At 44.6% G+C, this 118,432-nt stretch overlaps 2 protein-coding genes across 2 annotated transcripts; one reads left to right on the top strand and one right to left on the bottom strand.

Moving 5' to 3' along the window:
• Positions 1-2,101: 2,101 nt before the first annotated feature.
• Positions 2,102-13,181, top strand: prpf4bb (pre-mRNA processing factor 4Bb). Its single transcript, XM_073488460.1, has 16 exons — positions 2,102-2,184; positions 3,868-3,955; positions 4,478-5,628; positions 7,129-7,296; positions 7,479-7,637; positions 8,102-8,183; positions 8,373-8,574; positions 9,523-9,596; positions 9,767-9,857; positions 10,014-10,161; positions 10,302-10,439; positions 10,927-11,080; positions 11,187-11,301; positions 11,393-11,544; positions 11,678-11,764; positions 11,918-13,181. The coding sequence occupies exons 1-16, from the start codon at positions 2,126-2,128 to the stop codon at positions 12,119-12,121; spliced, it is 3,072 nt and encodes a 1,023-aa protein (XP_073344561.1). The 5' UTR covers positions 2,102-2,125; the 3' UTR covers positions 12,122-13,181.
• Positions 13,182-15,944: 2,763 nt separating this feature from the next.
• Positions 15,945-117,659, bottom strand: gli3 (GLI family zinc finger 3). Its single transcript, XM_073488370.1, has 15 exons — positions 117,494-117,659; positions 99,916-100,089; positions 78,745-78,990; positions 61,283-61,388; positions 42,472-42,677; positions 38,325-38,486; positions 33,290-33,491; positions 30,797-31,016; positions 29,668-29,781; positions 28,170-28,310; positions 21,049-21,198; positions 20,766-20,930; positions 20,386-20,676; positions 18,929-19,322; positions 15,945-18,460 (listed from the first exon to the last, which is right to left on the bottom strand). The coding sequence occupies exons 2-15, from the start codon at positions 100,046-100,048 to the stop codon at positions 16,071-16,073; spliced, it is 4,920 nt and encodes a 1,639-aa protein (XP_073344471.1). The 5' UTR covers positions 100,049-100,089; positions 117,494-117,659; the 3' UTR covers positions 15,945-16,070.
• Between the last annotated feature and the right edge of the window lie 773 nt (positions 117,660-118,432).

Here is a 118,432-nt window from a genome sequence, read left to right as displayed (position 1 = left end):
CCATGAGCGACACTTTAATCTGAGGTGAGACCTCCAGCTCGCAACTTCACCTCATAAATCTTACATACACTGTACAGCAGAAGACACAGACAGTGAAGTACGGCCTGCTGTGTTTACTGTACACACATATATTTACGTCAAACAGGCTCAAGCAGAAACCAGAGTCCCCTTGGATTTTTATAGATATATATTTTATTTTAATGCTTTCTGATATTAAAGACAATTAAAGGAAACATTTGACACTTCTGCAATATGTGATTAAAACACATGTCGATACCGACGACACCTGCAGGACTGTCATCCGCCAGAAGCACCTGTCCCATCTGCCAGGACGTCGACATTAATGCCGTTACATCTCCACGCTTCCATTACTCTCACACTGCTGTGAATGAGCGACCACAGGTGCCTCACAATAACACGATCTACTGCCGCATATGAAACTGTCAAGCGCGGATAAGAGCCATCCCTCGAACGCTCTTACATCCCTGCGTGTCATGTGAGCTGCATTAGAGGCATCTGCTCACTTCAGACATTTTAATTTCTCTGCGATCTGTCTGATTATGTTTGAAATTCTGTACGAGGCATGACACTCAATCAGATGTGGTGTTTGGTATTTTTACCCTTTTCAAGTCGACTATCTCATTTTGTGGCTTTAATTCTGAGAAGGATTAACATCTCTGGTATTGCATGCGTGCGCCTTCGCAGCTCTGATGAGTATCGTGAGGGCTGCAATCACATGCACACGCCAGAAATGTAACTTGCATATCTCATTAGATGTGCAGTACAAATTAAACTTTATCTTGCTTTATACTTCCGTGGCAAATTATTAGGTTTCTTCTCTTAAACATCTTTAAAATATGATATTACATGACACTGTTTGCCTCATGCACAACATTATCCGTTACAATACTTACAAAATATATATGCATATGTAAATGTGAAAGAGAGAATGATTTATTGCAGCCAAAAAAACTGTTATGCAACTAAATATTTGGAAAGGATTTCTTTTTTAGACAGTGCTGATTAATTAATCATGGAGGATAAAGGAGGTGCAGTACTGCAGGATCAACAAGTACTTTTTTGCTGACTCCATCAGACAACCCAAGTTACAGTTAAGTGACCTACAGTCAAAGCAAAGTTCAGGAAAGTTTAACGTAGAAGCAATTAAATACACATACTGTATATGAAAATTAATAATAATATGATTGATAAATGTCAGTCTACATAATTTCTCGTGTATAACTTCATGAGTTTGTATCTTGAAAAAAGCAAATGAGCACAGTCGCAACTAAATCTGCAAAAGTAAATGATAAACACTGAGGTAGCCACACTTCTACTGTAATTCAGTATGAGCGAGCACTCGTCCCACTAAACTTCATCATCATCATCAGGCATTATGTGTAAAAAATATACATATCGCCTAAAAGATGCAGGATAACTTCCTTCAGCTAATAAAGTGTATATAATCGCAGTAAAATATCTGCTTTCTGTGCTTCTACACAGTAAACTTTTTGCTGTGCAGGGGGAGAGAGATGTTAAATCTGTACCAATGGGGCGCAGTGAGGAGCACAACTCACACGTGCACCCCATTGTGCATGAGGGGCCCTGCAAACCACATGATCCACTAATTGACTTCCAGTGGTGCAAACAAGCCGGGCAACCTCCTCCAACCTGACCTTTTCCTGTTTTTCTCTCTTTATTGAAGCCTATTTGATTATCTCTCAAAGGCTGCACACATCCTAGTGTGGTAGTACAGTGTCGCTTATTTACTAGAGGACAAAATATTGGAATCAAGTGGAAAAGCAGCCAGGAACAGTCTTTTTCCTTATTTTGGCTGCGGTCAGCAATGTTGGTCGGCTTTTACTGTCAAGTCAGGTCAGCTAAATTACTTAAATCTAATATATATGAATGATATACTGTATGTGATGTGGTAAACACAGGCCAGACACACTTTAAGTGACACAATCACACACCCTGGTGGACAAAAGACACATTTCAGTGCACAAGTCTTCCCTGCAGTGCGCCGCCGGTCCACCAGGGGGCTTATCTGTGTTTTGGGTATTGTTGTACTTCTGTGGCAAAAAAAAAAACAAGCGAAGAAGAAAAGTCCCCTCAGCTGAGGAAAATGGCCGACGTTGAGATGGACATCGCGTCCACAAGAATGAATAATGGCAACGAACACGTGTAAGTCATTTAACTTAACGTGAGATGTTTGTTTTAACGAGGTGCGAGTGGCTTCTTCGTCCCGAATGAGCTGGAAGTCAGATCTGCGGAGCTTAGCGGTGTAGCAGGCTGTTGCAGGAGCTAGCTAAATTACTTGTCAACGACTGGCTAACCTTCTTAGCCGACTAGCTAATGTTCTTTAGCTCACCTAGCATTAAGTTTCGCCAAACGCGTACCGCACAGAAGTGTAGCTCGACTGCGGTGTTGTGTATTTTCTTCCGTAAAATCCAGCTATACCGGTCAGGCCAGCCAGGACATTGGTTTTAAGTTGCGTGCGGCGATCATTGTAACGTAAGTTAGCACGGCTAGGAGCTACCTGAGGATGGAGTTAGCTTGCTAGCTCTTAAGTTTGCTCAGCACGGTTAGCGTGCCCGAGCTAGCGTTAATGATTGAAAATCATATTGGCGGTCGCGCTCAGGGGGAAGAGCGAAGAAGGCAAATGAGCGTCGTTGCCACCCCAGTAAACAAAATATCCATCGCTGAAAGTTGCAGCCCGTATACTTACTGTTGCTGCATGTGTTTCTAGCTAAATTCAGCACATTACGTAACCACCGTTTACCCAACGTTATCCTCTGAGATAACTTGTGCTTGTTGTGATCCGGATAAAATGCTGCTTTCCGGGTGATGGCATCAGCTTTATTCTGAGCGTGCATACACGAGGATAGTTCAAGCAGGGGGGGTTTATTCACGACGTATTTGCATACTGCTAATTAATGCTGAAAGTGGACAGCTTTTATATGGTGTCTTCATTAATAAAAATCAACTTAAAAAACCCTATACTAATGTGTTGTTATTGCATCTAAAGTGGTCTTATTACTGAGCACAGTGAGGAACAATGTGTATTTCACCAGAGCATTAATAGCTGTGATATCTAAAGTCTCTGGGGAGGGTAGCACCAACTGGTACCCTGGTTGCTACTGGTTACCAGTGTCGGGGCAGAGACAACAATGGAAAGCTTCAGCAGAGGCTCAGTGCCCTCTGTGTTTATTAAGGCTATAATTAAGACAGCCTTGACATCATTAGTTAAAGCATTGATTACTGTTTAAGTAAATCGGCCCTTCATTTGGTATAACAACTATAATTTTGGTAAAGTAAGCGTGTTTAGGATAGGATCGCACCGATGTGTCCTACAAAATAATTGTGTTAATCAAACAAGTGGACATATTGCGATAACTCACCCGGTCATTTTAAATAGGGTCAGCAATCCAATATTATCGATGCAAAGTGAAGACATCGATCCATATTATTGTATTTAGGATGCGCCTTTATTTTGAAATTTGTTTTGTTCATTATTCAGTCACATTTTATACTTTTGTCGTCAAAAGTTCTTGTTGCTAAGTCGTGATTTATGTGTGTCAGTGGAGTCAATTTCAAGTAAACTTTCCTGCTTTTAACTGTTGACGTATATTTACTCTTTTTTTGCCTCTTAAGGCCAAAAGCAGAAAAGAAAGAGGCGGCAGCTTCTTCTGTAACTTACCGTGTTAAATGGGCGTATGATATTGTCCCTGAATTGAATCAATTGTATTGTTGTCCAAATAATCAATATTATTATATCAAGATCAACCTGCTGATAATACCCCTTATTTTAGATCCAATGTGTAGTATTGTGTGCTCGATGTTTAAGATGTTTCCTTTTGTAAACAGGAAGCAGGATCTGGAAAGCCATGAAAGAAGTGGAAATGAGGACAGCGGAGACGTGTCTGAGGAGGAGGAAGAAGAAGAGGAAGAAGAGGTAGGGGTGGACAGCAACGAGACCTAAATGTCTTCAGTGGTATGATGCCATGATTCTGATCTAAACTTGCTACCTTAAAGTTATTTTAGAGAAACTTGAACATCTTTATTTTGTCAGGTAAACTGTAGTGGCAGTGGTGCTCCATGTCTGCACCTCAATCTGGACATATTGAACAACAACATAGAGTATGAAGATGGATTTTGTGTCTGTGTTTTGTGTTCTCTAAATGACTGGCGTAACATCTCAAACACATCATGGCAGACCTATATTAAAAACCAGCACACAATTAGAGACACTATAACTGGAGTAATACCCATTTTCATGCTGTTATGGTACAATGAACCCTAATCAAAACTTAATAACACTGAAGTCCTCATCTGTAACTCCAACATTTCATCTGGTTGAGTGTATGCATATACAACTGAAGAAAAAATATGTTGTCTATATTCACAACATATTGAAAAATGTGAATATTGAGATGATCTTACACCTTATTGAAGCTGATGTTTTATCTCATCCTAGGAGGAGGCAGTGACTAATGGCGAGAAGACAGAAGAGGGGTCCAAACATCACAGCAGCAGCAGCGGTAAACACAAGAGGAAAAAACACAAGCACCGCAGTAAGCACAAAAAACACAAGCATGCCTCTGATGAGGACAAGGACCGCAAACGCAAGCACCGTCACAAACACAGGAAACACAAACGCAAAGAGGGCTCCTCTCCCTCTGGTGCTGTCCCCTTCGGCTCCTCCAGCCACAGAAAAGTTGAATCCTCTCCCTCCTCTGGAAATCCAAGTCTGGATGACCGGGCCCTGCTGGAGGATTTGGAGAAGCAGAGGGCCATGATCAAAGCTGAGCTGGACAGCCAGTTGATGGAGGGCAAGGTTCAGTCAGGCATGGGCTTGATCCTTCAGGGTTACAACTCTGGATCTGAGGAGGACGGAGAAGCTAGGATCAGAAATGGAGAACAGCGTCAAAGGGGCAGCTCAGGTAAACCCATTTCCCCCAGAGGGGGAAAGAGTGGGAAATCTAGAAGGGACTCAACAGAGGGCAGTAAGTCCAGCGCTAAGCGTCGTAGTCGGAGTAAATCTGCGGACAGGCTAGGACAGGCCAAGGAGTCTAAGCAGGACAAGGTGACCAAAACCACCAAGGATGCTGGTGTTAAAGACAGAAGCCGTGGCCGGAGCAGGTCAAAAGACAGAAAGCGTTCGGACAGTGCTGACAGGTCCAAAGAAAGAACCCGGAAGTCCAACTCTCCCTCCAGCTGGAGAGGAGAGCAGAAAGGCAGTCGCCCTGATAAACGTCCCTCTCCACAGCGTGACAACGACAGACCAAACCCAGAGAGAGCGAGCCGACGGTCCAGATCACCCGGACGAGAACGACCAGGTCGCTCGGATGCTGACCGGGACAAACGGCCGGCCAAATCTCCGTCCAAGGACGCTTCATCGGGGAAAGAGAACCGCTCCCCTCACAGACGAGGGCCTCACAGCCCCATGAGGAAACGCAGTGCTTCCCCGCGCCACAGAGATGCCCACCATCCCTCGACTAGTGCCTCAGACAGGACATCCAAACAGAGCCACTCTCCATCCAGAACAAGGTCCCCACCCAGGAGAGGCCGCAGCCGCTCACCTGACGTCAGGAGGAGGGATGCTGACAGGCAGGACTCGCCACTGAGGTTGGTGTACAGAGTTGTTATGACTTTTAGACCTTATATTCGACTGAAATGTCACAAAAATAGATTTTTCTGACTAAAAGATGTGGGGAGAACATTTGGCAGTTCATCATTCGCGTACAAAACAAAGTAAGTAGTGAAACGATCGTCAGCTTGAATGACATCAAAAGCATTAAATACAAATTGAGAGAAAAGAAGAAAAGTGTAGTCTTGAAAGCTTTCACTGACAGTCGTTCACGCTTGTTTAAATAACTTGTGTGTAGGCCTGTCACGATAATCAATAAATCAATTAATCATACGATAAATTAAAATGAGCTCAATAATTTTGCCGACCTCGATAATTTCCATTTGCATGCTTGTTTGTTTTCCTCGTGTCTCTCACTAGAACCCTCTTGTCAGTCACTAGCCCCATTCACACTGCCGTTTGCATGCGGGGATACTGCGCCAATTCTCCGCAACCGCCTTTGTGTGAAAGTTTCAGATGCGGTGAGGGGTGAAATTTCGCTGCGCCTCCGGAGGTAGTATCAGAGGCGAACCGAGCCGGCGGCGCGGAGCGAGGGCGTGTCGATCTGATGGTGTTGGTGTCTGATAACTCTACAGATGCTTCACTCAACAAAATAAAAATAAATGTCCCACAAAGCAACGTTACAGGACCAAACAACAGTAACGTAGTAACTGGTCGTGTCTTTGGCAACTTATGTGAGGAAAAAAATACCGCAGTTATTCGTGGAGAAGCGTCTGTCAGCCTGTCGGTCCGACCGACTCTTCGTCACATTTCTGCCCGAAAAACAGCGTCTGTCCCCGGCAAAAAACTTTAACTCACCATGTGATTGTCGCGCGACGGTCAGTTACTGTTGTCATGGTGACGGTCCGCACTCCCGACAAGACTCAGTGAACTTAGTGAACCCCGAGAGTGAAATAGTCAGACAGCGTCCAGTTTACTGATGGCGATTATGTAATTATGTAAATTATAGAAAAACGTAACTTTGTCACTTTCCAGGATGTTTGGTGGGTCAGGATCTCAATCACAACACATTATAACAGCATCCATATGATTATAAACAGTCAGCGGGTACATGTTTAGATTAACAGGGGGACACCGGGGAAACACCTTGAAAAAAACACATACGTCATCATCATGACGTGTACCATCACGCCTCCGCATCGCTACAGACAATGGTGCTAACATTGTTGCTGCAATAAGGAACAGTAGCTGGCCATGGCTCAATTGCTTTGGCCACAGCCTCCATCTTTATTTATTTTGGATATTTAAAATGTCTTCTTCACATTCCAATGTTAAATATTCTTTAGAAATAAAGGTTTATTGATCTTTGAAAGGGTGTGCTTGCATTATTATGCCATTATCATTATATTAGTTGAAAAATGGTCTCAAAGCGACAATATTATCGTTTATCGCAATAATTTCTAGGACAATTTATCGTCCAGCAAAATTTGTTATCGTGACAGGCCTACTTGTGTGTCCACTTCCTGATGTTTCTACAGGAAGCGCCCTCGACCAGATCTGGGGCCAGGCAGGGATAGATCACGAGAGAACAGTCCCAGATTAGCCCCTCGCCGCAGGATGAGTCGCTCACCTCTGAGACGGAGGTCCCCATCACTGCGACGTCGCTCCCGTTCCTCACCTCGCAGACGGTCTCCCCTGGGACACAGGTGATGACACATTTTAACTCAACTTTCATTCGTCTGTGCTCACAGCAGAGGATATTGATACTGTCACACTGATGTCTTATTTAGTTGGCCATTTGTCAGGTTTCCATGTAAGCGTTTGTCTCTTTATGTTCCAACTTTTATGAGGTAATAAGCTATTCGTCCTTGACATCTGTGTCCTGCAGGTCTGGAGAAAGAGACAGGTATGGCAGGCTCAGACAGTACCGGCGCTCAATGTCCCGCGATCGAGACAGGAGAAGAAGACCAGGTAGAGACGAGGACAAGTTCAAGGGCAGCCTTTCAGAGGGCATGAAGGTCGACCAGGAGTCCTCGGAGGAAGAAGTGTGAGTAAAATAAGATGTTATCTGTTTTGACATCTACTATACATACAGAGGCGGTTGTTTCATTTCTGAACACTATGAACTTTTTTTAGTTCAAAGACGATGCAACATTTTTAGAAACAAGCTGTTTGAATTTAAAGTGCAGAAACTGGACCACAGAGTATATGCCATGCTGATCTGATCATTTGCTATCAGCAGAAAGTTTATTTAAAAAGCGTGCACCATGAATGCAACCATGACTGCTACCAGCTGACTTACATTGGACTAAGCGTGTAATGTGAAAGTGTATTAAAGGCATGAAAGAATTCTTAGATTCTTAGATTTCTTAAACGTTTTAGAAACGGACAGTAATTGGAATTTGTGGCCGGAGTTGATATGCTGCCTCAGAATTCACTCACATTGGTCCTAATAATAATAACAACAGGAAATTGTTATTGTTAATTGTTGTTTCTTATTGTTTTTTGCAGGTTGGAGGATTTTGATGGAGAGGAGGTGGATGAAGAGGCTCTCATTGAACAGCGCCGCCAGCAGCGCTTGGCCATTGTCCAGGTCTGTAAACACTGCAGATCCAAATCTTTTGTTTTATTAGTCACCATATCAGTCTAATATTAGTCAAGAGGCTATATTTATGCACTTTACACAGTGGGCTGTCTACATGGAACTAAATAACACAATGAATGTCTGTGACTTGGTATGTGTATGTGTTCTTATGGTCACACAACTTCTGCCATTGTACAGAAATACAAGGTCTCAAATGAGGACAGCAACATGGTGTCAGAGCCCAGCAGCCCTCAGAGCAGCACACGCAGCCGTTCCCCCTCGCCTGACGACATTTTGGAGCGAGTAGCCGCAGACGTCAAGGAGTACGAGCGCGAGAACCTCAACACCTTTGAGGCCAGCATCAAAGCCAAGCACAACCTCATCGCCCAGGAGAAAGACGGTAATGTCCTGGTCACAATGATCCTATCTGTTGGCATACAAGGCCAACTGAATGAACCACACCGTCAGGTGTGTGCGCCATAGTTAACTGCGACATGCAAATTCTCAAAAAGTATTTGTGGAGGCTTGTGACAGGATGCAAAAATTAAATCTGCCACCCAATATATGCTAAATTGTTCTGATTTATGTTTAAGTTGGCACACACACAGGTCAGTCGTTAACCTAAACACTTCTCAGAAACGGTGCCTCCTCACGGGGGCAAAAAAATATTTTTCCTCCGTATCTGCAGGCCAGAAGTGAGAACAAACTAGTTGCCAAGAAAATATCAGTCATGTATGGCCTGAAATCTTAGTTAAAAATGGGATGAGTAATAGGTCAAGCACCAAAGTAGCTCCTTATATGTGTTATCTTTGGCAGAATGGAGTTAGCTTGAATCAGGTAACTACAGAAAATAGTGGTTTGTCCTCTCTCCTGCCTCACCCATCACTTCAGCCTCAGGGATTTAACTGTAGCGAAGATTCTTCTTCTCCTCTTCATCTCTGAAGGGCAAAGTCTGTGAAAATGGAGGCGATCAGAACTCGGAACAGCTAAAAACTCCATGTGCAGTAATATTTGCACTTCCCTGCTATTTGACATATTCGTGGCCTGTTTCACACTCTTCAGTCACAGACTGGCCAAAGAATACGGTCTGTACAAAACTGAAATGGCTTCATTTGTGTGAGAAATGCAGAGTTGTGTGATGCAGGGAATTTAATTTTGTTTCTTTCTGTCATGTGTTCATTCAGTTGCTGGCTTGTAATCCAAAGCCTGGCTGTCTGTGCCACCTGCAGCATATTTTGAGCTCTGCAGAGTATGTGAATCAAACACAAGTTCCAGATATTCTGTTTTACAACATGGTGGATAACTGGAAACTCATCCTGTGTTGGTTGATTGTTTTTGTTCGTTGCAGGCGCCAACCCAAAGAAGCCCTCAGCCCCCGACATGTTTACAGAGTCTGATGATATGTTTGCTGCTGACTTTGATGTAAGTGTTTTCAGTTCAGAGTAAAAAACAATACTGTCTCTTACGATTTTCCTCACAATTCATGTATTTCGCTGGCTTTTTCTGAAGAACAAAATGATAATAGGAAACACTTGAAGCCTCTCAGCAGCTGTTATCAAGTCACTGACCTCATTTTTGTGTTGTTTCTGCAGAGTGCCAGGATGAGAGCAGCAGGTGTAGGAAAGGACTTCAAGGAGAACCCCAACCTCAGGGACAACTGGACTGATGCTGAGGGTTACTACCGTAAGTGCTGCTTTCCTGAGCCTCAACTTTTCTTATACTGGTCTTCTCTGGAGGCAAATGTGTGTCAGTATCAGTGGAAACACTCATCAATGCTTGCCTAATGTCATGGCAATATCTCCTTATTAAGTGAAATTTACAAGTGTTTGGATGTTTTAGGTGTGAACATCGGGGAGACACTGGACAAGCGTTACGATGTGTACGGCTACACTGGCCAGGGTGTCTTCAGCAACGTGATCAGAGCCAGGGACACTGCCAGGGCAGGCCAGGAGGTGGCAGTCAAGATCATCAGAAACAATGAGCTCATGTGAGTCATACCTTTTTACAGGAACTGAACACATTTCTCCATGCATCTCAAAGTGTTGTACCCAAATAAGTATAAATACTTAGATCACATGGATGTTTGATTGAATTAGCATTGATGAACGTGTGATTTTTCATCAACAGGCAGAAGACCGGGTTGAAAGAGTTGGAGTTCCTCAAGAAGCTGAATGACGCAGATCCTGATGACAAGTTCCACTGCCTTCGCCTCTTCAGGCACTTCTACCACAAGCAGCATCTTTGTCTGGTGTTTGAGCCTCTCAGGTAATAAAAAGGAAACGGTACTTCTCTTTCTCTTTATTTGAGACTTACATTTTTCAGGGTTCGTACAGGTGCTGGAAATCCTTGAAAACTTTGGTTTTAATGTGGCGTCGAATTTTAGAAAATGCGCGAAACTAACTACTTTCATAGTAAGCTGTTTTTTATTGGCTCAGGCAGATTATAAAAGATGCCAGGTCTACTCACAGACAGGACACATTTTTGTATATTTTATTTTTATTTGTCAACCCCCGAATTTTGGTTATTTATAGCAACAAATTCTGATTTAATGTGACGAAGCAACATATCATTTTGAGTATATCTTTGTATAATCATATTTAATTTACCGCGGGTGTAAGGTGCTGAAAATGCTTGAAAATGCATCTTGAAAATGCCTGAAAAGTGCTTGAATCTGGAATATTGAAAAGGTGTAAGAACCTTGATTTATCGGATGGTCTCACTTTCATATAACCTGTTTTGTTGTCATCCGTAGTATGAATTTGCGAGAGGTGTTGAAGAAATATGGCAAAGACGTTGGGCTCCACATCAAGGCTGTGCGCTCCTACAGTCAGCAGCTCTTCTTGGCCCTCAAGCTGCTCAAACGATGCAACATCCTCCACGCTGACATCAAGCCAGACAATATCCTGGTACAGTGTAAACCTTACATCTTAAAATCAAGTTAATTCAGGTTATAGAATGATGAAACTGGCACGGGTTTCATGTGCATTCATTTATTTTTTTCTCCTTTAAAAGGTGAATGAGTCAAAGACCATCTTGAAGCTGTGTGACTTTGGTTCTGCGTCTCATGTTGCTGACAACGACATCACACCGTACCTGGTCAGCAGATTCTACAGAGCTCCAGAAATCAGTAAGCTGCATTTTTTGTGTGAATCACTAATCTCACTGTTAGTTATTTGTATTTAATACAAGACCTTGCTCACATTTTCTTTCTGTACCAGTCATAGGAAAACCGTACGACTATGGGATTGACATGTGGTCCGTTGGCTGCACTTTATACGAGCTTTACACTGGCAAAATCCTGTTTCCCGGATCGTCTAACAATCACATGATCAAACTAGCTATGGACCTCAAGGGCAAGATGCCCAACAAGGTAAAATTGCATCATGCGATTTCATTTCCTTCAGTTATTGTTTCCCCTTCCTAGATGAAGAGAGACGTGTTGCTTTTGCGTGCTGTGTTCAAGAAGTCATGGCTGATGCAATGCCGTGGTTTTCTGTCCTCAGATGATCCGTAAAGGCTTGTTCAAAGACCAGCACTTCGATCAGAATTTGAACTTCCTGTACATTGAAGTAGACAAAGTGACAGAAAGGGTAAGATGTTCCGTCAAACTTCTTTTCCTTCGTTTTCACCTGAATAAAATGAACATCCCACAGATTTCGATTGGCTGTTCAGATCTGACAATCAGAATATCATCATTAAATCTGCTAAACTTTGCATCTCCTGTCATTTCTCTGGCCCATCAGGAGAAGGTGACGGTGATGAGCACCATCAACCCCACCAAAGACCTGCTGGCAGACATGATAGGAGGCCAGCGACTGCCCGAGGACCAGAGGAAGAAGGTGATGCAGCTGAAGGACCTGCTGGATGGCACCCTGATGCTGGACCCAGCCAAACGCATCAGCATCAACCAGGCTCTGCAGCACCCCTTTATCCAGGAGAAGATCTGACACCCTGAACACCACACACTCCCAGAGCAGACATGGAACCAACCACTAAACCAGCTCTGACAGGAACTTTGCAGTGGAGCAGCCAACCCACAGACTTCGATTCAGAATGTCATGGATTTTTGTTCTTCCTCGACTTTATTTTTGTTTATGGATTCATAATTATGTTTTATTGTAAATAGTTCATTAAAATGGTAGCCATTCTTGAAGACAGTGATTTTTGCGATTTATCATTGTAAACTTCCCCTCATACCCAACAACAATGCAGTTATGGACATTTCTTTTTTTTTTTAATTTAACCGACATCGGAGTGACAGATGTTTAAAAGAAAAATATAATTCCTGTAAATACTGTATGTCTATTGCATTAACAATCTCAAGCAGCAGACAGTTGAGTTTTGTTGTAGTTGCAGATGTCTAAATACATCCTTTTTTTCCTTTTTTTTTTAAAAAACCACAATTGTCATTGTGGGGCGATGCATGCTATTGAATGTGCACCCTTTGTGCTCTAGATTTTTGTGGTGCAGGCCTGTGTAAATGCTCTGTATGTGCATCAGTGTCCCACAGTGTCCCCTCCCCCCCACTCCTAACAAAGTCTTCAGGCCTCGAGGTCTGAACAGAAGGAATATAGATGCATATGATGTACTCCTTGAACAAGATTTTTTTTGTTTTTCAAGCAGCGGGTAGTCATTGTTTTCTGTTGCTTGACATTTCCATGTTTTTCCTTTTTTCTTTTTTTTTTTTTACCTTCCTCCCCCTCCAGCACTCTGGCTCGGTCCTGGCTCTTAAGGCTCTCACATTCAAGTGCCTCCTGTATGAGCCTCGTGTGTTTAAACACCAAACAATGCTGGCCTGTTGAAGCCACACCTGTGACCCTCCTCTCCCATTGTTGTATATAGTCCACAGTTACTGTCATTTCATGCGTGATTATTATTTTTTTCCATTAAGTGGTAAAAAACAATCTTGTGATTTCAATAAAGAATAGTTGTGGAAACGCTGCTGAAAGAGCACCTTCAGTATAAGACAACTTTTTAGTAATAAAATGTTTCCTATTGTATACCAAACCCCCTTTCTTCATTGGCATGTTGTATGACATGATGTACATCCTCTTTATCAATAGCTCGATTCGTATAAAATTGTTAAGTGTTGGATAGGAAGCGAAAAGGTCCCGGAACGTGCACAGATTTCACAACTGGATGTTACCTGTCCTAAAAGGGCTTCTTTTGATCCTTGCACCCTTCTAAGTGCAGTCTGAAGATGGCAAGTGAGTGAAAGGGGGATATTGCTGCAGCCTCCTGAGCATCAAAAGTGAAAATGGTCTATCTGCCATCTAGTTGGAACAATTTACAGCTCGCATGCTCCCTCTCTGCGGTGGAAAAGTCTAACTGTGCCCTTCATTTCCGTCGCATGATTGCACTTGTGTTGAGCATCTAAAGAGCATAATGGGGGACTCGCTTAGAATAGGTGGACGTTTTTCTCCCGTCTGGAAAGTTAGGGAGTGCTGTGAAGGCTCTCTGTGCTTGCCTGTAGCGCACTAAAAGGGCTTCTGATATGAGCCGATGGGCCGTCAGCCTTAAAGGGTCTGTAAATACATGCAGGCTGTGGTGGAATGAGTGTGTGAATGAGCAGGGACACTAACACCTACTGGCTTTAATCTCAGCACAGAGAGACGAGGGCTTGACTGCTTTTAATGTGAATATGTAACCAAACAAGCAGTTTATAACCGTGCTATCAAATTCATGAGGATGGATTTCACACACTGTGTAGCTCACACCTTATAATGTAATTGTAATTCCTTGTTATGATCAGAAGAGGGCATCAGAAGCACTGGATATTCCCCATGAATGAAGTTACTGATGGTGACTGATCTTGGAACTTTATTTGGTTTTTAATGAGGAGCTTAATCCCAAACAAAAATCTTAAGCAACATCAGGCTATATATTAATTTACTGTCTTGTCACAGCTCATCACACGGTTTCTTTGGATGTGGTTTGGCAGCGTCTGTCCACACAGTACAGAAGTTCTATTTGTCTTCTGTCTGGTGGAAACAAACCATAATTCAAACCAGTATCTTTTATCTATTATCAGACTCAGGCAGCATATAAAGAAGAGAAGAGACTTAAAATATAATTTCCATTTTTATTAAAACCATACAAACATTTGTAGTCAGTTATAAAAGAGCAAAGTGGCTCTTCTGGCGGAGGGGCAGTGCGCAGGGCCCATGAAGCTCCGCTCCGAGCCAGATCTGTCTGGCCTCTACCCAGGGCCTGGGAATCCCTGCTCTCAAAGTCAATTCTCTATTGGCCCCAGGATACTCCCCATTTCCTCTGCTAAACCTACAGAAAGAGTATTGTATTTACACATTATATATAAAAGAGCACAATAAATGTGAAAACTTAAAAAAACAAAAAAAAAAACAAAGAAAAGTAGAATGCATTTCGCAAATCTTAACTTTTCTGATATTCAGACTTTTCTTATATAAATGTTCTGTCATTTTATCTTTTTTCAGGCCTCACGAGACACTTTAAATGTTTATCTTTAATTTTTTCATAATTCACAATGGAAGATTGGCAGTGATCTTTCTCTTTACCGACAGGCAGATACTTATAAGGCACATACCTCAATGTAATTTCCCTCCTTCAAAGGAAATGATTTCTACTTTTTTGACCAAAGAAAACAAAAAAACAAAAATAAAAACACCATCAATGCACAGCTACAAAAATGACAAAAGTACCAAAGAACAATAAAACAATTTGTACCTCATTGCTTTGACGCTGAATAAAAGGTAAACTACTCAATATTCTGTGTTCAGTCACATAAGACTGCAAGGCAATACTAACACTGTTGACAAAGTCACTGCAATACTTGATGGCAGTACACATTCTGAATTTAAGAGCTTTGGAGAAAAACAATACGGATGATTTTCCTACGAAACAAAACACATCACTTTACAGCATTTATCATCATGAGAGGGAAGTTCATGTGCTGTGGACCACCGTTGGTCATTAAGACAGATTCAAAACATGGAGTACTCATATCTATTTATGTAAGCATACGTAAAGCACCAAATGGGACCTTTGATCATCAAGGAGAAAATGTCCATGTTCATATCAGCTCCGAGCAACCGTGCAATCCAACGTCAATAATCAAGATTATCACAAACAGAATATAAAAACACTGTTATATACACTTGTGAGTACCTTAGCAGACTAACTATCAAGTAGACGACTATCTACGGTGCCTTGAAGACTTGGATGTGTCCATTTTTTTTTGGACTCGATACCATACCGCAGTTAATCTTGACAAAAACACCACTTGGTAAAACTTGGTAGAAGCACTGAAACATTTACAGATTCACAAAAGGAACATACAAACAAAATGACAACAAATGTAAATACACCACTTATTAAAACTTATTATATAAAGTTACCATCAGGGCCTGTTAAATTAACGACCCATGTCTGACCTGCTGTGATGAGAGTGGATTTAGCGACTTTGTACCTGTGCGATCAGAATGGTAGATACTTGGCACATGGGCTAGTCTATGTACTTATATAGACAGTGTTCATGTTTAACCTTGAATACATGCATTTTTACCATCAGTGTGTACAGCAAAACAGTGACAATACACAGAATACTGTTTTAAACAAGTGAGGTTCTGCTCACCATCACATAGTAATACAAAGAGAAGAGCTTCCAAAAATAGCCTACATTCCAGAAAAGGAATATAACTATTTATCTATACATAATTTTGACATATCCCATTTCTGTGTGGGATGACATTTTTACAAAATAAATGGGATTTGGCAACTGCCAGTTCCACAACACTTTTAAGTACATAATAAAGTTCTCATAATTGCCACTTTGGTCTTAATCTTCACATACACCAGAGTTTTTCTCTTCCTTTTTTCCATTTTTCCTAAGGGAGGAGAAAGCTGAGAGAGAGAGAGTAGCTACTGCATGATAGCCAGGAACTTGCTCTCCTCAGCAAGTGTGGTGAGGAGAGAGCTCATGTCTCCGATCGCCATGTTGTTCAGGCCAGGCGCCACACTGTGGAAGGCCGCGGATGCTCGAGGGGTGGTCAGGCGTGATGAGGTCCTGGACAGACCCTGGAAGATGGAGGGACTCAACACCCCTGAGACCAGGCTACCCTGGTCGAAGCCATCCTCCAGCATGACACCAAAGTCCAGACTTACGCCCTCATCTAATACAACAGGCACATTGCCGTCCACTGTGCTGGTCACCTGGTCTGCACCAGGGGAGAGAAGGGCAACCGAGTTCCCATTGCCACCGCCACCACCTTGTCCCACAGACTCAGCCATGGAGTCCAGTAAGCACTGGTCCTCCAGGACAGGAAACGCAGAGGCCTTGTGATCTGCTGGTTGATAAACGAGGCAGTCACTGAAGCCCTGCTCTAAGTATCCATGGTCTGGGGCCTCCAGTTTCAGCCCAGATACCTGATGCGCAAGGGAACATTGGTCCCCACTTCTCTGCAGTTGTTGCTGCTGGTTGAGACTAGCCTGGATTTCACCGGAGTTCTCGGGATTGAGGTACTGCTGGGTCCTGACTAAGTTCCTGTAACTGTTGATCGGTGGACGAGGGGCATGGACCTGCCGATTGTGATGAAGAGCAGTTCCCTGGGAGAGGCTGGGTAGGTTGTCCATAGAGACCCTGCTAAGAAGTAGGTTGTTCCCAACCTGGCAAGAGGTGCTACTGTTGTGGTTCTGCTGGAAGTGGCTCTGTTTTTGAGGTCCATTGGAGGCCATCTGTTTGAAGCCCTGCGGAAGAGGCCCATCGATGATCTGTGAGAGGTTCGGCCTTCCGAAAACGTTTGTAGAGTTGTGACCAGTACCTCTCATCTCCATGCAGGAGTTAGGCGATGTCTCTAGCTTCACCGCAGGGTTGACACAGCAAGCACTTTGAGACTGATTAGCCTGGGCACAACTGTTCTGGAAATCATGGGGCACTTGTTGCTGAACCACCATGTTTCCAAACCTGCCAAAAGGTGCAGATACAGGTCCATGTTCTGAGCCCGACCACCTTCCACACTGTGTCTGGTGGTTTAGTTCCCTCTGAGGAGACCTGTCAGCACTCCCCGAGCTCACTTCATTCCACTGGATGGGAAGCTTACTAGGGCTCTTCCGCTCTCCTATCGGATTGTTCTGGAGACTGTGGGACCCAGGGAAGGCCATATTCAACCCTGAAGTCTGGATCTGGTCTATTTCCTCCACTGATGGATTGGAGGTGTCCCTTTGGATAGATGCTATTTGGTCCTCAATGTGCATGTAGGAGCCACCATCCACCTGAACCTGGGAGTGGAGATACTGCACCAGGTCATCTGGTAGCATATCCTCATCCCCAAGCAACAGGCAAGCCTCCCCGTCATCCTCCATGGCCAGGGCTTCTAAGGCTGCGTGTTCTGCAATGCTAGGGGTGTACGGTGAGTGCTGCAAGCCTCTCTGCAGGTTGCCCTCTGAGCGCGTGTAGTTCTGTAAGCTAAAGTTGCGAGTTTCAGGCGTAGACTGATGAGACAGAGGTGGAAGAGGGTGGAGGTTGTTAAGGCTGTTGAAGCGTTGCACTGGAGGCAGACTGCACATATCAGGAGCCTGTGTCCGAATTGGATCACTGGCCCTCCGGTTGCCATTCAGTGGTCCCTCACCAGGATAGAGGACCCTCCTCCTGTAACCTGCATGCCCCGTATACCCATTGGTGTACCCGTTGGTGACATCACTGCATCGATGTGGCCTGACTAGAGGTGGCAAAGAGTGGTTGCTACCGCCCTCATCCATCATGGCCATGCGAGTCTTCAAGCTCATGCGCTCCATGTTGGGTAGAGGTGTGGGAGGTGGGCCGCCAGTTGCTGCTGCGTACTTGGCTTTCAGGTGGTAGTGTTGCGCTGGGGTTAAATTGAGCATCCCTCGTGACCCCCCTCCTCCTCCTATACCTACTCCCCCTACACCTCCACAGCCCCCACCTGAGAGTATCCCTCCACCCCCTCCTCCTGAGCCACTTCCATAGTGGCTTGCCTCGCTGGACCGGCGGGAGGCATCAGTAGAGATAGGGTCGTAAGAGTCGGTAGAGCTAAGGTTGTGGAGGCGGCGGTGGTGGGCGGCTGCCATTGTACCCTCACTCTGGGAAGCCTGGCTGGAGCGTCGACTGGAGAAGCAGGGGGAGATGCCTGAGGAGCGCCGACTGCTGCTCAGGTAGGCTGAACTGGTGGCGCTGCCACTGCTGTCACGCCGGTCTCGGAGCAGATTAAGCACTGTTAGCTCTGTGCTGCCCAGCTCAGCATGAACAGGTGGCTGAGGAGCAGACACCCCCCACTGCCTGCCCAGACAGGATCCTGGGGAGAACCAGACAGGGGAAAAAGAATGAGTAAAGTTTGGACACAGATAGCGAGAACAAGAAAATTGTGTCGTAAAAGGGAGGTTATAGAAAGATGAGAAACAGCCAAATAAGTTGAGGTTAAGTGTGGAGAGATCCCTCAAACAGATGTTTCCACAGACAACAAGCAGCACTCGGCCATGAAATGTTGTTACATGCTATTTTCTCTGATATGATATTCGGCTTGATATGGTTTTGATACCATTTTACAGCGGAACAGTAAATTTTAAGCATTTGTTTTGCCTGAATGCTTCAGCCAAAATGGGCAAGATGGAATCCAGGATAATCTATTTCTCAGTGTGTGTGATGTGTTAATTCGGTGCTTTTTCACTGTAAATTGCCCGCCTGAGCTCAACCACATGTCAAAATAAGGACACTACATACTACATAAAAACTTTAAAAAGCTAAAAAAAAAAGTTTTTCTTACCCTTCCCCAGGATGTTGGGTAGTGTGGAACCTTTTGGGGGCGGTGTAGGGGACAGGGGCCCCAGTCTGGGCAGCGCTCCATTCACCTGCTTCAACCTCTCCATCTTGATGTGCTCCATCCAGCGCACGGGGCGGCCAACACTTCGCCTCGCCTGCAGGGTCAGCATGGCCGTGGTTGCCGTGGAGACTGTGGAGTCCATGATGGGGGCTGGCTCACCCTCACACTCCTCGTCGGCCTCCTCTGCATTTTCCTCTTTCTCCTCGTTCTCCTCCAGCCCCTCCCCTGGCGAGCGTCCGGCGCTCACAGCAAGCTGGACTCCACTGCTGGGATAGGTGCTGATTGGGGACTGGTCACTGCTGCATGTAGACTGACCGCCAGGGCTTGGCTGAGACGTCTGATAGACACAGAACAGGGTAGAAGAAAAGATTGCGAGAAGGGAGGAGAGGAAGAAGGGCAGATGATTATCAAGTTTCTAACCCTAACCCTAATTCCAATGTCACAAGACAATGATAATTATTCATGAAAGTGTGTTCACAATAGCATCTCATTGCAGTTTGAGCTGGTTCTTCAACCAAGAGAACCAACCTCTGTATTTATTCTTGTAGAAAAAAGTTGTTTGGAAGAGAATGTTTTGTACATTATTGGGGCATGAGTAATGCCTTCCCCTGTGATCCAACACACACAAACAAAACACATTTTTAAAGAGAATCATTTTCGGGTTGTTTTCAGGGGATAGGCAAATAGGATAAAGGTCTCTTATGAGACAGGCCAGTGCATAATTAGGTTGTTTACTGAATTTTAGGGACTATGTTGCACTGAGGAATAATGGAATTACTTTTTTGGCATCAAGTGTCAGCAGAGTTTAGAGGGCATTCATCTTGTTTACTGTGTGAATGAATTTGGCTGCACAGTGAAGCTCTGGGCAGTATCAGACAAACTTTCAAATGCTCTCACAGTTCTGACCAAAAGCAAAAAAATCATTGCCACTCTTCAAAGTCTTGTACAATGAAATGGGAAGAATAAACTTTTTATGAATGTGAGGGGTGGGGGAAACCTACAATGAGAATCTGGCGTGTTTTGGGTGAAAGTCAAGTCAAACAGTTGTGATGGGATGAGAAAATGTCCACCAGACAATAAAACGATGAATAAGAAAAGTAAAAAGTTAGACTTGGAAAGGAATATTTCACAAATGCAACATGAAGGGATACCCATCTCACCTGATTACCCACTGTCCTTAGAAAGGGAAGGAGAGAAATGCCGAAGCATTGGATAGAAGAAAAGGTTTACTCGTTAGAAGACTTCAAGATTAAATGCGCATGCCCCCATTTCAATGTTAAATCACACAGAAGCCATAAAACTAGATGTTGAAGTTATGTAAAAGTAAAGGAATTAATAGTAAAAGTATTAGAAAAGAATCAGTGTTAAAGATGTGAGTGTCAGCAAAATCAGAGTCTCACCATGGGCTTCTCTGTCTTGATGGACTTGACCTGCAGACATTCGTCCTGTTTTGAGGTAGCATGGTTGTACTCCCTTTGGTCCGTGTACCCACCCAGGGGCAGTTGCCCTGGCGACCGGCCCTGACCATTGCTCCCAGGCTCCCGAGGTTGAGGCGGAGGGCGTGGGTAATCTCCACGCTGTTTCTTGGTGACGTGCGCCTCTGGCCCGTGCACCGTCTTCACGTGCTTGCGTAAGGAGCTTGGGTCCGTGTAGCGTTTCGTGCAGCCTGGGATTTTACACACATACGGTTTCTAGAAATGAAAAGAGAAGATAAGGTGTGAGAAACATCTTGTAAACATATTCAAACAACATAAGTGCCTGAAATTATATTTGTCCGTACCTCATTTGAGTGTGTTCGATTCTGATGTTTCGCCCGATCTGACGCATTGGAAAAGGCCTTGTTGCAGCCTTCATGTTCACACACGTAAGGTTTCTCTCCAGTGTGGGATCGTAAGTGAGTCTTAAGGTTTTCCAGACGAGAGTAGGCCTTGGCACAGCCCTCAAACTATGGGAAGACAAAGAAGAGGAAGAGGACATCACTCAAACAGCCTGATTCTTGCATGTAAAATAACATTTCATCTGCAAAGAAATGAAGTCAACTGAGCTAGTAGCTTTATCCTTACTGTGCACTTGTGGGGCTTTTCCCCGGTATGCCTGCGCATGTGGACCACCAGCATGTATTGCGCCTTGAAGGGCTTCTGCTCTCGAGAGCATTCCTCCCACCGACACACAAACTCCTTCTTCTCCCCGTGGATGTGGTCATTATTGATGTGCTAAGAAAGAAGACGACAGAACTTTAATCAAAGCCATCATAAGTGAAGAATTAAGGACTAAGTGCAGCGTTATTTTGCCTTGAATTTATTTGTTGTTCAGCTTGAGGAGGCAACATTAACATTAACATTCTCAATTCCTGTTTTCCATTTATTTTTATGCGGTACCTTCTCTGTTTAATTTCTTCCATCTCATTTTATTTAACTCTTCCTTTCCTTTCTTCCTTTCTCTTTCTCTGCACAAACACTGGGAAAAAAAGGCAGACTTGTGAGTCTCAGTGTCCGATCTGAACAGGATTTTCAAATAAAACCCTGTCACTTCACATCACACTGAGGCCCTCGCCCCTCCATGACAAGTGCTGACAGTTGTGCTGCCGTGGCAACTTCCAATCTGAGGCTTAGGAAGCAGGGGAGGTGGGAGGGTGGTGAGGAGAAATCAAAAGTTCAGTCGAGGCATCTGAAATGCGAGGGCTTTACAACTCCAGCCAAGCATTATATCTGTGTGTGCCACCTTTCTCTCGCTCAATCCCGCTCTCTCTTCCTATTTTCTTCCTCTTTTCTCACTAACTGTCTTGTAAAAAGGGGTAAATGGTGGATGTTACAGAGGAATGAAGGCGGCGAGGAGAGAAAAAGCCATGCAGACCCTCTGGGGACATAGTCAACATCTGGCTCTCTTTCAGAGACAACACTGTGGTGGCCTCTGAAGTGCCTTTCCGGGAGCAATTTAAATCCAGGGAGACAGACACAATATCCTGACCAAAAGAAACCAGTATTATTACATTCCTGAGCAGCGGAGAAGAGTCTTTTTACCTTGGGGCTGAATGAAGAGGGACGGATGGCAACAGAAGAGAAGGAAGGGACATAAATAGAGACTTGAATGCTCTTAATTGTCTGGGGAAAACATGCTTTCTTTGAGCATTTACGCGCAAGATTGTCGAGCAATAAAAATGCAGAACCAGAGCAAATAAAGCATCCAGGGTCAGTTCCCCTCCAGGCATGACACCGCTCTGACAATGGCATCTTTGTACCTTCAGAGTGCCCTGCCCACTGGCCAGATCATGAGCATGACATCCTGCATGAACCGCTATTTTCAATCTTTTGACCCCGAGTCTCTTCTAACTACATAACCACTGCACCAGTAACGGCTTACCAGTAAAGGAGGAGTATCGAAAAATGAGTCAGCGCAGTAACAGCAGGGTGCGACAGCGCAGGCAAAGAGTGAAATTGACACTAATATATCCGCAAAGGACCTCCATTATTCTCACTTGACATTTTTTAATTTCAAAGTGACAAAACAAGACTAATTCCACGGAAAATGATTGGGGACTGGATGACCACAGACGTTAGTGAAGTTTCCCCAAGATTGATCTCCTCCCCGTCTTGGTCAGAGCCTCGGAAAACCTGACTCGTCTTCTCTTTTTCTTTCTCTCTGTGAGGGAATCCCTGTGGCAAGCCATCGGTCTGTTGTGACCACCATTCAATATCCCCCGGCCGAGAGCGATGGGAGAGCGCCATGGTGTTGGATCACGCGGGTGGCTGGCACGACACGAGTAAATGCACACACAGACGGATACACACTCGCGGCCTGTTTGTACAAATGAAGGAGGTCGTTGACGGGTGTGATGCATGAGCCTCGGAGCTGACAGAGAGGGGGACAGACAGCACGGGGAGAGGGGGCCGCCGAGAAACCTAATGGCATGATCTAATGGCAATTCTTATTGAATCAATAATCTCCATGCTGAGCAGACAGGCCCCGTTGGCCGGCTAAATCGACAAACAGGTGCTGATAGCAGTGGCGCGGCAGGTTATTCATCTTCCCCCTGCCAGCTTATCGGCCAACAACTGTAAAAACGCCACCAAGATGGATTTAGGAGGGAGTCGCTCGACAGGGAGCGCCAGGGACACGGACACAGGGGACACTGAAGCCGTATGTGACGTATGAGAGGTGCACTCACACACACACACACACACACACATATATATGTATATATATATATATACATATATATATGTACAGGTGCCGACACTGTTTACCTGGTCCAGACCCCTGCTGCTTGGCTACATTGCAAGAACATCTATAAACAAAAATCAAGTTTTTTATGTTTTCTAAAAAAAATACAAAATAAAAGCCTCCGATTTAAAATGATTTTCCTTCCCTCAATGCAAACGCTCCGTCTCTACACACATTACTTTTGCTATTTATTTCCCAGCATTTTGCCCACTTCAGTATCCATCTCCATGTCTCCTTATCAAACTCTCTCTGGGACACAGGCCTCATGCATTAGAATGCAAGCGTGCATGAAAAGAGGGCCTGTTTACAAGGCAATTTCACTAAGCTGTGGGACCCGCAACACCGTTTAGCTTTATCAAACACCGCCTAATAAATCATATGCTCTTTTGTGATGTCAGTCGCTGAAGTGCTTTGTGTAAAGAGAGTGGGGAAAAAGGAGCATGAAAAAGGCAAAGAAGGGAGGGAAAAGGAGGAGGGAGGACGTAGAAAAGGGGGGAAAATTTAGCGAGTGAAGGAAGGCGGGAGGACGAGCGTTAAGTGAGTGAGCGAGCAGGGGGCAGGGAGCTAGAATTGGCATGTGTAATTCAGCACAGTCTTTTCATCTTAGAGTAAGATACTCTTGACAGATAAGGGGCCTAATCCTTCTCCTGATCAAAAAAAATCTGCATTTTACCAATTAAAAGCCTGCGCCAGCAGCCAGAGAGGGGGGCTGGCTTCAGACTGCGCCCGCGTTTATCTCCCTTTAACACCGGGGAGGAGCGCAGCAGCCGCCTCAACAAGGCTGCACACAGAGAGAGCCAGCTCCCCATCTAAGAACAAGGACATCACAGCGCCACCTATGTAGGTGACCTGGAACAGAGTGGTAGGCCCGATGAGCTGTGGGAACACACACATACAGACCACCAAACCATCAGACACCCCCCATATATCGTCTAAAACAACCTTGAAAATGAGTCTGTTTGTAGGCCCACAATAAAAGTACAGAACCTGAATTCTTAAAGATATAATATGTAACATTTCTGCATTCAAATGTCTAAAAACGACTAAAACTTATATATTGAGTTGTACACATTTTATTCAAGGAAACGGTGTCATGGTTTTCAGTTTAGATATTTCCTGTTTTATTTTGTAGTTATATCCTCACGGGTCTTTCCGCTTCCTGTCTTTGTCTCTTTCCCGCCCCTTTACTGTGTACACCTGTGTTTCATTTGTCAATCATTCCTTTGTATTTACGCCAGTGTTTTCCCTTCACTCTTTGTCATTTTGTCTGTTTCCCACGTCAGTCCTGCGTTCTCTGTTCTCCAGTCCTGTTTTGTTCCTCGTGTTCTGTGTTTGCTCCTCATGTTCTCTGCAGTCCTGTTTCATCCTGGTTTGTACTTAATTTAGTTTTGGTATTTCTCTTAGTCTTTTGGATTTTGTATTTTCCATTCGCCTGTTGCTATAACTTCCAGCAGAGAGTCAAAGAGTGAGGAAGGAAGTTGGCGAACGTGACTAAACGTGAAAAAAACTTTGAAACATTAACTTGTACATGGATATTTCTGCGTGAATGACGTTTTCATCAACAATGGTGGTTTGTAAACAATGAAGACAACAACTCCCATGATCCTACGCTACTTAGGTATTTTGTTTTGTTTTGATTGAGAGACCACTGGCAGCTACAACAGATTACCTCAAAAAAGTACATTTTTACAAAGAATGTGAAGAATAATAAATTACACAAAGTACTTTATCAAATCTGTGTGATGAGAAAACAGTCAACGATCACCTTTCACAACGCCACACTTGACTCTCTACTAAAAGACTGCTTTGCCACACAGAGGAAAGAAAATGCTTACATACATTTTTTCCTCATACAAGTGCGCTGAAAATAAATAGCTCCCTTGTAGATTTCTCTGCAGTGAAGTATCAGTAATAGATCCGTGAGAAAATAATAAAAGATTGTTGAGCAAGGCCATATTAGGGAATTATGGGAGTGTGGGGTTGGCATCTCCGGCGACAAAACGGAGTGAAAAAAGCCCACTTCAAGAGAGACATTAAAGAAGCCACCAGGCCTTATCTTTAAAAAGTACTCCCTCCGAGGGGAAAGAGGGGAGGGAGAGGGGAATGAAAGAGAAAACGAGTGAGGGAGAGGTTTGTGCCCAAAATAAAAAAAAACGAGGGAAGCGAAGAATAAGGAGCCGAGCCAGAGAGAGGGAGATGGAGAGGTATAGAGAGTCGAAATGTAATAAATGAAATAAATACGGCAAACTAAAATTGACACCCGCCTCGCTTTTGCTGACTGGGTAGGCCAGATAAGTGAGCTAAATTGCACAGATCTGATGTTTATCTTATCGGCTGCACCGAGAGCGCTTAAACGCGGATGATAAAGGAACGCCGTGGCTTGTCATGGTGAGAGCACGTTGGAGAGAGTAAAAATATGCATGAAGAGCGCGGCAGGAGTGCTTTTGAACAAGGTGGAAAGCGATGAGGGTGGTGCGGAGGCTTAATTCTAAAATTAGGCCAACAAAGGAAAATATTTGAATCGGTGCAGACTTTCAGCACTTCACAAAAACATTCATTTCGTGACGTAGACGTGTCATTTTTGAGCATGTTTTAAAAAGTGCCAGAATACGGATCCATGTGCAAACTCAACAGAGTAGTTAAATTGGTTCAATCCAAGGAGAAACTGCTAGTTTTTTTTTCTCATCATGTTTTTTCCCCTAAAGCCATTTCAGAAAACAAGTACAGGGGGAAGGGACGCTCCATTGTTTAGTTAGATGGAAATCCCCCCACCACCACCTCCCCGAACCCCTCCCAGTGTGCGAGGAGAGCCACTGTGGTCCAAATACTGTACTTATCCTATTACTGAGAGGGGGTGGGGGTGCGCTGAGATAAGAGCATTTTCTCGTCCGCTCTGCTGAATTAGAGGGCAGGGATTCTGTAGGCGAAGACTTTTATTGGCATCTCTCTGCATATCTGCGCGTGCATAGAAAATGAGAAATAAAATGCAATATCAGAAAAAGAAAAAAAAACAATTCCGAGATGGAAAAAAAATGGAAAACTAATAAGGATTTGCTGGGTGTCTGTCTACACGGCAATCTGATAATAAGTGCAGCTTGGCAAGGTTGCGGAGGAATGAGAGGACATTGTTTTGCTCGGATGGCCACCTGGTGTGACTACAGTAGGGGGAGGATGTGAGCGAGCTTTTCCTCCATTAAGAAAGCCATCCTCCCCCTTCTCCTCTCCAACCACCTTAACTCATCCCGCCCCCTGAAACAGGGGCAAGAAGTTGTCAAGATGCTCAACCTTTGAGCCGAGCCCTTCAAACACGGGAGGCAGCCCCATTCCGCGCTGAGGATATCAATTATAGATAGGGGTTACCACCGCGGCTGAGGATTGCAATGTCAAGACGGCAAATAGACAGCTGTGGAGAGCTGAGGATCTTTCTATCAGATGTGTGCTGATGTGTGTTTCATGTGTGTGTGCACTCCAGCGACCCTTCTTCATCATATTGGTGTATTTTCACCACTTCTCCAACTTTCTTTCAGCTGGATGACGGGTGAGAGGTTCACAGCAGCAGAGCTAATAGCGTCAGCGTGGGGCGACACAACCATAATGTCATTAATATTTAGCTTAACGGTGAACCCGCCGGCGCAATGCGATGAGAGCCATCCATCTCCCGGTGCTGTGTGAGAGTTCTGATAACAGGCGGGGAGGAGGAGGGCCGGTCCAGTGCTGTACACAAAGCTCACATCCTGACTCTGGGAAGGCTTAACCCGCCAAATCAGTTAGCCCCTGTTCAGCTGCGAGATGTGCTCTCCAGCTTTTTGAGCCCATTACCACCGTCCCTGGATCCAATCAGGAATCCAGCAGCAGTATCAGTCAATGCCTGCAGCTCTGACTCCAACTGTATGTTGCTGCTGCTGCTGCACAGGCTCGCAGGCGGGGGTTTGCGGCCTGATAGGAGGCGTTGTGCAGAACAGTACAGCTGCAGCTTGATGTTGCTGGGATCTACTAAGCTTGAGGAAAGAAACACTGGGAACTCTCACAGCATACAAAACCAGAAAGACAGTGTAGCTGCACGGGGAAAGGTTTTCACGTAAGTCTTCAGACATTTTACAGCTATATACACCCTGTTTCCCCGCTCTGGACCTGGAGAACAACTGGGGTCAGGTGAGAACACTGACATGCAAACTGTCCGCTTCAAAGCAACACTCGATTCAGAGATTTTTTGCCTTTCTTGCTCCTTTTTGTGCACAACTTACTGACATACCGTTACAGGATTTCTGGATTTAGATGGAAGAAGTTAACAGATCTTCTACTGAAGTAAAAGTACGAATACCACAGTGTAGAAGTACTCTGTTACAAGTCATACATTAAAATGTTTTACCTGTAGTACCAAAGTATGAGCATCAAAATATACTTAAAGGGTAACTCCACCAATGTTACACATTAAAGTGTGTTTACAGGAGTACTACTGCGTTTGTGAAGGAAGTTATAAAGCATAAAGCCTTTTGTGGCTCCAGAGGAGGTTGCATGTAATTAGATAAATTGCCTCCAGTGATGTCACTCAGTGGCTCCGCTGCATTGTGGGTAACGTAGGCACCAGGAAAAAGAATTCATGGAATAAAAAAGGTGATATGTCTGGTTCTGCTCATTTGTTTTCAAACTGTCCATAATGAGTCCAACAATGATATAGGAAAGCAATGCTAGACCAGTGGCGTCTTTTCACAACCTGGTGCCTACATTACCCAAAATGCAATGCAGAGCTACAGCGATTTGCAAAGTTACTACATTACTTAAGTTGTTCAATAAATGTAGTGGAGTAGAAGTATAAAGTAGCAGAAAATGAAAACACTCAAGTTCCTCAAAATTATACTTGAGTAAATGTACTTGGTTACTTTCCACCACTGGAAATGTGACTCTTTTTCTCTCTCTCTGTGTGTGTGTGTGTGTGTGTGTGTGTGTGTGTGTGAGTACTCACTTGTACGAGCTGCTCCTGTGTGTCAAACTCGCGGCAGCAGTTCTCCCAGTGGCAGTTTGTCTCGTAAACCACCTCCGGTTCCTGTTTGCTCTCATCTTTGTCTCCTTCCTCCTTCACCAGGGTCATCCCGTCAGGATGGTCCTGAGGAAACAAGAGAAAGGTCCAGTTCAAGACAAAACAATTTCATGGATAAAGTAAATAAATCGACTTAATTGGACAGCTCACCCCAAAATCTTACCTCTTACCTGTAGTACTTTTTATCCATCTAGATTGTTTTGGTGTGAGTTGCAGAGTTTGGGAGATTTTAGCCTCCCTCTTGAATACAATGGAACTAGATGGCACTCAATTTAAAAAAAAAAAAAAACTCAACAACAACATCTGTTTCCAGAAATCCTGACCCGGTTACTCAAGATTATCTATAGACCTTGCTGTGAGCAGTTTCATGTAGGAACTATTTTCTTTCCGTATCTACTCACAGACGAGAGGCTGGCGCTTGTGATAGCACAGGATGTAATCATTAACGGTGTCCTCTTTGGCTGAGCTGTAGCTCATCATCAACTCACACAAAAACATTCTAGATGGATAAACAGCACTGCAGGTAAGATTAAAAAATATATATATTTTTGTTTTTTGGGTAAACTGTCCCTTTAATACCAGCCAGGCGGGACTTAAAAGTAAAAAAGCTACAGGAACCGCCTTCCTCTCCCCAACATCAGTCCATCCAAATCTGTCTGAAAAGTCTTTTTTTTTACTGGTTCACATGAAAGGCGCAGCCAAAAAGGATTTGGTTACAGGTCTGAGCCACAGCGCCCCTGTGAATCTGGCCTTGTTTGTCCGCCTGGGAGAAAAGTGTGGAGAGCGGAAATGTAGCGCTGAAAGCCCCGCTCTGTGTTTGGGGGTTGTTATACGACAGGACCGGGGCGAGTATTTGAGGAATCTAACCCCCTTTTCCTGCTGTAGGTTGCTCTATTAGCCCAGACATATTTCACTGTCACAGTCGGAGAGTTGGTGTGGGCTAATTCAGGAGGAGCCTGTGCTCCCACCACCACCGCACACCTCAGGCTGAATATTGACTCTCACAAGTTTTTCCTGCAGATGCAAACGCTTGCTGTTATCACATTTCTCTTTTTATTTCTCCGGCCACTTAAAATTTTTGATTAAACAAAAGCAAAAACAATTTCCTTCTGGTCTCCCCAAAGATCGATGAATTGTTTAGCTTGGGAAACAGCGAGTGATAAGAGCAGGGTGGGAAACTAACACCGACAAACAGCCAAATGCAGGTGCATAAATACAAACAGTGGCTGGTAAGCTTGTCTATTGTTGCTGCCGCTTTGGCAGGTGACCAGCCATTATATGGGATTCCTATAAAAATCTAAAAATAGCTGGTGAATTCTGGGATTTACCGACCAGAATGTTGCCAGATAGCTAAAGAATATCCCCCGTAGCCTGTAACTGAATGTATATTTGAGCGTATCTGAAAAATGTAGACAATGCTCACCTGTACGCTCACTGCGCCTGGGCTCGGCAACTCTTCCTCTGGTTTCATTTTGGAGCGTTTGTGATGCATCGGGTCTCCTGTGCTGCTCACTGCAGATTCACTTGTTGGCTTGGTCTGCGGAAACAGAAAAATGATGATCATTTCCAGCCTCCCATTCGACTATATGGATGATTTAACTTTATATTTTACTTATATTTCTCATGTCATCATTAAAAATGCATGTGATGCTTATAAGTCAGTCAATCATTGACTTAATCAAGCAGAAAAAACAACAGCGGTTGCACCATAATGACTTCCGTGTCCTCGGCTCAAGGCGAGAGCTTTGACTGTACAAATGAAAAACCGTGCAATTCACCGAATCACATTAGCCGCTCTAATCACAGCAATTAAAACAAACTCATGAACCAATTCAATGAGCCATTCGCTGAGCCAATGGATGACCTGACTTTGGCCCGGGCTTAAATTCACCCTTGGGGGAGTTCTTGTTACAAACCAAGCTCACAAGAGCGAAAGAAGTTTCCTTGCTTTTCCCTGAAAACGCCCGTGATGTTGATATTTTTAGAAGAAGTAGTGACATCCACCCTACTATCTTCCATGATACATGTGAGATTCAGCTGTGGCCCCAAAGCAATATTCTGTTTATTCAGGAGAAGGAAAAGGCAATTTTGGTGTGCCCAATTTGAACGAGTCCTCATTGGCGATATCACAAAATTCAAGCGATGGGAAACAGCAGGGAGGGCGGGTAATAAACACTGAATATTTACTTCAAATGTGGGCCCGCACATACAGTAAGGGTTGAGGAAGGAGAGAAAAAGTCCCTTTGGATCCATCCATCCATGTCAATATTCCCTCTCTATATCCTTGTTCCCTCTCTAGTGATTAATGGAGTCAGCAGTGGGATTCTATGCTAACAAGCCCCCTCGTTGTTTGCTGCAGGCGCGTTACGGGCCGTGCTCGGCGCTCTGAAAACAAGAGACAACACAAGTAGGAGGAAACTCCCAGGAGATGAGCGCGCGGAGGGGGGGGTCCTGCCTGTACCATGTTAGCTCGCTGCATCTCACTGAGATGTGGCTGGCATGCGACGCCGCTATCTATTACCTGTGATGATGAATCGCACTGCCGCTCTCACCTGTGAGGAGTCGTTGGAGATGGCTGAGCGCTCGCTGGCGCTGAGCCCGGAGGGGGGGATGCCAGGTACGGGCCTCTGGGTGGCGAAGGCCGGCGATGGGTGGATGAGGGGCGGACTGTGGCCAAAGGCGGAGCCCACGATGCCCGGCTGGCGGCCGATCAGCTGCTGGTGCACGTGGAGAGCCACCGGGGTTGGAGGGTAGGCGAAGCTTAACGCTGGGCTGGAGGGGGGGAAGAAGGAAGACAGACAGTTATATATCAAATAAAAGTCACTTGAGGCATCAAGTTTGGCGTTACAGCCATTGCCGTCTTGGTTTTTTGGATCCAGAAGAGACCATTTGGATTAGAGGATGGAGGTCGGTACAATACTGATTGGATCTGGCAGAGAACCCGAGGACACGCATTGCTAAAGCCCTAAAGCATACCCAGCTTTATCGTCTATTTTAGTCTAAATGGGACCATAATTTACAAAATGAACATCATGCTGTGTTAAAGAAGGCTTGAAACTACAGATTGAGAGGTTAAAGTGTAACTCCTTAGTAAACTGTTTACTGATGTAGTAAATCAAGGGAGAAGTAGATTAGTAGATTGAACACCTTTTTGGAATCACTGGAAAACAATGCAGGTTTAATACACTTCTGTGTTAGCTTCACTTTACAGGCAGGAGAGCTGCGTCCATATTTCATCCCGTCAGTGGTAAAATAATCATAAAACTGAAATACAGCTTCACTAAAATGTCGGTTGCAAAGGCAACAAGGCAACAAAAAGGGGAAAGACAGTGAATAAATGGATTGTTCTGGATAGTTCCCCCTCCCTGAGGACAATCTAACAGGAGATGTTGTGGTAATGCTGGAACCGTGGGGCTGCCGGCAAATCCCTGCCAATGAATGTTCAGCTTGTTAACACACGGTGAATTATCATGTGGTCTGTGTAAGGCAGTATGTCATTCTTCCACTGGGCAAATGATACAGATGATAAACAATCTGGAGTGTGTCGTACCGCCATGTAAATAAAGCTAAATTAATTCCCGGTTCCTGCAGCACACTTGTTTCCTTCTGTTTATTTACCCTCAACCTGCGCCAACTTTGTTTATCCTAAAACATCCCAGGAGCCACTTGAACCCCCTCAGGGGTCCGTCTAACCGCAGGTGAACCAGCAGATAAACACAGATCTGTGTGGCTCGACAGCAGCGGCCTCCATTCATCCTGAGCCCTGACGCTTCGCTCTCGCTGCGACCCATATGTCTGCTGATTTTATTACGAGCCGAGTGGAAATCAATGGCCCGAGACACATTTGGGGGCCCATCCGCTTGTCATATCACTCATCAGTCTGTTGGCTCTGGCTATTTGGGTCCTGTCACCGGGACAGTGGCTGAGCGCGCGGTGTGATTGATCAGGCTCTTCTTACAGATCGCTGATCAATGGCTGTGGGTGGGGCGATGGATCTTTCCTTTTCCCCTCTCTCTTCTTCTCTTTTTCTCCCCTTCGCTCGCCTCTGGTACCGGGGCGTGATGTATGTGATGTTTCCATGAGGTGGACCGGATGACTGACACGAGCCGCCGGGGAGGCAGGCTGACTGGCTGGCTGGGAGATCGTCACCCACACGGGGGTTTGACATGGACGATACACAAACACACACACACGCGCGCGTATTCGCTCCACCACACACTTTCTTTCCACCTTTTCTCTGTGCAGAATGCATATCACGGTGCCATACTGATGGGCTCTGCACTACAAGTATGAAAACTCAACCAATCAATGATATTAGAAGATCATCTGCAACATCGTTCCCCCTGGGAGATCCTGTTGATCTGTTATTGGCACGTTAGTCTCTGAATAACCACCTTGAGAGAAACGATCAATCAAATCTCCTGAAAGATCCTGAGAGGATAGGATAAGTTCAGAGGGATTTTTTTATTCCACTTACAAAACATTTTGGGACTCACGATTGACAGAGTCTCAAATTCGAAGCAGCACTGTGAAATATCCTTATTTAAGTCCATATTAAGGGCCAAGTTCCAGAAAACACATAATCCTACATTTCCCATAATGCAACACGATAGTGTCTTTTAATACCCTGTGTTTATGTGCTGTCGAAGTTATCTGAAAAATGGGAAAATTCATGTGAATGCCCTCTCAAGAGTTGACGTTGTATGAAGCTGAAACATGGCGGACGGAAGTAAACATTGGGTTGACAACTTCTTTTTCTTTTTCTCCATGTTGCTGTCACATTCTGACATGACGCACATGAACACACCGGGCTTTTTTTGGTGTCTATCTTCCATTCACATTCTGAAGTCGGAAGAACGACTTCCCAACTAGGGAGATGGGACTGTGTGAATGTGAACGCAGCATCAGACCTCCTCAAATGACTTGAATGACTTTTTTCTTCTTACCATTGAAGATTAAAGTCTAAGTCCAATTTTAAAAAGCCCAAGAAAATAATGATAACAAATAATGTGAATAAAATAAAATAAAATAAAATAACATAATACCTGATGGCCCCAGCAGAGAGGTGACCGTAGGAGCCGCTGGTGGAGGAGCTGGAGCGGGAATTGTTGAGCATGGTGACGAGCGAGTTGGGCGAGTTGCGGATCATCGTCTGCAGGTCGAAGCTGTGCTCGGAGAGGGGCGAGATGGGCAGCGGGCGCTTCCTGCTGGGCCGCGATGGCAGCCTCGGGCTCGAGAAGCGAGAGTCTGCGAGACGAGGAGAGAGGAGGAGGAGATCAGAGTCAGAGGAGAAGCCAAGTGGCTCCTGTGAACGGGAAAGGTTAAAATGCCACATAGAAGTGTAACTGAATGCCTATCTGCTCCCTCGTTGCATGCTTTTGGAGACGAGCATCAGCCAAATTCCTACAAATTAGTTACAGATCGAAAGAGAGCGTTTGCCGGTTTCTACATGCTTTTCTGTTCGACTTCATCCAAACTCTAACCTAATCTAACCCCAGCAGATGACATTTTTGTCAATCATCAGACAAAAGGCTCATCTGAATGAGTGTTCAGCTGTCACTTGATGCACTGCTTGCATTTCATCCATGAGAAAACATGTCTTTTATGTTGGAGAAATGCTCTGACTGTGTATGGTAATATTTAATCAAGTCCAATTTGACTCGTTATTCAAATGCAATCAGTGTTGACTGGAAATACTAAAAAGGGGGTTTGAAAAGGTAAAAGGCGGAAACGGCACAACCATTCTCTCTGCACATACAATGAGCCATGGGTAGAGATTAAAACATGACTTTTGTTGTCTTTTCACATGGAGATGTCACAAACAAGACAGGGAAAAACAGAGGGAGACGGAAGGAGGGGGAAAAAAAAGCGCTGAGGGGATGTCGCGCTTTGTGCGTGAACTGACACAATGACTTTGTGACTCAAGACTTGGAAATAAAACATTTTGAGTTATTTTATAAAGGCAAACAAAACCGGCTTACGCAGCCCCGATAACCCCCCTCCATATTTACGTCCCCCACAATCCATCCATCTCCCAAACGTAAATGCTCCATCTCTCGTTTGACACATCCAAGGCTCCATTCACATGGTAATCAGAGTGTGTGGATGTGAATGTGTGTGTGTGGACGCCTCTGTGGTGTTCTGGCATACGTAGGCCTCGAGTTTCGACTACAGCGTGAAGCTGTATGGAGAGCAACACCCCCTTTACATTGTCACTGTATAGAAAATCTGTCCTTTTTATGCCTTAGTGTTCGAGAGAAGGGCATACATATATACATACAAATCCATGAGTGCACACAATTGCTTAATACAATGCGGTTTGTCATATAACGCTCCTCGACGCGTCTGATTTATCACTATTTCTTTAGAATCCTGAAAAAAACCCAACATTTTTATTCTCCTGGTTCGGACAAATTCCACCTTCTACATTCAGAAATTTGACACTTTTTAAACAAGAAGCGAATTAGGAGAATTCACTTGTGGCGAACTAGGAGAGAAGAGGGGGGGGCACAGCCGAGGAGCAGGGCCAGCGTCCCACCACTGCAAAGCCTCATGGGAGTGGTGTTTATTAATGCACAGCCCAAATGATAAATCGGCCAGCCGGGGAGACAGAGAGAGGAGCGTCCAGGCTCGTAGCAGGACTGTCCCTCTAATTTCCTCTTGATTTATGGACGGGATGGCTGGTTACGTGCCGCGTCATTAATTCTTCCGGCCAGGGAGGGTTTAGACAGGCCGGACTGACGGCGTTGGAAATAAAAGGCCGGCTCCAAAACTGGTGTTGAACCCTTGGCGACACGCCTCGGGGCCACCTGAGAGGGACGCTTTCGCAAGGGAGGGCTGGAGCGTGGATGTGACGCTGGCCGGAAAATCTTTTATGTAACAGAAAACTTATTTAAAATGACAGTGATCTGATTAATTCAGAGCTACTTATAATTAATTTTCAATTTTAAGATTAGGGCTGCAACTAATAATGAGGATTAATCGATTAAAGGGGCACTGTGTAGTAATATTTACAATATTATTGAGGCAATAATACAAACTCAGAAATGTTTATTTTTTCAATAACTGAGTAAACAAGCTGTTCTCAGAGGAAATTAAGGTCCCCAGAACACTGTTTGAAGCTAGAGAGGTGGCAGGGTCCGCCACATGTAAACAAAGTAAAACAGGATGAAATTGTGTTGTCCTTTGAGGTCAGTTTGTTTATTCAGTTTATTCAGTCATGAAAACAAAGAGAGTGTGTTTATCTAGTTTGTTTAGGCATAAAAAAAAATCAGTCAATGAAGATCTTTCTCTACTGATTAAAATTTCTTCCCCAGAACTACATAATGCACCTTTAATTATCTATAAAATGCAAAAAAAAATTGAAAAATGCTCATCACAATTTCCTCGAGCACAAAGTGACGTCTTCAAATTGCTTCTTTTGTCAAACAAACAGTCTAAAACGACCAAAAAACTTAATTTAACATCATAAATGACAAAGAAGCAGATCCTTATATTTAAGAAGACATTTTTGCTTTGAAAAAAGGCTAAAACCATTAATCAGTTATTAAAATGAATCGATTAATCAACATATCATTGTAGCCATTATAAAGAGTATGTGCAATTTAAAGGAAAGTACAATCAGTTGCTACAAGTGAGGGTTTGTTTGTATTAAACGTGAGTTTCAGTGTTAAAAACGTTGCCAAAAGTGAACCTACTAATGAGAAAAAAATGCCATTTAAATTGAAGGAATAGCAAGTAAATTAAAATGAACTAATAAAGACCACAAATACAGACTTTAGTATCGTGATCTATGAGAGCTGTGGCACTAATTAGGCAGTACGAAACACAGACAATAGCCCATTAAAGCACAAATAGGCAGGACAGGCCCATTGTTTCATTAGCACAAGTCTCACTGAAGGTAATTACACTGATGTGAAATAGACTAAAATAGCCGCAGTAACACGGTAGCCCAGATTATCAGCGAAAGCCTCTTGACAGACTCTGCTCTTTGTATGTTTTTTTCTTCTCCCTGAAATCCAACAAAGCTTTAAAGTGTTAATTTTTCAGGCGTTGGAACACACATTGTTGAAACATGATGAGTTATTACCAGCAATGATCACAGGCGTTTTTTAAAGTGAGGAGCATCGCATCTCCACTTAAATTTGGCCCTAATTGTTTTGTTTCAGTCTATTAATCTTAAAAAGTGACACAGAAGAAAGGATTTCTCCAGTGATGAATGGTGGGACATTCCAATTCCCACTTAATAGCAATTAATTTTCTGATACCCGCACAAGTTTGGCTAGTTTTAATTAGTTTGTTCAGAGGAATAGGGGGAACTTCACCCCGGATTTCCATGAAAGCGGCGTCTGCCTGACTAAATACATTCTCATCAAAGGGAGCGGGGTGAGGCTGTCCGACCTTTCTAAGATTCACTGTGCGTTTAATTTCCTATTTACACTTTAAAATAACTCATTAGCATAAGTCCTCTGCACACAGTCCTGAGCCCAACACATTAAGACAATAGCTCATTTAAATCGTGTCACAGTAAAGTTGCAGGTCCCCCCTCGCCGTGGTTGAGCTGCAGCTTCGTCTATATATAGTACACCAGATAGATGTATTGTAAAGGTGCGTTTTTAAAGGTTGAATTCCCTCTGGGGCCACCCATGCTATAATGTGCAGGGATGCAATAATGTGTTGGGTGCAATCCCAGCAGGCATAAGTGTAGTGGGTGTCTTTTCTCCAGCTGGGCTATACATGTGGCTGAAAAATCCTTTTTTTATTATTATTTTACCTTAAATTGCAATAACTATAATTTTAATGTACAGGTAGGATCTGTTACATATTGAAATGTAGTGTTTTTCAATAATATTTTACCCAGTTTTAAAGGATAAGTTCACCCAAAAGTGAAAATTCAGTCATTATCTTCATGCCGATGGAAAGTCAGGTGAAGTCCTGTAGTCCACAAAACATTTGTGGAGCTTCACAGCAAAACAACTGAAGTAGATAGGGACTTGTTTTAACCCAGCTCATTCCAAGTCTCTAGAAGCCCTGAGATCTAGAATTGATTTGAAAAGATGTTATTCGCACCCTCAATGCAAGGTCACTTTTAGCTTAGCGGCTACAGTGGAGATTTATTCTTAAAAAAGGGTGTAAATAACGTCTTTTCAAATCAATTCAGGATCTCAGGGCTTCTGGAGATTTGGATTACGCCTGACGAGTCTCCATCTACTTCAGTTCTTTAGGAGAGTGCTGCAACGCTGTTTTGCTGTGAAGCTTCAAAAAATGTTTTGTGGGCTACGAAACTCTCAAACTACCAGCATAAAGTGAGTAGATAGTGACTGAATTTTCATTATTGGGTGAACTTATCCTTTAACCAAGATGCATAGAAATTAATTGGCATATCAGTGCTGAATGGAAAGAAACAAGAATCCACTGACAACCATGAATCTCCAAACATCTGAAATATTTTAGAAAAAAATACATGTTCCTTTATTCCTTATGCTTAGAATTAACCATTGAAAAACACTCATTGGATTGTCTGAAAAACTTGTTTTTACAAAGCTAAAAACTGGACACTATTATTATTAGTAGTATTATTACTATTACTCGTAATAGTACTATTACTGGCCTCTAAAAACAATTAAAACAGAACAATATTATAATGTTATTATATATATTATATTTAAGCTTATTTTTCTATTTTTAACTTTTTTTAATGTTTTGTTTCTTGATGTCTTCCTACTTGTTTTGAATGTCTGTAAATGTAATTCTATGCTCCTGTAAAGCAATCTGAGTTGCCTTGTGTCTGAGTTGTGCAATACAAACGAACTTGCCAAACTTTCCAATGTTCATCCAACTTGGCGAGCGTTGTGGAGAACTGATTTGTAAACCTGAACTTGGCATCATCAAGTTGAGAAAACTCCCATTGTCTGTAAATCTGTCCCTCGATCAGTTTTGGACCTCAAGTATGTGGAATACTGAAAAAAACTAAGCGATCCTGGATCAGCACTCCGGAAACACTTTGAAACGGGCTTGTGTGTGTGTGTCATGAACTGTGCTCTCAGTCATGAGTCATGTGTGACATCAGTGCAGACTTACTCTCCATTGCCTGCAGGTACTCCATGTGCAGGGCGCTGGCGCTGCTGGCGCCGGCTGTAGCGGCCACAGAAGGGAGCAGGTCGGTCGCGTAGGGGCTACGGTGGCCCGCCAGCAGAGCCATCTGGTGGTAGTACTCGGCCGTGGTCAGACCTGTGTGAGGGGCTGGAGCAGGAGAACGATCGGGGTCAGCAAAGAGGAAACAAGGCAACCAGAAAGTGAAGGTGACAGATGAGGAAATGAAGGGAAGGAATTAGCTAGTGAGAAAAACACGACAGGGAGAGCACCTGCACGGTGCTACAAACCTGCGTTCATTTACATTAGATGATAATCAGCTCAGCAGAACAGTAATGAGCACATTAGCAACACCATCAAGTTAAGCAAAACAGCTGCACAGGGAGCGTCACCTGAAGTGGAGAGCCTCACTGGGAATTACCGGATGCTTGCTCAGAGATTACAGTTGAGCGTGCATTAGCGTTTGATTGATGCGCTCGCGCCGGGCACGGCAATAACCGATCACCTCACAATACAATTCTTCAACAGCCTTTTGCTCCTCTTCTCACTGTTCCTTGATCACTTTGAGAGAGAGAGAGTGCACGGGCGTAGATGTGTGTGTGGTAAAGAGCATGTGGGCCGACACATCTCCTGCCAGAGATGGTGCTTGTGCGTCGTACGCGTCGGGGCTGCAGTCTGCAGATATGCAACCTGCTCCTCGACTCTGCTCCTTTTAAACTGCGCGAGAAAAAACAAAAGGCCTAAATCTGCCCAGATATATCTGCATGCATAAAGATACAGCAAACGATTCTGCCTCCACTTCACTTTCTCCCCCTCTCGAAATCCCTCTCTTTTTCAAGTCATTCCCTTAGTTATAGTGTTGTAAGTCCTTGAACCGTAGCCTAAAAATAAACATCTGGTGGTGGGCTTCCTTATGCAAATACTCGAAGAAAGAGAGAAGGGAAAGACTAACACTGTGGTTTTGGATGCAAATATAGAATCGGTTCAGACCCACGGAGAGCCGCGGCTCGTTTCCCCCCCCCCCCCAATTGAGGAAATAAAGAGAAAATAAATAAAGAAACAGTGTATGAGGAGATTTCCTCTTAAGGCTGGCCTGTATGCCTGCAATATGCATCCATGATTGGTTGAATGAACGTAAGGAAAAATTCTAAATTAATTCGATGTGGGTATTATGTCTTCAGTGGAAGGAGGGGGGGGGGTTTCTTAATTGTCTCCACTGTTCCGCCTTAGCTTTGCTTTTGCATTCAACCATAATATGGCCCATTCAGGAGCCACGCACAGAAAAAGGGGCTTTGCGGAATTTTCTAAATCAGAAACGCTGGCATCCGAGCGCGATCCTGGGGGCAAAAAGCGGGAGCGGGGAGGGGGAGGCTCTCAGTGTGGCACCCAGAAACTTGCCTCGGGACTCTGTGAGCCACCGGGTGCTCCTTCAGCATTACAATAGGATCAGGGGCGAGCCTACCTCTGAACTCCCATCTCACATAGAAAAGAGAAGAAGTATTGTGAGGGAGGAGCAAGAAAAGATGTGAAAAGCAAATGTGTGGCAGCGAGAGGGTGGTACTAAATCCCACCCACTTTTAAATCTCCATTAGATTCTGTTAATTAATTCATCATTATTCAAATGCACTTTTTTGGGTAGGAAGAAAAAAAATGCATACTGAAGAAGGAGGCTCCCTGTAAGCGTGGTGATATACTAACAACACAAAAGCTGATGGGTTAATTAATCACCGGATTGATTAAAGGAGTAATTAGGTGCCTCATTCACAATTCACAGCATTATGAAGTGAAAGGGGATCATGTGGTAGGTTGGAGGAACTATTTTGATTCAGAGCGAGCTGGAGACTGCTGCACATTATGTTGCGGTAATGGAAAATTGGAGGGTAAAGAGTCGGATACTTCCTGTTCTCGAGAAAAGGAGTCGACAGAGTGCAGGAGAGCAGGAGAGGGGTTGAGTGAGGGTAAGAGCAGAGACTCTTGGTCTTCACTTAGACGCTGCTTTTAACAGACCGGGGTGAGATGAAGTCGAGTGTGCTGGTGGAGAGGAAATGCCCCTGCTATCTGCCACTTTCTGAAATACACTTCAACACGAGGTGGGGAGCTAAAGTGGGTCTCCGCTGCTGAAGTGCTGAAAGGCTGATGGCTGACGACATGAGGGCCGTAATAGGTCATCAGGCCCTTTCAGGGCCGTGAAGGTGACCGTAGATGTTTGGCAAAGAAGCTCTTTAATCAGCGTACTTCTCACGGCGAGGTCATTTTCAGCAGTTTGACTTTTTTTGCTGTTTTATTTGTTAACTTTTCTGTGCTGGATTTTACCTCGAGTGAAACTTTGCAAGTTATTGTCATTAGATTATTCAGCAATTCATTTTTGCAATCAAACACTTAAAGGTGCAGTATGTAGAGGACGGAGTTTTATGCCTGAACAAACTATATAAACAAACTCTCTTTGATTTCGTGACTAAAGGAGCTGAACAAACTGACCTTAAAGGACAACACAATTTCAGACTGTTTTACTTTGTTTATATGTGGTGGACCCTGCCACCTTTCTAGCTTCAAACAGTGTTCTGCTGACCTTATTTTCCTCTGAGAACAGCTTGTTTATTCAGTTATGGAAAAAATGAATATAACTGAGTTTGTATTATTACCTCATTAATATTGTAAATTGAATTTCTTCTCCAAAACTATATATTGTGTTAAGTATTCAATCTATAAAATGTTTAAAGAATAGCCAAAATGCTACATGCTAAATGATAATTTTCCAAAACGCAATTCTTGAAATTGCTTGTTTTGTCAGTCAGCAGTTCAAAACAAAAGGTATTCAATTTTAAATAATATAAAACTGAGAGAAATAAAAAATAAAAATGCTTTATTTCTGCTTAATATGCGACCTAATTAGTCATTGCTTTCTTCATTTCATTTTAGCATTTTTAACTAAAATCACATCATTAGTTGATCAAAAATGTGAATTATTTGCTTGTTCCAGTTTCTTAAAGGCACACTGTAGTTTTGGAGAAGAAATTTAAACTCTAAATTTAAAAAAAATTTAAATTAAAAAATCTTAATAAACAAGCTGTTCTCAGAGGAAAATAAGGTCCCCAAAACACTGTTTGAAACTAGAAATGTGGCGGGGTCCACCACATATAAACAAAGTTCACAAATTGTGTTGTCCTTTAAGGTCAGTGTGTGTATTCAGTTTATTCAGTCATGAAAACAAGGAGAGTTTTTTTTTATTTCAATGAAAATCTTTCTCTTCTGATTAAAATTTATTTCCCAAAACTACATAGTGCACCTTTAAATCTGAGGATTTTCTGCTTTTCTTTGTCATTTATGTTGGAGGATCAGGAGTCTGTGTCTGGGATGTTGTTTGGACAAAAGAAGCAATTTGAAGACACATTTTGTAGACTAAACAATTACTTATTAGATTGTAAAAAAATGTTAGTTGCAGCCCTACAACCAAACTTTTCACACTAACCTGTTAAGAAAAAAATGTATTATAAAGTGTGAGTTTATTATTTTGTATCCGTTTTTTTTCTTCTATCATTTTCCTGGTTCTGGTGTCCCCTTTAATTGATTTCCCAGTCCAAACCCATGATGAGATCTGAGGAAACAAATGCTCCCTGTAGGACACCATAACAACCGACCCCCCCCCCCGACCCTGAACTTGAATCCGACCCTCCCTCGGTGTGCGCGTTGTAACTGTACATGACCCTGCCTCTCACTGATTCATCCTCCAGAGGTCTCTGACATGACTCACAGATCAAAAGGATTAGCCTCCCTTCAACCTGCGCCCCCACCCACACAGATCGCGCCACACTCATAATACTCCCATCCACCCGCTCCCTCACTCAGATAACATCTCACCAACCCCTGGGTCTTAATAGAGATGGATCTAGTTGCCTCTCACCTGACCTCTTCTGATCTCAAACAGGAATTAAACTGATACAGAGAATCGAGATTCCTCCTAATAGCAATCGAACCTCGCTAATCAATTTCAAATATCATTTTTAAGGGTCTGCTGAGGTTTTTGTCGGCCATTTCTACTCCGCTGGGGTCGCGTGCAGATGTGCATGTGTGTGCTGAGTGTGTGTGTATATACGCATCATGCTTCGCGCGTCGGTGTGTGTTTCACTTTATTCACCATCTGCAGGGCTGAGGCCCCGGGTGGCTGACAGAACCGAGATGGAGGGGCTGCTGTGGAGCGAGCGGATGTAGTCCATGTATGGGTTGATGTAGGGGTGCGGAGGGTGAAAGGGCGACTCCGCCCCCACAGAGGGGTTCCGCTGGGGCGAGATCCGGATGAGGGAGATGTCGGAGAAAGCTGGACTGCCCGCTAGCCCAGGAGGCCTGCAGAGAAACACAAAGAAGGACATATAGGAAGAACATGAGTACATATTTCAAATGCGGATAAATAAAACACGTATTTTAGTTGGAAAGTGCGTGTGATTACTTTAAAACGCAGCAAATTTGTGATATGTGATATTGGAGGCAAACAGAGAAGAAAAAATAGGAAGAACATGAGTACATATTTTAAATGCGCCGCAAACTGAAATGAAAACTTTCTGCAATCACACGTATTTTCTTTGGAAAGTGCGTGTGATTTCTGTAAACACAGACACTCTCAGATAGATTTTTGGACCATAATCCCCTTTAGCAGGTCATTTTTTCCCAGTTGAAGGGGTTTTTGGAGAGGTTGAGGGTAATGGGGGTGTCGTATGCCGTGCAGATTGTAAAACCATTTAAGGAAAATTTGTGATAGGTGATATTGGAGCACATAGTACACGAACTGAAATTAAAACTGCAATCAGACGCATTTTCTTTGGAAAGTGTGTATGATTGCAGGAAACCCTGATACTCTGGGACACTTAAGGCATATTTGTGATATGTGATAGTTGAGACACAAAGAGAAGGAAGCACATGAAGAACATAGTTACACATTTTAGATGCGCTACATACTTAAATTAAAGTTACTGCAATCACACGCAGTTTGAAGTGGAAAGTGTGCATGTGATTGCTGACAATCCCCTTTAATGGGGCATTTTTTCCCCAACTAAAGGGGTTTTCAGTGAGTTTAAGTGTAATGTGGGTGTTGCACGATGTAAAGATGTAAGAGGAACTTCAGGTAAATCCTTCATATGTGATACTGAAGACCCACAGAGAAGAAAATAGAGGAAGAATGTGAATACATATTTTAAAAATGTCCTACGATCTCAAATGAAAACCTCACATGCATTTTCTTTGCTCCCTCGGACAGATTTGATTCAATTTTTGGGATAATGGGGAGAATAATAGGGACGTTGTATCCTGTATGAATTGTAAAGCCACTTAAGGCAAATTTGTGATATGTCATATTGGGCTGTTTAAATTAAATTGAGAACTCATCTGCAGTTTATGGGAAAGATTGACGCAAGTTGAACCTTGTGAACATTCCTACCATAAACAGGAATAGTAAACAATGCTTCAACAAGCAGAAATTCACCCTAACCCCAGCAAAAATTATAAAAGACATTGAAAAGTTAGATCTCCACATGAATCTCACGTCACTACGTGTGGACTCAAAACATCTTCTGATTTGCTCTTACGCCAAAACAACAATCCAGTTGACTCCAAACTTCAGCGGGGGCATCACGCTCAATTCATTAGGCCTGACAGGCTGTGACAATCCAGATTTAACAACTGTGGGTGGACTGGCAGTGGCGAGGCCAGACAAATGGACTGTGACACTATCTCTCTCTCTCCATCTGCAAGGCAGAGAGGAGAGCGCTGCATTCCAACTGCTCCCTACGCAGACATTTCCTCAGATCAAAGGCAGCTTTCACCACTGTGTCTTAATCAGAGGGAAACGTTAGACCGAGCTCACCGCTGGCCAGCGCCAGACAAGCAACGCTACACCACTTTACTCAGATGGCTTCAAACTTGGCTTTGAGCAGAAACCGTGTACGGAATCGCACATGACGGATACAATGTTGTACAAAATCCATCAGCGAGTCTCGCACAAGATGCACAATCTTCTTCTTTAAATAGAGCACTATCAGGCAATTCTTCTTTTTTTATCACAAACCTTTACAGTGAATCGCCTCTATGGCATGAGATGGGAAATAAAGTTGAGAACAATTGAGAAAACTTCTCGGGAGCTAAGTTTGAGATGAACTAATTTGTCTCCCTTCCTATAATTGGCTAGGAGGGCTCGGAAACTTCATAATGATGGCCTTCACCACAAAGGCCTTCCCCTGAGGATGTGGAGAAATCCACATATCAGCCAGACATTAACAGGCTAAGAGATTAGACTGAATTAGCCCCTCCACTTCTCTGTGGCTCCCCGGTGGACCAGTCTACTGTGACAAAAGACCCCAGGAGAAGGAGAGGATGAGCGAAGGAGGGAGGGAGGAGAAAAAAAAGCAGGGGGGTTTAAGAAGGGAGGTGAGGAGGGAGATATGGAAAAGGGTGGGAAAAGACGGAGGAAGAAATAGTGAGAGACCTGGCCCAGAGTTTGTCTCACAGTGACCTTGAGCAAGGCCAGGGGAGCGGAACAGCCCAATTACGACCTCCGCCCCATCCCCTGATCCCCTACCGGCCCCTCCGTCCCTCCACTTCACAGCCCCCCTAATGAAAGAGCTCAGGCCAGGGCAAATAATGAGCACTGAGGAGCGGAAAGACAGACACACAGACATATGTGTACACAGGCATTCACACATACAAACTTTGTCCTCAAGGAACCTTTCTGTAATTAGCCCAGAGGGGGCTACAGGAAGATTTTAAAGGCTTTCGCTTGTCTTCAAGTGTGTGACAACATGTCTCAGTGATGCTGAAGCAGGTGTATGTGAAAAAAGCACTCTAAGGAGAGGAAGTCCTGAGAGGAATCTCAGCAAAAGCCTCATTGTTAAATTGTGCAAAGGTGACAGATTTAAGGGATCTGACATCGCGACACAATAGTCCACCTCCATTTGATTGGTGTGTTTCTGCACGTCTCCCGTCAGAAGAGTCACAAGATGTTGTTTTACTTCCTTCACACACACACACACAGGCCACGCTGAGGGCACATCAGAACAGGTGTGTGAAGGAGTGTGTTTATGATAAGCAAGTCATGGGCCCACACGCCACCATTACATGCCTCATTTGCACAGATCACAACACAGCTGCCGAGTGACACCGGCTTTGATGTCACATGGCTGACCGTGCATATCACACTCACACGTAGGCGAAAGAGGATACGCAGCTGACGGGAAACACAAGAAACCTGCTTTGTCAGTGAAGACGGACGAAAAATTGAAACAAACATTTTTAGAAACAACAGTAACAGCGGAAAACCTTTAAAAATCGGATTGCATCATTGTTTTGAGTCAAGGATCGGACATTTTTTTAAACTACCTCTGCTCTCTGATCTAAACTCATTCAACATTCAATATTTAGCACCAGACAAGACTAAGTAAGGTGTATTTCATTCTGTCTGAAATGCTCTGTTTGCGCTCCTGTCTCTTTAAGGCCCTCCCCTCCTCCTCAATACCCAGTCTCCTCTGATTGGTCGGCTCACACACGACTGAGCCAGCACCGCTAGCAACAACAGAGCAGCTGTGCTAAATCGATTCTGTACGTGCCAAACTAGCCGAGCGGCATAAATGATGCAAATGCCTGACGTGATGACGTAGTGTGATGTCACGGAATCAAAGGCGGGACTAGTGACGAGGCGTTTCAGGAGCGGTGTTTTCTGTGGGAGAGAGGAGCTTCTGTTGGTGCAGACTTTGACCTTTTTGACTTTTAAGACCTTTTACATGCACAAAAACATATAAAACACTGAAGGATAGGGGAAAAAAAGAAGAGGCTGTGTCCCTGAAATGGCTGCGTATGACGTTTTACACATTTTCAATTTATGAATAAGACCCCTGAAGGAAAGGTTTGAAAAAACGTCATGACTTTATTTCCTCGTCTGGCCCTCCACATCCCTATTTGAGCAGAGCCAGACGCCCACTCCGGCTGCCATGACACTGATTAACCCTGTCATGTGTTGGCTGCATCTCCCTGCGCTGACCCTGGCAAAATGCCGCTGCTCGGCCTTGTTTTTCCAATTAACTTAGGGAATAAGAGCAGGGCCCTACTGGAAGGCTCGGGAGTACTGAAAAAGTGGCGATCAGACAACAAAAGAAAGGAGAGCACTCGTGTTGATTGGTGGAAAGATGGTTGGAATGGGCAGTTGTTATTCAGCATGTTGAGAGGTGAAAAGAAAAGTTTAAAGAAAGAGGTGTGAGGGAGGGCTGCAGAGAGGGAGGGACGACAGTTGGAGCATGAACAGTAGTCGGGAGGGAGGAGACGGAGGGAGCGTGTGAAGATATGGTGTATGAATCGAAAGGGTGGACAGAGAAGAGTTAGGAGAAATGGGGAGCTGGAGAGGAAAAGAGGTCTCAGGGGGGTGCGGAGTCCAGGTGTGAGGGGATTTGAGGAGGACAGGAGGGGAGACGGATGTTTCGGAGGAGTGCGATGCGCCTCCGTGCTTGCGAGAGAAAAAGCACGCGAGTGTCCGACGGTCCGCGTTCAGCTGCTCTCCGCAGGGTCGTGATCGTCTTAGCATCTGCCAGTGAGCATTAATCAACATGACGAAAGGAAGTAATCTGACAACGTGCAGCGTGTGTGCAGGAATGTTCACCCCGTGTGTGATGATGTGCGAGCCAGAGAAGTAGCGTCTTAGTTACACCTGATTTGAGATTTACATCAAAGCTGTACCGCAGGCTTCTCTGCATTACCAGAGTAAAAAAAAACTTCTCCTTCACTCCTCCGCTTTCCTTCGTGAGTTTATAATTCCTATTAACCCTCAAAGAAGACATCCTGCAAACAAGGCACAAGGCAGGACCGAGCTCCCGACATATGGAAGCCATTTCCCCTCACGTGGCCTCGCTTAAACCAGCCAGCGCCTCTTTAAGACATCGCATGTTTACACGGGGCGGTCTGTGGATTTTAAACTGTCGTCTTATTTCACCGGATGAATACACACTCGCCAAATGTAAATATGCCCCCAGATGATTTTAAGGTTTCATTCAGGGGTGTGTGTTCATGTAAACAGGCCTTGAGTCTTTGTTTGGAACAAGGTTATATCAACACTAATAATTTTTTTCTCGGTGAAGGCTGCAGTAGAAACACACAGTTTGCGGTAGAGGTTGATGACTTCACTTAGGACACAAGGTATCATTGTGGTGCGGCAGTTAAGACCCGGTGGTATTGACATAGCGGTCTGCTAAAACAGGAACCGTGCTTTGCAAAATACTTTTAGCTCAAGCATGAAATGGTCGCGCACCAAGTAAAATGAAAATTTCTTGATGTGTGCTCCGCCGACGGGTACAGGAAATTGCCGAGTCCAAATCCAATAATCCAGCAACTGTGCGTGTTCACAGACCATCGTGTTTTTTATCCAGAGCTGCTGATGTGGTCCAAGACTGAGATTTAAAAAAGGAAAAAAGTAAAAGACGAGAGTCACGATACCAATCAAGTCCAACTGAGGAAAGAATGAACACGATCCTTGGTGGCTTCACACACTCTGGGTTCATGACTTTCTCTCATGTGATCTCATGGGGAAGCAGACATAAACAAAGTGAAAAAACAAAACAAAAGCAGAAGGTTGATTGAGTCTGGATGATTGGGGAGATGCGGCCAACACTTTTTTTAAATTATTCGGTGAGAACTGGAGGTGAGATTTTAAGTTGCTGTCAACAGTAGTATGCTAGCTAACGTTAGCCTCAGGGGTTAGATGGCGGGACTTTTATCGTAGAAGGTTAATTAAAAGACAAGTGTGTAGGATTTAGTGGCATCTAGCAAAATGGTGGACTCCATGGAAGAAGACCCGTCCATAAAGGCTCATTCTAAGGCAATACAAACACAACGATCCTAAGTTTTAAATGACTATCCACTAATTAAAAGATAATTATGAATATTATATTATATTTCCACCAACAGATCCTACACAAGAAGAAGGAAGAAGAGGTAGTAGGGAAACAGAAGAGCTGCAGTTAAACCCATCTTTCATGACACGTTACACCTGTGGCCACAAGGGGCTGAGCGAGGTGGGAACTGAGGGTTTTGGAGGGAACTGGGATCAGTCACATCTTCTCCCGACCGAGGCTGACAGCATCACACACCGACTCCCCTTCCAACCTCACCTCACTCTCACCACCTCATAGAAACCTGGGGGCCCCCTCCACTCCCCACCTTCCCCTCAACCCCCTGACCCACCCAGCCACAGCACAGGGCTGCCACCGCTCTGAAAGCCTAAACCAGAGGGGAGGAAGAGAGGGGCTCCTGACAGCGGAAACAGAAGCACTTTAAAGCTCCAAACCCTTTCACTGAGATCAAAGGGCCACAGGAACAGAGCCAGCTGAGACCCAAGGAGAGAGGAAAGGGAGCTGAGACAAGAGAGAAGACAGACAGAGAGACTGAGAGACAGACACAAACAGAGGAAGGTAGGTGTGTTCTGAGTTCCTAATGATTCAATGGGAAAGTCTTCATTAGCTTCTGCCACCGACGCACATTCCAATGACTTCATTTTCCACATTAGTAATGACAATTACAGCAGCAGTTAAAACTGATTTCATATTCAGATCCAGCCGGCCTTCAGTCAAACCACCGGCCTCTGGGGGACGCCGCCACGCTAAAAGGTTAAAAATAAATTTGTTTTCCACCCAAAGCCAACAATTTCCTCCCCTGAATTGGAAATACTCCACAGCGGATCGTCATTTAATCACGTCTGCTTGTTAAGAAGCCAACTTTATCACCTACTCCTACTCTCTCAGCCGGCCAATCACAGTTCATGCGGTTCCCATGCGGTATCTCACATCGGCTAGGCTAATAACGTAGCTACAGCGGAAGTTACTGAAGATAGCATGCTAACCAGCTAGCCAGGGCGCGACCCAGTCCAAAGCTCCTGTGCTAGCGGTGTAAACGCTAACACATCCCTGGCGCCCTGAGCTCCCAGCTAGCTTGCATGGCTTACTAACCTAACTAGCTAAAGGCAGTTACAGATAGCAGTAGTTAGCAGTTACGCTAGCAATATTCGGCCCCCTTTTTGTTTTGAGTTTGAATTCCACAGGTGACGAACTCTTACATATTGCACCTTTAAAAGAGGCTTTTAGCTTTTTCGCTTTTCACTGTAGGCAGCAGACGTTTTAAAGAACCTTCTGTAAAACATGGTTGATGCAGTTGTTATATTTTAGGCTTTCACCCTCTTAGTACAAATCAAAATAAGTCAGCAGGGGTTGTAGTCTTGCTTAAGGTCACTCTAACAGATCAGATGTTGCAGAGATCTGAACCATGGCTGCAGCCTTCATATCTGAAATCAGCATTTTGCAATCTCTAAGAAATCACTTGGTAAATTTCAGTGATAAATGAAGGCCAGGACTGTTCCTCTAGCCTTTCCTACGAGCACTGACAGTCTGAATGTCCTCCTCTCTGCTTTTTTTTCTCCTTCTGGCTGGGCAGAGCAGACCGCGGGCCTGGCATGGCACGTTGAAGGTTGCCAGGCGTTCAGGGTAACTATGTCCCCCCCGGAGCTGCCAGGGCTCTGTGTGACCCCCTGACATCAAAGGCCTGGGTGGGTTCAGGGGGTGGGGATGGCTTTCTATTCATGGTCACATCAAGCAGGATTCCCTCTCTGTGGGACACCTCTGGAGGCGTGCCAGACATTCCCATACACTGCACCGTCAGTTCACACACACACACACACACACACACACTCTCTAGCTGTCCAGTTGAATACACAGCGCTCTCCCTCAGTTCCTCCGTCTCCTCCCCCTGTGTGTTTCAGTCGCACTCACATTGTCTACATATAAGCAGCCAGAAACGCACACTTGTCCTACCAGAATGATGTGCAGTACATCCCTGTCGGCACGTATCACTTCCACGCCACTGGGCTGATAACATATGTTTATCCACAGGAGCCGGCGAGTGTGACAGGCTCAAGTCATAACAAACGGGTGCAGGTGTCAGAGGAACTGGTTACAACCGCCGCCGAAGGTGTGTCACACGTGAAAAATGCCTTTCTTTCAACGTCACTGGAGCATTAATCAAAACCATCGAGATCACATCTTTTCAGCACTCGCGCCTGTTTTGAAATTAGGACCCGTGATCGCCCTTTTTGAAAAGTTTACGTTGGGCTTTGCCACGCAGCGGGGAGTTTCTTTTTGTTTTTTCGGAAAACCACTTTTTCCACATCGCAATCAAATGTAATTTCAGCCATCGAGATAAGAATGTCTAGGAAAACAAATCGACAGGGCATATAGCAAGAAAATGAAAACATGAAAGTGAAATTACACAAAATGAGCCGGGCCTTTTTTTCTCCTGTAATTTCAAGGCGGCTGGAATCGGGGGGGGGGGAAAGAAAGGTTTTCTTGTTCTCTTTTGGTCCTTTCCCATGCTTGATTTTGCCCTTTTATAAATAGAACAATCGTTTTTTTTTGCATGAAGCATTCCTCCTTCATCTCAAAATTACTTGATGGTTGCTTTCTTTTTTAGAGCGAGCACAGGTGGAATTATTGCCTCTCTTGGTGAGTGTTTTCACTTCCTCTGGCATGCCCCGGGCTAGAGAGAAGACAGGAGGGGACTCCTGGGTGTTGAAGTGTTAAACTTCTGAAAACAGGGAGGAAGCACATCTATCTTCCCTTTTCCTCTCAAGTAATGTCTCGATGGCCCTGACGCCTTTTTACACAAAAGCTCAGCTGACGCCTGCAGCCAAACAGGGTTCAGGTTCCACACCCCGACAAGTCAGGTAATGAGGGTGTGTGTGCACAGCCCATCTCAGGTGAGGAGAGCGAGTGTGGCCCAGGGCTGCGAGGAGCGGCGTGGATCCCCCTCAATTCAACCGCGTCACGCTGGGCTGCTGAAATGAGCAGCCGCACGGATGGGCCCGAGCAAATCACAAACAATACACAGCGCTACAAGACAGCAGAGACACACTGCTGGAGATGGTTAATCCTTCAGACAGAGATCTGAGGTAGAACAACAGAAAAAGAAAGGGAGGGAGGAAGGGAGGGAGGGAGAGCTGAGACGCAGAGGGGGGAGTACAGGAGCATCAGGTACAAGACACAAAAATATATGTTTCCTTCTCAGCGCTGAAAATCCTCCTTTTCAGACCGAAATCCATCACGTTTTCCTAATACATACTTCTTGTGGAGGGAGAAAATCTGGACAGAAGAAAGGCAAGTGCTGGTGGGGAAGTGAACGGACACAGCCTACTTTATTCTCCCCATTTCATCCATCTTGTTGGACTAATAAAATGTCAAGTGGAGTTCCTTGATATTTAATCATGAAGGGGGGGCTGAGAGTGCGTGGCGGTGCCAAGCTCAGGCTCGCTGAAGCTTTGGGGAGGCTTAAACACAGTCCTGTATTAAATACCCAGAGGAGGATGTTTCACAAACCTGCTACATGAGTGACACAAAACTGATATGAATGGGGAGGGAATTCCTAATAAGCCTGCGTCAGGAAACTTTTTCTCTGACTTTGGCTCCAGGAACAAGTCTCCCAGCTTTATTTTAATCCCTTTAAATAAACCTTAAAATCACTGCATGTGTCCCAAAAAAAAAAAATGATGGACATGCAATAAAACGCTTGCTGCATTCTTACAGTTGCGGTCATCTTGCAGCTGTTTGTGCAGCTCCCGCCGGACAAACTTCCCGAGCTGACACCCTCCTCCTCCAAAAAAAAAAATATGAAGAGAGAAGCAGCGAAGGATTCTGTTTTCCAAACTCCAAACGACATTATTAGATGAAACTATTCTCTATCAGATGTAACGGACACCGCCATCTGATAAGGGAGATAACGAAGGGCTGAGAGAAAGGAAATCGCTTTATGTGATATGAATTAATTTTCATTGGTCGGGAGAGTGTAAGAGGAGTGAAACATTCTGAGATTTGGAAGATACACGAGAGGAGGTGCAGAAGCTTTAAAGGGAGGAGATGGACTCATTTCCTCCAACATTAAAGCTGTAAGTGGTCTTTAGGCATTTTTAAACACGCGGCAACATTTCATATCGTCGCATTTAGTAAATCAAACACCGAAGGAGGGATGGAGGCGAAGGAGAAAGAAGGAGAGGGAGGAAAAGGAAGGAAGGAAGGGAGGGACAGATGGAGGGAGGATGGAAAATGAGGAGAGTTGGAGAGGATTTATGACCCTGTTCCCCTGGTCTCGTTACTTGCTGTAACTGGCCCCCAGAGTGGGATCGCAGGGTCTGGAGCCCAGAGATCAGAGTAATGGAAATTCCACATTTCTGCACTGCTACAGCATGACGTCTGTAGGGCACAGGCTGAAAAAAGGAAAGAAAAAAAAAAAGCTCTCAATCCTTTCTAAACTCGATTATTGTACATCAGGAGAAAGAGCGAAATATTTCCTTAAAGGCTTGTTTATGAAATCTGTGAGGAGAAGCAGACGTCAGGACAGCCACGTGAGGCGGCGTGCTGCTAGTATCTTGACAGTCACTGCCGCTCTCTAATCGCTCGCCGCCAATGAGAGGAGGGTCTCTTACAAAGCCAATTAAGAAGCGGCACGGCTCATAAAAGTGACAGTCCGCCACACCCATCAAGCAAGTTACCACCAAAGCCACTAAAGGCTTCTTACTTATGGGCTCTTTATGAATGTAATACATCATAGAAATTAAATGTTGCTTAAGGTTTGAAGAATGTGAGGGTGGGAGGCGCTCTCTGGGCTCACAGTGAGTTTGTGTACACATGTAGACATAAAAGTCAGAAGAAAACTCTTCTTTTAAACAATTAAAATGCATTTATTGTTATGGTAAGAGAAAAGATTCTGGTGATCCATTTTCCAAGTCTGATCTAAATCGTTTTCTGTCCCGTGTTTATTACTTAAGAACAGGTGAAGTTCTTCTTCTGAATCTTTTCAAGTTCCCTTAATTGACTGACTTCCTGCACAAGTTGTCTCCCATGCCCTGCTTGGATTGGTGATAACAGCATGAACAGAGATTCATATTGTACATTTATTTTCAAAATTCTACTTTTATTTAAAAAACATCTGGCGGGCCAAATCAAATCTTATGGTGGCCCTGCTGTGGTTCACGGGCCCCACGTTGGGCAGCCCTGATTTAAAACAAACACATTTTGGCACCAAGCATTCAACCCAGAGTCAATCATTTGGTTTTATAAGTGTTGCTGTGCATTATATTTCGGGATTAGAAAATTTAATGAAAAGACATAAAATGAATCTATTAATTGTTTCAGTCATTTTTCAAGCGTAAGTTTTAAATACTGTCCGGTTCCACCACCTCCTCCTTTTCTTTTTGTGTTCTGGACTGACTGTCGAATTTAATAAAACCATTATGAATACATCAGCTTTGGGAAATTGTAATAGGAATACACACAGCTGACATTTTATAGACAAAACAATTAATCGAGAATATAATAGGAAGATTAAAGGTGCACTACGTAGTTTTGGAAAAGAAACGCAAACTCGTAAATGCAACATTTACATTATTAATAAGGATGAATAAGGTAATATTACACACTGAAATATTTATTTGATTTGCGGCATTTCCTTAACTAAACAGACAAGCTGTCCTCAGAGGGCAACAAGGTCCCCAGAACACTGTCTGAAGCCAGAACGGTGGCTTCTTAGAGCGGTCCTGCAGATATAAATGAAGTAGATCAGTATGAAATTATGTTGTCCTGTAATGCCAGTTGGTTTATTCTGTTTTTTCAGCAGAAAAATAAAAAAGAATGACGATTTCTTCCCCCAAAATGACATAGTGCACCTTTAACTTACAATTAACATAATCATTAATTGCAGCTGTATTTATCATGCATATTATAATTATTTAAATGTTGCGATGAAACAATTATTTTGCACACTATACATCATTAAACGTCTGAGATGAAAGATTTGAACAGCACTGTAAGCGAGGACTAAAAATCATATTTATTTAAATGGAGTTTGGCTTGATTCAGATTTGAGGAGGAAAATGAAAAAAAAAATGCAGTGAAATAAATAAAGTGATGCTCGCACAACACTGACGGGGAAGAATTTGAAATGTGTGTGTAAGCACGGATGAACAAGCGCACACACACACACACACACTCACACACACACATTAGCGCAGAGCTGTTGGCACCTGCCTGTTATCTCTTCCCCTCAGACCTGGTTTTCCATTGTGCTCCATGGGAGAGCTACAAATTGAGATCTCAAACATGAAGAGGGGGGCAAATGACTCGTGTATAGAAAATCAAATCCACTAATGTGTTACATGTGCAAATTCACAGGCCTCGTATTAGAGATTAATGTAGCCCTCTTTTATCAGAAGTGTACCTTTTTCTTTTTTTTTTCCTGAGACATTTATAATGGAGCCTAAAATTAAATTCAGGCGAGGGCTAACAGTGGAGACAATGTGGAGGAAATATTTGATTTGATTAGCATGAATTAAAGTGTGACGCAAAGGAATTCTTTCTGCCGTTAAGACATATTAAATCACTCATAAACCATTTAGGAAAAAAGCATTAAAACATTAAAAACGCACGTGATATTAAGGGGACAAATATAAATATACACGCAGCAGCAGCAGGAGCAGCTTCAGCGCAGGTAATCCTAGCCTGGTAAGTAGAGTTTTGGAGCATGTCTTAACAGATCTCCACGGGTAATGACTCAACCCTAAAACCTTTACAGGCCTTGTCAAATATCTGCTCTGCCAAACTCTTTTTTTTTTTCTCCTCCCCCTCCAACCTGCTGGATCCATCGCTCTCAAAATACGCAGGTGCCTTCAAAAATAGCACGGCCCTGAATAGAAAAAAAAAAAAAAAGACTACACTGGCCATTTAGGGTGTATTACAAAAAAAATAGATATACTGTAACTTCAATCTGCCCACATTTCTGCTTAGGCATTTATCTCCTTTCTCTCTAAATCCTGAAATTGCCTCAGAAAAAAAAAAGAAGAAGAAGAAGAAGAGGGGGGGGAGAGAGATACTTTCCCCTTTTCGCACATTTTCACAGAGTGGTGCACAACTTTCTTTCTTTCTTCCCGTTTTTTTTTTTTTCTCCAGTGAAAATTGAAGAGGCTTTATGTCAAATGCGGCTAAAGCCAGCCTCTCCATATCAAACAACGCAGCGCGAAAATTACTGTGGCGATGATAAGGCTGCCAGATAGAGTGGGAGAGGAGAGGCGAGGGGGGAGGAAAAAAAAGAAGAAAAAAAAAAACTGAAAGGAAGTGACTCTACTCAATTATACTGCAAAATTGGTATGACTGAATATTTTTCATTCAGGTGACTGATAGTATCAGTGAAACTGCAATGCAGATAAATAAAGGAGCCTTCTGTCAAGAATAAACACCATTAATCATGAAGCCAGCTACTGCGTGACCGCCTGTCCCCCTGACTTACTCCATAGAGGAAGTATTAAAGAGAGGTGGGGTGAGAGACGGAGGGGGAGGAGGGGGAAACCAGTGACTGCACCGGAGAAGGGGTGACCTATGAAGTCACACAGAATGGGTTTTGGACAGTCAGAGAGGAGGATGAAAAAGTGGCCTACGTCTCTCTGCCTGACAGCAGCCATATCTGGACAGAAATTATCAGATGAGATTATGAAATAATCATCAATTCTTTATGTAATTTATGGCTCCACTTCACATTCTGGTTTAGTCTAGACCATATTCAAATGCAAATATTTGAAGCAAAGCATCAAGCTGGCTGTGATTTTTGTTCGTTTTTACTACAAAGAATCGGAAAAAATGCTGCAAATAACGGTCGTGTTGCAGAAAATATACACAGGGTTAGTACAGCTTCGTATCAAGCACTTTTCAAGCACTCTCAAGGTACCTAAACTGACAATTTCCAGACTCTTGAAGCCTTTATATCACATCTAAATTGTTATAAATGCAATACAAGTTTACAAGATTCCTGATACACACAGCAGATAATGTTAATTCTACCAGCTGTTCATATTAACTTGATTGTATGTCTCAATCATGATTATTTTAATTCTTGCTCATTTTGACACCAGGAAACAAGAAATAAATATGATGGAGGGACGGTGTCGTTTCAAATATTTAAAGATTTTTCATTTACATGAAAAATCAAGCATTTTTAAGGAGTATATCTGAATTGAAAAACAAAATTAAGCCTTTTCCAAACGTTTAAGACTTTGTATGAAACCTGGATTAGGCTTGGGGTGATACAGAATACATGTAATCTGATTACATAATTAGGATACAAAAAAAAAAGGTAGGTGAGTCTCATAAAACATCACTCTGGTCATGAGAGTGTATTCTGACACACTCGTTAGTAAGAGTAAATCAAACTCTTCTTATGTATATTACTTTTCTCTCGTCTTTATTTGCATATGCTTGGTATGGAAGTAATCCAAAAGCAATGGGGAGTCATCAAGTTACATTACTTTAATATTGTGATACTTAGATTACGTTACTGGCTACATTTCTTAAGAGGTAATTAGTAACTGTATGAGAAAGTGACCCTCAGTGACTCATGTTGAAAATCAAGCATATAATATAACGATTAAAAATTTTACATTTTCCAAATATTCAAGTAAGAAGCCTGATTCCTTGATTCCAGCTCCTGTGTCACACTGGTAGAATAAATGGTAAAAATGATGCAGAAGCCTGGCCTCAGACTGAAATATCAGCTGTTCTCGACACAGTAAAGTCAGATCACATCATGAAAAGCGAGTGAAGAAGCTGCACACTCTCCTCCAGCTTTTGCAAAACCTCCACTAGACCCTTTTGTCTTTCCATTGTTTTGCATGATGCGTGTGTGTGTGCGACTACACTTGTGCGTGTGCGTGTTTGTGCATTGCAATGCTGTGCCTCGTCCCATCTGGAAGGAGGTGTTGAGATAAGACCGTGGTCTTTATGCTAAGCAACGCGCCGCTCCTCTATGCCCAGATTGGGCGCTCTGACAACAGTTTATGTAAATAACAAAAACAACACGGCACACATCTCTAAAAAAAAAAAGAAAAAAAGAAGAAAAAAAACTCTCTCCGCCAAAGGCAGAGGACAGCGAGGGGGAAGCGTGCGAGATGTGGAAACGGTGTGAAATTGGCGAGAATCTCAGGTGCCTACAGAAAATCACAATTCGGAGGTTAACAAGGTGATTCGCTGCAATTTTTTACATGAGATGAGGCTTCTGAAGCAACAGCTCACGCAGCCCTTAAGTCAATTAACTCCTTCCTGTATCGTCGTTTCAGAGCTGCAATGATGACAGAGACGTGTCGCGGTCAGATCTCCCCTGGTTTACCTCCAGAATACCTTCCAGTCAGCCCGCAGCTGAATAAACACACTGCTGAATGAAATAACCACACGGGCTGGGAACGTGGAAACGCAGCCCGCCACCTGCAACTCTACCTCCACGCTGACAGAAAATACAGCCCATGACTTTATTCATGAGTCCCACTGAGAAGTTTTCTTTTCTTAAAATCAAACTTTCTTTTGGCATCTTGTGAGTTTCACATCGCTGTCCATTAAAAGATGTTTAGTGGAGTTATAAAACAGCAGACTTTGAATCAAATGCTCTCAGAACAGAAAACAATACACAGTATATAAAATTGTTTGTTTGTTGGAGAGTAGAGAGTGAAGAATGTTTTATTTTACCTCTCAAGATCATTTAAATGGTCATTTTAACCCAGTTTTTGATAATTAAACTAACTCTAACCTTATCCCTCAATACATTCAGATGCTTAAACAAAAAATCTATACTCCCAACCATGAGATCTTCTATATTTTAGTACAAATACTTTATCACAAATCCACAATCAAATCAAATGAGACCAAAAAAGTCAATCTTTTTTGCTTTACAACTTTATAAACTCCTAAATTGACTCCCAATTCTTCCCTAAATCCACACACGGTAACCACGCAAGTCAATTGCTTATCCCATAAGCATGTTTTGTTGTTTTAGTGGCCCCATTCACAGCACGAGGGCCCAGGACTCCAGAGTAAACTACGACGCTGATAATTGACTTGTGACGAATACCTCTGTTTGTCCCGAGCGGTCTCCGGGTGACCGAGGGCCGGCGCTGAGCCGCATGAGAGGCCTGTTTTGTTTTGCTGTGTACCGTGGTCGGGCAATAAAGCTGGAATGAAAGGAACGGTCTCTTCTCTCGGCCCCGGCCTCCCACCCTAACTCCCATTAAGCCAGTCCAGCACAATGGCGGTGGCAGAGGGGACCAGAGCTCCCATGGAGAGCCGGCTCTTCACCGATCAATGTGTTTATTTAAGCAGGAAGCATCTTCTCTGGAGTGGGAAGGGCTCTTTGGCTTATTGGAGGTCAGCAGTTTGCAGACCAGGGACATGCAGAAGAAAAAACATTAACTTTTGCTGGTCTTGGATCAGAAAAGACTTGTTGTTAGTTGGTTTAATGTCAAGCTGGAGCTGCTGAAACTTGTTCTGCTCCTTTATGTGAATATACAAGCTCCTCTGCAAAGCAGGCACCCACAAGAAGGCACCCCCACCCCTCCTCCTGACCCTGCGGCTTTAATATTGAATGGCACATTGGTACCTTCCCCACAAGAATTCATAAACTAAACGATTAGCCTCTGTCTGTAATTGCGCTCTCCCTTGCCTAATAGGGGAGGTGAGGTAGAGAGGGAAAAAAACAAAGGACAGTTAATTTGTGATTTCCTCTGCTCATTTGAAGGCAAATTAAGTGTCAAACAGCTAATACAGAGCATATTTCATTTTATGAGCTTTTAATTTAATTCTACCGCCTCATATCGGTGGAGCCCGTTAGCCGCGCTGCTAACACCCGCGCCTCGTCGTCGTCTGAGAACGGGGGCCATAAATAAACATGTTTCAATTAGGCCCGTCGCGGTAATAGGATATGATTCTGTTCATTTACAGATGGTGGATGTGTCATTGTGGCAGGGAGGAAACAAGCTGCTTTGCGGTGTTTTTCTCCGGCCATGGATGCCCAATGGTGACTGGCTTGTGTGCGTGGCGGCGGGGGGAAGCTGGCTGGATTGATGGAACTGCCGCAGGGCCAACCCAACTGTAATTACAGGCCGTAATGAGAGGCTGCATGGGGAAGTACTGCAATAATAGTCCCTGTGTACTTAGGCATATCTTTGAGAGGGCTAATAACGATTAATTCTGCTCACCGAGGAGAACTTGTCTTAAAACAATTCAATATTTCTCCATAAGCCGCCTCCTTCCATTTCCCTGAAGCGACAGCTATACGTTGACTGCCTCTATTTGCTCGGGCTGGCTACAAGCAACGTTACAGAGCAGAATGCATCACTTTTAAAATCCACAGAGAGGTTTTCGGTTTTAAAGTTGGACCACGGCTAAAACTTGCACAAAGACGGAGGTGTAATTAACTCTAATTTGCCATCAGGTGGTTGGAACTGATGAGAGCTTCTTCTCACTGAGGAATTCAGGGCTGCTTTTTTAATCAAGCAGCCAATATGGTTTGCTTCCTTTTATTTCTGCACGAAACCCACAGATAACGTGCGCGACAGCGAGTTTACAGACTTGATTTACATAAGGCTGGCCACTAAACAGCTGTCTTATAATAATGACAAATAGTTTCCCTCAGCGTAGCGTGTCATATTAAACAGCTCTATGCTTAATGGCTTGGATAAATAGGCCATAAGTAGCATGGCACAGCGCGGCCGTGTCTCCGGTGACAGCAACCCAAGCGCGCAGATAACTCCTGTCCGGACGGAGTGACTGAAGACACCGGCGTAACTTCTCCCCCTTAATTCAATTCCCTGGCTCCGTGTTGTCCCTCCACCCCCTCCTCCTCGTTTCCTTCCTCCCCCTCCCTCCCCCTCTCTAACCTGCGCTCCCGATCGTACCAAAGCACTCCTGACGGATAACAAGCCAGGCTGTTTGTTCGCGCCTGTGTTGCCGGCGCGTGTTCGCCCCATTATCTCCGCATAAGCTAAATGCTAAATTATATTTGCCATTTTGTTTGCAGTGACACGGGGCATCAATCACCTCCCTTTTTTTTATTTCCTCGCCTCTACTCCCCCCCGCCACCTCCTTTTTTTTTTTTTCCTCTGCTGCAGGAGATGAGGGGTTGAGAGGTAGGGTGGGCCGGAGGTGGTGGGGCGGAGGAGAGAGAGGGGGGGGACATAAAAAATTCATTACGCTTAGTGGCACATCAGCAAGGGAGAGATATGACTCCTGAGGAGGAGAAGGGGGGAGTTGATAATGATGAAGAATATCAAACATAATGCGGCCCAAGTAGCTGCCCCATCCAATTTGTCCTCGTCGCGCTGTGATCGCTTCCTTCGTGTCTGCGGGTAGGAAACAAGCGCCGCAAGGACGATGAAGCGTCTCCTTGTGGTGCTCACTGTTTGGACGCCGAGAATACAAATGATGGAGGGAGGAAAAGAGACAGAAAGAGGGTCTAAAAGTGAGGAAAAGCGGTAATTTGTGCACGAGTGTATGGAAGTGAGTGAGCGGAGGGAATGCTTTGAAGTTCTCTGCTGACCTGGCCAACGCCGTCAGAAGCACTCGAGGGAAATAGGAGACTATAAGACTTCCTTTGCTTATAAATACTCTCTTACGAGGCATGACACCATGTTTTTACGGTACTTCATGTTTGATAGCCTGCGCGTGCACGTGATTGGATGAGGCATGACGGTTAGTTGTATACAGTTGGCGTGTCAGGAGCTCATCTGTGTCTGTCAGAGATGTCGACAGAGGAATTGCTTCCTTCTCTTGACAAGGCTTGATCACTGCTCTTATGAGAACCGCACGCTTCCAGGCTTCCCTTCGCCCCGCTCTCATTTCCATGTCTCTGACACATGTTCATTTGCGTGTCTCTGACATGCGGATCATGTTGCGCACGTACAGGGCCGTGGCCTTTGATCCTGAGAGGCAAAGAGAGGCGCCCGGCACCCACGAGGAGGATGCTCCACGCCCACAGGCGGAAGGAAGTTCGGGAGCTTGATCCGTATCACCGGAAATGGGTTCTCAGGTGTGATCGGCGGTATTTTCGGTGTGCGAACAATTTGAGGGACTTACACGTGAAGAGGGGGCACAGGGGAAGGCTCGTAGATGTAGCGTCCCTGGGTATGTCTGTCGTCGATCGGCACAGGAGGATGGAAGGTGGGGAAGAACTGTGGTGCAGCTGGAAGAGAAAAGAGAAAAGAAATACAGTTTGTAAGACTCCTCTTAAAACTATTGTCATGTGAATTCATTCCCTCCTCGGCTAATCTAAATAGCGGCTATAATGAAAGGCAGTGGTTGATGGCTATCTTTCAGCAGACCCACCCAAATTAGACCTCATTAAATCCACTGAACTAAAAGCGGCACCGCTCCAAAATGTTCGCTGAGGAAGTCTTTTGTAAATGTCTCAAGGCTGATACAACTCAAAATAAACAGAGATAAATAACTGTAAGAAAAGCAGCCAAATGGCACCGAGCACAATATGGTTTTTGTACAAAGGATAACGTTTAAGTGCGACCAATGAAATGTACAAAAACGAGAACAAAAACATCCCTTTCCGTTTCAGTGTTTTGTCACAACTGCCAGAGGAGAATCGGGAGGCTTCTTCTTCTTTTTTTTTTTTCCCCCTCCAGATAAAACATTAAAACATTTGCATAATATGAGCTTCCAAGCCTTTCTCTATTTTTACCCCTGAAATTGAAACTGTTGCGCTGCCACCAGACTGGATTCACATATTTATGCACTCATCTTCTAACCTTAACTGCACTCTGCACCATAATCTTTAAAACTAAAGCTGGAATTTTGTGTCGCAACCGTGCATCCATCGTTGGACGAGTTGCAACGAGCAAAACCGCGCGAGTGAGTGCGAATTTGGTTGCACGCTGCCCGTCTGAGAGTCGAGTTTTGAAACCGAAATGGGTTAAAACTTGCACAGAAAGACGCACACACAACTGTTTCTCTCACATGAACACATCTCATTTTCAGAACACATGTCACTTTATTGACTGTTACTGAGCCCACTGCCAAGTCGTGGATCAGCACCCCGAGGCGAAAGCATGTGTCAACATCTGCATACCTTCGCGCAGCAGGCCTCTGAGGCTGCTAGCTATGTGTTTTTTGTTGCTTGTAAACATTTGCGAGTGTGTGCCAATGGGGCAGATGGCCAAACGGTGGGGTGCCCGACAGCTCTACAAGTGCTGGTGTGAGCCAAAACGCTGAGCAACGCAGCAGGTGTTGATCCCCCAGCACCTCTCAGGTCTGCTTACCTCATCACTCATTCATTCATTGGGATGATCAGGGCCAGCTTATAGGCCCAACACAGCAACAGTTAAGAGGGGATCAGTTCGGCGTTGTTTGTAATCCTGCAGCATTAGAATGAAAGTCTTAAAGAGGTACTAGAGGGATTTAGTGCTGCACTTTGATAAAGTTTGGGGACAGATTAGAAACAGAAGCAGGAGAGGCCAAGATTTCCTGATTTTTAAGTCCCTAACATGGGTTTCCCAGCTGAAGCCGAAATATCCCAGTGAAGGAATTTGTAAGGCTGCAAGTAACAATTAATTCTGTGAAGGAGTAATCTTTAAAATGTTGATAAATGGTGAAAAATGCTCGCCAAAGTCTCCGAATTGCTTCTTTTGTCCAACCAGCAGTCCGTAACCCAAAACCTCCTTATTTAACTATCATAAATGCCAAAGAAACACAGCAAATCATCACATCTAATAAGCTGGAACCAACACATGTTTGACAATATTGCTTGAAAAATTACTAAAATAATTAATCGATTAGCAAAATAGTTGCTGATGTTTTTTTCTTTCGATTGACTAAGCTAAACCAATTTTCTGAGACTTTGGAAAGCTCTCCCGCGGCTACATAGAACTCACCGTGACAAGAAAATTGACCTGGACATGTTAAATTAGTGGAGTGCCCCTTTAAGTCTTAAACACTGACACCACACTCTATTGCTTTCTGAATAGACGCGCACACCTGCAGCGAAGAGGCCGACATCCCTGCAACAGTTGCAACCTTATTTATCTGCACTGATGCCTCAGAAAGGCAGCTGTTCCTGGATGACATCCCTTGCTTACAGTTAAAGGTAGGGAGGACAGCTGATTGTTGAGTCTCATTCTCAGGTTGTCAAATACCGATGCTTATCCAACCCCTAACCCTGACCCATGTAACTGAAATTATGATCTTTCCCTACCTTAACCAATGTGAATCCTATAGACTAAATTGTGTGACTGTTTAACAAACTGAAAATATCTTTTCCTAACCCTCATCAAAATGTTTTTGTTGCCTAAACATAACCACAGACTGGATGCAACCCTGATTCAGATGTGACAGTCCTAGACTTTGGAGGCCCACCATCCACTTCAGCCTCCTTCTTGACTCCGACTCAGAGTCTCAAACGTGATTTAAAAATGACTTTCTTTGTACTGGAATCCTGTCAATTTCACAAACTGCCTTGACACTATGTTAGCGTCAGAGTTACAGGTGTGAGCACATTATTTGAGGTCTTGTAGCTGTCACGATGAGTGAGGAGAAAGTTATTGTTCAGTAGGTAAAAAGTCCTCGGGGGTTGATCGGCTCTTTGGGTGAAGTATGCACAAACAAAGTCCAAAAGTAAGTCCAAATTGGGACATGATTACATTAAGTACCAATAAAGTTCTCTAATTGGTTCTAATAACTTCTGGTTGATCATTAACGTTCCCAAACGCACCCTGAAATATCACTCAGAGCGATATTACAGCACATTACGGTCGGCTTAATGTTCTCAACAAATAAAAAGAAAACTTAGGCAAACTTCTGGAAAACCAAACGAGGCTTTTCATCCTGTTTTCACAAGAGCAGAGATAAGTGGTAAAAGCCTCCTCCGTACAGCTCTGGCAAGTATCTGACCGCTCACTCTCTGTCTGTTTGCTAGTTTCCTCCTGATGACTCAGTTTTGGCTCGGCTCACCTCGGTTGATTCCAGAGCTGCTGAGGGAGGGAGGGATGAGGGGATGCTGGGATTGGAGGGATGGGCCAGACAAGGGCAGGATCTGCTTTGTTTACTCTCCGCAGCTCCACTCCGAGGCTGTCGGCCCTTGGCTGTCAGAGTCGGAAATGAACCTTCAGGTTTTACCGTGTTCTGGCTCGATGGGAGTAAGGCTTCATGTTCTCTAATCTTGCTGATTCCTGCCCACATCGCAGGAACTGTAAACTAACCTCTGTCCTGTTGGGCAACGACTGCTGAGATTACAAGCTGTGAAATCATTTTTAAAGACCCCACCCCTCCGCAACACCCACCTACATTCCCACATCCTCATTGAATTACCCAGATCCCCCCTTATGTTTATGTCTCTGGAGCTTCTCACTCACTGGACCCTTTACTCTCCTCCTCCTCCTCCTCCTCCTCCTCCTTCCTCCTCTCTTTGTGGCCCACGACTCTGCCGCATGGCAAGCCGTTCCTCCGAGGTTTATTTAAATCCAACTCAGAAGTTTACTTTACCATGGCCCTATCTAAATAGAGCCTGCCACCTCTTTTACGCCAGCGCGGCTCTCCATTAGCAAGGCAAACAGCCCCCGTGTCACTGGAGGGAATGTATACAGTCGCAAAGAACAGAGGGCAAATGAGAGAGGGGGAGAGACTCCATCCTGCAATCCATCTCCAGCGTTTCCTGCAGGGACTCCTTACTGTTTACTCCGGGACTAAATTGCCCCTGCTCTTCTGGATATTCAGGGGTATTTCTCGTCGTTTTAATACAGAATACAGCTGGAAGGCACATAGGAAGCCAACACACGCGTCACCGTTTTTTACCTTCCCACTGCGGCCACACACCACAGCAGCTCGAGCATTCCTCAGGAAAGTGTAATCACGACGGTTTCGTCCCCCGGTTGCATACGGCAAAACCACTGCTTTCGCAGCACAGTGAAAGTCATCTCAACCAATCCAGAAACTTTTTTGAGATCCCATCTTTTGAAATAAGGACGACTCGTTCATCAGCTCTTCAGAACTCCTCTCAAAACATTTTTAACGACCCCAGAGCAGCAGTATTCATTTTTTGGTTTGAATTTTCCCCTTTTTTAATTCTTTTAGGAGACGGGATGGAAGTCATTAAGACGTGATTACAAATGGGTCTTAATGAAAGGGCAATTAGAGGCAAACTTTGACCAGGCTCATTAATTCTAATTCAACACAAACACACCGTGCTCAGGACCAAAAGCCAGCTTCCCCTTCATTAAAGAAGAGGATGGTAATTGCCTTGTCCTTTATTGGACACTTGAATCATTTCAAAAGAAGGGGGAGGACAAGGGGAGGATAAAGCCTAAAGCACATCATTTTCAATATCCTTATTGGTTAATCTCCTCTCATAATGGAAGTTTTTACCACAAAGGATCTTCTTCATCTGTGCTTTGGAACGAATGTGATGTGATACTTTAGGAGAATCTGTGCTGTCACTCACAATTCTGATTTGGGTTTTGATAATACACAAACAATTTCTATTCTCCCTCTTTTGTTGTCAACTCAGCATTGTGAGTTTATTGTCTTGACTGCTAGACCTGGGCTCCTCCTCTCCTCTGGCGAGGGTTCACCGACTCTGCTCTAACAGAGTGTCACCCGCAGCCGAGGACGCATACGCTCCTCCATAAACACTGCACTTCTCATCGACGCTCCGCTGCAGGAGCACAAAGAGCCACTGACAGATTGTCATAAGCGACTAAGGCGGAGTGAGAAAAGGGCTGCTGGGGCCTGCTCCAGAGGTTTGTGAATTGCTAATGTGGAACATATGAAGCCTGTGCCGCGGCTGTGACTGCCAGATTTCATTATGCCACCTCTCTCCCCGCTCATGATCTCACTGCTCCGGCACGCTCGTCTGCAGCGCGGCCCGCAGTTACACCATAACTCTGCAACACTTCGAAAGAGTGCGTGAAAGATGCGTCAGACTTTGTCTGCCCGTAGTGTTTGCAAGCGCATGTCGTTACGTGAGAGAATACAAACACATGTACATGAGTTAAAGGTGCAAAAAAAAGGAAAACAAATTCAGTTCTGGGTGTATTCTGTTTTTTTAACCTACTCCTAAAGATGGTACAGTGAGATTCTTGCAGTAGTAGTGGGCTTTGTTACAAAGTGACCCTTTAAAATCAACATCAGCACACTTTGCGTATAAATGCCCATGTCCGTTTGGTTGGTTGTTGGTTTGTCAGCAGGATTACACAAAAACTAATGGATGGATTTCTACCAAACTTGGATGGAGGGTGGATCTAAGCCCAGAATAGAGCCCATTAACTTTTGGTGTGGATCTGAATAAAGGGACAGACCCATGAACGTGACGTTTTTTCCGACATTTTTGTTAATTTCTCAGGGTTTAATGCATGAATGTTGATGCAAAAAAAACCCCGGCATACTCAGGCGGCTGGTATCTGTGAGGGAGTACAAAAGGCGGCTCCTGGGCCTTGGCGGAGGTATGCACTCTACTGCGTACCATTTTAGTATTGTTTCATGTGAATAATCTTAATAGGCCGACGAAACAGGAACTTACAAAAAAACAAATATTTTATTAATTGCTTCCTTTTTCTATTCTGGTAATCATCTTGTGAGGGCTCAAAACCTCAAACTGAAAATAGTAACGCTAAACCCTCTTAACGTTCTTATCACTATGCATGTAATATATTTTTGACCACAGGAAGGATTTTGGTGGCGCTTTTTCCCCCTTTTGGATGAAAGTAAGGAAACCCCTTTTTTTTTTGTTTGAGTGACAACGAAGCAGCAGCAGCAACAGGTTTTTATCCCATCTAACATTAAAAACACAAGTCAGGCTATTATTGTCAAGGGTAAATAAACACTTCTCCATCATATATGAAATGTTATTATAAAAGCTAGTTGACTTGTGTTTCGCTGCCTATGCATTGCAGGTTCTCACTGGGTTTGCAGGATGGGAGTTGCATGGTGAGCCTCCCGTTTTTAATTGTGTGGGGTGGTTGACTGTGTCTGTACATGTGTGTGCACAAGTGAGACGCTTGTGTTTGGGGCCAGGAGAGGAGAGGAGAGGAGGGGGGGGGGGGCTAAGAAAAATATTTGCACTGAGGCCAGTCACAATTAGGCTAGGCTGCAGCATTTAGCATAGCATTTTGTTTTCCTAAGACATATAGGGTTTGGATATCAGGGGTAAAGAATCAGAGCACGGTAAAGTAAAGGATTTTGTGCTTAAGTTAAACAATCATAGGAGAAGAAGTCGATCAGTTCATCATCATGAAATAAAATAAGATTAATAACACTTCATTAAAAACAACTCGCTTGAGGGTATCTGAGGGAATTCTTCTCTTAGTAAACACAGCTAACAGATGTGAGTATAATTTCCATCATGAATGCGACACTGAGCCTCCGTACGATCATCTGTCTGGCAGGAGAAGAAGACGGAGAAGTCCCATGCAGATATCGGCGGAGGCAGTTCGGGAGCCGGCTCTTACTCGAAGGCGAATTCTCCCCTCTGATCAATCCCCTTCACGCCCCGTCTCTCGTCATGTTTGCTTACACCGAGACCTCAAGCTGTTTGGACATGTAAATAACACTTTCGGAGACTGTTTAGCTAAGCTCAATGGGAGTTGCTGTTGACTTTTGGAGCGCTTTGCTTAATTATGGGTCCCAGATTGTTTCAGGTCTAATGGCCTAATTACCGCTGTATAAATTAGCCTAATGTTCTTGCTGTATGCGATGCTTGGGCACTAGAACAGAGGAAGCCTTTATTCGGCAGAGAGCAACAGTAAGAAAGCGGGAGAAGAAAGCGAAGCAGAGGGAGAGGTTAAATAACAGAAGAATGCTAAGTGTTGCCTTGCCAATCTCTCTGCCATTCATCATATACGTGCGGCTGGCAGATCACACTCTGCCCTTCCTCTGTAAATCAATATTTTTTTCTCTCTTCCGCTGTGTTCTCCTCTTCCCCCCCCCCCCTCCTCGTCTCTCTTGCTCAATTGCTCTCACACCCTTAAACACAAACAGTCTCTCTGTGGGTAAATGTAATTAACATGGTGGAGGAGAAAAACAGAACAGAGAGGAGAAAGTGAGCGCTGAAAAGAGAAACGTCACGCTGTCTGTTCAAGTATGCATTCCTGCGCTACTCGCTGTCAGGAGTAATTTGTTTGTCTAGACTGAACAAGTCGGTCAATGCCCATCCTTTCTCTTTATGATCCTACAAGTCTTTGCATATTTGCTCTGGCGCTTAACGCTCGAGTCAGCCAATATTTACAAAGTTGCGCACAGGATAATATTTCATCCGATCCGAGGCTTCGCTACGCTCGTACATCACGCGTGTGTCAGTTGCTGGCTTTGCCGTACGCACGATCTGCATTTGTTTACTGTCGATGTATTTCTCTGTAGGTTTTTATCTTTTTATCACCTCGACGGACTGTCAGTTACTGACGATGTTCGCCTCAGGCACAATCTGCTTTTGTATTTGTTTATATAGTTGACTTAAATTTGCATTTTACTTTGTATCATCCAACGTTAAGATTATCCTTGCACCGTTATTACTTTTTAATCACCTTAGTTTTGCAGCACCTGTACTGCTGTTCCCCTTACAGTCGAACTACCTTCATTTTGCACATTTATAATGACAGCTCTTTGTAGCATCACTTCACTGCTGTGTTTTCATTCTGTATTCTTGTTTATGTTCTTATTTTCACATGAATATTGTAGCATGAATAGAACATTACGTTCTTAAGTACAATTTTGAGGTACTTGAAGTATTTCCATTTTCGACTACTTTATTCTTCCACTCTCCTTCATTTTGGAGGGAAATATTGTGCTTTTTACTCGCTACATTTATTTGATAACTTCAGTTGGTTGTTCCTTTGCAGATTGCACGCTGCAATTAAAGCCAAAGCAGTGGATTTTTAAATTCTTTTATTTCATCGGCAATCTGATAAAAATGCCTGATGTTCGCTGGTCTTTAGAACGCAGAACGCAGGCTGAAGGAACCTTTTACTTAGTCGAAAAGTTCTTGGGAATAAAAGTTGCCAATCGCAATTTCCCAGAGCTCGGTACAGTTTTACTTAACAACAGTGCATTTAGTGCACCTTGTACTTACCTTGAACTAATACAAATACTTGTACTTAAGTATTTCCATTTTCTACTACTTTTTACTTTCACTCTAGTACATTTTGTTAGAAAACACTGTACTTTTTAGTTCACTTCTTTGCCTTGTCCACTTTAGTTACTAGTTACTTTGCAGACTACATGCTACCTATCAGTGATGGAATGTAACTAAGTATATTCACTCAAGTACTGCACTTAGGTTGAAATGTATTGGTGCTTCCACTCCAATACATCGGAGGAAATATTGTACTTTGAAGTCTTTAAGCTTCTAGTGACTTTGCAGATTACATGCTTTTACTCAAGTAATATAAATAATATATCACATTATCTGTCAGTGATGGAATGTAACTCAATACTTTTATTCAAGTACTATAGTTAAGTACTATTTTGAGGTACTTGTTCTTTACTTAAGTAATTCCATTTCCTGTTACTTTATACTTCCACTCCACAACATTTTGGAGGAAAGAACAGGACAATCCCCTGCCAAGCTCAATCTAAAAAGTTCACATCTTCACCGACGAGTATCCCCTGAAACGTGTATCCATTTGCAAGACATCTATATGAAGTAATCCGCCGTGAGAAACCCTGATTTCAGCAATCAGAACGATGAAGATCAAGTTGCAGGCTTTGCTCCAAGCGGCTTGCAGTTACCTCTTCTACCCGCCTCCTTCTCCACGAGTCACACAAATATCTTAATGGAACTGCAGCATCTGCAAGACATTTACCAAGCCGAGTCGATCTCAACAAATTGCACGCCAGCGTACGGACGCTCGCCTTGCTTCAGAGTGGAGCCAAGCACGCACACTGCTCTTCCAGGGGCCCCCAGCACCATCTAACCCCAGCTCTGCCCCGTTTTTCTTCCTCTTCCCCGCCTCCCTTCCTCCCTGTATCCCAGTGTGGATCAGGGGAGTGAAGGTTATTTCACGAGGCCTCTGCGGAGCGCCAATCTATCTCCTACATTTGGTGAATTTCTCCAGATTGGGATAAGCTGGGGAGCAGAACAAAGCGCTATGCGTTGGCCCTCCCCCCCACCACCACCGTCGCTCCAGCACCCTCTCTACCCTAACCCCACCCTCCAGCCTCCTCTCCCCCACCCAGCTGGGGGAGAGATTTACACAGCAGTTTAGTAGCTGAAACAGTGCGCTACACCTCTTTCCTCTTCTCTGTCTTTATCTCCCACAGCTGTCTATCTCCTTCTCTCAAAACGATGATACCTCTCGGAGAGAAGGAGGTTGATTTAAACCTCAGGTTAACTCGCCAGGACTTTGCTACATTTATTTTTCTCCTCCTTTGTGATTTATGCAACTCAAACGCAAGGCCGCGTCAGGGCTTGATCTATTTTTGAGACCATTATTAGAAAAAGATGTGACCGAATGTTATTTTTACAGGCTCCTTTAAATGCCTTTATCATAGAAAATGTATGATAAATTATTCGGACTTACTGCGACATCCATATGAGCCAAGGTCATATCAGTGACAGCGTTCATGATTGCCACGGCTGTATCAGGCTGACCCTCAGCCGTCACAGCTCCTCCCTGCACGGGCCCCTATGCAGGCAGGTGATAGTGAAACTGCAAGTGGCTGTGTGATAGTGACTGTGAGGCTAACACACCTGCATTATAACAACACACCGGCTGCACACTGCTTGTGGCAACTGGACAGCCTCTCAATTTTGAATCATGCTGAGAGGCCACTGACCAACGCAGGTCATTTGAATGCAATTTTGTTTGCAGAATTACATTTCCAGGTAGTTCGTGTGTTGTGAATATCAACCTGCGGAGGCTTTAATCTCGGTTAAGAGTGGTGATCCATCACAGTGCGCACTTTGTCACCTGTTCGTATGTCAAAATTATGTATTATCGCGCCGTGATGTGGCTGAAAGAAGGAGCCAGTTTTAAAGATTCTCCTCTGTGGTGCGTTCAAGGGCACTCTGACATCCAAGATTTCTGGGAAAATGGCCAAAAAGCAATAAAAGCAAAAAAAAAAAAATGTATTGTTTGGATATTCAGGAGCTTTGTAGTGAACAAGATCACTCCATCACGTTCTGAAGCATTGATCACGGTCAATGGTTGTAGCAAAGCTTCTTTTGTTATTTATATTCAATGGATAATATACTAATATACTAAATAATGGATAAGTTACTGTAAAAGTAACTTTTGCTTCAATGTCCATAACCTTTCTATCTACTCTCTGAACATTTTTGGACACATCTTCATGATCAGTTAATGAAATAAAGTACCTCTTTTTCACTGAAAAACTGTTTTTTTTTTAAAATTCTGGTAAATCGACCATTCTCAGACAAAGCAAATGTAAAATTAGGACTTTAAATGACCAAGACTGAAACTTAAGGTTCACCTGAATCAAATGATGTATGGCATTTATTGTCGCCTGCGTGAATAGAGGAGGTCAAACAAACTAAATACACGAGAGCCAGGCACTCCAGAAATTGTTCTTGGCGTTTGAGGGTTAAAACTGAGGATTCGAGCGCAGAGACATGAATGTTACGCATGTTGTCTCTTGCATAAAAACAGCTGCAGTTTGAGAACCAATTCTGGAATCTCCATCTTGGGAGAAACTCTGAATTCACGAAACAGTTGAGTTCATAATTGGCAACAGATGAGTGATCTAGTAAACCTCCGCAAAGCTGACTTTCAGATGTGTTAAAATTAGTGGAAACTTGTGGCTGCCTGGAAATAAATCTAAAAACTATTGTATCCTGATCATGCACGAATGATTTTAAGTGTATAACATTAACATGCAGCAACACTAGCTCAGTCCCTTGATATGTTTTACAGTGAACTGGTATTTCCCCCTGTACTGTAAGTCTATTCCTCTATTTTCCACCAAACCCATACAGACATTAAACAAAGTCTGTGCAGGCCTCCAGAGGTACCTGGCCATTATTTGGGCTAATGGAGGAAACTGTGTGTCACAGAGCAAAGACAAAGCCCAGTGTCACAGCAATCAGACAAATGGCTGCTTGGCGCTGCAGGGCCAGACAGGGGTCGACACTTCTGGACCAATTAGGTCTTATGAGAGCAACAACATCTGGAACTCTCTGATTCTCCCTCTTTTCCACTCTCTGTGCTCTATCCTCTGCTGTCACCTTAGCCTCTCTTTCACCCTCTCCTTCACTGTTGCGTCGTCTTCCTAATTCTCTCAGTTAATCCTGCTCTCGGTCTATTTCTTTCTCTTTGCCTCTCTCATTATTCAAAGCGCATCTCGCCCCTTTCCCTCCTCACAGCATCCCAAAACAAGGACAAAGTTGTAATCCATTTACTGCACCCCTGTCAACAGATTCCACCCAAATAATCCTAAAAGACTTACAACTAGGCCTAGGTACTATCAAGGGAAAGGGGAGTAAAGAAGAGGCAGAATACACGGGGGACGGCGAGTGAGAGCCATGGAGAAAGAGGAGAACATACAAGGGGAGTGGAGGAGTGAGGCAACAGACGGAGGGAACTTGTGTCACAGTGATTTGAGTCTTTGTCACGCAGGTGGCGCCCAGGGGTTCCCTCAGCCTGGGCACAGAGACAAACTGGGGCCCATGTAAACCTTAAAGAGGATTAACCCTGCCGGAGCGCTTTAATGAGACCTGAAAGTGCCGGGCACCGGAGAGCCCCACTGATTGAGCCGCGCTCGAGTCGGCTCCCAACGGTCCGCCGGCCCAGTGGCCCAGCAGCGCTGCTGCAGCCCCGTGGCCTACAGCTGCCCGCTCACACTGAGCCACATCAAAGCAGGCTGTCTGGGAGAACCCCAAGACGGGAGGAAGGGGAGGTGGGGATGTGAGTGAAGGAGAGGTAGGAGGAGGAGGGTGCGTGGATGGAGGAATCCCTTATCTCCTCCTGAGAGGATGCTGCTCTGTGGTGCGAGATTGTCTGGAGCTGCCACCTGTCCCAGGCATCTTTAAAGGCAACACTAAAGCCTGTGATGGGCCTGACCTCCTTGAGCTCCCATTCTTTTATGTCTCTCTTCATTTTCTGCTTTGTTACACCCCCTCCTCCTTCTTCTCCGCTCTCTCCGGCTCTCCTCTCTTTTTCTTACACCCCTCCGTCTCACTCGTACCCTCAGACTCCTCTTCCTCTTTCTCCTCTCCACAGTGATATCTCACATTTCAGCAGAAACATTTTAATTAGACTGTGTTCATCAGCCTCCTCTTGGCGTAGAACAATATATACTTGCGACCCCTCCAGAGACGGGAGCAAGATACGGGGTTGTTTGCTGAGGGGATAAGGGCGCTTATCTTTGCCACTGTGTGACAGGAATGCAAATACAAAAAAGAGGAGTGATGAGATTTGGATACACGGGAAACAAACATGTCTAAAACCATGAAATAACTCTGATTCTCCCATCGCACACAGAGGTGATTATCCTACTGGAGACTACAGGGTAACTTAAGGAGGAGAGAAAAAGCTCCAACAGCTAGCTGAGGAGAGGCCCCCAGGAGCATTCGATCTTGTTGTTTTCATAGTTTAGCGCTTAATGTTATTGTTACCAGCGGTGTTTGCTGCAGTCGATTCTCCTTTTGGACGTACCAGATGCAGCAAATCTTCATTTTAAGCTATTGTCTCTACTCGCCTCTGTGGCTCGACTGATTAACCAATCTCACTTGAAAAGCAGTAAAAACACGCTGACAGATGTTGTGACAATGATACCGAGAAATGCTGAGTCTTCTTCTTTGAACATCTTAAGTTCGCTGGAGATTCTTCTTAAGTCTTCTTAGCCCCTTCACATTTAATCTTGTCATTGTTAATAAGCGGCGCCATTATTCGGAGATATGCGGTTCACACGCACCCGCTTTGTGGTAAGAGCACCACATGACCTTAAGATGGTATGAGAGTGCGTTCTCGAAGCACTTCAAACTCTGCTTAACCCCCTCAAATCATCAAGCGCTACAAAGGGGCACATGCATGTGAGAATATGGCCTATCTTACAGCATGAGATGCCTCTAATAAGCTGTATAAAAGGGGATCATCTGATTATCCCTGGTGCGCTGGACCAAGGGGCCACAGCAGAGCACAGGCCCATGTTGTTCTTTCTTGATGAAAGGAGGTGGATGGAAGGGATCCCTCTTCATTGCCTGCAGTGTGCCCCAGGCTTCTCTGTGCCGGCACACCGCTGGGGGACTACACCGTGCCACCACACTCAAAAAGCCAATATTGAAACAATCACAAAGACAAACACTTACCCTTGAAACAGGCACGTGTCTTCTCACCCCAGGCTGTACTCCCCCAGTTCTTTGGGGTTGGGGGGGAGGATGTTTGAAGCTGTATCCCAACCAGTGCTCGTCACGTTCATACCAACAAGAGGCCAGAAAGTTTGTTCTTTTGAGTGCAACTTCAGAAGCTGCTTGTATGCACACACACTTATTCCTGCTCTCTTTGCTATTTCACGACGTAAAGAAAGGCCCCGTGCAGTCCATATGAACTCAAAGACCAAGCGTTTTAATTAACTATAGAGAGTCCGGGGGCCATTGATGTGCGGATCACGTTCAGTTCGGCGACAGCTAGCTCATTCAGTTCAGTGGTCAGCTGCATTTTGATACCGAGGCAGACAGACTGACGCCGGGGTAGCGGCTGGCGTGTTACGGCCCAGTAGACCTGAGATCAGCTCGGCGCAGCAGTTTAGAGTTTAACCCCTTTGACTGGACACCCACCGCCCCCACCACATCAGAAAAAACCCAGGGATGGGTTTTTGCTGTGTTCAGTGTTCACGCTAGCTTTCCCAGAACACAGGGCCTGTATGATCCAGGTAGGAGTCACCTTTGTCCAGGCTCAGAGCAGAGTTACTATGATACATGTGAAGGAATCCTTCAGCCAAGAGATCCATACCTCCACTGCCTCTAGCTTAGCAGGCTTGGTTTCTAAGATCAGTCAAGGACAGCAAGGCTTTGGTGTGGGGATTAAGCCCTGGCAGCCAGATCTGGGCTAGATTTTTAAAGGAAAGACTGTTGGACTGATAGGCAGCCATCACAGCCTGGAGACGCACCTAATGCATCTCTTCTACTCCTGTCAATGACCTACTGTATCATAGATAAAGTACAACCACAAACTTATGTCCCTTCAGCGCCCAAATACTTAACCATTGTCTGTAAAGCTTGGCGAATTCACTCTCCTCTAGTTGCCTTCCTTTCTTGCAGGAAAGCCACTGAATGCGATGTGCTTTAAGTCCCTCCATGATGATTTTGTTTAGTCTGGCAAAGATGGGCAAGTGTTTAAGAAGGAGACACTTAAAATACGAAGATCCCTTTGGAGGAAGCGGAGATGCATCGCCAGCAAGTGGGCTCACTGTTGCTGCAGGACCACTGACCGGCTAATCAGCGCACAATGTAAACAGATGTCGGCGCCGCGCATCCCATTCACACTTCTACACAATTAAGATCTTAAAAAAAAGACTTCTCCCTCATTAATCCCCATCTCAATCCTTTCTTCTTATCCCACAACAAAGCCCCATGTATTAGTGTTGTGCTAAGAAGGATGTGGACTCTCTTATCCAGTGTTTGCCCAAGAAAAGCGGCTAAGGCTCCGGCATCGCCACGATTAGCTAATGCTAACAATAGGGGCAATGTTTCCTTAGTGCCTCCTCTTTTCTGCTCTGAAGTGGGTGTAAAAACCAGAGTAAACACAGTCTTAGGCTGCGGACGTTAAGAGGAGTGGGAGATCACAAGTCTGGGTGAATAGCGGAGATTTACCCCCTAAGATAAACCCCCTCCTGGCTCGCTTCACGTTGCTCAACTCCCACGCCTCCCAGAGCTTCACCGCCACGATAATGACCCGGCGGCCAGGTGTGGGGAGGCTGCAGGTGCCGTCGCATTTAGGCACATTAAGCACTGACACACACCAGCGCTAAGAGTAATCGGATTTACCTGGCTGTCTGCTGCGTGGCGTGGCACGCTATGCAAGCACAGCACAAAGGCTTAGGGCCCCCTCTCCATCACAAACACACACACACAGGCGCACACCTGGGATGAATTTAGGAGGTGACAAAGCCCTCATAGAGAGGGACTACCACTGGTGGAGTAAGGGCTGCGCATGTGTGTGTGTATGGAACCAGAAACCAGAACAGGAGCCCGTGGCTTTTTACACCTTGTGGTGCAGGAGTGGCGACAGACTCTACAGGCTTCTGGTTCAAAGCAGCTGAGGGAGGGAGGGGAAGCGGAGGTTTTAGGGGGAACCCTTTCGTTCTGCTGACCCTCAGACCGCCGGAGCTCATGGGGATTGAGCTCTGGTACTGGGTTCAATCAGACAGAATGGGACCGCTGCCTTTAGGGACTCCCCATGTCCTCAAACACCTGGGGCCAGGAGGAGGTGTTTTACACAGCTATGCTCTCATCTCAGATCATAAGTCTTCCTGAGCGGAGTCAGGATCAGAGAATTGACTGTGAAAGATCAATGAGCAACACTAGAAGCCATTCAGACTTGTTTTTGTCTTTATTGGTGTGATTTCTCTTAAAAGCATCGGTAACAAATCACTTTTCTTTGTAACTCTTATTTATGCACTGACACTAGGGCTGCAGCTAACGGCTATTTACATTATCGATTATTCTAACAATGTTTTAAAAATTATCTATCAATCATTTTGTCTATAGCCACATTTCCACAGCAGGAACTTCCCCAGAAACTAGGAACCTTTAGAGGTACTCTGTGCATTTCCACTGCAGAGTCCAGGGTCGAAATTAAGTTCAGGGACCTTATTTTACCTCCCAGAACTTTGGGGGGTGGGGCTTGTGGCACTGAACATTTCTAATGGGTCGAGTGCTTCAAGCCACCTTTTTTTTTTTAAAATTTGCAGCTCCAAAATTGTTTGTTTGTTGTTTGCGTGCAAAAATCCCAATCCTAAATGCCTCCTTAAATAATCCTTGTGTGTCTGAAGGATTTTTAAATTAATTAATTTTTATCAGCTTTTACTCAAGTATGACTTCTGGGTTGTTTTTTTTACAACACTGTCTGAATGGCTTGTTTTGTTTAGCCAAATGTTTAATTCTTAATGATATTAAGAAATAGAAAAGCAGCAAATCCTCATATTTATAAAAGCTGCAAACGGCAAATTGTTGCTGATTAGATTTGTGATGATTGACATATTTATACTGGCGACTTTTTATATTCAAATGTGGAAGAAGCAGCGTAGAAGGAGACTAAAGTCTATCATGCCTACAGCTTCCTCTCCTCGCCCTCGTATGATTGCCGTCTTCCAGCCTCTCGAGTCCAAAAATACACAAAGAAAGCCTCTCGAAGCTCTACGGCCCTTTTGACTTTTCCCTGCTGCTTTTGAACTCTCCATTTCAGACTGTGACTTTTCCACATGACCCCGAGCCTGTAGACTGACCCCCCTCCCCTCCCCCACCCCACTTTCTCCACTCCTACCCCACGGCTTCAGTGGTCTGGAACCTCCAGAGCTCCTTCACACGTACCCACACACACACACACACACACACACACAAAATGAGAAGTGGCAGTGTTGCTGAGTTAGGTCAGGATGTAATGGGCAGTAATGTTCTGCCCTCGAGGGTCCTGTCCACAGCACCATCGCCTGGTTTTAAGTAACCTTTACCTTAAAGAGGCACCTTGGTGACTCTCAGGCACCCCCATGTACGACGGAGCGGCGGCTAATGAAGCGGCTGAATAAATAGAGTTACAGTAGAAGGTTGGGGTCCACTGGACTTTTCATTACTGCCACTGGATTAAAATCCCTCTGTCCCACTCTGTCTGCCCCAATTCAGAGCCAATTTAACCAAACTAAACAAGCTATCACATCAAATCCTTGTCTGCAGGCTAAGTCCTGGCTACAGTGGCCGCCGAATTAACCTCCTAATCAGCCTCTTACTCCCCAATCATCTATCTCCTGTTCTCTCCTTCCACGTACACACACAGCTTCTCGCTTTCATCTGACTACTACTGCCTATCTCACCTTTTTTTTTCTTCTTTTTTTTCAAATTATCTTCAGTATCTCACTCAAGCCACAGCTCTCCCTTCACCACAATCTCTCAGGCTCCATCTCCATTAGTCTCTCTCTCTCTCCTCTCTCTTTCCTCTCACACAGTCCCAGAGAGAGAGAGAGGGAGAGAGAGAGGCAGAGTAGGGGGTGGTGAGGTTTGACTCGCCGCTGCTTTGGGGCTTTGAAGTGTGTGTTGATGAGAGAAAGCGGAGTACTGTGTTCAGACAGGCCCCTAATGAGGGAATTAAGAAGCTACGCTGGCCGTTCCCCATACTAACTTCCCAGGCACAAAACAAGACGAGTGTGCGTGCATGTGTTCGCAAAATGTGTGTGTGCCGAGGCGAGGGCGAGCGCAAGAGAGAGGCTAATCTGTCAGACTTAATCACGCATCTGGCAGTCCTGCCTCTCACCTACAGTAAAGAGACAAACTTGGACTCAGTGTTTGGAGTGCTACAAACACGTCCTTGAGCTGCGGAGTTTCTCCACAAGTTTTACACTTTTACAATAAATAATACCAACTGTTTTAGTGGACTTACCATAGTGTGAGTCTAGGTAGCCGTTGCGGGGGTCCATGGCGAACAGAGTGCCCCGGTATGGCAGAGCATGGTCAGCCAGGTGAGGCAGGGAACCGTGCAGCTCCTTCTTGAGCAGGGAGGGGCGTTCCTCTGTGGAGGTGGAGGGCTCCTCGCTCACGTTCCTGTCGGGGCCGCCGGGCGTCGGGGCCTGGGAGCTGATGGCATTGCGCCTCTCGCGGTGGTAAGGCGTGCCTGAACTCTCGTCCTCTGCAAGGGTAGACAGATGGAAAACTTCGATGGAGGAAAACAATGAGCTGCAGATTTATTGTGAGTAGATATAAGAATAAAAGTTACATTATCCATTTAGAGTACATATCTTATTGACTTATCCGTGCATGAGACCACTCAAAAATTCCTCTATTTTGCATTTGGGTTGCAGCCCCCTTTTCCTAAATGACAGTAGGAACTCGAGCTGGCATGGACTCCACAAGTTTGTGCCAATCCTGAGGATTCCTGTTTTACCAACATGATTTGACACTGATTGGTATTATTGAAATGTTAGTATTATTGTATTATTGAAATGCCCCCCTTTGTCTTTAATGACAGCATGCAGTGAGGCTGGCATGGACTCCACAAGTGTGTCAAATCATGTCGAGTCCTCAGGTTTTGCACAAACTTGTGGAGTCCATGCCAGCCTCAGTGCATGCTGTCATTGCCATGCCAGCTCAATTGGTATGTCCCACTTTTTCTTTAATGACAGCATGCACTTGAGCTGACATGGACTCCACAAGTTTGTCATATCATGTCGAGTCCACAAGTTTTGCATAAACTTGTAGAGTCCATTTTTTATAAAGCTAACATTTTTACTGGAATTTTTAAGATGATATTAGCATTTTTAAGGGAAAACAGTACTTTCTGACCCAATTGAGCACAGATATGAAGACTTTCTTTTATTGATTATATTGAAAAATATGATTGGGGGCCTTTTTAACTATTAAATTCCCAGTGAAGTTTACTGTTTCAGTGCACTGATGTCATTTCAGACAATAAAATGTATTATTTCACTGTGAAATATCCTGCCACAAGTGTTTGATAACCACATTTGAAGGATCAGGGCAAAACATGTGTGTTTATCAGCTGACATACTGAGCTTTTTTTTATTTAGTGTTTGGTTGTGTGGTTTGATTTGATTTGATTTATTTTGGATATCTTTATCTTTTTCAAATTTCAATTCCAATGTCTGGATGTTGAAAATTTAGAAAGGGTTCACTTCACATTATCATTATATCAGTGGCATAAAATGGTCTTTGAATGACAATAATATTACTAATCCCAGTTATTTTTATTTCCCAATAAAAAGTAGTAATCGTGTTAGGCCTTGTTAGAAGCAGACATGAGAACACTACTCCCACTCACACACACACTCATGTAGTTAGTTCATGTAGGAGGAGCGGGTAAAGGGAGGAGATCAGCTTTGTACACCTTAAAAAACTACTGGGTGTAAATCTGTTAGGGTTTGACTTTGAGATGTGGGAGTTCAGAGGCAGGCGGTGTACGAGCAAATGGACACCATGGATGAAAAAATCCCAACCTTTTCATTTCACACAGTCGAGGCGGCATTCCCAAAAGTCTGTTCTTAAACTCAGCTCTGTCTGTTCTCTTTATAAAGCAATGGATTCCCTTGGAGGAGGCAACGCAGGCTTTCCGTCTGCATACCAAGCTGCCCATTAACAAGCGTCCTCCTTCTTTTGCTCTCTTGTTTGCTCCTTTCTCCCCACTCTCTCTCTCTCTGTTCTCAAACTTCTTACTCTGGGGGGGAAATTAGGAGAAACCTACCTGCCACGCGGGGTAAAGATGATATATGTAGAGTTGAGTTCAAGGGCTGAGCTCCAGTAGAAAGACACGACCCTTGACCCGACCTCTGAACTGACTTGTAAAAGGGTCAGCTAGCCTCCTGACCTGGTATTAGGCTTTTCTGTATTATGATACTATATAGACTACGTTAGAAACTGGCATAGTATGTAACACTGATGAAGGCACTGACGTGGGAAGATCATTTTTCTCTTACTTATGGCCTAGAGGCGTCAGATCGAGCACTACAGTCTCCGTTCAGGCCCTGACTTCTTTTTCAGCTGCTGTCGTGAATGGTATTGGTTTTACGCAATTTCACCACCGAGGGTGTTGGTCATCACCACACTCCAACGCTTCTTTCTTGCATTTATGTGGCACGCTGAGAACCTGGCAAAATGCCTCTGTGCCGGCGCCAGAGATTCTGTAGTATTAGCAGCCTAGCGGTGCAGGGCTCCCCCACCATGCTCTGCAACCCAACAGCATCCAACTGCCAATTAAGAACAGAAGAGAGGGCCAGATTAAAGAGCACTACCTTAAGCACTGGAGAGGACCGCCATAATGCAGCCGCACTTCACAGAAGAAGAGAAGCGATCAGAAAGGGGGAGGTTAAGAGAGAGGAACTGAAAGAGAGAATAGGGATGGAGAGAGCAGGGTAGCAACCCACGGGTCCCCGCTTTTATTCCCCTCACTCTCCCACATCCATTACCAGCGCTCGGGCCAGCCGCGCATCGGCGCAGCACTGGCAGCAGATTCAAGGATTCTTAACGCGGAACTGACAGCCAGAGAGGCAAGCCACTCTCATCCGCGGGAAATGACAGTGTCAGTTATGATATAAGTATTTAATCCTATACTGCACAGCCAGTGATCTTATTAAGGGAATAATGGCACTTATACGGTTAAAGCTGGATTAATAGGTCTGCTCTTGCAAAGCGCAATATTAACATAAAGGGATTTCGGAATTGGGTTCATCTCCTGACATGGATTGAAAGAAGTCGAGACTGTAAACTATGCTGGGAGCAAGCACGGCGAAGGGTAGAGCATGTAGCTGTGTGGAGCGAGGAGGCTTCCACTGTGTACTCTCAGCTCGTTCACATCCACAAAATCTAGCATTACATCTGGGGAAGTAAAAACTGTCTCCATATTTATGAGCTCTTTTTCCCCTTTTTCACACAGATATTTGATGTTTAATAAATAGATTCATCACTGGGGCCTTAGATAGTGTAGCAGTAAGGAGGCCACTGGGCACCGAAACTGGACTGAAACATCTTATGAAAAACTACTGAGGACACTCAGCTGCTTACTTAAATATATTTCACATGACTTTAACTTAAATTTTTCATATTAACTCTCTTCTAGGGCTGATTAATCAATTTTTTGGATTTGGGCTTCCAATGTTCATGAAAACAAGATCATCGAGACGAAACAGTTATTGAGTCTTAAAATGATGCTCTTGTTTCGCCTTGTTGTTTAAATCCAGCACAATGAGCGCTTGCTTTTTCTTTACACCGGTGCACTTTCACCCAACCCAAGAGGCCCAAACTCAGTCTCAGCTGATGCATGTTTAGTTCGACCCACTGTAAACAAACGAGCTGCCGTTTGTTGCCGTTTTATTCACGTTATGTTTCGCTCAATCGCCGACTTCCTTCCTTGGAAGTTGTTGCAACAGACAATCGAATGGAACATACCGGTATGATATACTGGATAATGGACTTACACGTACACAACTTAACAAAATATATAACAAAGGTCTAGTTGTTTTCAGACATCCTGATGCAGAAATTGTGCATATTATATTTAAGTTTAAGGAAATACCCTGTTTGCCAACTAACACACTGATTCTTTACCGCAAGTTTTACGGCAGGCGACCAAATGAAACACGCGGTTACCTTGAACAAAAATGCTGATTTCTGTTGGTGTGAACATTGTTGGAAACCTTTGGTATAGATGTTTATAGACATTTTAATGCAGAAATGTTACATATTGTATCTTTAAATCCAAGGAAAGCTGTTAAAAAGCCTTTTTTTTTTTAAAAAGTTCAATACGTGCATGAAGTTTCCAAAGTCAGTGTGTAATTGTGATGAATAATTGTGATCTTAACGTCGACAAAAATAATCCTGATTATGGTTTTTGCCATGGTCAAGCAGCCCTTCTCTATCCACCAAATCTCTTCTGTCCCCCTTCTTTTTTCTCCAGTGACCCCACTGCTATTCACACATGTGCCTCTCCTCCAGGGGAGGTCAAGCGACTAATAGTTCAATCACAGCGGTGTCACAGTGCCACCATCCCCCTCCAGTCACCATGGAAAGCCCACAGGGGGGTTCATCATTCTACCATATACCACCTTAAGGGGCTTCATTACTTCACTTTATAGCACCTTAAATGGTTAAACAAACACTCAGCAGCACAAGGGTCAATTGACTCCTCGTACTGGCGGAGACAGGAGAAAGTCTCGAGTACGATTTCTTTCTCTGTGCTGCTTCTACCTGCTGCTGGAAACTTTCTGTATCCCTATAACATGTCAGGTATCTGTCAAAAAACGGGCTAATGAAGACAGAGCAGACACAGGTAAACACATGCAACTTTGAAAAGTTCAATCCCGCAACGCTTGTCTAACTCTGACCATCCGCCCAACAGACCCTTTCCTCATTTTTCATTCCTCTTTTATTTCCCTCTCTTTTCCCATGGTTGCCACATCCAGTCCTCTACCAGTTTGCAGGTCTATTCAGCCCAATACAAAAGCAGCAGGCCGGTCCTCTGTGGACCAGAGGAAAGCATGCCTCTCAAAAAAAAAAAACTGAAAAAAGAACTATCCCACTCTCTCTCTCTCTCTATGGTGATTGAATTTCTTAACATCTTTTCAAAAAGCGCTTAAATGCCTGGAGGCGAGAGGAAGAAACAAGCTAATGGTGGATGGGGAGCACTGAACAAATTTCAGAGCCCTTTCCTGCTCGCGTTTGAGGTTGAAAGCGAGCTCCTGCCTTTCAAGTTTCAAAGTCCTCCTTCCTCCCGCAGTGTCACTGAAGGATTTGAAAAGAAGGTAATTGTGCTCACTGCCGTCCTGATCAGAGCACACGCCCCAGCTCTAGTATTTCAGGAGCTTTCTCTGCCACTATTATGGTACCTGGTGCTCCATTCCTGCATTCTTCCTCCCTTCTCCTCTCTCCTCTTAACCCTCGACAAATGCACTCCCTCTTGCTCTCCCTCACTTGCTTTCTATCCTTCTTTCACCCCCAGCAAGCCACTCATTAAATCCTAAAGCCCAGGTTTCTCCCTTTTTTTCCCCTTGTCTGGGGTCTCTCTATTGTGAAAACTGGTACGAATACCTTCAGAGAAAAAAAACCCCTATGCATGGCCTTTAATATGGCGGCATAAAAGAGAGCGTGGATGCAATGACAAAATGAAACTTTAAAAGAGATAATGAGATATGGAGTGGGGCCAATTCCTCTGAGAGTTGGGCTCTGGGACAAGCAGGGGCTTAAGTTAAGGGTGCCCAGCCAATTCACAGAAATGAAAAGTGAAACAAAAACCCCTTGGCTTGTTGTTTTTGAAGGTATTTTTCGAGAGGCAGAGGTTAAGAACAAGGATTGCTGTTCCTCCACATGCCAATCTGTCCTTGACTCTCAAGCATCTGATTTGCCCTCAAGCCTGAACTCAGAGGCTCTAAAGCTGGGACATGTATGTTTCACGGCTCGCACAAAGGGCCACTGCACATCACAACACCACCCTTACTGCCTTTCCTAAAAGCCTAAACATCAGAGGAGGTGTTGTTGTACCTCTGAGCCAGAGCCAGACATATGCTGTGTTCCACCTCCGAACTTCTCAAAGCACTGTTGTCAGTGGCACAAACAGGTTTTGGCTGGGGAGCACATGGAGAGCGAACAAGGAGGAGAGAGAAGTGGAGGATATACAGTGAAATCACAAAACATTTCTTCAAAGCTTCCTCTCCTCCTGTGCAATAATCTCTTGCTCCTTTTTTTTCTTTCTCTTGCAAATCAACTCCCGGGAAAGACTCAAGACTCCCCAATTAACAATGAGAGGGGGGAAGAAAAATTCCAGCAGCTGGCTAGAGTTTAATAAGAGCACCTCTCCAAGCGGCTTAGGCTTATGTACCTGATTCACCGGCCCTGGCACTGGCGCTATAGACAGAGGGAATCATTCACGATTAGCACAGGGCTGAAAGACGAGGGAGAGAGAGAGCGCTCAAACTCCACCAAACCCAACACAACAAGAGCACAGGGGATTACTGCAATTGTGTGAGGTATTTTTCTGATCAACTTCTTGGCTTGACGGGCGCAGCGCCACGAGGAGCTGGGTGCCTTGCCCACAACAGAGTTCAGCGCAGCATTATGTGAAGGTTACCGAGTCCTAATGCCTGTATCTGTCAAAAAAGGGCGCCGTTGGAGAAACTCCTTGACGAACAAATCTTCTAAATGTCAGAAGGCAGAATCAGGTCATTACCCTCGTTTCTCGGGGCAGTCAAGATATTAGTCGGAGCTCTGGAGAACTTCGGCAAACATAAAGTTCACTCCATTCAACTTTGTGCTCATGTTTGATTCTGTCTCTCCAGAGTGAATCCGCGGTGGTACATTATTCAACCCATCAGCCTGTGACTGATGTTTGGACGAATTGCAGAGAGAGGCATGGGCAGGTCAGGATGCTCCCTCTCCTGGTTAGCAGTCGATTGTCAGCCGCTGATTTCCCACACAGCGCCCGCAAACGCCCTCTTCAATATTCATCTAGGCAAATTCGACGACTCCCACATCTCAATTTGGCTCTCGGCAGCCCACCCCCCCCCCCCTCGCTCCACAGCCCACAGTCCCAGCCTGTTCTCTCTGCCGCCAGGGGTCTGCTGGGACGCACCCAGAGCTCAGCATCTCGCAGTCCCAGCCTCCAGGCCTCAGGGCTGGGGAGGGGCAAATCAAAGCCTGCTTTGGCGCCCTCCATCTTCCCTACGCTCACCTCAAATCAGCCTCACAGCGGGGTCGTGTCGTGCCAAGCCTCCGCCTGCCCCTAGCTACCCCTTATCCACCCATTAGGGGCACCGGCCCACCATAGAGCAGCCGAAACCCCACTACCATTTCATCAGGGCCACATTGTGAGGGAGCAATGAGCATGGCAGCGAGAGAGCTGAAAGCACTGACTCTAAAATGCACGCTGATGCGTTTTTTGACCATGGATAGTTATGGCTTTTAAGGTTTTTCACTCAAAGGGCACCTTGGCCTGTATTCTTTGAGGAATCAAACACCAAGAGATGCATTTGATCAAGGCTTCAAAGCAAAAAATGCCATTTCTGATTGGCTTATAGACTGTATTAGCATTGCCTCGGCAAGCTATGATCAGCCACAACCTGTTAGTTATATACTGTCCTCTGTAACAATACAAAATGATTGTGTGCGAGGGCAGACTAGGGCAGAATCATGTCCATTTTGGATAGTGGGTCTTTTAGGGTGAATCTGGGCACAATGCCCACCAGACCAGAGTGGGCCAGCTTTCCACTGGGCCTCAGCATTGGAATCCCACTTCTGACACCAGAGTGATCCGGACCAAGTCTGTGGCACTCAGATTAGGAACAGCTCGCCAAGAGAAATGGATATCCAGCCAAAGCAAAGAAACACAGAGCCAACAGTTTGGATAAAATAGAAAAAATAATACAGTAATTTCAAGCACATCAAATTCGATCCAAAATGCCACTGTGGACGTCTCCCACCTTACAGTGTTGATACGATAAAGTTCTTTCACTTTACTTTCGGTATTTGTTCCCTAAACACTCTTATGTAAACACAGAAACCAAAAGAAAAGCACATTCACACGTTCTTGTACATGTGTTTGAGCGCATAAGTGTGCAGTGCATTGATGCATAGAGGCCCCCATTAAGACAGTTAGCCAGCACTTACTAGGAGCTGGATAATTAGACACTTCAAAGGCACCTGCCCGCCATCCCAGAGGGGGCAGGAATCGCCGCGCCCCGCCCCATTTAAAAGCATGTTAACTCCTATCTGAGGCTAGCAGGCTAATTTAACTCTTGACATTTGATATCTAAGGAATGAGAGGGATCAGCCATTTAGCTGGAACAGGATTACCCCCCCGCACACCCCCGACAGCCCTCCTCCTCCTCTTCCTCTCCCTCCCCTTCAACCCCAAAACCCCCCTCTCCCAGTCAGGCCGGATTCATTAATTTTCCTGCTGCTAAGCACTTTATCAATGACTGGTGAGCGTCTAAGTCCAGAGTGGACTCTCTCTCTGTCTCCCTCCCTCTCTTCTGTGGTGATTAGGCCTGCGGATGTTCGGATCTGTCCGTCTAATTCGCTGACCTACTCTGTTGCCGCTGATCTATTCTCGCACCTGCTAGAGTATGCAGCTCAGTAAACAGAGGTGAATCTGTTTGTACAACATTTAGACGACGTCCACACTAACTAACTTTGGAAACCGTGTGTAGGTGGGAAAATCACAATACCATTTTTGCGAAAGTCTCCCTCCAAGTGTAAGCCAACCCTGACATCACCCATTGGTTTGTGGACTACTGTTTTGAAGCCGAGTTTGGCATTACGTCCTTCGCCATCTTGGTTTTTTTGGAGCCAGAAGGGACCATATTTGGACAAGAGGGTGGAGCTGGAGAGGATATCCTGATTGGATCTAACTGAGAACACCGTGGTAGTGACTTGTCAATCACAAGGTAGCCACGCCCCCAAAGCATACCTGACCTCACCATCCATTTTACACTAAGTGAGTCCATAATTTACGAAGTAAACATCATGCTGTATTGAAGAAGACTTCAAACTAGGGACTGAGACCATAAACTCAGTAGGAAACTGTGTACCGAGGTAATGAATCAAGTGAGAAGTAGGGTCATTTTCTCATAAGCTCACATGTGGTTGAAATTCTTCTTTAAACCAGTGGAGTCGCCCCCTGCTGGTCATCAGAGAGGATGTAGGTCTAAGGTACTTCTACCCCTTGCTGTCTGTGATCACCTGCTGAACTCAGGTTTTTTTATTACCTTCACCAAGGAGGTTATGTTTTCACTGCGTCTGTTGGTTTGTAAGCAGGATTACATGAAAACCACCAAACGGATTTCCATGAAACTTGGATGGAGGATGGGTCTTGGCCCAGAATAGACCCCATTAACTCTTGGTGTCGATCCAGAAGAAGGGACAGATCCAGGAATGTTTTCTCAATTCCTATAATAATGCGAGTTATGGCATTTTTCAACATTTTTGTTCATTTTTCAGGGAATTATGGATGGTTCTTGATGAAAACGATCAGGTGTGTTTACTGTAGGTGGCAGGTATACGAATTTATAAAAACAGTGATGTGACACTGGTCATTAAAGCTACCAGTTAATTAGCTGCACAGGACCTCCTTCAGTCCTGCTTCTTGACTTGATTATTAGGACTACTACAAGGAATTTTGATATGTTGTTGATTTTGGAGCTCCTCTGGACAAAACTGGCAGTGTTTCCACTGTCAAAACCAGAAAATACAATGTCAAAAATAAAATTATCTAGCAAAACTCTCCTCCTGTTTCTTTTGAACTGGCTAACATACTACTCACTGTAACTTTGCCTGGGAAAATGTAAACACAGGCTCTTCTGGATTAAGGAAACTTTAAAGAAATAGTTAATCTTCCTGCTTATGGCCTCGTTTGCTTATGTGGGTCACAAACAGGCATCAGTATTAAATTGAGAGTATTTCATAACCAGATAAAAACTCCTTGTAGTACCTTTAAAAAGTCTCTGACTAGGCTTACTTAACCATTTTGCCCATATGCATTGAAACACATGCCATTGTCATTGCACCAAAACAGAGAGGAAAACCTTTAAATTTACCAAGCTTGGTGTGTGCGTTACTAGAAGATTGTATATTTGCTCCTAATGATGTAATTTGTTGTAAATCTATATTAATTTCCAACAGCACCCCAGCCAAACATATTAAAATATGTACAGTATAATATAACCTTTGGCGTACAACAGGTATTGAGGTGCTGGGAGTTAATTCACACCCATAACTTTACATTAGTCTCAGTCTAATGCTTTCTGCTCAATGTCTACATTACAGGTTGAATCAGGGGCTATACATGAGTGTGACGGATCTGGGTTAAATGAACAGCATGCCTTGTGGCCTTTGATAGTGCAGCTGGTAATGTTTAAAGTTTCGAAACCTGTCACATTTGGACATAAGGCCTTTTTTTTTTTAACCAGACAGCATGACAATCAGAATTCCAAACTACAAGCCAAATGCCATAAAAATAACACAACTCAACCGGCTCCTTCACTGCTGCTCCCACAATGAGCGGCTGTTCTGCACATACATTAAGTCACCTGGTGTTAAAAATAACTCCGATGTTAATTTAATCAACTGTTTTTGCCTTTACAGCTTGACACATTAATTATCTAAAATAACATTGGTTCATTTTCCGCAATTTCTTTTCCAGCAAGAGGTGCCAAACAACCTCACAAAGAAGCCTTTTATAAACCTATCAATCATCATTTGCCTCCCAGCATCCCACTGCTGACGGTTGGGCCACGTTTGCTACAAAATCCCAGACCTGACCCTCACCCTGCCCCCAGCGTGTGATATGAATGGGAGTGCCCGCTTAATAAACAGGGTGTAATTCAGCCCTCTCCCCCCCTTAAAATACAGGTGAGACCTGGACCCCTTCATTACAGCGTCTGCAGCAGGCAGGGAAAGCTCTACAGATTAGAGGATCTGCTATGTTGGCCAAACAGACTTAACTACAGTCTGCAGGGAAGGGGCTGGAGGTTGTAGGTGAGTAGGGGAAAGGAAAAGACTTTCTATATGATTAGATAAGTGACTCAACACAGGGTGAAAGTTGCAGGTTTGATAATATGAGAGACTAGGCTGGAGTAAATATACTGTATGTCACAGGTTACATCAGCCAACGTCACTGAATCCCAACATGCTCACTAAGAGTACATTGTAGTGTGTTAAGAGGAGTTATTTAAGGTGTCCAAGATCCCAGAGGTGCAAATAAATCAATCAATTTTCAGCATGAATAGATAACTGGCATTCGAGCTATGAGATGAGATTCTTTGATTAAAAAGTTAATGGTACAAGACTATACACGACTTCCAAAGGCCAAAGAAACAGCCGTAAGATTCATCTGTGTAAGGAGCTCATTACGACCCATATTCACATTTATTGTTGCAACCTCTAGTGGTCGTAGTTATTACGACTGAAGCAAAGGAGGAAGTCAGGTGATGTGGTATAAAGAGCGACAAAATCTGAAGATGGATGAGCATGTATGGGTCAAACACCATTCAGGAGACAGCTGTTTATAACTAGTTTTAAACCTAACCAAAGGTCTGGTACATCTGTCATTGTTTTGGGACAAGTCCAGTGTGTGGGATTTATAATAATATAATAATTATTATTTTTATATCTACAGTAGGAGCAGGTCCCACTCCTCGGAGTCTGCCATGCTGCACCACAATGTTTCTACAGTAGCTCAGAACGGACAAACCAAACACTGGCTCCAGAGAGGGCCTTTTGCTTTTTTTAGCCGGCACCATAGGAGAGGATGAGACGAGGGGTGTTCAGTTGGTTACAATCCTACACCCTGGCCCTTTAAAATTCTGTTTTCCAGCACTGCTAATGGAGGTTACACTTTGTAGACCCATGTTAATACATCTAACAGGTCACTTTCAGGGCCAATCATCATACAACACTGACGTAAACAAACATGGAAACAAAGTTGTAACATGAATAGCCTATAAAACAATATTTTTTAAGAAAGATTCTCAAGTTTCTACGTCGCAGAGCACTGGGGATAGTAACGTTCATCTTTTCTTTAATATTCCATACATACGGCACATTCCTAAATCATTTTCGCCCATTAGTTTGTCTCCTGCTTCAACACTCTGTCCATTTCCCTCACTTCTCTTACTCCCTGCGTCTCCTCGCCTCCTGTTGCTGTCTTCTCTCAGTAATGAGCTCTCCTCATGTATGACCTCTGCTGTCACTCCCGCCAGTCGAATCCTCCTCTCCCGCTCCGCTCTCGCCTCCTTCTCTAATCTCTGCATTACTTTGCGATTAATCCCACATTCCACACAGACGCTGGCCGCTGCAGCTCGGATGACAAGTCGCCTTCGTAATCTTGGTGTTCGTTTTGGAATGAATCAGGGCGGAAGGAGAGCAGACTGTTAACTTTACGATTCACCTGTAGCCTGTAGCATTACCTCCCCACGTCCCACCTTCTGCATCTCATTCACACTTTCTTCCCGCTAATCTCTTGTTACTCGCTCCCGATTTCCTGATCTCATCCGTCTCTCTCTCTCTCCCAGGTTTTCTCCCAGTTCCCATGTCTTTCCCAAATCTCCACTAACCTCCCTCCATCCCTCCATCCCTCCCTCCAGAGCCGCAGTGGGACTGTTGGACTCACGCAGCCCCATGCTGAGCTGCTCCAGAGCCAAACCAGAACAAAGAGCCCATTGAGCCGAGCGGAGACATAATGTGGGCCGCCTCTGACAGCACCGAAGATGAAGTCATGAGGTCGCCAAACAGTTAATAATGACGGCCCATCCTCCAGCTGCACCGAGTGTGTGTGTACAGCTTGGTGCCGTCGAGGAAAGTGAGAGAAAATGAGAGATTATGTGTCTGCATGCATGAGTATCCGCAGTATGCGATGCATGTGTACATATCTTTGAGCATGCGGATGGATAAAAAGCTTTTAAGAGCGTAATGAGATACTCCATGACACTCAAAAATGCGCTCAATCACTTTGTAAATACCACGGAGGGAAAACAAAACCTTCAGAGAGTTGCACTTTTAGTTTTGGCTTCGCTCCAGCTGCGTTGAAGAACACCCACCCCAACCCCAACCCCACCGCCGCCTCCCCCTTTTTCCTTATTGGAGTCTGTCTGGCGCAAAGTCTGACATGAGACACATCTCCGCGGGACTGGAGCTGTCGCTGCGAGGCCCACACTCCGAACATCATTAAGACTCGCAGCTCCAGGTGAGATCAGGCAGGGTAGTGGGAGACGAGGAGAGAGGTGCATGTGCGCTTGTGTCTCAAAAGCATGCATGTGGTTCAAGTGTTAATCTCAACGCCTCTGAATGGGCACGTCCTATTAAAATGCCTTTACATGACCACTTGCTTGTCAAGAGGCCTCCAGGCTGGCTCGGGACAGAGAGGAGGAGGAGGAGGAGGAGGAGGGGGAGGAGAGAATGGTGAAAGACAGCTATGCAATTGATTAACATTAGAAGGACTTGCTCAAGTTCAAATTGCACGGCCCCTGTGCTGTAAGCTACAGACATTTGTTTCCCCGCAAGTCGAAATGCTTCTTTCAAACCCTGTCTCTGCTACACATCTGAGTTCAATTCTCCGCATGCCCTCTCTCTGAAAATCAATTCCTCCTCGTCTCCTCTGCTCTTTTCCTCCAGCTCTGCGAACAGACCAGGGCGAGGGGATTACACTGTCCCTCCCCAGATCCAAGCAAGACAACAAATGGTTCTTATCAACTGACACCCCCCTGCCATCCAGGAGGAAGAGGCAGAAAAACTGGCCGAGCCGCCCCGGCACGGATGTGTTTCTGGGCTCTGTCTGCCAATCGCGGCAACTCTTTTCACACTTGAAGCCTGAGCTATTTACGAGAGCCCTGGGAGAATGCGTACGCAGCACCGGAGGGTGGGAAGAAAGGAGGCGAGAGAGCTGCTGCTTCTCAACCTCTGCTTCTAATCAATCACCAGAAATCACTGCCATGGTTTATGGCCTTTGATCCTAGCTCCTCTTTCGCACTGCGAGGGAGAGAGTTGGGCGGGGAAATGGGAGGGGGAGCAGGGAGAAGGGTGAGAGTCAAGGCCCAGAGGGTGTGGAGGTCAGGGGAGAGAGATTAGGGGGTATAGGGCCTTTTGCTCTCTCAGAGCATGTCTTGATTTAATCCAGTGAGTTTTGAGCAGTGAAACACACAGGACGCTTTCAGACAAAAAATAAGTTTCAGGCCCCCGAGCAATAAATCTGCTACATTCAGACATGCTGTCTTTTTACAACTATAATGCGAAAAATGTTTTTAAACTGTCTGTCTTTATTTACCTCAATGATTTCTTTAAAGATTCGTTTAAGATTTATTATTAAAAACAGTTTCCACTAAGCCAAGAGCGGAAAATAAATACAACATGTTTTATAAACTCCTGTGAAATATGATATTGCATACGCTATGAGTCACTTTTGTCTCATTTAGATTTTCTTTAAAGAGTTTTCTTTTAATTTGCACATAAAACATGTGTACGCAAATTGTGCATTATTTTTGTGTCTCTTTTTGCTTTTTAACAGACAAAGAACAAATTATTCACAAGCTTGGGTATCGATTCTTTTTAAAATTCCTTACCACTCATATGTCGAGCAAGTAATTAAAGAATTAAAAACCAGAAAATGCATTAAAGATCCCCTCCACACACGTATTAAGGCATAACATAACACTTTCTAATGTGTGTCTGACACTGCTTTGCATAAAAAAGTATAATTACCACATTAAAATCCTAAAAATGGCACCTTTTCCTTCTCCCTCATTAAAAATTTCAGAATATATGAATATGCAAAACATTTTTATCAGTTCAACTTGTCCATTCTCAGTGTGTGTGTGCACTGGAGGCTTCAAGTTTCCACATCACACTTGTGCATACTGAATATCGGCCCAGGATTGGCTATTAAACTATTTGTGATGTCACAAATCAGGCTCGTAGGCCCGCCTCTTACAATCAGATTTTCAATGAGCACAGAGAAAATGTTCACTTTCAGCAGATGAATGTGAAAACAGCCTTCTGGTCAAAAACTCTACACAGTGAAGCTCAAATATTCAACTGTAGGAACAAGAACAAAAACCTTTTCCTACAGGAGGGGATCTTTAACATGCATATAATATAGTATATTAATGATTAAAGATCAGCTCACTCTTCTTCTGTCATATGAACTCCACTGCTGGTGACAAGGCCACTAGTTGGGACTTCATCCTGAGTCCCATTCAACAAGAAACTCACTGTGGTAAGGAGGTGTGAGCGAGCGAACAAAACAGACAGGACGCGCACGAGAACACACCACAATAAATCCTCCTGGCAGGGTCAGGACACTCCTGCTTTGTTCCTCCTGGCAGGAGGGAGGCCACTGATGCCTAGCGACAAATGGACAGAGTGTTAGAATAATCAACTACTGTTTCCCCACTTTACGGGTTTATGAGTTTACGGGGGCACCTCCTTCTCTGAGAGGAGCGACATCCGGCGGGGCTGCTGTGATGCAGCATTGCCGGGCTATATGTCGATGTACCCGCGATTCCTCTCACACAGGGCAGACTGATTTGTCTTTGTGAGGAGGCTCGTCAGTTCAGAGACTCGTCTCTGACCCGGCTGACCTCTGACTCCCAGGCCATTCTGGCTCTCAGCGTGTCAGTGAAAATGATCTCAGGTCCCTCCGAGGAGCCATTGTGATGGTCAGCATGAATTATCCAAACATGTTAGAGATAAAAATCTGTGACTGAGATGTCAGTTTGAGATGCTCATGATAACAACCGACAACTTGGGTCTCACTTTTAGAGTTTCAGCCATCGCTAACTTAATTGCCGGGATCTGGAAATACATTGTTATCACTAAAAGGAAGTCCAAGCAAGGAACACAATCATGAAGTTTCAGCCTGGTTTTTGGCCCTGTGCTTCCAAGTTTCATGATGTAGGGCTCCTCTGGTGCATTAATACAAGGCGCGAGAAAAGTCTGAGTCAGGGGGTGGTTGGGGAGGTTGAGTCGGTCACTCACAGGACTTTCCCGGGACTGGAAACCTAAGCCTAAACCTAACCAAGTACGTTTGGGGCCTGAACCCAACAAAGTAGTTTTAAGCGCCTAAACCTAACAAAACTGTTTGACAACATTAATAACAGTCCTGAAGTCATAAAATGTGTGACTATGCAACATAAGTAAGTTAATGTATGTAAACGAACGTTACACCAAGTAGTTTTGAAGCCTAAACATAACCAAACCGCTACCGTTTAACAACGTTTCAAAAGTCATAATATGTCCAACTATGTGAACTGTTTGTCAGCAAGCTTTATTTTTAAAGTCCAACCGGACATTGTATATTATGTATTATTGGTAACTTGACCACGGAGCCCTTCAGGTGCTTCACTGATGCCAGAGGATTAGGTAGAGCATCATAGTTTGGAGGTTAAGGCCACTGACCCAGCTGCAGGGAGTGAGAACATGCTGTCCCAGATCATAGCAGTTGCTTTAGTGAGTCTGAAGTTATGATGACTGATGGAAACAATGGAAAAACTGCAAGATCAAAGCTGTATGGATTGTCCTTTGAGGGCTAATTTTGAGGTTTCTGTTGAGTTTCTTGAGGAATATATATTTCTTCTGCACCCACGAGGGCAAACAAGGATGATCACTGACCAAAAAAAAAAAAGAAAAGCAAATGCAATTCCACTACAGCAAAATTCTGGCGGCATCTCCACAGCGTGCAAAAGTCTCGAGGCTGTGGCTTCTTCCAGCAGCGAAGGAGCTCCAGCAAGCGGATCTGGGCACGCAGATGTGTGCCAGACAAGAGAGGCCAGGCGGGGCTGGACTTGGGCTGGGCAGCTGAAGTTCCCCTCCGCCCTGAGTAGCAGAGAGGCTAAGCTAATCCTGCGCCTCAGGCCCCTGTGAGGTGGCTCTGCCAAAGCCTGTCCCCCTGCTGCTGCAGGAAATTGCCTTCAGTGCAGAGGTCCATGAAATGCCTAGTGAAAGCAAAGCACATCCACTGTGTGTGCACATGGGGCCAGTGTGACTTTACAAACCCGAATCTACAGGTAGATTTTTTATTTTTGATACCTAAAACCTCATGAAATACTGTCACAAAAACAGCCACATTGCGGATATGAAGTGTTTTCTTCTTTGTATATCTGCTTGTATAGTAAGTTTTTATGTATTCTATGTATAATTGATGTACCATACAGAGGTCTTTTGACACTAAAAGCCAGTTTTCCTGTGTGGGGTTGTGTGTCAGGCTCTATAACGCCTCCTCCATTGTGCTGTTTGACCCGTGGGCCAGCCAGAGCTCCCATGAGGTCCCTTATCCCTCCATCAGTCCTCTCTCATTAGCCCCCACAGGCAGAGCCCAGAGTAGGGTAACACAGAGGGGCCCCTGCTTCCTCCTCTGGTCCCCATGAAATACATACAGCACAAATACAAACGACAAAGATCACCTTTTAGCAGTACGGATGCACAAACAAAATAAGCACGTCTTGCATTTCTTGTATTTCGAATGCTGAAGCACTTGTCAGCATTTACTGTCAGGCGGTGTCTGGGTGTTCTTGTTAATTTTATATATTTATAAATCTTTTTTTTCCTTCAGATCAGATCGCCAAAGTGGTTCATCTTTTCGGGAGGTGGGGGGGGGGTATAAAACCAGGATAAAAAAGTGGAAAGCAGAGGTGGCAGCGAGAGGAGGGAGGAGGAGGAGGAGGAGGAGATGGGGCAGGACACAGTGGAGAAACAGTTGATTATGAGTCCCATCAAGTGATCAATGATTTCATTAATAAGACGGATCACGCGGCTGTCATAGCTGTGACACGGGCTGAGGGATGATCCGCTCCCAACGCTCCATTTTCCCCCCCTTTGCCTCCCTCCCTTCCTCCTTTCCTCCCTGCTCCCTCCCTGTCCTTCCAATATTGCCTCCCTCTGCCAACGACAAGGCAACGCCAAGGAGAAAAAGGGATGGAGCTGGGTGTTGACGGGGTTGGAGGAAAGAGGGGGGTTAGTCATGAGGGAGGGGAGGGAACGGAGGGGGCTGAGGAGGGAGGAAGAAAAGTGAAAATCCATTTTGAAACCCATTTTCAATTAGGGGTCCACAAGCTGTTATCACAGGTGTCCCAGAATGGGGGCCCGTAAGTGAAAATGTCTCCTATCCGTTTCTGAAATGAAACCTTATCTGGGAGGCACAAAGATGGCGGGGACAGCGTATCTGTAAATTACTTTCCATCCCCGCTGTTAACGGGAACTTTATTTCTGTCAGATGACATTCCCCTCTATTTACTGTTGATCATTTAAATGGCTGCCTAAAAAGAAGGTGGCCCTTCACTCTTCCTCTATCTCTCTCCCCCCCCCCCCCCCCACTCCCCGCTCTCTGTATCACCCTTCCTTCTCTTCCCATCAGGAGATTTTTTTTTTTTTTTCAAGTGTTCTTTTTCTTCTTTTTAAACACTTTAGCCACGCTCTCTCTCTCTCTCCATTTGCTTAGGGATTTCTCCGGTAACCTACACGAAAAGCCTCACATTGGATGCCCTTTAAGGCTTAACTTGTATGCCTCCGAGACCCCTTGCTCCTGCCCTTTTAAGCGCGACCATTAAAAGGTACTCACTTCATAACCCCGCTTCACAGAGGCTCTGTCATGTTAAAACAGCATTTCCCTGACAATTTTTCTAAAACTGCGTCCACTTCTTCTCCTCCCCCCATTTCTCATCCTATTACTTACACAAACTCTTTCCTCAAATCAGCAGCAGCCATATCATAAAAGTCCAACCAACCAGAAACTTTTTTCTTCTTTTTCTCCTTCAAATAACCAATCCTTTAGCCCCCACCCCGTTTTTTTTTCTCTCTTTTTTTTTTTATTAGCAAATTATCCCATGACGACAGGATTTATTCAGGCAAGGACCGCGGACATCTTTTTTTTTCTTTTTTTTTGGCTCGGGACCCAACAAAAGAATCAGGGGGACTTTGTGGTCCACCTGCCTGCCGAATGATGAGGGTGGGAGGGGAGAGCGCACTCCACCCCCGCCACCACCACCCGCTCCCAAACCCCTCCTAAAGAGCACCAATCACAGCATTGTTGTGGCACAGTCGGCTCTTTTGAGCTGTCAGTGCAAGAGGAGGGGGCACGGAGATGAATGGCACACAGGATGAAGCCACCATTTAGCCAACCATGTGGGAACGCTCTACAAGGACTCAATAATTACTCTGGGCCCTGCTCAACTCGGACAAAACTTACAGGACAGGGACAAGAGGGGAAGACGGAGTGGATTTTAGAGCCAAACAAGCTTCCAGACAAAAGTAGGAGATTACAGAATAAAGTTCTGCTTCCCCGGGAGCAGAGATTGCTTTGTGAAGCTAAACATCAACTGTGTGTACTTATTTCCCACTTTTCACAACTTATCGTAGCACGCTGTTGCAGGGCACACCACGGGGTTTCCGCTGCGCTGAGATCAGGGGCCGCTCACTCCTCTGCATGACGGGGGGAAAAATATTTCGCCGGGCCTTCCTAAGAAGAACCGGTGCACTGGGGTTCCACAGCTGCTCACAATTACCTTTTGTTTGGATGGAGGCGGTCGGGCAGGGGCTACGGGGGTTAAAGTTGAGGCGAGTGTAGGGTTACACCTGATAAGAGGTTATGAGTTCTGGGGGCGACTCGGGAATGTGCCGTAATTATAACAACACAAAGAATGTGTAAGCTATCTTCTGATTCCAAGAGAGAGGCAGAGATTGGGATCTAAAAGGGACCTTTCTCTGCAGATAAGTATCATCCCTCCCTTCGTCAAGTGGATTATGAGACTACTGTATTTTAGGGTGTGCGACTTAAAGCTTCTGTGTCTTCTGACGTGGCTGAGTCGGTGTGGGAGAACGGTCCGCAAGACAAACCTTATGCTGTTCAGAGCTGTAATTACCAGCACATTACGGAGAAAAATCCACAATCACAGAGCCAAATTGCATCCATGCTTTTTCCACAACAAACTTTTTTTTTTTTCCACGTTGCCCCCTTAATTAATCAAACAGTGCTGGCCATCTGGGAATGAGTAAGAGTGAGAGTGTTCCCAACGTGCTTCAGGATGCATTACCTTACCCACTTCCTGTGATAACTCCCATATGGGGAGCAAGTCACAGCAACTTATTTACCCCTTTCCTGGAGTCTCCTGTTCACACGTGGGTTGATCATCAGCAGTCAAGACTCCAGCTACTACAGCCAACCCCTCCACACCCAAAAACCTCCAAATCGTCTCACTGTTAATGAGCACAGCTGCAGCTTAAACCGGAGTGATCTCAACTTTGGTTTTGTTATGACTTTAGCCTGATGCTCCAAGGATCCCAGGCCAACAAAAACGGCATCTAATATTCCTCACTCCAGCATCTGAATTGAGAATGAAAGGCTGAATGGCGACAGGCTTAGCGGACTGTAAGCTCCACACCGCTTTTAATAGCATGTGTCGAAGACATTGCTATGTAAACATGCCAAAGCCCTGCTACCAGTGAGGGTTGGATGTGAACCACTAGAATAGGGGAAAAGTAAACATGAGTAACCAAAGCGAGGATCTGTGCGTGTCTAAATCTTTAAATCGTGTTTGTGGGAGTTGGTCGATTTCATCTTAAAGTAATGAGAACATAAGCACCAAAAACATTCCTTGGTCCACAGCAGGTCAGTGGCCCCAACGCTCAAATATGTTGAGTGATAACAGGTGACGTATGGTAACCGAACCTCCGTCTCACAGAGCTCACGGAGGGCTGGAATGGATCAGTACATGCAGTCTTTGTGACAAGCTACATTAACGTTAAAAATGGATGACTTGTAAACTTGTAAAGTGTATGTGTGGGAAACACTGTTTTGTGTTGCAGGGATATCTCAAAGTTAGCATGCTAACCAGCTAGCCCCTGGCCTGAAAAAGTTTTTTTGTTTTTTTTACCAGTGGTCCAAAGCTCCTGCACTTGTGGTGTGAACACCAACACTCTCCTGGTAGTCCAGCTAGCTGCACGGCTAACAGAGCTCACAAGCTAACAGTAGCTACCGTCATGGATGTATAAACAGAATACACAGAGCTCACAGAGGGCTGGAATACATCGGTACATTAAGTCTTTGTGACGATAGGTAAATGTATGATATAGTAGAGATATCTACTGAAGTTAGCATGCTAACCAGCTAGCCTGAAAGCCTCTTTTTTTCCAGCGGTCCAAAGCTCCTGTGTTAGTGGTTAGCTGGACGGCTAACAAAGCTTACAGAAAAAGAAGAAGAAGAAGAAGAAGAAGAAGAAGAAGAAGAAGAAGAAGAAGAAGAAGAAGAAGAAGCTCCAAACTACAACCACAGTTTTTTGTTTTAAATTTGAACTCAGTTGATTTTATTCGAAGAAATGTGGATAAATACTGTATATTTTGAAAACGTATTATTATTTATTTTATTTTTGAAACTGCCTCAAGGGAAAAACATCTCAGCTCTGTAGTGATTTTTACCTGCGTCTGTCTCCTGGTTGCATCATATTCACTCATAGTTTGTGAGCTCCATGTTCAAGTTACTAATCGACCAAGCTTTCCAAAAACTGGGTGTGCTCCAGAATTCATATTTACGTTAACCAAAGTGGCTGAGTGTGCACTTAGAGGCGACACGTACCGTTTGAGGTGGTGCTGGAGGCCACCGCCTTCTCGCTGATGTCATTGCGCGCTGACGAGCCCTTGGTAGCCACGATGGTCTCCACCCTCTTCTTCTTCTCAGCTGCTGAACTGGCCTGGGACTGGGTTTCCATGGCGATCGCTCATTCCTCAACACCTCATGGAGACGGGAGAACTGTGGGAGAAGAAGAAGTAGAGTGTTTTAAAGGACGGGCCAATGGAAAGAGACGAAGCACATGAAACAAGATGAATCAGCTCATGAGATCATCGTGTGAATCGTCTCTCTGCTTGTAAAACCGAAAGGTCACGATTGGTTTAACAATGAAGTATTTGCTTTATTGACTGATGTTTTTTATGTATCCAGAAACAAAATAAAAGCCGTAAAAAACGTGTGATCATGGGATCAAATGAAACGCATCGGGATAATGGAAGAACACAACTCAAAAAAATATATCTTTGAAACTATAGACAAAATGTTGTAGCACTAATGATCATTTTGAAAATTAAAGGCGCAATATGTGAGAATTGGCCACCTGTCAAATTCATACTCCAAACAAATAGGGGGCAGCATATCACCAGAGTAACCGCTAACTGCTGCCAACTGTAGCTGCAATAAGCTAGTTAGCTCGGTTAGCCATGTAGAGACATCTTTGACATAACTTCAAAACTGATATTTCTTTACATTCTGTCGATAATTTGAGTTAATTATTAAATGTTTTAAACTAAAATTCTTACATAATGCACCTTTAAACAGCTCTACAAAGATATCCAGTAGTCCCCACTCAAGAACTGTACTTAAGTACAATTTTGAGGTACTTGTACTTTGAGTATTTCCATTTTCTGCTACGTTATACTTGCACTTGACTCTACATTTATTTGATTTTAGTCAGCTACTAAACACGCCTCATAATTGATATCTAAATATCCAAATTCAGGTATTGAAATCAGATGGGAGCTGAGAATAAGTGGCTCTCGCACCTCTAATTTTAACAATAGAGTGCCTCGAGAAAAGACTTCCACACTGAGAACCTTGAGAGGAAAACTTCAGATCCAATCCTCCCTTTTCATGATGCCCAGAGCAGACCACGGGTCAATCCACCAGCTCACCCTGATTTATTTTAACTAAAACCTGCTGGGCTCTGATCTGCTTGTCAAGGGGGGCAGCTCTGCTCTCCTTCTCCACTTACTGTGGTTAAATATCCCAAAACCAAAATTTCCCTTCCCTTATTTTTCAACTATGTCACACTAAACTTCTGACTTCTTGTCAAAAAAACACAACAACTCTATAAACACAGCGAAGGCAGGACATCCTGCCTGGGTTTTATATCTCAGAATAGAAGTACAGGCAGCTTGTGGATATACTGATAATCTTACTCGAGCAGTCTTTCCACAGAGAAAGCAGAAACCTTAAGGGGATACCACAGAGAGAGAAACGTTCACAGTCCTAAAAAAACAAGGGTTGTTTGAAGGCCCTTTTGGGAATATCATGGTGCCGGGCAATTTTTCTTTCAAAGAATAAAGGTGGTTCAAGTTAATACTGTCTGTGGGTTTAGAAGGGGTTCAGCCAACAGTCTAGCAGACATGCTGCTCAGTTCAGCACCTCAGAGGCCGTCTACAAACTCAACTCTATCTAGGTCATGGAGGTCTCTGATTATGGAGACAACGCGGGCGATACACACAACAACCGCTCATTTAAACAAAGTACAGGACAGCTACATTCAGTCCAATACAAAGCCTTTACTTACCCTCCATAATTCATGCGTAATTACTGGAAAATATTTAGTCTGACTAACATTTTCTTTCCAATAAAGACCAGCTGATTACCCAACTGTACTGTTTAATTGTCCTCCGCCCTATAAACATGTATATGGATACAAAGGGGGCAGCAGTAAAGTCAGCCATAATGCAAACACAGGATTGCTGCTGTAACTATAAGAGAAGGGAGGGAGGGGTGATTTTTTACCAACTCCCCAAGGAGGGAAGGCAAGGGGGAAGTGGTGAGGGGTAAACTTCAGACAAACACTGCGCGCTTTGTTTGTTTTTTTTCCCAACCCCCTGAAAAACCAGAGTCTGTCTTTCATTCTGACCCGACAACAACATCTGTAAGCAATTGCTGGCTTACAGGAAAAAAAAAGGAGAGTGAAAGAGAGAGAGAAGGGAAAAATAACACAATGCAATTACTCCCTTACCAATCAAAACAGAATTAAACAAGAGCTCGTCCTCTAATCACTCCCACATGAGTACATGTGTAACCGTCATCCCTAACCAAAGACATTTTTGTCCTACTTGCGCTGATATCATCTCGAATCATTCGTGTGTGTGTTTGAAAGCTTGGATGCTTTCATTTCTTGGGGTCTTTGCAGCAGGAGCAGGTTAATCATCAGAATATGTGCATATTTGCGAGTCCCTACTGCGAAAGCTGATCATAGGTGCCACTCATCTGCAGATACTGAAACGAGAAATGTGTCATCACATCGTTCTAATGACTGAAGAAGGAGAGACTTTACAGCTCCCAATGCAATGCTTTGCGTGTGGAGCGTGCATGCGTCTGTGTGCGCCCCCCAGGTGAGTCAGACCAGAGCTCAGAGAGCTGAGAGTGAGCTGAATATGAGGGTCAGGATTTGGGGTTTGTAGGGGAGGGCGAGGAGGAGAAAGCGGGGCATTCCACTGGTCGGGCAAATATTCACAAGTCCGAGCCACTGAAGCGTGTCTGACCGGTCTTTTGTGCTCCACAAGGCAGGCCACAGTTCCAAAGCAGCAATTAAAAGCAGGACCTTTTCACCCATAATCCCTCTGACCTGGACGCCCACACCCAATCCTGCAGATGTTCCTGCAGTCTCTGCTGGCATGTTGCTCATTTTCACCCTGTCCAACTTTCCCAAAAAAAAACCCACTCTGGGTCTCAACCAACACAGAGACACATCTTACATCTGTGTTCACGTCAAGAAAGGTTTTCTGTGTTTATGTCAAGATGCAGAAATCAGAGTTTTATGCACATTTACATGAGACAGCACAGAAATATTAGCATCAGTGGTGTGACGCAGAGGCCTGGCACGAAACAGAGAGGAATTACAACGAGGCATCGGTGGCTGTTGTTACCCAAAATAAAATGTTAATTTCATATTAATGTCTTTCCCATGAAATGTCTGTCCTACACCCAATTAGAGAAGAGAGGGAGAGAGGGTGTATCTTTATTTGTGCTCAACTGTAATCCTTCCACACAGAAAGGGAGGCGATTAAACAGGTTTAAAATACCACAATTCAGACGGTTCCCTCAGAAAAAAAAAAAAAGAAAAAAAAAACATTCTTATTTTATAAGCACATTAAGCAAATCAATTTAACATAAATTATACGCCTTGGTGACAAAGGCACTGAGTTGAAAGTCATCTGCAAATTGTACACATCAAAGTGAAACACTAAAATAAACTTTTGCCTTTGATAGAAAAAAAAAATCTGTTTTTTCTTCATGCGAGCTTAAACGACTGCAAACGCTATCAAAAAATCACTGCCTTTTGTTATTTAAAGGCTCCATCTTTACAAGCCTAATTCTACAAAACTGCTTTAGGTGCACCTCCACTGCAGTCTGTCATTAGGTACATGTTTGCGAATGCATGACACACACACACACACACACACACACACACTCAGAAACTGGGGGGACATTTTTATACAAACTCTTGAAGTGTCTTCTTAGATTTGGCTACCCCCCCTCACAGACGGGGTACTGTATTTGTGTTCATTTCATTAGGGCGACTGTTCAGCGTCGAGGGCCCCCTGAGGGGGGAGACTGGCAGCGCCGCAGCATTCATCATCATTACATCAGCGACCACCGAGATCTGCTATCTTAGGCTTATCAACGCGGCGCAAACGCACCGCAGCGCAGCGAGTTAGAGGGGAGGGGAGAGATGGGAGATGGAGACGATTGAGGGAGATTGTGAGCAAAAGTGGGATAAGAGGGGGAGAAAATGAATGGAGGAAGGGAGGAGCATGAGAATGTGTGTGTGTTAGTGTGTGTGTGTGTGTGTGTGTGCGTGTGCATGCATGAATGTGTGTGCACCTCGCTGTGCCCCTGCATGCCTGCACATGTTTTCCTGTGTGTACAATGTGTGTTTTTGCACGTTTCGCAGCTATGCCAACAACATTAAGGGCTCCTGCACAGCTGGAATAACTAAAACACTGAGGGGCAAAGAGGGAGGAGGAGGCGAAGCCCTTCAGCGAGATTAGCTGAATCTAGCAATAAAACAGAATGCGCTGGCTCAGGCTGCATGTGTTTGCATTGGATAAGGTCAGTGAGGGGATGAGGCCCCTTAAGGAGACAGTGGAAGTGCTCGCCGGTGGTTGGGAGACCTGTCGTGAGTTCAAAAAATCCCGACTGAGGAGGTGTTCCCAAACTCAATGGCTCTTTGAGGAAACCACATACTTGGGTTTCCATGCTGTGTTCAACACTGCACTTATGGCTCGCCCTTGGCCCTGGAAGGCAGAAAGGGAGGGATTGAGGGAGGGGTGGAGGGGATCTGGGATTTGGTGGTTGTGGCTCCCATTCACCAGTGAAAACTTAACATTGTGCCCAGATGGCACTAAGTCTGGCCTACAGCTGATGGGGACCAGCCCCTCAAGTAAGGGCCATTTAGCAGGAATTAGTCACACCCCGCCACACACACACACACATATCAAATCCCAGATATGCACATGCAAACTGGTTTAGTGCGAGGCCTCCTCACCCTTTTGTATACAGTGACATGGTTGAGCTCTTCACATTGTTGCTCATTTACATGTTTCTATATCATCCCACCGTGATGCGAGTCCCACTGTTTTACCGCCACATCAGGGCTGATGGGAACCTGTGAGGGTCAAATCTGACCCTCCAGATGTTTCTGTCAAAATAATTCAAAGCGAAATAATGTGATATTCAAGCAGTTTTAATTTTTTGTGAGGCAGAATTGTTCTTTAAATATGAAGGATTCCTAAATATTAACATATTTCTTAATTATTTGACTCTTTGCAACAGGAAGTCAGTCAATTAAAGGCGCACTATGTAGTTTTGGGGAAGAAATGTTATGCCTATACAAACTAAATAAATATTATATAAATAAATTTTCTTTGTTTTCATGACTGAATAAACTGAAAAAACAAGCTGACCTTGAAGGACAATTTCATCATGTTTTACTTTGTTTGTATGTGGCGGACCCTGCCACCTTTCTAGCTTCAAACAGTGGAAAAAATAATAATAATATTTCTGTGTTTTGAATGACTTCCCCAAAACTACATTATTAACAACGTGATGATACAATAGGTGTTAGCGTTTGGCACCTGGGCCACTATTAAGTTTAGTTTTGGAGCCCCGAGGGAAAAAGTTTTGGCACCCATGCGCTAGATTATATTGCTAACAGCTGATACATTGAGATGATTTATTGTTTCCTGTTAATCATCTTGTGAGTACTGCACAGAAATCTTTCTCCATCAAGATTTTGCAACACACCTACCTGTCTTTATCTTAAAATGGGAGCTCAGCTTCATAAGTACGCTATGCAAAAATCTGAAATATTAAAGCCTGTGCAAATGAGGAACTGTTTATATTTTCCGTCAAGGACAAACAGCGCAACACCGCAGCCCTTCAGTAGCTTTCAGCGGAGCTAATGAGATTATCCTCGCGTGCGTCTTGGTCCCTCAGACCTCTCCACTCGAGATGCTTCGGAGGGCTGGTGAGGGACTCTTTGCGCTGCATCTTACATTCCTGGGTAACAAACCCACACGATGTAATCGCAATGCTTACACGATGCGTCTTTTGCGCTCGCTACCCGGCAGATAAGGGCCGAATAAAGCGAGCGCCACAATGAAAATCTTTGCGCGTTTTCCCCACAGCCCCCTGCTTATTAGACTGTTTATTTATTTTTGACTTTGTTCGTGAGCCACTTGTGTCAGGGCAAGTGGGGCTGTGAGGGGCCGAGACAATGGGTAATGCAGGCAGCTTTGTTGCCGTGGTGGCCCAGTTATGCGGTATTGGTTTCCCACTGCACTCCACTTTATTCATTTTCTTCCCATGTTGGAGCCTTTGTTCGATTGGACACTTTTCCTGATTCTTGAGAAGAAGGGGAAAGATGCTTGTTCAGCCGTTTTACAGCAAACAATGCAAACTGTTACATCCACAAAACACCATGAAGGTCCTTGGGATGAAAAGAAAACAATTTTCTACACGCAAAACTTTCCTTGCCTTGAACTTCGAGTGATTACAAATACTTTTCTCTACTTTGTGGCAGACTTTTCTCGCATCCACGCAGCCAGCTGAGATTCAGTTTATTATAAAATCACTCTCTTATGCCTCGTAGGTAAGGTTTCTACTCGAATTGGCCCCTGCACATGGCACTCGCTGCAAAGCAAAAGAGAGTGAGGTCTGTATCCCGTCAGTGGAAACACTCTTCTTCATACACCACTTGCGCGATGCCACAACAACATCCTTCGGCGCGCTTTCGCTGTGAAAGAGTGCATGTTACGCCGCGCTCTGTGTTGTTTGAGAGCACGGTTCCTATGTAATGCATGTGTGTGTGTGAGGAGAGGGACTGTTTCCACTGAGCCTCGCCGCATGACGCTGTGTATGCGATGCGCCAGGTGCGCCACACGCCTCTCGGTATGCAAGTGCGATCACTGTGAGCAGAAGATAAATAAGAGAGGGGACCCCAGGGAGGGGATGAGTGGAGGGAGAGAAATTCCCGTACTGATGAAAACCTCACACGCATCTCCCTCTTCTGCCTCCTCCTCCTCCTCCTCCTCCTCACACGTGCACTCAGAGACATATCAAGCAGATAGATGGTCCTGTGTGAGTGTACTGGCAGCAGGTATGGCTTTGAGAGAAGGTCTTCTGTGGAATACTCTCGTCCTCTGTGCAGTGTATAACAAAGATTGGCGCTTATTTGAAGGAGTTGAGCTACTGAGAGGAACCCGGAGGCGTCGCAGCTACAGGTTAACGGTGTCATCGCGAGAGCTGCTGGACTTCCCCTTCTCCCTCTCCTTTGCTTTTCGGTCTTTCTTCAATCTCTGTCTCTTTCCTTTCCTTCATTCCTTTGTGTCATTGGGATAAGTGTTGCAGCGGAGTGAGTCAGTTGCTGCTACGTGATTAATGACGGGGCCCTGGCGTCTCCGGGGCCGAGCGCTAACAACAGCCAGGGGGCAGCGCGATAATGCACAATAATAAAGCCAGCAGACAATCAGCCAGGCAAAGCAAGGCCTATTAGCTCGCCCCATCAGGACGGCTAAGTGAGAAATTAGCCCTTCCCAAGCTCCGCCACAATTCATCAAGTGCTGCCCCTGAATCCCCCCTCAAGAAGTCATAATGTTTACTTAAAGACTGGCCTCGATGCCCCAGTGGCGAGCTTTATTGGCTCTTATTAATTCCCGTTCTGGCCCTCGCGGCCATGCCATTTAAACCGAATTAAAGGGGGGAAAATTGGATGAGATGAAGTTGTCTTGGTGTTTGGCTCCCGCGTGATAAAGCCAGACCTAAACGGAGGGAGACTTGTAAAAAGAAGGGAAATAAATAAATAAATAAATAAGAGGGGAGGGCAAACAAATCAGCATGTAAAGGAATGCTGAATGAAGCTGTCCTGAAATGTGCCGCAGTCAGTCAGCAGGAGGAATGCAGAGGAGAGAAGGGAGGGAAAGGGACGAGAAAAAGGGAAGACATGGCATCGCTTTAATGCTCCACTTCCTGTGTGGATGGGAGCACATCCAAAAGGGTAACACCGGGTCACACATTCCACGGATGCATAAAACGGATGATTCTGTTGTTATCTTCACGTTCTCCTTATCTGTCATCGGACGGGTTGGAAAATGCCTTAAAATAAGGCCACTCTATCAGCGCTCCGACGTTGTATCAACATGCGAGTGATGGACAGGAGTAAAGAGGGGAGGGAGCGCACGCAACACACAGTACATGCTTTTAACGAGGCGGCTGCACAGCACAGTGAATCACCGTCTATTTTCATCAGCTTGTGTATATTATCGAGCGTTTACTGGATCCAGCTCCTCAGAAGTGAACATTTCCCACTTTTATCTGTTTTATTATTGTAAACTGAACATTTTTGTGCGTTAGGGTCAATCAAAATGAGACACTGGAAGACGTCTTGGGCTCTGGAAACCTCTAACAGGCACTTTTTGTACACAAATGACTTTTTGATTAATAGGAAAAAAAAAATATTTATCATGTGAATAATAAGTGCTCGCAGCTTAATAGTTTCATTATGTCTGCTTGCAGATGCTGTTTTAAAAAGTTCATCCAGCTTTTAAGGAGTAACATTTTCGCACTTTCAAGGAAACTAAACCAAACATTTCCAGACACTCAAAGCCTTTATCATTATATACCTCAGTACTGTTTGTATGGGTGACTTTCACTTTGACGTGAGTAATATTTTACCACGATATCTTTACTTTTACTCATGTATGACTTTTATCGTCACATCTAAATTGTTATGAATGCAAGTGCGAAAAATAAAGTTTACACAATTACTTTATACCCACAGAAATCAACATATAGCAATTGGTTCATATTAACTTTGACTGCGTGTATTTGCTAATTTCGACGGCAGGAAACCACAAACAGATATGACGATGGGATTGTGTTGTCACAAATATTAAAAGATTTTTGATTTACGCGACTGATTGTGTCGATGAATATCAAATTACGTTGAAAATCGAGCATATTCCTTAAATGAACTTAGCTAGTTAGCTCAGTTAGCTGTGCAGCTAGTGGTTCGGACTGGGAGCTTGGGGATCGGGGGAGTGTTTACGCCCGTAGCACGGGAGCTTTGGACCGAGACCTAGCTTATTAGCATGCTAGCTTTGATAGATAGCTCAATGAACAGGTAGAGTTTTCAACTAAAATTCTTACATACTGCTGCTTTAAAATTAAGCATTTTTTCTAAACTTTGCATGAACTCTGTTTCTTCGCTCTTGGTTGCGCAGCTTTGATATGAACCCACACCACAGTGAATGGGTCCAGTGGCCCTTGTGCAGGTCTGTAGGTGAAGTGTGTGGCTGGCAGCAGGTGAGAGTGTGTTCTATAGAGTAATATGGAGAATACGGCAGCGGAGGTGTGAGATCAAAGACAGCTGAAGCTCAGAGGGAGTCCCGGAGACTTCTAGCTCCCTGACGGCTCTCCCAGCGGCAGCGTCGGGAGACAACTCTCTCCCTTCACTTTCATATCAGCCACAGAGCCCCCCCATCCCTCTGCACTCCACACACACACACACACACACACACAGGCAGTCTCAGAGGATTTGCTGCCAAACCTGTACCCCACCAGATACACACACACACACACACACACACACACACACACACACACGAACACACACACTCATGCTGTTGCTCATCAGAAACCAATGCATCAAAAACACACAGCTGAATATTTCGGGGTTTTGAAAGGCTGAGTTGGGAAGAAACCCGAGTGAGGAAAGTCTCACGCAACTCAAATACCAAGACGATATCACGCCACACAACACTGGAATGAGATGCCATAAAGCTCACAACGCTGCCGAGTGTTCAGCGAAAAAACTTCCCATAAACTCCAAAGAGCACAGTCACAAAATGGCCCCCTGAAAATCCCCGGCATTAAGAGCGAGGAACAAGACTGTCATTAGACAGGCAGCCCCCTCAGGCCCGCCGACTTGATCGCGAGGAAGCCAAACATCTGGGTGTATTTACCCGTTTCAGCTGTTTGCAACCCCGCCTCGAATAAATCTGGGAGCTGCAACGCCATCGCTCAGGACAGCTCCTAAACAAACACGCTCACCGCTCACCGCACGCTCCGGCATCCCAACCGGAGTCGGGGCCCGGGCTAACGCATGCAGGGAAATAAATTTGTGAAGAGGAGGAGGAGGAGGAGGAGGAGGCCTTAATTGGAGCATTTGACGGGTGCCTGGGGTTAATTGGGAAGCATGGAGAGCAGCTGGCTCCACGGTGGAAGTTGAGACAGGGATAATAAGTTCACCCTTTGCAGGAGAGACAGTTAGTGATGAATCAGATCAGAGGAACAGTGTACAGTGTAATCATCCTCACATCTCCCCTCCTCCACCCCTGCTCTCCTGACAAGCAGAGACAACCTGGCTCCCAGCTACGCAATCTGGCACCTATCACACAGGACTGGCAGTCGCGGGGAGGAGATGGTTCACACAAACTCTCTCCACCCGAGAGTTCATTCAGCTAATCACTCACGCACACAATCATTCTTACCTCTAGGACACGGAACCTAGTTTATCAGTTCGCCGGTCGATGTATGTAAATCTCCCCAACAATGTGTGTACTAATGGCTTATTACCCTGCGTTAGCTGGTTTGCATTGATCTCTATGCCAGAGGGAGACGGGGGGAAACTAGAGCAGTGTGCTGCTCATATGTACCGAGCAGGACTATAATCACATCCCAGCTTGTTTCAATAAAAGCAACATTAACATAAACCATCTCAAACACACTAAAACCTTCACCCCCACTCTGTCCGTGCAAGAAAAAGGGGAGAAAAAAAAAACTTTCCTGGATTACAGGCTAATTAAGGCCAGATGGGATGGGTCTGTGTAACTTCCTCTGAAGTGTTTGGATTGTGTTTGTCTCCTCAGATTATGACGGCGAAGAAAAAAAAAACAAAAAAACAAGAAAAGCGTCTTTTCCAGAGGAGCAGATCTTTTTCACGAGGAGAAAAGAAAGCGATTCTCTCTGGAAACTGGTAGCTGGTACGGGGTTTAGGTTTAACACCGAGCTCAGTTGCTGGTGCTGGGAGGGTGGCTGAGGGAGCATTCGGAGGCTGAAGGAAGCCCAGGTAGAGTCATAGGCAGTAATGGGAGGAGACAGCGACTTAGAGCGCCACACAAAAGCCAGGCTTTATAAATAATTCCAAAAGCTAACAGCATCCCTTGTATGTGTGAATGTGTGAAATACATTCACACATGAATGCACACACACACACACACACACACGCACACACACACAGCTTGCCACCAGGGGGAATAGGTTATTCACACTGCTCCACTGGGGCTGTTATGAGTCTGACCTGCCTGGATTGGTAAATTTGGGTGAATATCTTTCTTGCATAAAAAGAAAACAAGTCCTTTAAAAAAAAAAATGTAAAAAAAAAAAAATCAGCAACACACACACACACACACACACACACACACACACTCACTCACTCATAATGCAGGGCAGCAAAGCACACCGGAGACCTGTCTTGTAAATCTCTTTGTGAAAGCAGCTTTGGGGGGTAGACAGGGGCTTACATACTGAGCCCTGAGGTAGAGCTACAGACTCCACTCCCTCTAACCCCCCCATGGTCTTTCTCCCTCTCCCACACACATGCTCCGCGCTCTCGTCTTCCCTCTTCCTCACTTTTTCCGTCTATCCCTCCTTTCCTCACCTTCTCCCTCCCTCCCCTCCCTCCCCTCCCCGTCCCGGGCCCGGGCTCCAGAGCACTGGTCCTTTAGCCCCCGCAGGCTCCCGTGGCGTTGCGGTGACTAATGTCCTGCCTTTGCTCAGACAATGAGTTTGAGACTGAGCCGGGAAAGTGTTGAGGAGGGGAAAAAGACTCCGGCACCTTTGACAAATGGAACCCTTCGCACTCCCGTGCCCACTGAGGGAGGCTTTACAATGTCGCGCTCCACGCTCCACGTCCTCCGAGGGACGGCTGCAACCAGCCAAGCCGCATCTGGGAGAACATAATGAATTCTTTGGGAAGTCTAACCTGGCTTTTCTTCATGAATAAGATATATTTCCAAAGCATGTCGACCCCTCTTAATAAAAACACCAGTCTGGCAGGAATAGCCAAAGCCGTTTTAGGGCCCCATGTACACGTTAATATTTCTGTTTCTCTATAAATTTTCTCAGGCCCGCTTCTTTTCCAGGCCTGTCACCGCGAGGCCGGCCCCGCGTTCTCCCTGGAAGGTGGAGCGGCCACGATGACAAACTGTCATTAAAAGCGGCTGGAGTCCCTCTCTTTCAAGGAACTCAAAACTCTTGGATGCTCCCTCCTACCCTGCCCCCCATGCAACCCTGAAAGGAACTGGGCTTTGTCTGAGGAGCAAAGGAGAGAGGAACCCCCCCCACCACCACCACACACACACACACTACACTCAAACCCACCCCTTCAGCCCTTACCTCCCCCCTTCTCCTCCTCCCCGAACCCTGTTCCTCACTCCCTGCGGAGTATTGTTAAAACACAGCCCCCTCTCTTTCCGCGGCCCGGGCTCTTAAAACAGCGTGCTTTGCATGAGAAAAAACGATTAGTCTTCAAATGCTGCGCTGTCAAAGGAGGGCTCTTTCAGGTTGGGGCAGAAATTTGCTCAGATAGTAGAGTTCCCCTTTTGTTTCTCCAAGATGAGGCATTATTAGAGCCGGGGCTCTGTTAGCATTCATTGCTGAGGAGAACACACTAGAGGGGTTTATACGGGATGCCCAACGCTGCCCTCCTCCTCCTCCTTTTCCAACTTGCCCCCAAGTCCGCAGCAGACGGAAATGAAGGAGCAAAGTGGGGGAAGAGCTACTCATCTAAACATGTTTGGAGAGGAGAGAGAATGTCTGGCTCTGTGCTTCATTCAGGTATTAACCTTGGGATTTCCATTTGACATTCAAACAATAGACCCCTCCTTGACCTCCACTCCAGGATGCAGCAAGACTCGGGGATAACTCCCACTGAAAGACAACTACAAGCAGCATGGGACTGCAAACACATGGGGTTCGCATTGTCATGACAATGCATAACTTAATCAAAGTTGTGAGGACGGGATTTTTTGTTTAGAAAATGCAGTTAATAATGTAGTTTTTTTTCCTCCTCTCTTCAGAAAAAAAAAACGTGTGTGCCTGACTCATGGCTTCACACATCAAGAAGCAGGGGTAAGTGACAGATCATTGTTCACAGCGAGCAGCCAGCTCATCTGTCCCCCAATCACCTCCCCGGACGAGAAAGCACAGACCCCCTCACGGATGCCACAACCGGCTCTCATCAAAGCTGACACAATGCCACATCTGCAATAACAGCCGCCCCGGCCCCCGGGAAACTGTTTGTCTTTAGGCGCTCAACTTTACACACAAGCTCACAAGCAAATGGGCCCCGGAGCGAAGCACTTCACCTCTTGCTGCTATACTTCACACCGCAGACTTAAAGACATTTTTACGGCGGCTACAGCAAACAGAGGAGGGGACGAGCGGCGCCCACATGCAGGCGTGACCTGTCCTGTTTCTCCTCAAGTATGTGCGAAAAGAAAACGCACACTCTGGCACCCAAACCTGCACTAAAATCTACCCTTTTAATCACATTTTCACCCTTTTTTTTTCTTTTTTCTGCAGTGCCTCGCTCTGCCTCTCACTCGACCAGACTAATTGTCAGGTCCAGTTGGAGTTTCCAACAGGCCACAGCCATGGAAAACAAACCGGCCCTCCCTCAGCCCCTGCTAAGGCAACTTGAGCTCCCACTTTTTTTTTCTTATTTCTTCAGACAAATGAAAAGAAAGTTGCTTCCGCAAAGAGGAAAAGGAAAAAATGGAAGAGAAGTGCGAATGAGCATGTACATGCATGCAAGTGTGGTGAGGTGTGTGACTGTCAGAATGCTGTTTGCGAAAGCCTCGAGTGTATTCAGATTCCTGCATGTGTGTAATATACATATCTAAAATTACAGCACGATATCTCGAGTCTCGCACCCTCTTCATCGCCACTTTCCCCCCCCCTCGCCGTACGCACGCCTTATCCAAAGACATCACCCCGGCTTGAAAGGTGCCTTTAGCAGGCTCCTTGAAGCGGGGAGCGGGGGTCCCGCTCTGGGACAATGATGGTTGAGGTGGAGGGGGAGCCGGGGGAGCAGGAACACATAGCATATTAAATCTGCTGGCGGAGCTGGGTCGTCCGCGCGGAGAGCCAGAGAGCCAGATCTGAGGCATGCCCTGAAGGGATGGCTGGGCCTGGGGATTAGGAGGCCAAGGAGAAGCCCTCGCACACCCGAAGACCCCTTCTTGTCTCTGCTCGCACGCAAATGCATCCAGACGTTTTGACGCTTCTCAGGTTTGCCATCTCAGCCCAACTTTTCACAGCGCTCCTCCGAGCCTCGCAAACCGCACCAGCGCGCACACACATTTCCACCAGCCTTTTTTTTTTTTTTTCTTTTTTCCCCTCAATCACTACCTCTGTCTGACTTGTCCTCCTTTCTTTCCCCCACTGTGTCTGTTTCATTTGATGTCAGCATATCAAAGTAGCAAATCATCAAAGTGAGAGATTTCTTTTGGGGGCCATCCAGTCAAACTACGGCAGTTATGTGCGAGGGGAAGCAACAGCTAATCAAATTATACAGGGAATTACTCCAAACTTTCACCGGTCATGTGGTTACTGTGGATTCAAAAACTTATAAGAATTCTTGCTATTTACACCTCACAAAAAAAAATGGATAACTCAGGAGAGAAAAACCTGCAAAACACACGAGCGAAGACTGAAAAATAAACTCAAATTCTGGTTATCTTAAGGAAAATCAACTTCCTCACGCCTACCCTCGTTCTAACAAAACATTTGCCACCTCTTTGGGGGCTCCAGGTCGGAGCGTTAGCACAACAACACAGCTCATTAGGGCCTCTTGCATACAAACCTGATAACAGGTATTATTCCTGCGGGGTGTAAGAGGCCTGAGGACACAACCTGCCTTTAGCTGTGGATGCAGAGGGAGAGGGGCCATACCTCAAAAGCTAATAGCATGTCATCTCCCTGCATTAACATGACAGCCCCTATTCTGCCGGGGTCGCCGGGGTCACGGGGGTGTGCTGCACGGGGCCAGTGTCGCAATGCATAATTTTTACTTAAAGGAGTGTTTAAAAAGTTGAGATAAAACAGCACGCTGCTGCTGCTGCTGCTATCTGACGGACAGACTCCTGCAGAGTTATCCGCCTGCTCCTCACGCGTGGAGCTGAGGAGGCAGAGGGAGAGCGGCAGTGATACATCTTTGCTGGCTACAGTAAGCGAATGGCTCTGAGCTGTGCATCTCATTCCAGCAGATTAGCATCTTAAACACTGCTGCATTCATCACTGCTGCTGCATCATAATGAGGCAAAGTGGTGCCTTTTTTTTTCTTTTTGGGAAAGGTGCACCTGTTTGACATCAGGATCCCTCTCGCTGGTGTGTTTTACTCCAATATAATAACAAGTGCTCTCATTTAATATTCATACACAGTTTTTCTTATTGGATAGTGATTTTGCCCATAATGTGAAGCTATTTTATGTTTTATAACATATCAATATTTTTTTTAAATGCACTGACATCCACATGATGTGTAAAAACAGGAATTAAAGAAACAAACTTCTTAATTTTGAAAGTTTTTTCCATAAAATATCAAATCCACACTTTGATTTAATCAGACTTAATCCAAGGCTTGTACAAAACAAATCAAATGTTTGTAAATTAAAGCAGATGCCATCATAATTTTGGCCTAAATTAATAAATATATTGAGGGAATCAGATGGTATTTTTAATTATAAGCTTTATTTTAAAATGATTAAGCCACAAAAGGCAAAACTTGTAGGGGAAAATGTGCAGCTCCGTTTGTTTAATCTCAGTAAATAAGGCTATAATTACAAATAATTCTCATGATGTCACTTTAAAAAATATAAAATATTCAGGCCTGAAATGTGAGATGTTTAAGGCCTGTCCGTCTGCTCATTATTTTTCATCTTAACTGAGCTGAATCATTGACATGACAGTGATTAATCTCCCTCTTGCAGACCCTGTGAAATGTTATTCTGTTATTATAAATAAAAAAGAGGACATATTAAATGACTTTTTATTTTATTAGACAAATGTAGCCAAGACCTGCAAAAACTCTGCTCAAAAGCCAAATCCACATCCATGGATGACTGATGGACGAGCCTCATAAAAACAGCTAAAAGGAGATTTTTATCTGCGTGAACTTGCGCTGTTAAACATCTCAGTCGGTGTGTTCGCTCGCTGCTCCGTCTCAAGGCGGCCCAGACCTCCGTTAATAATTTGCCAAGTGTCAAAAAAAAAAAAAAGAAGAAAAAAAAAAAAGGGAGGATTTGAGCTGCACCGCATGGCTGAGCACCTCGGACCCTCGTCGTCTTGTGTGAAACCGGAGAGCAGACAAGCAGATAAAATGTGGAACAGCTGGCGAGGACAGGAGGGAAAGTTTCAAACAAATATCCGCACATGTGGAGGCTCGGGGGGCTCCCGAACGTTTTCATGTCCCCGGACCCCCAAAAAGAAACACACATACTTCTGTTGGAGGGATTTTTTTTTTCAGCCTGAACAACTCCATGTGAGTTTGTTTCTCTGTGTGTGTGTGGATTTTATTTTCAACCTCTCAAATTAGTCCTTCTTCTCTATTTATACTCGTGATAAATCCAGTGAATTCTACTCAACTAAATAACAGTGACTTTACACTATTTCTAATTTTGCTCGGGGCCCCATAAAACTCCCCACGAGGACCCCTGCGGAGCCACAGACCCCACTGTAATGGGCTTAAATTTCTCTGAGCACATGCACATGCCTTCAAACACGCTCTGATGTACCCTCAAACATTTTTTTTTTTCCTTTCTAGGTTAAGCACATAAAAATTTTAAAACCTTTCCCATGCAAATCAAATTCCCAGATTAAAACTGGAGTGGTTTCCTGACACTGACACTTATTTAAAAGTGCACAAGGAACACAAAGGACTGTAAAACTGTAATTGTCACTCGTTTAGGGATGTCATTTAAATGCAAGTGTTATAATAAGGGCGTTTTTTGTAATGCAATTATTATCTGTGTGCATAAAAAGGCCTCACATTGGTTTGAAAATATTAAATTAATCATACAAACGTGTGACGTTTGAGCTGTGCAGTGGTTGTTAAATTAAATATCTCTACATGCCAGAGGTCAAGGGTCAGCCACAGAAAATAAAAAGCATGTCTGTGCATGTAAACTGTTCTGCACAATCAATAACACACACTGAAATATGATCACACATGCACATAAATATGCATCGACCTACCCCTCCAACTCTCCCCCCCACCACCCCCCAAGAGAAAAAAAAAGTTTGCAGAAGTTCATAAAGTTTCCATTCAAAACTCCCATTTGAATTACACGTGTTTTTATCTGTAGTACATCAAAGAGCCTTAAAAAAAAAAACTAGTTTCTCGTTACTACCAAACTTTACAACTTCAAACTAGTTTTCTTAAAAAATGCACATCTGTCTGTCGGAGACGTGTTAAGTGTGCCATCCGGGGTTGTGTGTTTTTTTTTCTCCCCTTCTTCTTCTTACAACCAACACTTATTTCACAGAGAATAAATCACACCCAGGCCAAAGTGTTACACACACACTGCTGCCTTATTTTTTTTTTCCGGGGCTGTTTTGGGATCCCAGCTCGAAGCTTTTTTTTTTTTTCAAAATAGCTGCTTTTCATACCAGTGTTTGACTTCATGTCTACACCTAAACTTTGTATGAAACACGCATCGCTTCTGAAACGTGAAACCTTCTCCGCTGCCCTCACAAAGTCTGACCGCCTCCTCAGCCAACAAACTTTAACAAGTAAAGACAAATACGCGCAAAAGACGCACAAAATAATTGCGTGTTTACTTACTTGTTTCTGGGTGATTCCCCCTCACTTCTTTAAATTCTTGCCAGAGAATTTAAAAAAAAATAAAAAGTGATGCGTCTTCTTCCTTCGTCTTCCTCTTCTTCTCCTCGCTAAGTTGCAGATGTGCCTCTGTGAGTTGCCTGGGACTTTTTTTTTTTTTTTTTTTTTTTCTTTTACGCTGCAACTCCAACTCCAAAACGGCGCTGCCAGAGTTTTTCCTCTCGCCTGTCTTTCTCCTCCTTCTCACAGTTTGCTGTGTTCAACCACCGCCGGACTAACACCATCAGCCTGCCCGATAATATCTGCCCCGATAGCAGACCGCAGACGTGCGTAAAAAAACAACAGAAGCGTCAGAGAAGCGCATGGAGAGTTGTTATTACATTTAGTGCGCTTTTTCGAGGAGAAGAGAGAGGGCGAAGTGTGGGACTCCAGCTGCTCCTTCCCTCGCTTGACTCCTCCCTTCGGATTTGCTCCCTCCTTTACTCACTGCCTCCCTCCTTTTTTTTCTCCTGATTTTGTGTACCCCCCTTTCTTTCTTTCTGTCTTCTCCCCCTCTTCCCTTCCTCTTTTCTTTATTTATTTAACATTTTATGAAACTTTTATCCCATTTTTTTTTTTTTTACAATCCATGCAGCTGAGTTTAACCACCTTTTATTCCTCACAGGCCTCTGAGGCACATTAGGAAGTGACCCAAGTTTGAAAAAAAAGAGGACAAATGTGTTTTCAGTGACAAGAAAGTTGGATTTTTTTATCATCTTTGGCATCATTTTCCTGTTTGCGTCCGTGTTTCTTAGTTACGGGTGTGTGAATGAGCTTGTGCAGGCAGTGGACCACATCATGGACTCTGCTGGGACTTATAAGACTTCATGTTTTCACCCTCTAAAGCTGCATCTGTGCAGCGCAGAGTCATTTAGTTTATTTACAAGTTATAAAGGGGCACTA

Source organism: Pagrus major, chromosome 19 (assembly GCF_040436345.1).
Source record: "Pagrus major chromosome 19, Pma_NU_1.0".
In the NCBI taxonomy this organism is placed as follows: domain Eukaryota; kingdom Metazoa; phylum Chordata; class Actinopteri; order Spariformes; family Sparidae; genus Pagrus; species Pagrus major.
Note: the sequence above shows the minus strand (reverse complement) of the source record. Positions and strands in the feature narration are given on the sequence as shown.

Coding starts and splice junctions, on each gene's coding strand:
- gli3 (XM_073488370.1), bottom strand. CDS start 100,048: ATGGAAACCCAGTCCCAGGCCAGTTCAGCAGCTGAGAAGAAGAAGAGG. Junction 31,017..33,289: donor CTCTCTGCTGGGGCCATCAG/GTATTATGTTAT, acceptor CCCCCCCTCCAG/CCCAGCGTTAAGCTTCGCCT. Junction 20,677..20,765: donor ATCGAACACACTCAAATGAG/GTACGGACAAAT, acceptor TTTCATTTCTAG/AAACCGTATGTGTGTAAAAT.
- prpf4bb (XM_073488460.1), top strand. CDS start 2,126: ATGGCCGACGTTGAGATGGACATCGCGTCCACAAGAATGAATAATGGC. Junction 8,575..9,522: donor CATCGCCCAGGAGAAAGACG/GTAATGTCCTGG, acceptor TGTTCGTTGCAG/GCGCCAACCCAAAGAAGCCC. Junction 11,302..11,392: donor CTACAGAGCTCCAGAAATCA/GTAAGCTGCATT, acceptor TTTCTGTACCAG/TCATAGGAAAACCGTACGAC.